Source organism: Peromyscus leucopus, chromosome 7 (assembly GCF_004664715.2).
Source record: "Peromyscus leucopus breed LL Stock chromosome 7, UCI_PerLeu_2.1, whole genome shotgun sequence".
In the NCBI taxonomy this organism is placed as follows: Eukaryota; Metazoa; Chordata; class Mammalia; order Rodentia; family Cricetidae; genus Peromyscus; species Peromyscus leucopus.
In genome coordinates, this window is record NC_051069.1 from 28,790,579 (window position 1) to 28,918,577 (window position 127,999).

The 127,999-nt window shown below is 51.0% G+C and overlaps 4 protein-coding genes and 1 long non-coding RNA gene across 11 annotated transcripts; 4 read left to right on the forward strand and 1 right to left on the reverse strand.

Moving 5' to 3' along the window:
- Window positions 1-8,178: 8,178 nt before the first annotated feature.
- On the forward strand, window positions 8,179-15,173 carry LOC119088417. The gene is made up of 3 exons (XR_005092087.1): window positions 8,179-8,420; window positions 10,629-10,835; window positions 13,308-15,173. It is a non-coding gene; the product is annotated as an uncharacterized LOC119088417 (long non-coding RNA).
- Window positions 15,174-16,655: 1,482 nt separating this feature from the next.
- Cxcr5 (C-X-C motif chemokine receptor 5) lies at window positions 16,656-33,770 on the forward strand. Its single transcript, XM_028866552.2, has 3 exons — window positions 16,656-17,390; window positions 18,323-18,440; window positions 31,764-33,770. The coding sequence occupies exons 2-3, from the start codon at window positions 18,384-18,386 to the stop codon at window positions 32,829-32,831; spliced, it is 1,125 nt and encodes a 374-aa protein (XP_028722385.1). The 5' UTR covers window positions 16,656-17,390; window positions 18,323-18,383; the 3' UTR covers window positions 32,832-33,770.
- Window positions 33,771-34,439: 669 nt separating this feature from the next.
- Bcl9l (BCL9 like) lies at window positions 34,440-66,401 on the reverse strand. 6 transcript variants are annotated; one of them, XM_028866373.2, is made up of 10 exons: window positions 64,498-66,401; window positions 58,598-58,654; window positions 48,263-48,364; window positions 46,661-47,046; window positions 45,897-46,016; window positions 41,158-41,368; window positions 40,934-41,018; window positions 38,560-40,846; window positions 37,848-38,129; window positions 34,440-37,690 (listed from the first exon to the last, which is right to left on the reverse strand). In XM_028866373.2, exons 3-10 carry the CDS (start codon window positions 48,286-48,288, stop codon window positions 36,597-36,599), a joined length of 4,491 nt encoding a protein of 1,496 aa, XP_028722206.1. In that variant the 5' UTR covers window positions 48,289-48,364; window positions 58,598-58,654; window positions 64,498-66,401; the 3' UTR covers window positions 34,440-36,596. The 6 variants fall into 6 exon arrangements, with proteins under 6 accessions (XP_028722206.1, XP_028722207.1, XP_028722208.1 ...); XM_028866374.2 differs by lacking the exon at window positions 64,498-66,401 and adding an exon at window positions 61,413-61,851; XM_028866375.2 differs by lacking the exon at window positions 58,598-58,654.
- Window positions 66,402-94,560: 28,159 nt separating this feature from the next.
- Upk2 (uroplakin 2) lies at window positions 94,561-96,411 on the forward strand. Of its 2 annotated transcripts, none has more exons than XM_037208252.1 (5): window positions 94,561-94,681; window positions 95,092-95,223; window positions 95,341-95,479; window positions 95,711-95,781; window positions 96,111-96,411. In XM_037208252.1, the coding sequence occupies exons 1-5, from the start codon at window positions 94,606-94,608 to the stop codon at window positions 96,245-96,247; spliced, it is 555 nt and encodes a 184-aa protein (XP_037064147.1). In that variant the 5' UTR covers window positions 94,561-94,605; the 3' UTR covers window positions 96,248-96,411. The 2 variants fall into 2 exon arrangements, with proteins under 2 accessions (XP_037064147.1, XP_037064146.1); XM_037208251.1 differs by having other exon boundaries at window positions 94,568-94,681; window positions 95,089-95,223.
- Window positions 96,412-105,125: 8,714 nt separating this feature from the next.
- Window positions 105,126-115,298, forward strand: Foxr1 (forkhead box R1). The gene is made up of 6 exons (XM_028866493.2): window positions 105,126-105,323; window positions 112,369-112,443; window positions 112,545-112,801; window positions 113,002-113,231; window positions 114,574-114,812; window positions 115,229-115,298. Exons 1-6 carry the CDS (start codon window positions 105,263-105,265, stop codon window positions 115,279-115,281), a joined length of 915 nt encoding a protein of 304 aa, XP_028722326.1. The 5' UTR covers window positions 105,126-105,262; the 3' UTR covers window positions 115,282-115,298.
- The last annotated feature ends 12,701 nt before the right edge of the window (window positions 115,299-127,999 follow it).

Here is a 127,999-nt window from a genome sequence, read left to right on the forward strand (position 1 = left end):
CACACCTTTAATCCCAGCACTCGGGAGGCAGAGGCAGTAAGATCTCTGCGAGTTTGAGGCCAGCCTGGTCTATAGAGCAAGTTCCAGGACAGCCAGGGCTACCCAGAGAAGCCAGGTTTTAAAAAACCAAAGCAAATAAATAAATAAATAAATGAAAGTTTCAAGCAGAGCTCCCTTGGGGCTGGGGGTGTAACTCAGTGGTAGAAAGGACACCTAAGGCCTGGGATCAAGTGCCTGCACAAAGAAAAAAAAAGAAAGAAAGAAAAAGCAGGAAGAGGGTTTCTACCACAGCCCTGCCACCAATATTAACAGATTACTTACCTTAAGACCCAGTTTTTCTACCTGAAAAAAGTGCCCACTGGACTGGGCACACCTCTGTAATGCAGGGGCTAAGCTCATGGTACCAGTTCAAATCCCAGCTCTGCAATGTGGCCATTGACAGGTTTTTTAAAAACCCCTTTTACACCTCAGATTCATCACTTGTAAAATAATGACAAAAATATTGATTTCCGGGGGCTGGAGAGATGGCTTAGCAGTTAAGAGCACTGACTGCTCTTCCAGATTCCCAGGGTTCAATTCTCAGCACCAACATGGCGGCTCACAGCTGTCTGTAATTCCAGGATCCAACACTCACACACAGTAATTTTTAAAAAGAATATTGATTTTCACAGAGAATAGTTACGGGGATCTGGTGAATTTACATTATTCTGTCACCTCTGACCCCTGACTTGCCCTAAGCCACAATCTTTAATCTCTTCTTGGCCTAAAATCACTTTGTTGGCTTAAAATCCTGCCTCTGTGCTGGCTTTCTAGATCCTCAGATCAATATTCTTGGAGTAACCCACCCTCCAAAGTGCGCGGCTCTGCCTTCCCAAATATCCTAGCTTTATTTCCAGGACTTCGACAAAATTCCCTGACCAAAAGCAACGTCACATTTCTGCTGTAAATACAAGGGCTTCCCTGACCCCCAGCTCTTCTCCCCTCCTCTCCTGGGTTACCTTTTTCTTCTTTTTGTTTCTGAGATGAAGCCCTGGCTGGCCTGTAACTCACTATGTAGACCAGGCTGACCTTGAACTCTCAGAGATCAGCGGGCTTCTGCTTTCCTAGCACTGGGATTAAAGGTGTGCCCCCAGCTTGTACTACCTTTCCCACTGACACTAATACCCTCCTGTTGTAGAGCTAACCCAGGGCACCGTCCAGATGATTTATTTACTGTCCGTCCCCTTAGAATCTGAGTGTCAGGAAGACTTTGGAGATGGAATCTGCCATGTTCACCGCAGCACCCTCAGAGCCTAGACCTAGAAAGCGAGAACAAAGGGTTCTTAATAGTAAGCACTGATTGAATATAACCAAATGCATAATAATTCTAATAACTAATTTAATATTAATTGTAATAATTAAACATTTTGGTAATTTTGAGAAAAATGCTGTTAAACATTTACGTTTCTTTCGGGAAAACCTCCCGTGTTTGAGACCATGCCAAATGGAAGCTTTACAAAATTACATATAACTTATGATTAGAAATTTGCAAGTTGTATATAGAAGAAAAAAGATGGGGCCTGGAGAGATGGCTCAGCAGTTAAGAGCACTTGCTGCTCTTCCTGAGGACCAGTTCAGTTCCCAGTACCCTTGAGTGGTACAATCATCAGATCCTCCAGCTCCGGAGGATCTGTTGCCTCTGGCTTATGTAGGTACCTGCATCACATGTACATAACACTGGCAGACATATATATCCACACAGAATTTAAAAAACAATAAATTGAATATTTTTTTAAAAGATTTTTGAGTAGGCATGGTGGCACATACCTGTTTGTTTCTTTCTTTGTTTGTTTTTTCCCCCATGGAGCTGAGGACCGAACCCAGGGCCTTGTGCTTGTTAGACAAGCGCTCTACCACTGTGCTAAATCCCCAATCCCTTCTTTGGTTTTTCTAGACAGTTTTTTTCTGTGTAGTCCTGATGGTCATGGAACTCACTCATACATGGTCCCAACAACTGATCTCAAACCTGGCGAACTTTGCCTGCTAGACATGGATAGCCGAGTTTTCCTCCCCGAAAACCAGGATGGCCTTGAACTCACAGAGATCTGCCTGCCTCTGCCTTCTGATTAAAGGCGTGTGTCACCACTACACATGTCTGTAAATTAACATTGAGGGGGCAGGGGCTCAAAGATTGGTAGTTCAAGGAAAGATTTGGATACAGAATGAGTCTAAAGCCAGCCTGGGCTGCTTGAGGCGCTGTCTCAAGAAACCAAAAAGGCCTTCAAAAACCGAAAACAAGAAAGATGGTTTCCAGAGTTATATTAGTGCTCACTGTAAGATTATCTCTGATCTCTCCTGTTTTCCAGTTATGTATCATATTGCCTTAAGAATAAAATATTGCGGTGCTGGAGAGACACCACAATTGTTAAAAGGGTTTACTACTCTTCCAGAGAACCCAAGTTTGGTTTCCAGCACTCAGGAAACTGAGGCAGGCAGATCTCCATGAATACTAGGTCAGCCAGGTCTATATTGTGAGTTCTAGGACAACCATGGCTATGTAGAGAGACCCTGTCTCAAGAAATTTTTTAGGGTGCTGGAGAGATGGCTCAGTAGTTAAGAGCACTGAATGTTCTTTGAGAGGACCCAGGTTCAATTCCCAGCACCCACATGGCAGCACACAACTGTCTGTAACTCCAGTTCTCTGGCAAAACACCAATGCACATAAATTTTTAAATTTTTTAACTAATTAATTTTAAAAATTAAAAAGCATTGGGACTGGAGAGATAGCTCAGCCACTAAAAACACTGGTTGCTCTTCCAGAGGACTTGGGTTCAATTCTCAGCACCCACAGGGAGCTCACAACCTTCTGTCACTCCAGTTCCAGGGGATCCAATACCCACTTCTGACCTCCAGGAACACCAGGCACACATGTAGTATGCATACATACAGGCAAAATTCTCATATACATACATATTAAAATAATTTTTAAAAATTAAAATAATAGTGTCCGATGATGGTGGTGCATGCCTTTAATCCCAGTACTCAGGAGGCAGAGGCAGGCAGATCTCTGAGTTTGAGGCTAGCCTGGTCTACAGACTGAGTTTCAGGACAACCAGGGCTACACAGAGAAACCCTGTCTTGAAAAGCAAAATTTTAAACATTAGAATAATATGTAAATACACTTTAAAAATCATATATTCTTGGGCTGGAAAGGCAACTCAGTGACTAAGAATGTTTGCTGCTCTTACAGAGGACACAGGTTCAATTCCCAGCACTCACACAGGGGCTCACAACTGCCTGTAACTCCAGTCCCAGGGGATCCAACACCCTCTTCTAACCTACACGGACTCCTGCACTCACACTGGTACACATACACATAAAAATAGACACTCATAGGCTGAAGAGATGGCTCAGCAGGTAAAGAATACCAGCTTCTCTTCCAGAGGACCTGGGTTCAATTCCCAGGACCCAAAGATTTAAAAAAAAAAAAAAGAGAGAGAGAGACACTCTGGTACACACACACATATATACATAAAACAAATCGGGGGCTGGGGAGTTGGCTTAGTGGTTAAGAGTACCGGCTGATCTTCCAGAGGACCTCCGTTTGATTCCCAGTGTCTAACAGAGGCTACACAACCATCTGTAACTCCAGACCTGGAGGATCCAAGACTCTCTTTTGACATCTGTGGATACTTACACACATGTGGTATGCACACAAGTACATGCAGGCAAAACACTCCCACATATAAAGTAATACGATAAATACAATTTTTAAAATTTTAATAACTGTAATAATGAAAAATCATGTATGCTTATATTGTATAATTAGATTTTCCAGAAGTAATTAGAAAAAGCCATTTGAAAGAAACAAAACAAATTAGTCTGCAACTAATAGCTCCCAAAGCAACAAAATTCTTTGCCTGCTTGGACCCTAGCTGCCTTCACTTAAACACAGATGTGACACTCTCAGAGAGGCCTGTATCCTGCCCTGTGCCCAGCAGGGTAGTAGACAGCTACCCTCAGAGACCTCCAGCTGATGGATCTTCAGGAAGCCCCCGCAGGGCCAATGTACCTGAGAGGAAAGCCTGGAGTGAGATCTGTGGTGATACATTGTGTATCCTAATAAACTTGCCTGAGCATCAGAGGACAGAGCCAGCCACTAGATTAGACACAGAGGTCAGGCGGTGGTGGCACACACTTTTAATGCTATCACTCGGGAGGCAGAGATCGTCTGGATCTCTGTGAGTTCAAGGCCACACCGGGCTACATGAGATTGATCCAGTATAGGAGAGAAACAGAGCCAGGCAGTGGCAGGGCAGAGAAAGGAACCAGATCTCTCTCTCTCTCTCTCTCTCTCTCTCTCTCTCTCTCTCTCTCTCTCTCTCTCTCTCTCTCTCTCTCTCTCTCCAGGGTCTCTCTGTATAGCTCTGGAGCCAGTCCTGAAACTCACTCTGTAGCCCAGGGAACTCACTCCCAAGTGCTGGGATTAAAGGCATGTGCCACCACTGCCCAGCCTAAAACTCACTCTTCAGGTTGAGGATTTTATAGAGGTAAGAACTAGGCTGGCTGTTCTGCTTCTCTGACCTTTCAGCTTTTACCCCAATATCTGGCTCTGGGTTTTTTTTTTGTTTGTTTGGTTTTTTGTTTTTTGTTTTATTAAAAGACCATCTAAGATTTGAACAACAGAGACTGGCCTCACCAGAGTCCTCCAACTATGACTAAAGTCAGTTTCTCTCTCACACACACTGGCACCCACCACTCACAGCTCACTAGTCATGGGTCTCAGAGGTGCCCTGCTTTAGCCTTTGGGGCCCACTGCGAATTTCTGAGACTTTCTCTCTGACGTCTTTCCAACTTAGCCTGCCTCAGACAAGAACTCAGGTAGGGAGCTGGTGAGGACCATCACAGGCTTCTTCTTCCCCACCCTCAGCCGCTCACTTCAGCCACTTCCCCACTGTCCAGAAGAGTCCCCTCTGCAACTGACCAGAGCTTGCCTCCGGGAGAGCAAGTTCACTTTCTAGGCACTGGGCTGGGTTGTGGGGGTTGGTCCACTGTCCCTTTCTCGTCTCCATCCCATGTCTGGGAAGTCTCAAGCGCTAGGTGTTTCGTGGTAAACTAAGGCAATCGCCCTCCTGTGAAGCTGAGCATCCCATGATACTCTGGCTGTGGTCTCAGAAATAACTGCTCTTGGCCAGCTGAGGACCCTGGAGGACTGTGGGATCGCATCACTGCCCGAGGAATTCCACCTGCCTTCTTCATTTCCTTACCTAGGCCCCTTGCTTAATGGGAACTAAGACTTCACGTGAGTGCTTAGTTTTTTTGGTTGTTTGTTTGTTTAGGTTTTTAGAGTTCGGACCCAGGGCCTCAAGCCTTCAAGGCAAGTCCTCTACCACTGAGGTACAGCCTCAGCCCCAGGAGGTAAACCCCAGAGGTTACTGATTCATTTTCCATGCATGTGTTCATCCATCCCTTCACCAAACTATGCTGAATACTGAGTCTGCCTGTGAGCTGGGCACTGTGATGGTTAAGTATCAAGGCAGAGAGACAGCCCAGCCTGTCAGGGCACTTCCCACCAAACCTGATGGCCTGAGTCTCATCCTCAGGACCCATGCGGTAGAAGGAGAGAACCGACTTCTCCAAGTTACCCTCTGACCTCCACACACACCACGGTGTTCACCCTCTCCCCACAATGAATACGTGAACGTAACTTTTCAAAATGTTTTTGATCAAGCAGGGAACATTCGGCAACTACACAGACATCTCTGCAGCAGAGGTGAGTGGGGTCAATGCCCACCTTACCCCATCTGAGGAAGCTGGGTAACTCGTGGACGCACTTGCCCAGCCTTTAGCAGATACTGTGCACATTCACAAGCCCCCTTCGGGGTAGGGACTGCATCTCACACACACATGAGGGCAAGCACAGACACTTGTCAAGCATCATCATGGGGCACTGACGACCAAAGCCTCCACCCAGACGCTAAGTCCTAACTCCAACTGTGCTGGAAGCCCCAACATGAGTTCTACAGGCCTGGGTCATGGTAAACTAGAAAACTCCAGCCCTTTCCTGGGCCTCCTGCCCTCCTCCATGGGTCCTGCCTGCACTCCCCCTTTCTCTCTCTCTCCATCCGCTCAGTTAATCAAAGATTAAACACCTATAGGGTGTCAAACTCTGGCTTAGGGTTAGGGTGGATCACAAAGGGTCTTGCCACCAGAGCCTCTCACATGCTAGTAAGAGTGTCTAATCTTCAGTAACTAGACTCTAAGGTGGGCAGTGAGAAGCACAGGTAAAGGGCTAGATCAACGTGAGGCAGGTGCTCCCTTGACTTTGGAGACTGTGGAAGAAAGGACACTGAGGTGGCCTTGAGGTTGTTTAGGTTTTGGTCATACAGAGGTGTGGAGATGTACTGCTCAGATTCCAGAACAGTCTATAAGCAAAGGTGCAGTGTAGCCAGAAGTTTCTCGGTCCCACCCAGCCCGAGGTCCCGCAGCTGCTTATAAAATAATCACTCAGAGGCTGATATTAATTTCAAACTCTATGGCCTATGGCTTCTTGCTTCTTCCTAGCTAGCTCTTTCATCTTAAATCAACCCATTCCTATTCATCTGTATGTTGCCATGTAGCCATGGTGTTACTGATCTGCTGGCATCTTATTGCTCCTCAGGCGGTGGCAGGTGCCTCTCCCGACTCTGCCCTTCTTCTCTCTGTATCTCGGCTCGGATTTCCTGCCTGGCTGTAAGCTTTCTTGCCATAGGCCAAAACAGCTTTATTTACTATCCAGTGGGAGTCACACGTATTCACAGTCTACAGAAAGACATCCCACAGCTGTGCAGAGGTGGAAAAGGATACAGACATCAGTAGAGGTTGGTACTGAGTCCTGGTTGGTAGACGAGATGTTGATAGGCAGGGTGTAAATTTGGAAACACACAGGAAACATTCTCAAGACGTCTATTACCCGAGAAACAAAAGTGATAAATCCGGACGGCATACAGAAGACCTACAGTGCCGTGTCACAGAGCTGGCCATGTCTGTCATGATTAACGGGTGCTGCGGACAGGATTTCTCACTGTGAGCCTCTGTGAGGGAAGGCCAGATGGTCCTTCCACCTCCGCTCTCCCCAAGCCAGGCTCACTCTGTCAGCAGCCCTGCCCCCACTGCTGGGTCATCACTAACTCACTTTCAAAGGCCTGACCCACACGGAGGCACAGGCCCCCACTCGCAGCCCAGAACACTTCCTTCCTGGGGCAGCAGGGCCGAGTCATTTGGAAACCTCTCTCTCAGGAGCCATGATTAAGGTGCTGATAGGGCAGGTGGGCCGCCTCACCAGGTCCCGAAATGCGGTGAGGAGTTTCGCTGGCCTGTCACCTCCACCTGGGGGCCTGGTTCACTTTCGCTGGCAGGACAACCACATCAGGAAGCTGCTTTCATTTCCTGCCTTTGCTTCCAGGTCACCTCGTCCCTCCTGCCCTACTCTGGGCCACCCAAGGCCCAAGCCTCTGACCACCCTGTCTCTGACCACAGCCTCCTGTCACAAACTTCATGTGAAGGTGCTGAGGACTTACAACAGGAAAGCCCAAGTCTGTACCCTTCACAGCGGTCGCTCTGAAAGCACCAGGGGTCAGGCATGGTGGCTCAAAACGTGATCTCGGACCTGAGGAGGCTGAGGCTGGAGAATGAGGAGATCAAGGCAAGTTTGGGCTGTGCATAGTAAGACGCTGTCTCAAATACGAGAAGTGTCAGTCAGTCATTTAGCGGCCGAGTTCAGCCAAGCACAGAGGACCACATCAGAACCCGCTGAGATTCCTTCTAGCTGGATAGATTTAGGTCTATGGAGGCTCCCTTCCCTCCTAAACAAAACATGCTAAGAACTCCCAATTGACTTTCTCCATAGGCTGAGATGAAATATTCTTGGGAGGCAATGAATTCGAGAGAGCGTCAAACCCTAAATGAATCTGGGAGGATTGTGGTCTAGTTATTAGTTTATGAAGATTGAGTTTTTTTGAGACAGGGTTTCTCCGTGTAGCTTTGTGCCTTTCCTGGAACTCACTCTGTAGCCCAGGCTAGCCTCGAACTCACAGAGATCCGCCTACCTCTGCCTCCCAAGTGCTGGGGTTAAAGGCGTGCGCCACCACTGCCCAGCTTACACTGCCCTTTTTCTACACAGAATGTATAGGTTTTTACAACCCCGTAATGAGCTTCTCTTGGCACCAAGTGTGTGGTTTATGTGTTTAATGCCCTTCTCCTCGGCATGGCACGAGCTCCACCAAGTGTGGCTGTGTTTCTCGTTACTTTCCCAGCACCTGGTCAGTACCTGGAATGGTCAGGCCCAAGGAATAATTAATTGCGGGTTATCAAAGGTCCCACCGCCTGTGCCCGCTGGAGACGGATGCTGGCGGTCTGTTGAACCTGGTTTGTCCCTGGTGAAGACTAAATGGCTCTTGGAGGTAAGACCGCATTAACCTCCCTGAGTTTCAGGGTCATCGTGGGATTCTTCAGTAAAGTCTCTGCTGTGTTCCCAGTTGCCTCCTCTGTGGTCCCAAAGCCCTCGGGGCCTCTCAATCCCTCCTTCCTCGCCTCCTGGCCTCTCCCATATATAACCCTAAGCCTGCTCCAGCCCATACCAGCTGCTCTCTGCCCCTCATCAGACGTGTGCCACTCCCTGGAGCCCTCTGCTGCGTCCAGGCCTTCCCTCAGAGCTCGTCTAACCTTCCTCCTTTCCACCCAACCTTTTCTTTCTTTAAAATGTTTTCCAATAAGAGTCTCGCCAGCCGGGCGGTGGTGGCTCACGCCTTTAATCCCAGCACTTGGGAGGCAGAGGCAGGTGGATCTCTGTGAGTTCCAGGCCAGCCTGGGTTACAGAGCAAGTTCCAGGACAGCCTCCAAAACTACACAGAGAAACCCTGTCTTGAAAAAAAAAAGAGAGTCTCGCCATAGCCCAGGGTAACCTAGTTCTCATGGTAATCCTTCTGCCTCAGTCCCTGTAGTTCTGAGATTACGGGTGTGAGCCACCACACATTGAACAATCCCCTTTTTAAAAATTTGTTTGTGTGTGCGTGTGCAAAGCAATTTGTACCTATGGAGGATTTCTATTTAGAAAAAAAAAAAAGACTCATACACATATTCCTATGTAGCCCTGACTGTCCTGGAACTCTCTATGTAGAACTCACAGAGCTCCATCTGCCTCTGTCTCCCAATACATAAAACATCTGTATTATATTTTACTTTTTCACAATTTCAGACATATATAATCTGCTTTGACCCTATTTCCCCCAGTAGCCTTCCTTACCCTCCTTCCCTCCTACCAAGCCCCTTCTTCTTCCTGGTAAGTCCTTTTTCTGTTTTCACATTGCGCGAGCGTGTGCGTACATGCACACATGTGTGAGCACTTTTAGTTGGAATCACTAGCATGAGCATGGGTGAGGGGTCATTTAGAAGTGGCATCCTTCCCCAGCTACCATCAGCTGCCTGTAGCTCCTCAGAGAGGGGGGGCTTCATGTCCCCTCCTTCATACATGACAGACTTTCCTCAGTGAGCTCATGAGCGCCACAGGCACGTCGTGCTCAGAAGACAGCATGTCACTCCTCTCCATCCCCGTCTTACATTCTTTCCATCCTTTCTTCTGAGATGTTCCTGAGCCTTGGAGGTGGCGATGCTGGTGCCCCGCAGAGGGCTAAGCTTGCATCCGGCACTGTGTTAGCAATCTCTGCATTAACCATCACCTACGCAAAAAGAGCCGGTGAAGTTCTATTTCTAATTTAAGGATAGTTAGTATCTTATGTGTGGATCCACAAAAGGAATCTGGTTGAATGGCCATCACTAAAAAAAAAAAAAAAAAAAAAAAGAAAGAAAAAGAAAAAGAAAAAAAAAAACAACATAGTTCATGGTAGCGTGTGCCTTTAATCCCAGCACTCAGGAAGCAGAGGTAGGTGGATTCTGTGAGCTGGAGTCCAGCTTGTCTACATGGTGAATTCCAGGCCAGCCAGTGCTACACATTAAAACTCTGACTCAAAAATAAATAAACAATCAAAAATGAAAAATCAAAGCAGAAGAGTGAGGTGGAAGGGGTATTGGAGGAAGAAGGATAAGTATCTTACATGAACTAAGTACTATTAATAACGTCTATTATGTGTCGTGCCGGATAGTCTATGTCTCTCTGACACAAGCTGGAGTCCTCTGAGAAGAGGGAGCAGCAGCTGAGGAAAAGTCTCCAAAAGACCGGGCAGTAGAGCCAGGCAGTGGTGGCACATGCCTTTAATCCCAGCACTCGGGAGGCAGAGGCAGGTGGATCTCTGAGTTCAAGGCCGGCCAGCCTGGTCTACATCTACAGAGTGAGTTCCAGGACAGCCAGGGATACACAGAGAAACCCTGTCTTGGGTTGGGGGGAGGGGAGCAGAGAAAAGGAAAAGAAAAAAGAAAGCAGGCCGAGCAAGCCATGAGGCTCAGTCCAGTAAGCACCCCTCCCTTCCTGGCCTCTGCATCAGTTCCTGCCTCCAGGTTCCTGCCTGGTTTGAGTTCCCGCCTGGGGTTCTCTCAGTGGACTATGTATGACTCAGGATAAGTAAGCCAAATACACTGTTCCTCCTCCAGTTGCTTTTGATCGTGGTGATTCCTCACAGCAGTGGGAACCCTCTCTATGACAACTATGCTCTCAGTCACAGGAACGGGACCCATGACCTAGCAGCAGAGATTAAGCTGCAGTCAGAGCAGACGTGAAGAATACCCAGTGTCACACTCTTGTAACCTCAGCGTGTGGGAAGCGGAAGCGGGAGGAATTCTGTGAGTCTGAGGTCAGCCGGCAACAGGCAAAAGTGTGAGATCTTGTCAAACAAATGAACAACAACAACAAAATGCAAAACAAGGTCAGTGAGATGACTCAGTGGGTAAGGGTGCTTGCTGCCAAGCCTGAGAACCCGAGTTCAATCCTCAGAACCCACAGCGGGAGGAAGAACCGACCCCTACAAGTTGTCCTCTGACCTCCACACGTGTCCATGGCATGCACGTGCCCATACACGTACATACAAATAAATACATACATAAACAAGACAACAGCCACAGAATAGAAGAGACTAAGGCCAGAGAGGTACCAGAGGTGTGAGGCAGCCTGAGTCTATAGCGTGATGAAAATCTCAGCTGCACCAGAGTGAACCCCGGGGGAAGCTTGTTCTGGGCAAAGAAACGGGTGGGTTATGCTAGTTGTGGGAGGTGCTGTCCTTGTTCTAGAAAGGTCCCAGCTGCAGTGATCTTTGTGTGGAGAGGCTGAGAGCTCTGTGGGGAGGGGCTGGGAGCTCCAGCCTGGCATACTAGCTGTGTCAGAAGAAGAGTACAGCTGGTATGTGTGAGTAAGGAGATCCTGCGTGACTAGGGTGCGGGCTTTCTGACTGCAGTTCTCAGGACAACAGTTCGGTTGGACACATGCTGGACACATCGATTCTGATGCCCACCCAGATTGCCAGACTCAGCCACTTGGCTAGGCTGTTTATCAAGTCCTCCAGGCCACTGAGTCAAAGTGTGAGAACCGCTGTCCGAGGAATGCTCTGTTTGGTGTTTAGTGTGTGTTAGAATATTGGGCAGAGCTGTCCCTTGCTGAAAAGAAGAAGTGCTGGGCCTTCCATCTGGGCCTCTGGATATCATGTCCACGTTTTTTCCATCAACCACGCAGCCTCACAGCTTACCCAGCACATTCACACACAGCTCTCCTGGGAGAGCAGGCTGCCTGTGTCTTCCCCAAGCACCTTCCACACTGCTCGACTGAGCCATGCTGCTCTGACGTGGTACCGTTGAAAATATTCTCACCACATGCATCGATACGTGTACAAATGTGTCCACACGTCTGTCCTGCCCTCCCTGTTAGTCACCCTGTCGCCAGTTTTATCTTGTCTCTGGCCAGGGCTCATTTTGGTACTTATCACACAAACACCTGATCCAGACATCTGACTCGCTCTCTAAGCCTGGTCTGCCCTGGGCGGAGGTGCCCGGACACACACATACATGGCCTCTGTAACCTTACGGTAACCTTGACGTGCCGACCGAGCACCTGGACCGGTTTCCTCCCTGCAGACTACCTGTTACCTAAAGACAGAGAGTGGTGCGTGGGCACTGGCTCCCAGCAATGACAATCTTTACCACCCACTTCCTGTGTTGATGGTGCTTTTGAGTCCTGGTGTCTGTCTGAATGAGCTGTTACCCTTCCTACTGCTGCTGTCTGAAGCTCAGTTTCCACGTCTGTAATGTGGTGATATAATTATTACACTTAAAGGCTGCTCAGAGGATGAAAGGAACTGAGAGCATAAAGAATTTAGCTCAGCTCATGGAACACAGCACTGAGAAACCGCCCCTGGGAGAGATTAGCCATAGTTTTCCCCTGAGATAGTCAAGAAAGTACATATCCTTCCCAAAGAGGAGTCTCTGATTGTGGGGCCTTGTGTGGCCTTGTGTGGCCTCCCGGTCTCAGGTTTGGTGCCTACGGAGCTGCCTTCGTGCTGCCCTTCTAAACCATTCTCATTAAAATCTTGAGAAGAAGAGGAGGAGGAGGAACGGGACTGTTTCTCCACAAACACCCTCCCCCCGGCCCCCACATATGGACAGGGACCAGGCCAATAACTTCTACAAGGGTTTGGACAGTTTTATATGAAAAGTGAAGATGGAGGACCGAGGATGCATCTCAGGGCACTTACCTAGTTTATGGGGGGGGTGTCCTTGGTTTGACCTCTAGAGGGGAAAAACAGTGAGTTGGGCTTGATGGTGCATGCCTATTATCCCAGCATTTGGAAGCCAGGGATAGGTGGATCTCCATGAGTTCAAAACCAGCCCAGTTTATGTGGGGGAGCCTATCTGAAAAATAAAAAAAGAAAGAAAGAAGGAAGGAAGGAAGGAAGGAAGGAAGGAAGGAAGGAAGGAAGGAAAGAAAGAAAGAGAGAGAGAGAAAGAAAGAAAGAAGGATTAAGTGAAATATAAAGATTAAGAAAAGCAATTTCTGGGCGGTGGTGGTCAATGCCTTTAATCCCAGCACTCAGGAGGCAGAGGCAAGTGGATCTCTGTGAGTTCGAGGCCAGCCTGGGCTACAGAGTTCCAGGAAAGGCACCAAAGCTACACAGAGAAACCCTGTGTAGTGGGGGGGGGGGGGTGCACACCTTTAATCCGGCACTGGAGGGCTGGGGAAAAGGGCAGAGGCAGGTGGATCTCTCTGAGTTCCAGTCTGCAGGGCTACACAGAGAAACTCTTATCTTGAAAAACCAAAACCAAAAAAAAAAAAAGACAGCTAAATTTGGAAATGGTAGGACTGTGTAATTTGGTGAATGCCGATGTGTAAGTGTTACTATGCTCTCTCTTAGGGACTTGAAGGGACACCGACTCCTTCTAAGGCAGGTGAGCTGTGAAACTCCATTGTTCACCATCGAAGGGGACCCACCGGAGAAACAATGAGATCTCTACCCAGGAGAACATTCCAGTTAATAAAAGGCTGAGGCCGTCGGGGACCTATTCCCTCCAGCAACACTCTAAGCCTCTGTGGAACGATTCAATTTTTCTGTGGATACAAGTGATTATATCTAGTAGGTGGAACAAATGGAAATTAATATACTCCATTAACAGCAAGGCATAATTACTGGGAAAAATCCACCTGAGCTGGGATTTAAGCAGCCACCCACACCTAACCCAGGCACAAATCCAGCCCTGGCAAAGCCAGTGCTGGTCATTTTAGTGAGAAACCTGGGATATAATAATTCAGCCTCAGAGGCTGTCTGCAGGGTAGAAACCACACACAAACAGCAAATTGAAATGTTATTTGGACTTCCTTACCTGGAAGGGCCCCATCCCAGCTGACTGTAACAAAACAGGTGAAACCCCTGCCTTCACATCTTTTAAGTCAAGGACCGACCGTGGTGTAGGCGGCATTGCCTTCTCTGTCCCAGGGAAGCTGGTCTGGCTCTATGGGTTTGAAGAGCCTATGGTGATGTATCAGAGCGCTTCCTGTTGCCGTAACAACTATCAGCAATCATCAGCTCACAAGGATTTGTTTTGGCTCACTGTTTTCCAGGTTTCAGTTCATCACCAATTAACTTCATTTTTGGGGAGGGGAGCCTGTGGCAGCAGTTGATGGCAGAACCAAGTGGCAAAGGAGACCCATCTGTGTAACGGTGTGAATACGTGGAGCGGGGATCACTGTGGCCCCACCTCTTTTTGGTTTTGTTTGGGGCTTCCAGGCTTAGGTTCAGCAGCCTTTTTTCCATACCCCTCAGGACCACATGCCCAAGGGTGGTACTGCCCACTGTGGGTTGGTACCCACATCAATCATCAATCAATAAAATGTTCCTTGAGGCTGGAGAGTTGGCTCAGTGGTTAAGAGCACTTGTTCTTGCAAAGGATGCAGGTTTGATTCCCAGCACCCACATGGTGGCTCACAATCCTCTGTAACTCCGGATCCAGGATATCTGACGCCCATTTCTGGCCTCCTCAGGCAGAGGCTCACACGGGTACACATAGCGCACATACATATATACAAACAGGCAAAATGCTCCTCACACACATAAAATAATAAAATTTAATTTAAGTAAATACATCTTTAATAAGATTTAGCGAGCCTTTTTTTCCAAACACAGACAGTGACCCTCGGAGGCTTCTGAAGCATTACCAAAGCCTGTGGCTTGAAGGTGTTTATCCACTTAGGGCTAAGGGTTAACCATCAAGAAGGCTAAGATTAAAGGGCCCAGATGAGAATGTATCCTTGCATCCGACAGGACCAGAAGGGAGGATGTCTGAATGAGTCCAGACCAGGGAGTGGAGGGAGCAGAGATGAGTCCGGCAGAGCCCCAGGTGCAGCAGCTCCACACGGCTCGGCCCCGTCCTTGGGGAGGTGGCACAGGAACTGCTTTGCTGCAGCCGACACCACACCGCAGGTAGACTTCCCGGCCAGGGCCTGCAGCCGCTGCTTCTGAGACACCGTCCTGAGCCCTCTGACGTTTCCTCTGAGCCTACAACACAGCCCGGAATGGCCAGTGATTGAGAATGAGGGAGGAGACAGCCCCAAGAGCATCTCCAGACTCCTCCTGCCTCCTCACATTGTCCTCACCAGCACCACAGCCTATTGCTGATGCCTACAGTGTGCCAGGGATGCCTACAGTGTGCCAGGGATGCCTACAGTGTGCCAGGGATGGCTCAATTTTTCCACACACTTTTTTTTTTTTTGAGACAGGGTTTCTCTGTGTAGACCTGACTATCCTGGAACTCACTCTGTAGCCCAGGCTGGCCTCGAACTCACAGAGATCCGCCTGGCTCTGCCTCCTGAGTGCTGGGATTAAAGGTGTGCGCCACCACTGCCCGGCTCCACACACCTTTTCATGCAGCCTTCCAACCCCATCACCACCCTCCCATCATGCACCTCCCTAAGGCCCAGCTTGGGTCCTACTTCTGTGAAGTCTTCCCAGACTTTTCTAGGTAAACCAAGCAAGATGCTGGTTCTGGCTTTGTCCTGCTAAGAGTTCCTATCAAAACTTGGCTAGACCCAAGGATGGCTTATTTATGTCGTCATCACATCTACAGGTGAGAAGTTTCCCTTTATAAAATCAAATGATGGGTTAGAGCTATCAGCATGAAACCCACTAACAGGGTTTTATGAGGTCATGCTAATTGGAACTAAATATGTTCGGAGTCTTGAACAAGGAAACTCAGTTTCCTTGAGTTTATCTTAGACACAGACTTCCTGGACCATTGACCGGAAATCACCCAGAGGTCACAGAACAGGCTGATAAGGGACCCAAAAATCAGTTCTTTGAAAAATAGTTGAAGACATTAGAATATGGCTCTTGGAAACATGAGACTCACAAGCACATGGTGTCTGTAGTCAGAGGTCACTTGGGAGACATGCTACATGGTCCTGTGTGAGGCCCCAGAACTGCTGGGATGACGCAAGAAGACACCTTTTGACTCAGCACCGGGAGTCAGTTTCTAACACCAAACCATCCTGCTCTCAAACAAGATGCCTCCCTCTTCTTTTTATTTTGTTTTATTTATTTATTTTTTGGACAGGTCTAACCACATAGTCCACATTCACCTCAAACTCACAATCCTCCTGCCTCACCCTCCCAAGTACTGTGGTGACGGACATTCACCCTTACATCTGAGGAAACTTGATTTCCTAAAGCGGCTTTCTCCCCCCGTGACGGGTTGTTTATTTGATGAAGATGCAGTGACCTCTGCTCTTGCATTCCCTGGAGGTGGGAGGCAGAGCAAGGGGTGACTGGCCCGTCTTTCAAAGTCCCTTTCCATGCCTAGGAGAGTCTCATGTGATGTCTCTTCTGAGCAGTGTTTTCCGGGGAGCAAAAGCTGACCCTGTGTACGGGCTGGAGGGGCAAGACAGTGGGGTAGGGTTGGAAGGATGAGCAGTGCTTGGTCCTTTCCAGACCCAGGAAGCTCTGAGACGGTGTCCCAGAAGGGTACAGGACTAGAGGGGCTAGAGAGACGCTCCAGCCCTCCCTTGTCCTGGCCTTCTTCCTCCTCAAGTGCAGGTTTCAGGGCCAGCAAGATGGCTCAGCAGGTAAAGACATTGTCGCCAAGCCTGACCTCCTGAGTTTGGTCCCCAGGTCCCACACTGTGGAAGAAGAGAACCAAATGTCACAAGTTGTCCTCTGACCTCCACAGGTGCTCTCTCTGTCTCTGTCTCTCCCACACATGCTACACACACACACACACACACACACACACACACACACACACACACACACACACTAAAATAAATTAAAATGTAGACATTTTTGAAAGAGCAGTTTCTGAAGGCAGGGAATAGAGGAGAGGGGGAAGAGCCTGAAATAGCCCGGACAGAGTTCAAAGTCTTCCCACTTTAAGCCTTGAGGAACATTGTTTTCTATGTTGAGGACAAGTAGGGACTGTAACCAAGGTATGCAGGCTGGGAAAGGGGAGACTGGAGTATGGAGGAGATGGTGAAGGAGAACTCCGGTCAGGATAGGATCCCCTTGAAAGGTCATTTGCCTGGGAGGGCAGGGTGACGACAGTGTGTGGGTAGTGGTTTGGCTTGGAAGGGAAGGATGATTACATAGTTGGGGCAAACCAAACCAAAACACACACCAAAAAAAACCCAAAAACAAAACACCCAGTACACCATAGGTAGGGGCCTTGGGTGCAATCTTACACTACTGTGGACCAAGTCAAGAAATGGACCCCCTCTCACCGTCCCCCCTCTGCTCCCCCCCTCCCGCCCCCACGCCATAGAAGAAAACCCACCAGGATGAAACCTGGAGGGGAAATGGATCAATGTCTACCACTCACGATGGGACAGAGCAGGAGGAAAAGCAGATGCTATGAGCCTGTAGAGAAGCTGCCTTGGAGAGCAGAGGATGATAAACATGGAGTCAGGACCCTTGATACAAGGTGGCTGCCATTGATGTGTTACAGGATCCTGGGTAAGTTTCTCTCTCTCTCTCTCTCTCTCTCTCTCTCTCTCTCTCTCTCTCTCTCTCTCTCTTCCCCCTCCCCCCCCCCCGCCTCAGGGCTATAGGGTCCTCTCTTGTGTAAAATTGGAAGGGAGGTGGTGCCTAGGTGGTTGCCCATGTCCTTTCTAGCCAGGCTGCCTACAAGTTTATTTGCGGGTGGAACACCGTTACTTCAGAGCACCGCTCTGTAGCTGGGTTTATGTTTTGCTTTCATTTGGTAATTTCATGTTTTGGTCTTCTAGTATTATTTTAGGGTTGCTCCCTTTGAAAAAATTCTAACTTACATCTCTTTCAAACTTGAGCTGAAAAGGGAAGGAGGGGTCCTCCTTCCTGACTGGACAATCGGATGGTGGCAGTAACAGGCTGATCAAGGCCCCCGGCTTGCCTAGGACTGAGGGGTTTCCCAGGGCAGGGACTTTCTTTTGGTTTTAGGCAAACTGGTGTGGCTGGTCACCCCAGTGATGAGAAAAGTGAAGACCTTGAGGTGGCTGGAAGCACTCTTCTCCTGTCCCTTATGATGAGGAGTTTCCCAAGTCTGTGAGCTTCCCTCACAGAGGTCCCGCAGGCAGGAGCGAAGGGCTGCCTTCACACCAGACCCCCGGCCCAGTCCAGACCACAGCTGCCAGGAAAGATGCTGAAAAGCCTGACTATTGCTGACACTGTGGGGGAGTTTCCCTTTTTCTTAAAAAAAAAAAGAAAAGAAAAAGAAAAAAGAAAGGAAAACACACCACACACACACACACACACACACACACACACACACACACACACCAGAAAAGACCCAGTGGAAAAAAAAAAAAATGATGAGTTGAGAGGCAAGTGGCAGGCCCTATGCGGCCCCAGGAGACAGCACCCAGCTCATTTGTTTAAATTTGCAGCTGACGCCTGCCACCTCTCCATAGGCACCAGCACAGAGCTTCTCAGCATCAGACAGGGACCAGTCTGGTGACACAGACCGCAGCTATGAACTACCCACTAACCCTGGACATGGATCTCATCACCTATAACCTGGACGACCTGGTGAGTAGAAACATGCGGCTCCCTGGTGTCTAGGTCCTGCTTGGAATTTTAGATATTCTGTGTCAAGGAGAGGGCACAGCTTGGGCGTCCCTCCGCAAGGATTATAGAACGTAGGCAAAGGCAGGGTGCCTACACTTTCAGGCTTTTGTTGTCCACCTATCTGTCACCATTAATAGATACCAGAGGGAGACTGCAGACATAGAGTGAGGTTCTGCATCCCTGGCTGTGGGACTAGGTGCATAACTCTGCCTCTTAGTTCTTCAATAGAAGGTCCCCTCTTTGTCTCTGAATTAGAATGGCAAAGCATTTGGAAGTTCTCTCTCTCTCTCTCTCTCTCTCTCTCTCTCTCTCCCCCTTCCCCTTTCCCTCTCTCTTTTTCTTTCAAGGCAGGGGTTTTCTGTATAGCCCTGGCTGTCCTGGAATTCATTCTGTCGACCAGCTTAGCCTTGAACTCACAGAGGTCCGCCTGCCCAAGCGCTGGGTTTAAAGGCGTGCGCCACCACGCCCAGCTGGACATTTTCTGAATGTCAGTATGCTGGCGCTGCTAGTCCATCAGCCAAGGTGTAGCTGTTCACTGGGAAAGTCCTCAGTTGGTAGAGTGTGCGCCAAGCATGCCTAAAACGGGGTTTCATCCCCAGGACACATACACTAGGTATGATGGTACGCGCCTGTAATCCTAGCATGAGAAAGACGGAGGCAGGAGGATCAGAAGTTCAAGATCATCCTCAGCTACGTAACAAGTTTGAAGCTAGCTTAGAACACATGAGACCTTGTCTCAAAAATATATGTACTTGTTCATCTTGCTGTATGATTTTGTTATCAAGGTACAACATTCTGAGTTGGATGGAGAAGTTGAGAACCTGATCTTTGCTGTCAAATAGCTTATGGTCTAGACAAGAGGGAGGAACGAATCCCTGACTGGAAGCTTTTTAGACAAAAGTATAGATAAAGGAAGTGTGAAAACAGATGGTAGCAAGGAAGAGGATCCCAGCAGCCAGAGTCATGCAGCAGGGAGTGCTAAGCTGTATTACTCCTGAAAGTGTCATGGAGCATGATGTTGTCATCTCTGGAGATAAGGTATTCTTGGAAGAGTTCCTTAGGTGGGCGTTTAAAAAGTGGTGCCCAGCGGCACTCTCTGGCACCACCCAAGAGTCTCCAGGGAAGCGCAGCGGTTCACCTGACTTGGTTGCCACTGTGCTACCAAAGGATGTTGTAGGGGCAGCTCAAGCAGAAACCCCCGGGGCTCTGGGGTCTGGGCAGTGGTGGACTTGGAAACTTCACCGTGGTCCTATTCTCTATGAGCTGCTTTCTGGACTCGGCCATGAAAGCTCCAGAGCCTGGGTCCCATCAGATCTCCTGCCCTGAGCACTCCTTGAGGTGGTCCCCAACTCCCTCAGCTCTCCAGCATCTGCGCTCTACCCACTCTGCCCCCAGGCTTGCTGGGAGATGCTCCTTTACTCGTCTCAAGCTGAGAAGTGCCTGTGGCCTGTGGACAGATGTGAGAGCTAGGATTCATCATAGCTGGTCTCGCCTCTGTAGTCCAACCCTAGTTCAAATCTATCCATGTGTTTATTTAGGACTTGCTGTAGTCTGCAGGTCCAATGAAAAAACCAAAATATAAGGCCTCTTGTTGAAAAGGAACGAAAGATTTCAAAGCCAGGCATGGTATCACACATCTGTAATCCCACAGCACTCAAAAGGCTCAGGCAAAAGGATTGTGAATTTGAGGACAGAAGACTATATAGAGAGACTGTTTCAAACAAACAAATTCAAGATGACAAAAGAAAGCATTAAACCTTCTAAGTGCAGAATCCCCATGACAGCCCATGTGGCACCCCCATGATGCCAGCTAAGTCTCATCTGGATCTAATTTTAAATTAGATCACCTGGATCAGATTTTCAAACCGAGTTGCTCTACAAGGCAGTGGCACTCTCTGGCACGCTCCCACCCTCGCCCTCAATCCCTTCCACTGGTTGGCCCCGTCCGGTCAGTTGGTATCTTCTGCCCACGGCATCACACTGACCATCAGCTCTGACCCAGTTGGATGCCTTTGTAACCACCTGGAGACCTGGCCGCTCCTGGCTTCTGAGAAACCTCAGGAGTTTCCCCTAACTGCACGCCTCGACTCACTGTGTGACCTACTAGAGACAGGTGGTAGTAGGGGGCAGAGGGACAGCAGAGGGGGTTTATGACATGAAGCAAACCTACCCAAGGAGAGAAGCCTGGCAACTTCTTCATGACACACATCAAACCAAAGGCCCTCAGCGGTGTGCCTGGACATGGGCTAGGGTCTAGCGAGGAGCCCAGGAATCCTAAGGAACCCTTCAATCAGGCACACCCTGCCCTCACCTACCTCCCATATGCTCTCTTTTTTCAGGGGTGGTTGGCACTCTGGAACACAGAGCCTCCTCTTTGGCCCTGCCCACCTCCCGAAAGGTCATGACTGGCCTTGGCACACTGCCCTACTCTGTCACAGCGTAGGTGTCCTGGATGGCAGAGCAGGCAGAAGAGTCTTGCATTAGTGGCTTCTCGATAAAATTGCGGGTTTCTCTTTTACGCTGCTTGTTTGTTGTGCTGGAATTGGAAACCGAGGCCTCATGTGTCCCCGGCTCTCCCAAGGAGCGTTTCCTGCCTTGTGGTAGGAAGTTAAGGTCTTAACTTGCCATTTTTTTTTCTGGGGAGTCTGCAGAGCGTCTCCCATTGATTTCATTTCCTGCTCCCTACCCCTTGCCCTTGACCCAGCTGATTGCTGGCCTCCTTTCTCCAACTTGGGGTTCCGAAACAGGAATCTAGATAAGTCAAGCAACAACCATCCCTTTGTCCTATTTAAAAATTTTTTTACATGTGTTTATTTATAACGTGTGTGTGTGTGTGTGTGTGTGTGTGTGTGTATGTGTGTGTGTGCATGTGTGTGTGTGCGTGCCCACATGTGCACATGCCCTTGTGGGATTTAGTTCTCTCTTTCTAGCGTGTCTGTCCCAAGGATTGAGCTCAGGCTCGGTGGCAGGTGCCTTTACCCACTGAGCCATCTCACAAGCCTCTCTTTTTATTATTTTTAATTAATTAATTAATTTTGAGACAAGATCTCTTTGTAGTCCTGCCTATCCAGGAACTTGCTATATGTAGACCAGGCTGGCCTTGAACTCGTAGAGATTTGCCTGTCTCTGCTTTCCAAGTGCTGAGATTAAAGGTGTGCTCCACCATGCCTTGCCCATCTTTTACAGTAATGAATTTATTATTATTATCATCAGTGTATGTGTAGGAGGACACATGTGTGCCCTGACCTCTGTGTGGATGGAGATCAGAGGAGAACATTTGAGAATCCCTTCTCTCCTTCCACCATGGATTCCAGGGATGGAACTCAGGTCATCAGGTTTATATAACAAGCTCCCTTACCCACCAAGCCATGGCACCAGCCTCCTTTGTCCCCTTGAACTCAAAGATCACCTTTGACCTCATTGAACACCTGCTTGGTTAAGGCGGGCAACCGATCCTTAGGAGCACAAGAGCTGAACAAAAATTCTAGACGGTTAGAAACCAGGAAGACTCTACTCTCTGGTGTCTAAAGTAGGTGTGCCACGAAGTCACCCTACTGGCCAGGGGTCTGGGTGGACCTGGAGAAGACCCTGCCTAGGAGAACCATCATTTCGTACCTCAGACCAGAGGTCCTCGGCTGGGCATGTCTGGAACCAGGGCCTCGGTCGGGCACCTGCAGAGGCTAGCCATGATGTACATGTCCAGCCCTCAGGAGGTGGGGATGCCATAGAACAGGGTGAAGCTGGTCCAAGCTCCAGAGTTTAACTGCCCTGACCCCCCCCCCCCCCCCGCCCCGCCAAGACGATCACTGCCAGCCATCAACTCAGTGTGACCAGAGCATCACAGGTCACGGTCTGTCCACACACACAACTGTCTCGTTTCACTGCGGGAATGAAAAAGAGGAACCAAAACTTGCTCAGGCTGCTTCTGGGCTTTACCTGGGGGAAGGGGAGAGAGGCTCCCCCATTCTAACCACGTGAAAAGTCCCATAGAAGCCCCAGCAGAGGAAGCCTCATTTGGGGGTGGTTAGAGGAATCAGAAATGAGGGGAAACCTGAGGCCAGACTGGGAGGGATTGCGTTAGGGGGAGTCTAGATTCTGTCACTCAGATCGCAGAGACTGCGTTAGGAACACGTGCCCTCCTGAGGGACAATCTACTTGGTCCCATTTCTTTGGCAGATACATAAAGAGCAACCACATATTTAGAACACAGAGTCAGAATGCAGGAATGAATTTTCTTTTGGGAATGAAAGACAAAATATTTCAAATTGACACTATCTCAGAAGGGCCAGCCAGACGGCTCAGTGGGTAAAGGTGTTTGCTTCCAAGCCTGACACCTGAGTTAATCCTGCGTCTCACATGATGAAAAGAGAGAATCAACTCCCCTTTGATCTCCTTAAATGTGCACGCACACAGATAAATATACCAAAGCTTAATTTTTAAAACATTTAGAGCAAGTGCTGGCTCAGGAGGTGGTTTTAAGAGGCTACTGAGAGATGCAGGTGTGCGTACCTTGACTATGTGCCTGTCTTCATGGTGGAGACAGAGTCTGGCTCACAGGGGGAACTCACCTTAAACCTGAAGATGTGACGAAGAGGTAGGGGCTGCTTAATGTCTCCCCCAGAGCCAAGCATGATGGCAATAATCCAAGCACCCAAGAGACTGAGGCAGGAGAGTCATATGTCCAAGGTTAGCTTGAGTTCAAGGATAACCTGGGCTACACAGTGATATCCTGTCTCAAAAAACTAAAAACTGGAGCTGGAGAGACATGGCTCAGCAGTTAAGAGCACTTGTTATTCTTCCAAGTTCAGTTTTCAACACTCACATCCAGTTCGATGCCTTCTTCTAGTTGCCTCCGAGAACACTCACACATACATGACAGATATAAACACACACACACACACACACACACACACACACACACACACACACATAAAATAAAAAGAAATCTTTTGAAAAAAATACTAAAAACCAAAAGCACTGCATATTCCTAATGACCAAACCCTTAGGCAGAGATAGAAGAGGACCTGGTAGGTTTGCTCCTTTGGGAAAAAAGGAGGACATAGGTCGCATGCCGAGCCAGGGTTTTGGGGAGTCAGAGCCTCTGAAGGAAGAGTGTTGAGAGGAGCAGATCTGCATACCCATAACCCAATCTCATTCCTCCAGATCATGCCCCTGTGAGCTGCTGAGGGCTGAAATGAGAGATGCCCTGCCCACCCTACTCCCAGATCCTAACTGGTGGCTGGAAATACCCACACAGGGACATAAAAGGACACAGCCTCAGCGGGGCCTGGTGACACAAGCCTGGAATCCTTAGTACTCAGGAGACCCAAGGCACAGGACCAAACATTCAAGACACTGGCTACAGAGTTAGTTCAAAACCAGCCTGGGCAACTTAGTGACATGATACTATCTTAAAATAACACGAGCTGGGCAGTGTTGGAGAGTTCCAGGCTAGCCAAAGACAACAACAAAAATAAACAAAAAAGTAAGGGGCTGTGAAAGTGTGAAGACCTAAGTTCAGATCCAAGCAGGTAAGAAAATTGGATGTTCTTCCAGAAGACCTGGGTTCAATACCCAGCACCTACATGGTGCTCACAAGCATCTGTAACTCCAGTACCACAGAATCCAACACCCTCTTCTGGCATCTGCAGGCTCTGTGCATGTGGGCACAGACATACATGCAGGCAAACACCCATACATATAAAACGAAAATAATTTTTTTTTTTTTCCGAGATAGGGTTTCTCTGTGTAGCCCTGATTATCCTGGAAGTCACTCTGTAGACCAGGCTGGTCTGGAACTCACAGAGATCCACCTGCCTCTGCCTCCCGAGTGCTGGTGTGGGTCACCACTGCCTGGCTTGAAAATAAATAAATTCTTAAAAAGGGAAGGGGTGCGGCGGGGGAGCGGGGGGAATCCCTGGCACTTATTGGTCCGCAAATCTAGCCAATCAATTAGCTCCAGGCTCAGTGACGTCATTGTCTCCAAAGATAAGATGTAGAATAATGGAGGAAGACATCTGACGTCTACCTCTGGCCTCACACACACACAATCACACAATCACAAACACACAGTCTCTCTCACACACAATCACAAACACACAGTCTCTCATACACACAATCACAAACACACAATCTCTCTCACACACAATCACAAACACACAGTCTCTCTCACACACAATCACAAACACACAGTCTCTCATACACACAATCACAAACACACAATCTCTCTCACACACAATCACAAACACACAGTCTCTCTCACACACAATCACAAACACACAGTCTCTCACACACAATCACAAACACACAGTCTCTCACACACAATCACAAACACACAGTCTCTCATACACACAATCACAAACACACAATCTCTCTCACACACAATCACAAACACACAGTCTCTCTCACACACAATCACAAACACACAGTCTCTCACACACAATCACAAACACACAGTCTCTCACACACAATCACAAACACACAGTCTCTCACACACAATCACAAACACACAGTCTCTCATACACACAATCACAAACACACAATCTCTCTCACACACACATCAAAACAGCAAGTGGAAAGGCAGCCAGGGACAATGACTGGAGATGTAGCTCAGAAGTAAAACACTTGTCTACCTTGTGAAAGTTCACTCCTAGAACTACAAAGGAAAAAGGCAAAACTCAGCTTCTGTGTGTAGATCCTGCTAAAGGACCGCACAGCACAGGCCTTGGAGCGCTAGGGCTGGGCCTGAGAGGAGTGTATCGGGCAGGAAGCTCTTCTGGCTCCTCAGGGCTGGGAACTCGGGTCAGCCTGGGACATCCACTGGCTGCAGGGTAGGCTGGAGAAGCAAAGGCTGCTGGGGGGAGGTGGACACCCCGTGCTAAGAAAGGCAGGGTGTGACAAGCAGAGCATCAGGGAGCGGGCAGAAGCGAGGTGTGGGGCCCAGACTCTTTCCTGAGGCAGGAATTTTCCCTTGCACTTGAGCTCAAAGACATCCCATGCTGGACGATGGTGCTTGTTATAAAGCTGTTCCTCCACCGGCTCTTTCCTCCTGGTCTACACCTGAGGCTCACATCAGAGTCCAGCCCTGTCCTCCCAACCCAAGGCCCTTCCCAGTGCTTGAAGACAGTTCTCGTGGACTTCAGGCTTCTCTTTCCTATTTCCTACATGCCTAGTACCTGGAAATTCTGGAGGCTGCACTCACTTCATCAAGAGGACATGACAGCCTTCCATCAGCTTTTCACTGGTGACTCATCTGTCAGTCAACAAACTCCCAAGTCTTTTTTCTCATGATCCACTGCCCAAGCAGGTGTGTGCGTGCGTGCGTGCGTGCGTGCGTGCGTGCGTATGTGTGTGTGTGTGCTTATGTGTTTGAGTCAGGGTCTAAGTATGCTGACTATGTTGGTTTCAAACTCACGGCTTCAAATGATCTTTCAGCCTCCTCACTAACAGAGGCTACAGGCTAAACTCCAGTCCACGTCTCTAATTTGCAATAATTCCACCTGGTGAATTTGAGCTCCGGTCTCTGCTTATGGAGGCTCTGCATTTTCAGTGTTCCCCAGCCATGCCCCCATCCAAAGCAGGCTTGGGTGCTAAGAAAATCCACTGTAGATCCTTGAGGAATGTCCCCCTACTTGGTGTCAGAGAAATCCTGTCAGTAAACCCTAGCACGGTGGTTCTCAACCTTCCCGATGCTGTGAGCCTTTAATACAGTCCCTCATGCAGTGGTGACCCCCCCCAACCATAAGATTATTTTCATCACTACTACCTCATACCTGTAATTTTGCTACCGCTAAGGATTGCAATGTAGATATCTGATGTGCAGGATATCTAATATGTGACCTCTGGGTAAGGGTTGTTCCACTCCCAAAGGGGTCTCGACCCACAGGTTGAGAACCGCTTGTCCTAGCAGACCGTCCTGCTGAACAGCTCCGGGAAACACAGCAGCTTCATTACTTGGAGAAAATACACGGAGCTTAGAGGCTTCACTTGTGCAGGGAAGGACCCGAATCTTGGGTAGAGGAAAGGGAAACATCTGTGGATCCCCTCATGGGAGAAGCACTTTGCATCTCTTTACCTCTTTTCTCCCTGCCCCACCCCTAATACCAGGAACAGCTACCCATCCTCCTGCCCCAAAGGCCCCGGTGCTTTCCTAACTACATTCCTGGCTCCTCGAGCCCGTCTTCATTCCAGGCTTTGTATTTTCTGATGCGGCGGCATGCGTCCCTATGGCTGGCATACATAAGTCCCCATAGTTTGCGAGCTGTTTGTGCTCTGTTGGGTGCCTGCTTATGAAGCATGGTGGCGTGGTCCCATCTGGGCACGTGTCTCTGTCTATAGAGGGTGTGTGTTGCCCTCACAATGGGGATACACCTTAGGGTTTCTGCCGCTTTTTATAGCAAAGAATGAGTGAGCCGTTCATCCCGGTCATCCCGTTGCTGACACTGTGCTCCTCCGGTGCTTAGTCAGGCCAGCTCCCTTTGATGGCAAGTGTCCCACTGTGCTCCGGGTGTCTGATTCCCCGTCTTGCCACTAGGCCAGAGCCAACCTTTCCTTACGCCTTCTCTCCATGGTTCGGAGGAGAGGAGTGCCCAAGGCCCTGCGTATAGGAAGTGACTTCAACCCTCGTGAGCTCCAAATCATCTGTTTGACACCTCCTTTTGATAGGAACCACGCTAGCTTCCTCCCACCTTCCCCTCCTCTGAGGACATTGCCAAAACAATACCTCTTGACATGGAGGAAGAGGCAGATCCTCACCCCCAAAACCTGTTCCAGTGGAGATGTCCCACTGATTGAACTTGGAACAGACAACGAGTTGATCAACCTAGATGCTTTGTAAGGTAAAAACTTGAGCAGTGATCACAAAGGACTGCTTGTCTGGCTAGACTCACACGCTCCCCTGGACAGGTGAACAGCCAGGTTGAGTTGCTACCAAGGTAAGTGGCATCCAGATGCCTCCCTGTCCCGGGCCTTCAGCATATCTCCACCATCTGTCCGATGTCTATGCTCTGCACAAGGACAGCTCATGCCACAGTTCCCCTCCACCTCCTATAGCAGAGTCAGAGTCAAAAGGCTCTTGTTTCTATTGGTAACAACTCCTTATAAGAGCCCAAGTTAGGCCCCAGAGGCAGGATTTACAGAAAGATGCAAAGGAGATGTGAATCCCTGCTGGGCCCCAGGCAGCCTGGAGTTCCAAGCAGAAGGGGCTTAGAAGGATGTAGGAAGATGGGGTCGACCTGGGCCTGGAAGGAAGGCCAGAAGTGTAGAGAGGCAGACCTGAACAAGAAGAACTTGGGCTAAGGTGGCAGGAAGCGGTCTGGGTTGCTGGGGACAGGCAGCTGATAGAATGCGTACCTTAGGCAGAGAGGACCTGAGGCAGTGAAGTCGTAGGTAAGCTTTGACACATCAAAGGAATAGACACTTTGGAAATTTTTATTTTTGCAGGGCTGAGGCTCAAAGTCAGGGCTCTGTATCTGCTGGGCAAGCATCCTACCTGCTGAGATATACCTCCAGCCCACTTTAGAGGAATGTCAAGGCCTTCTCTCTGCGACATTCAGACCCCATCCCATGGGGCCATTGTTTTCAAATGAGTGGAGAAGCATTTTCTCACTCACACACAGGCTCTGTGTTTGCACATGGCGAGTGCTCTGCTCCAGAAAGGGACAGACTTTGTTTGTTTGTTATAGGGACCCAAGCAGCACAGGTTAACCTGGAACTCACCGTGTATATGAAAGCATCCTTGATCTCCTAATCCTCTGTCCTGTCTCTCCATATGTCAGCATGCCTAGCCAAGTCTACAAGTTTTCTTTGTTTGTTTTAACCATGGAGTCAAAAGTGAAGAGCTCTAGTTTAAAGACAAGGAGAGGAGCTGGGAGCCCTAAGCCCAGGCACTCCTGTGATGGGCATGCCACCCGGGACCTTTGTGCTGGATGGATGCCCTGTTATTGGTTCTGAAATTGAGCCGTGGGTGTTAAATGTCTTTCCCTAAGAGGACAGACACACCATAAACTTACATTTCCTTCCAAGAATGTGCTGCATTCTGCTGTGTGAAGCTTGACTTGACCCATCTTTCAGCTGATGGACAGTCTCACCAAAATGGCTTTTTATTAATGGTTTCATTATTGAACATAAAATTAGGAAAAACAAGACAAAGACAAAAGGACAAGTGTTTCTTCCAGGTGATGGGGAACTCTAAGGACTCTAAGCAGGACACTAGTCCTATGGAGCTGTGTAATTTTTGTTTGTTTTGAGTCAATGGAACTCAAATCCTGGGCTTAAGCCATCCTGCTCCCACCTCAGACTTCTGCCTAGCACCTGGCTGGGATTTGTGGATGCGAAAACTTACCCTGTCCCCTGGGAAGAAAGTGGACAAGAACAGAAAAGTCAGTAAGAAACGGACCTCTAGGGCTGCAGAGACGGCTCCGTGGTTAAGAGAACTTGCTGCTCTTGCAGAAGACTGGGGTTCAGTTCTCAGAATCCACAGGGTGGCTCACACCATCTGTAACTTGTTTCAGGGGAGTCTGTGCTTTCTTCTGACCTCTGTGGGCACCGGGCACACACATGGTGCACATACATGCAGGCAGGCAAAACACTCATAGACATGAATGAGATTTAAAAATCTAAAATGATTTAAAACAAAGGATTCATGGAGAGATAGGCTGAAGGGCGGGGCTGAGGTGAGGGAAGAAGGAGACACTGGAGAGGGTGGTAGACAGCTTCATCATGACACCCTGTGGTCCCCATCTTTTCTTAAAGAGCCACCTGCTCCAGGGACCAAAAGACCAAGATGAGGAATAGGTTTACCCCCCAGTGAAGGTCAGTGTGTGACTTGCAATAGTGTGCCTGGGTGACAAGAAAGATTTGAGGTAACCAGTAAACTAACCACTGCTTGCAGGGGACCCTGACGCTCCTGAAGCAGGGTCAGCATGGGTTGCCCAGAGCCTGGGGGACAGAACAGCCGCTGTCTCTTGCCTCCCTGGGGCTCATCATTTATATCACTTCTGAACCCCTTGTTGGTTGGGTATAACTGGTTTTGCATTGCCCAGGGAGGGGGTTGACCAGGGGAGGGCAGGAAGAACAGACTCGGGAGGTGAGGAAGAGCAGGTGCAGGGCAGCTGTGAGTGAAAGGTATGAAAACAGGCGCGCTGTCTTCCTCTGTGGTTAGCAGGCAAACAACCTGAGAGCTGGGGTGATGGAGGGCGGCGACCGAGGGGGAGGAGGATGTGGAGGTAGGAACTTCCGGAGATGTAACAGGCACGCCCCCTTCGTTTCCACTCCGCACGGGCTCCCTCCCTTCCCTGCGCCTGGTCTCCCTGGGTGTGACTCATTCTTGCCTCTGCTGGGTTCCTGTGCCGAGAGAGTTTGCTCTTGGTTGGGAAGTAACTGGAAACTCAGTCTCTGCCCCTTTCCCAGCAGCCTCCGAGGGGAAGCTTAGGCAGTGTCACTCAGTGGTAGAGGTATGGACTCTGCAGATAGGCAAATGTGCCTTCAAGTAAACCTCCTCTTGAGTTAGACACATCTGTAAAATAAGAGTAAAATTACAAAAAGAGAAAGAAAGACTACACCTCAAGCTTGTGTGAATTAAACCAGATGGGAGGCCATTTCCTCGATTTCAGCCATAATCAAGAGAGGAAGAGGGAGGCAGCCACCGCACCAGCACCCAGCCATCCATCCCTCCCACAGGCAGGATCCCAGGTTCCCTCCCTGCCGTCCTTTCAGAACTGGATTATTGGCTTCTTGTTCCAATCAGGCCCAGTCCTCAAACGTCGGTACTGACTGCAATCCCTAAGCACGCCGCCTTCCGTAGCTCAGAACACAAAACACAAGCCGTCAACCTTAATCTCCACCACTTTGAGAGAGACTACTGGTCCCCTTTACAGACGAAAAATCCTCGAAGTTTCAGGCCAGGGACGTGGTCAGTGGTGGGATGGGAATGCTTGCTAAGCGTGCATGAGCCCCGGGTTCCATCTCCAGCACTGCCAAAAGTTATAATAATAAAAAATTAAATCTAAGAAACATAGCATGGGGGCTGGAGAGGTGGCTCAGCAGTTAAGAACACTGGCTGCCCTTCCAGAGGACCCGGGTTCAATTCCCAGCACCTACATGGCAGCTCACAACTGTCTGTAACTCCAGTTCTAGGAGACCCAACACCCTCACACAGATGTACATGCAGGAAAAACACCAATGCACACAAAATAAATCTGAGGCCAACCTGGTCTACACAGGGATTTCCAGACAAGCCAGAGATATACAGGGAAATCCTGTCTAAGATTAAAAACTGGAAAGCAGAGGTGGGAATGGAGGGTGGGCTGGGGGTAAGGGGAGGGCGTGGGAGGGGGGAGAATAGGGGAACCCATGGCTGATATGTAGAACTGAATGGTATTGTAAAATAAAAAATATATATCACAAAAAAAAAAAAAAACCAACTCTGTAGGACACAGAAAACAATCAAAAAAAAAAAAAAGGCACAATATCTTTAATTGAAACTACATAAAAACAAGATTAATATTATTTTATCCCTTAGAAATTGACCAAGTAAAATAATAATTATCATAAAAAACTTAAAAGTCTAGTTATAAAAGTATTTAAGAAACATAGAAAGTGAGATAAATGTTTAGTTATTTTGGGGACTTGTCAGAGGAGTTGAACTTCAGTATCATCCAGAATTTCTGAATTCCAGATGGATGTGCTCTTCGATAAATTTGGCATATGTTTGATATGAGAAAGTTCATTACCTCAAGTTTTGGTTCAAGAGTTAAAGTTACCTGGTATAATCCAAGGTGATCTTAAACTTACAGAGGTGCTTCTGCCTCCTGAGTGCTGGGATTTAAGGCATGTAACACTACATCTAGAATAAATATATATATTTTAAGGGGCTGAATTAATAACAATGAGATTTGAAATAAATTGTTTAAAATGAAAAAAAAAAAAAAAAAAAAAAAACTGGAAAGCAGGAAGGAAAAGGCAGCATGATTTGTTCAAGGACGCACCAAGGGGACATGGACTAGTGCAGACAAGAAGTGCTTAGCCCAGAAGAACAGGAAGCGTCACAGGTAGTTTCCTCTCAGAGAAAAAAGATAGGGTGCCAGGTGGCGGTGGTGGCACAGGCCTTTAATCCCAGCACTCAGGAGGCAGAGCCAGGTGGATCTCTGTGAGTTCGAGGCCAGCCTGGGCTACAGAGTGAGATCCAGGACAGGTTCCAAAACTACAGGGAGAAACCCTGTCTCAGAAAAAAAAAAAAAAAATAGGGCTATCGTTTCTTATTTTTCTTTCTCTTTGTCCTTGCAGTACAAGGAATTTGCCATCTACAATAACAGCACCGAGATCCCCCTACAGGAAAGCCGCTTCTGCTCCACAGTGGAGGGACCCCTGCTGACCTCCTTCAAGGCGATCTTCATGCCTGTGGCCTATAGCCTCATCTTCCTCCTGGGGATGATGGGGAACATCCTCGTGCTTGTCATCCTGGAGCGGCACCGGCAGACTCGAAGCTCGACAGAGACCTTCCTCTTCCACCTGGCGCTGGCCGACCTTCTCCTCGTCTTTATCCTGCCTTTCGCAGTGGCCGAGGGCTCCGTGGGCTGGGTGCTGGGGACCTTCCTCTGCAAAATTGTGATCGCCCTGCACAAGATCAATTTCTACTGCAGCAGCCTGCTGCTGGCCTGCATAGCTGTTGACCGTTACCTGGCCATCGTCCATGCTGTCCATGCCTACCGCCGCCGCCGCCTCCTCTCCATCCACATCACCTGCGCGACCATTTGGCTGGCTGGCTTCCTGTTTGCCTTGCCAGAAGTCCTCTTTGCCAAGGTTGGCCAACCTCATAACAATGACTCCCTGCCACAGTGCAGCTTCTCTCAAGAGAACGAAGCTGAAACCAGAGCCTGGTTCACCTCCCGTTTCCTCTACCATATTGGGGGCTTCCTGCTACCAATGCTGGTGATGAGCTGGTGTTATGTGGGAGTGGTCCACAGGCTATGCCAGGCCCAGAGGCGTCCTCAGCGACAGAAAGCAGTCAGGGTGGCCATCTTAGTGACAAGTATTTTCTTCCTTTGCTGGTCACCCTACCACGTTGTCATTTTCCTAGACACGCTGGAAAGGCTGAAGGCCGTGGACAGTAGCTGCGAACTGAACGGCTATCTCTCTGTGGCCATCACCGTGTGTGAGTTCCTGGGCCTGGCTCACTGCTGTCTCAATCCCATGCTCTACACCTTCGCTGGCGTGAAGTTCCGCAGTGACCTGTCTCGGCTTCTGACGAAGCTGGGCTGTGCTGGCCCAGCCTCCCTTTGCCAGCTTTTCCCCAGCTGGCGCAAGAGCAGTCTTTCTGAGTCAGAGAATGCCACCTCTCTTACCACCTTCTAGTTCCCAGAACCTCCACACACTGCTTTCTGTCTCTCTTTTCCTTGGGAGCCTGGAGTGAAAGGGCTAGAAGTCATTTCAACAACAACTGGGGTTCTGAGAGCTTATTTGGGCCAGTGTCCCTATATGGGCAGCCAGATGAACTCTTTCTAGAATATCCCTAAACTTTTCTGCCAGCCCTCAGGCTAAACTAGAGCCCAGGGAGGGGAAAGCAGCCCAAAGACAAAGCAAGAGATATCTAGAGAGCCCGCATCACCTGGGGCTAAGAGGACTGCACACACTTCCTATCCTAACCAGCCAAAGCTAAGAAGCAGCTTACTTCTCCCCTGGCCTTAGGGAGAACCACTCTCCCGGTGGTTTCGGCTTTGTCTTCCTCTGGTTATGGACCCCAGAGTCTCCTCCCAGAATTCACTCTGTCATCTTAAAGGCTGCTGACCACCACAGCTCCCCAGCACTCCCATACCACCGAGGAACAGCCAGCTGGCAGCAGAGTATGGCCTTAACATGCTCGTCCCCTAAATACAGACTTTGTGCCAGATCTTCAACGCTGCTGTTCTCTTCATCAAGCAGGAAGCTGAGGCTGATCTACTTTAGGTAGCTGTCTAGCTCCAACCAAACCAGCACTGGGACGGCCCCAGGTTACTGGATCTTGGACTACAGACCAAGGACAGGCTCCAGGAGGCCCTGGAGGCCGGCCAGTGTCCTCAGAAGAGTAGAAGGGAAGCCAGCAGGAAAGCAGCCCAGTGGAGAAATGGAAAGACACGTTCTCTCCAGGCCCCAAAGTGGGGCAAGTAAAATTCAAACCCCGCAGTCTTCTCTGCCCAAGGACCAAAGCTTCTGGACTGGCAGGGAGATAAGATCCAGGGCCCGGCTGGAGAGATGGCTCGGAAGTTAGGAGCACTGGCTGTTCTTCCAGAGGACCTGAGTTCAATTCCCAGCAACCACATGGTGGCTCACAACCATCTATAATGAGATCTGGTGCCCTCTTCTGGCCTGCAGGGATACATGCAGACAGAACATTGTATATGCTATAAATAAAATCTTAAAAAAAAAAAAAAAAAACAGAGATGGGGCCCTACCTAGTGGATTCTGGGCGCTGATGGGAAGGAGGCCATCTTGCCTCTCCTGCAGTCCTCAGGGCCCGTGGAAAGTAAAATAGTAAAGGGGTCCTAGCCTTAGAAGAGGGGGCACTTAGCGGAGAAAATGAAGACAGAGACCCCTGTCTTCATCAGGTGGGGGCAATGTGAGAAGCCGACCTGGGCAGGGAAGTCCCCGAGCCCCAGGGAGGTAGTGCTGTGCCCCTGGGAGGGTACTACTCAGGTGGAACCGGAGGAAGCTACTCCACACCTGCTTAGGGGAAACCTAGCTGCTAATTCTGAGCACCTCTTCCCAGCCACTGATGGAGGAGGGGGTGGGGGGTTGCCTGGTACCACTCAAGCCAAACAGACAAGCTCCCTGGGGGACCCCACTAGGGAAATCAGTTCTATAGCTTCAGAGACAACACCCCCATTGCAGAATGGAGACATCTTGGAATCCCCTTTTCTGTTCCCAGCATCCAACAGCCAGCTGGGCAGCAGAGAAACCAGACACAGAAACAAAAAAGGCATGAGATTACATTTTTGAATTTTCTCTTTTTAATAAAAAGGCACCTATAAAACAGGTCAATTCAGTACAGGCAGCACAGAGACCCCCCAGAGCAAGCCTACAAAGTGTTTCAAAATAAAAACCAAGAAGATGTCTTCACATATTGTATTTATATATTTATATTTATATATATATTTATATAATGGTACAAAATGGCTGGGGTATGGCCATGGATGGAGAGGAGAAGGCTGGCCTGTGGAGATCACCTTGGGAAGCTAGTGGAAGAGGTGGGAGACAGGACACCAGAAGGGGGCATCGGGACCTCTGTGGCCTGCGCCCTCTCCTCGGAGCAAGGCAGTAAGACAGTTTGGACAGGCTGGGAACACACGGGTGTAGGGCACAAGGCCCAGATGGAAGCAGGGAGGGCAGAGTGTCTGGCAGGAAGGAGGACAGGTTTCCACCCACCTCTCGACGCAGAGACCTTGGCTCTGGTCCCTGGGAGGGGCAGGGGAAGCCAGGGGCCTGCAGCCAGCTCTGGAGGGGAGGGTGCCTGACCCGGCTGACAATGGACAGCACCAGACTGGGAGTGGGCACAAATTCCCTTTGTATTACAGCTGCCAAGGCAGAACGAGGCCCTGCAGGTCAGAAAGGCTGGGGACAGGGCCCTGGTGAAAGACACCCTGTCTAGAATGGCCCTTGGCCCTGGAGGCAGGGCAGGGAGAGGCCTTGGCCAAGGAGCTGCCTGCCACCTTCGAAGGCAGGAAGGAGGAAGAAGGAAGTGAGCAAAGGAGAATTTTACTCCTGGGGCCGAGGGAGGCAAAACGCCCATGCCTGTATGGCTTCAGTCTGACCAGTGGTGGGTGGGTGGGGCTCTCCTGGGAAGTAACAGGGAGGCAGTGGCTGTGCCTGGGTGGGTGTAGACAGATCTGGTACATGGCCCTGAGCCCTGGACAGAAGGACCTTGCCAGAGTGGACAGGCAGCAGGATGTTTCCCCCACACTGCCTTTCCTCACTCCAGGCTAGGGGTGGAGGCTGGGGGGGTAGACTGACTGACTCAGCCACACTCTGTCCCTTCCTTCTTTGGTGAGAAGCAAGTGGTGGTTTCTGGAAGAGTCTGTGCCCCGAGGGGCTACCTGGCCCAAGGCTCCCGAAGCCGTAGGTTGTAGTCACATCCTGCGAACCCCTCCATCGCTCCATTCGGAGGGGCCGCAGGCTGCCCCTTCCTTCTCTCCCTTCTCATAGACTGGGAAGGACAAGGGCTTCAAGTTCGGGCTAAGGTGTAGCAGCAGAGGCGCCCAGGCCGGTGGGTGGGCGGGACTAGGTCACTGGTGTGGGTAAACACATGCTCGTGTGCACACCTGCTCCCCGGAAATCACTCAGCAGCAGACAGGCGGCCATCGTGGGGGGAGGGGGAGGTATCAGTCCTCCCGGGCTCACCAAATGGAAGCCTAGATAGATAGTCTGACCTCAGCTGACAGGTGGGGTGGGTGGAGGGTGCATAGGACTGCATGTCTCTGGGTCCGGGGGACATGGTGGGAGCGATCATTTGAAGGGGGGGACGGGTTTTTTTTTTTTTAATCTTTTTTGTGTGTGACTTCTATCAAAACACAGAAATACGGCACACGCACACACTGGCACAAAAGCGCAGCTCTATTTACAGCTCCGCGGGCACCTGCCCACCTGGCCAGCCGCCCGCAGGGGGCGTGGGAGAGGAGGTCGGCCATGTCAGCAGGGAGAGGAAGTGAGGAAGACCAGGAAAACGGGGCCGAGAGCCGAGGAACCAACCGGGAGGGGAAACATGGACCTGGAGCACCGCGATGGGGTGACAGTTCCACAAAGGGACAGAGGGTGGAAGACACAGCTGAAGGAGGAGGGAGCTGTAAAGACAGAGGGAAAGAGAAGCCTCACAGGAACGGGAAGGACGGGGGAGGGCCAGTCCTGGTGGCCGAAAGTGGCGCGGAACCCAATTCCAACTCCCACCCAACTCTTGCCGCTCCCCCCCTAAGCTGCCAGCACATCAGGTTTCCACAAATGCCACTCCCCGACACGAGCCCCGCCTCCCCCCCTTCACCCTACCCCTGGACCCAGGCCATCCATCCCAACACTGGATGGAAAAAAAAAAAAAAAAAACCCTTAAAGTTATTCTCAGCATCCCCAGCTCCAGACCCCTTTTGGAGGGGCCTGCTAGAAGGGTAGATTGGCCATGCTGCCCGGCGCTGGGAGGTAGCCCATCTGGCTGTCCAGAGACACACTGCGCTGCCGCAGAGGGTGGGACACCATGAGGTTCTGCTGGGGTGGGGGGCCCATGAGGGAGCCCTGTGGGGAGAGCATGTGGGGAGGCTGGGTATAGACCTCACCCCCCACACCACGTTGCTTCATCAGCATAAAATTCTGCTGGGTCATGAGGCCTTGTGGTGGGGACATGACCCCCTGGTGCAGGCCGTGGGGCACCATGCCCTGCTGTGGGGGCACACCTGTCCTGCCCAGCAAGGACATCTGTCCAGGGTGACACATGGACATGCTCAGCCCCCGCTGGACCCCCTGTTGGCCTGGGAGGTTGGGAGGCCGCGAGGGGGTCTGCTCCGCCATCATGTTCTGCAAGTTCATGAGGTGCAGGTTGGGGGGCTGAGCCTTGGGGGGCTGGTTCTCACTCTTGGGGAAGTACTGGAGGGTGCTGCTCGGCTTCTCAGAGGGGATGATCCTGGATAAGTCGAATTCAGGAATGCCGGTAGGGGTAGGCCGGATCACCTCACTCAGCTCTGGGTCGTTCAGTACTGATGCCACCCCAGGGAGCACCCCGGGGGGGTATGCTTCGCCCATGCGGCCAGCCATGCCTTTGCCCATCAGGTGCTGCTGGGGGGGTATGGGGCCAGGTGGCTGGTTGGGCAGGTCCTCGGGGGGCAGTGGCATGCCGGAAGGGTAGTGCTGCTGCAGGCCAGGCCCCCCACCCCCACCCCCAGTGGGGGCCATGGCACCGTGGGGCTGCTGTAGCCGAGGAGGAAAGGGCATCATCTGGGAGGAGCTGGGCACAGGGCCACAAGGGGTATTTAGGGAGTCTGGGCCTCCTGGGGCCATCATCATCGAGTTTTGAGAAGGGCCCCCTGTCCCCTGTGCATTGGGGTGCAGTGGAATGTTGGACCCCAGAGGGGTAGGAGAGGGCAACATGGTTGGTGGGGGCTCATGGGACAGGGGCTGCTGGCCTGGCAAGTTCATGCCCATGGGGCTCTGGGCAGCAGCAGAGTTCAGGTGCATCTGGTTGGGCTGGTTATTGCTGATGCCTGTGGGGAGAGAACAGGACATTAGAGGTTGTGCCCACCCAGGAGGTGCCTCCCCCATCCCTCCCCACCCCACAAAAGTACTCTGGTCTAGGTTCCACAGGGGCAATTCCTAGACAGACCCACTTTGCCGCTCCCAGAGAGCTTTGCCGCCTCATACCTGGCCCGGAGCCCTGCGGTGGTGGGGGTGGGGGTAACAGGGGCCGGTCAGGCAGCAGCTCGTCGTCTGAGGTGGCGATGGTCTTGATGGCATTGTGGTACAGCGGGGTAGAGCTGGGCATGGCATACTTGGACATCTGAGACATCATCAGTGACAGAGGGTTCTGGGACGGCGTGGGGTCCGGGGAAGATGTGAACGGTAGGCTGGGGTTCATGAGGCCACTGGGAGGATTGGCAGGAGGCGCTGAGGAGCTGTTCCGGGGGCCACTAGGTGGGAGGGTACCTATAGAAGTGGAGAGACAGAAGAGAGCAGGGGTCACTGGGGAGGGGAGGCTGAATTTGGCTACTTATACCCAGAGGGTCTAAGGAAATGTCAATTTCCTCCAAATTTCCATCTCATTTCAGGCACACTCACACCTCACTGAACAGGGGCTCCCCATGACCTCAATGGCCCACACACCATTTTTGTTTGTTTGTTTTTCGAGACAGGGTTTCTCTGTGTGGCTTTGGAGCCTTTCCTGGTAACTCACTCTGTAGCCCAGGCTGGCTTCAAACTCACCGAGAGAGAGATGCCCAAGTCCCAAGGGGGACCCTTCAGGATGCCTAGATGTACCTGGAGCTCTGTGTAAGAGACTCCACACAGTTGCCACCAATGCCCCCGCGGGAACCTTTCCACCACAAAGGCTCCAACCCAAGTCCACCAGACGACTCACCCTGTTCCATGTTGCCCAGGGTAGAGGAAGAGTTTATGCTGAGAGGCGGCTGCTTACTCTGGGAGACCCCAGGGCTAGGCATGGCTGTCTTGGGAGAGGCGACCCAGCCTGGAGAAGGCACCGCCATGGAGGGGGACTTGAGTCGGCTGGGTGAGCCAGTGGGTGACCGCACGAGAGAGGAGCTGAGGACCTGGGGAGACTTGAGAGGTCCTGGTGGGTTGGCAGAAGGCAAGGGCACCATCTGTGAGGGAGTCTGGGGTGACTTGAGGTTGGCAGAGGGTGAGGTGACCAGGGGTGAGTGCACCTGGCTAAGGGTGGGTGACTTCAGATGCCCCATACCTGGTGAGCCCATCTGATTAATACTGATGGTGAGGTCTGAAGGCCGTCTGCCTAGTCCCCTGTTGGGGGCTGAATGCACAGACCCAGGAGGAGGATTGGATGCAGTGGGCAGAGGCATATGGCTGAGCCGGGTGGTACCCACAGTGCCCATGGGCATTGAACTCTGATCAGGGCTGAACATGTCTTGAGTGTTGCCCATGTCCTGGGGCATGGCTTGGTAGGGTCCCTGACCCCCAGAGAATCCCTGCTGGCCCTGGCTGGGAAACTGTGAAGACATAAGCATCTTCTGTGGACCACCCATCATGCCACTGCTGTTCTGGGCCCGAACCCGGGCCATCTCTTCAGGACTAAGGCCCTGAGGCCCCATCATGTCTCCAGGGCCTCGCATCTTCTGTGACATCAGCATCTGCTGCTGTGGCGTCATCTGCACATTCAGGTTCATGTTCATGTTCATGTTCACATTCATGTTCATGTTGAGGTTGCCCGGCCCCATAGGCGGGTCTACCTCCCTCAGCCCAGACTGTCCCATTGGAGGGCTCAGGAGGCCCCGGCCTCCACCGAACTCTATGCCCATGGGAGTGCCGGCCAGGCCATCTCCACCAGTCATCTGCCCCGGAAACATGGTGGGATCCATCTGTCGATGTGCCTGTATCATCCGGTCCATTTCCATGCTCTGTCCCATGCCACTACCCGCCATGCCCAGGGGGCGCTGCATGCCCATTGACCGCTTTTCCAGCAACTGGTGCCTCAACAGCTCCTCCCGGACTCGAGGGGTCATGAATCGCTCTGCCTCACCCTGCCCGCCTGGATAGGGCACGGCATTCTGGGCGAAATTGCTGGGCCCCCCAATAGGAGGCAAGTCTTCGGTCCAGCCCATGCCTGGCCTTACAGGTCTCTGCATGGCATTCATGGGTACCTCCATGGGCATACTCTGTATACTCCCAAACCCAGGCACCCTTTGCATCTGGTTGCCCGGGAAACGGGGGCCAGGGAAGGGAGGTCCAGCTCGGAGCTGCATGGGATCTTGGACATCCATAGGTCCTCGGAGTTGAGCACCCATTCCAGGGGGCCACTGATCCCCAGGTTTGCTGTGGTAAGGAGGTGGGGGCCCCCTTCCCATCATACCCCCCATGCCCACCATGTCCTGCAGAGGGCGGCCGCCGTGCAATCCGATCTGCTCCTCTTTCCGCCGCTTCTCCTCGTAGTACTCTTCCTGCAGTTTGCGCCAGGCCACCTGCTCAGGTGTCAGGCTGTCCTGGCCCAGTCTCTGCATCATCATGTTCATCTGCTGTCCCATGTCCCCACCCTGGGGGTGTCCCGGCACTTCATGCTCCAGTGGGGGGCCTCCTAGGCTCTGTGTCTGTGAAATCATCGACTGCAAGGGCTCCTCGTACTTCTTCAGCCCACTGGGAGGGGCTGAGGGAGGCTGCTGAGCGGCGGAGGGAGCTTGCGCAGATGGGCCCCCCTCACCAGCTCCTCCAGGAGGCCCCTTGAGGAAGGGCTCAGTCTCCCCGCTCCGGAGCAGCAGCCTCTCAATGTCCCGCAGCGTCTGGAGGGAGCGTTCCCGGTGCTCCAGCTGCTCTTTGGACAGGCCCTCGGAGCCCACCAGGTTCCGCTGCCCATTTCCTGTGGGGGTCGCCTCCCCCAATAGGGCTGAGCCAGGGGCGCTGCCGGCGTCTCCTCCAGGAGGCAGGGGGTTGTTAGCAGTGGCGGCCGTTGGGGTGTTAGGGTGGGTGCCCCCGGTCCCACCACCTGTGCTGGCAGCTCCCACGGAGTTGGGGGCCAGGTCCTGGCTGGTGTCTTCAGGAGGCCCCTCTGGGGGCAGGGCAGGAGGGGCACTGCCAGGGGCTGCGGGTGGCGGCGGCAATGGAGGTGGCTGAGACTGTGGTGTACCTGCTGACGGCGTGTTCAGGGGTAGTGGCTCTGGGGTGGGTGGCACTTTAGGGGCCTGCAGGAAGACAAAGGTCAAGAATGAAGACAGATGAGGGGCCATCCCAGCCCCTCATCTTAGAACCAGGCAGGGAAGCACACTCACCTGGTCCAGCTTGGCCCGGGGCACATTCTGCTGGTGGTAGGCGAGGATGGATTCTGCCCGGCCCTGCAGCACGGCCTCTGCAGCCCTGTACAGCGGAACAGCCACAGGCGGCTCAGACACGGACACAAGAGAGCCCACCCCCGCCCGCCCACCTCGCCCCTGCATGTGCTGGGGGGGGGGGTAGACCAAATCCCCTCGAGCCCTCATCTCTCCCAAAGACTTACGTGTTGGCCAGGTGGGTGGTGAAGACATACACGAACTGCGACGGAGGCTTTCCTGAGACGCCCCCACCCCCACCCCCAGGAACATCTGGCCGAAGGCCTGGGGGGGGGCCGTGGGGGGGGCCTGGTGCACTGCTTTCACTGAGGGGCAGTTGGGCAGTTTGGCCAGGACCCAGCTGTGGGGCCGCCATGGCTGGGTCTGCTACATTACAATCTGCAAGAGAGAAAAAGGATACCAGGTGAGCGGCCCAGATGTGGGCCGAAGAATCAGCTGGTGTTTCTGCCCGGGGATGCTCACTGCCTCTCAGCCCATACCCAGAGGGTCATTTGTCCCCAAGATCTCCGTGTTCCCATGCTGACTTGCCCTACACCAATCTTTGCCCAAGATGGCCAGAACGATGACCACGTAGAGAGGAGAGGGAAAACGTGGAGACACACCAAAGTTCTTCTTAGCTCTGCTCCAGAGCACTCCCACTGTGGTGTCTGTGTGTGTGCGTGCATGCATGTGTAAGAGAGAGAGAATATACTGTCTAATGAGTGTGTGAGTGTATGTGTATGTGTGTGTGTGTGTGTGTGTGTGTGTGTGTGTGTGTGTGTGTGTGTGAAAATACTGTCTGATGGCCGGGCAGTGGTGGTGCACGCCTTTAATCCCAGCACTCGGGAGGCAGAGGCAGGCGGATCTCTGTGAGTTTGAGGCCAGCCTGGTCTACAGAGCGAGTTCCAGGAAAGGCGCAAAGCTCCGCAGAGAAATGCTGTCTCGAAAAACAAAAAAAAAACAAAACAAAACACTGTCTGATGACCCAGGCAGGAAAGCAGGGAGGCTGCAGTAGGTGATGATTCAAACAACAGACAGCTTTTCCTTCTACTCCATCACCCACTGACTGATTCTACAAGACACAGACAGCATTTGTCTCAGGTTCTTCAACTACAAAATGGAAACACCACTCAGGTCCCTTGTGCCCTGCTGGGGACAGGTCAAAGAAACACATCTTCTGTGCCACCAAGCAAACTTCCCATTTCAATAACAGAGTCAGAAAGGCGGTATAAAATAAAAGTTCCTCCTCTGCTTTCATAAACTGATCAACACAAGATTTCTGTCACCTCTGATCACGAGAATCATATGGAGATGTGTCCCCATGGGCAACCAGCCAGCGAGCCCTGCAGCAGGTCTAGCCTGACCTTTGTCTTTCCCACAGTTTGAGGGGCTCAGGAACACAATGCTGCCCACCTCCCAGCTGCCAAGGCCAAGCTCAGGGGTGGTCTGCCTGTAAATTGGGGCTTCTGGGATCCATTCCTCAGATTCAACTAGATGTCAGAGCAACTGGAAGAAATGCCTTACTGCTCTTTCTCAGTTTACCAGAAGAAGAATACAGGAAGAGCCTGAGACGGCTTAGTGGGTAAAGGTACCTGCTGCCAACCCTGCCAACCCCCGGGACCCGGGACCCACATGGTGGAAGGAGAGAACTGGCACCCACACATTTTTCTGACCACCCCACTCACGCACCATGGAGTGTACACACACACACACACACACACACACACACACACACACACACACAAATTAAGATGATGGTAAAAACAAAAACAGGCGAGATGAACAAAGTGTGCAAGGCATGTGAGAAAGAGCATTTGCTTCTGGGCCCTCTCTGAATAATGCCACTACTCAGGTGTGCACATACAGTTTAAGGGCACAGGGCACATACAGAGGTCAACAGAGAACTCTGAGTGTTGGTTCAGGAGCCTTGAACCTTTATTTCAAGACAGGACTTCTCACTAAGCCTGGAACTCGTGCACAGCAGAATAGCTTGCCAATGAATCCAGAGAATCTGCCTGCCTCCACTTCCTAGGTTGGCATCACTGGGATTACAGGCAAATGCCAATGCATCCAGCTTTCTTTCTTTCTTTCTTTTTTTTTGGGGGGGGGGTTGAGGCAAGGTTTCTCTGTGTAGCCCTGGCTGCCATGGATCTCACTCTATAGACCAGGCTGGCCTTGAACTCACAGAGATCCACCTGCATCTGCCTCCAGAGTGCTCAGATCACAGGTGTGTACCACCACTGCCCGGCTGTATCCAGCTTTCTTTTTTGTCATTGTTTTGTTTGTTTGTTTGTTTGTTTTTGAGACAGCATTTCTCTGTATAGTCCTGGCTGTCCTAGAACTGGCTCTGTAGACCAGGCTGGCCTTCAACTCAGAGATCCTCCTGCCTCTGCCTCCCAAGTGCTTGGATTAAAGGTGTGCACCATCACTGCCCGGCTTGCGTTCAGCTTTCTATGTAGGTTCTGGGGATCTGAACTCAGGTCCTCACTCTTGAAAGGCAAGTGTTTTACTAAAGGAGCCATCTCCCTAGCCTTCTTCTTGGATTCGTACAGACTCATCAGTAGCTATATTTACCCAGTTCCACCTCAGCCCCATTCCCTCGTCCACAGGCTGGCGTGTGAGACTGAGGCCCTACCCTCTAACCCTGCTCTGATCTTTCAGTCATCAGGTTCCATCTAGAAGCTACCTCAGGGCTAGCAGCCACACCAGTCGATACAACATAGGAAAAAGAACAGTTATCACTCTGGAGACTCCCGGGATTTTAGAGTAGTATGCCAAGAAACAAGGCAAGACCAAACATATATTTCAAAATATCGCAGGCTGACATACTGGGAACATTCCCAGAATAGCTAAGCCACCCTTAGTTTAGCACAAGACAACTTTTGTTCCATGGTCACAAACTCGACTCTCCATTCCCATACAGATGAGATCCATAACTGGCCATCAGTGGGTTTATTTTAGGGGTTTATCCACGCTCATACCAAAAAAAACAAGCCAAAGCCCCCCACCCCCGGACTGCTGTGACAGCCCTTCCGGATAACACGAGGGCTTGACCAAGGCAGTGGCCACCTTAGACTCAGAGTCAGCTCTCCTTGTATGAACTCACTGGTCCACCCCATAACAGTTTTGCCATGAGCCTCCTGCCAATTGTGAGCTGACCTGGATGTATGCAAGCACAGCCTCAGAATTAGAACATCCAACAGGCTCCTACAAGCTATGGAGGCAGAGTTTAGCACAAGAAGGGACTTTCTAGTACCATGGTAGCAACACAAGCCAATGCTGTTCAGATACTGTAAAGGTAATTTTTATAGATGAGCAATCAGAAGTCCTTTCCCAAGTTTATACAAATAGCAAGTGCATCCCTGGGATGTAAGTGAAGAAACGGGTCTCCGAGCCTGAGCTGTGAATAGCTACATCATTCTGCTTCTCCTTGAAGAATTCAGTTGCATGGTTGAGTGCTGTTGAATGGCATGGTGTCACAAGACTATAATCTCAGCACTTTGGAGGTATAAGCCAGCCTTATATATAGCAAACTTGAGGCTAGCCTGTACTACATGAAACCTGGTCTCAACTGAATGACAGTCTATCTAAAAGAGGCTGCTCATGGGATTGTCTTTCTTTTTTTTTCCCCAAGATAGAGTTTCTCCGTGTGACAGCCCTGGCTGTCCTGGATCTCCCTCTGTAGACCAGGCTGGCCTCAAACTCACAGAGATCTGCCTGTCTCTGCCTCCAAGTGCTGGGATTGAAGGTGTCCCCACCACAATGATACAGTCTAATGTTACAAAAACAAACCTGGGGTAACAGGAGGGTTCCTGTCCCAGGAAGCAGCAAAAGATTCTACCACTCAAGCGTCCGTACAGAGATCAGGGAGCACTAAATAGTCACATGGGAGCCTCTGCAGTCCCAGCCAGCTGTGGAGGCTTCTGACTGGCCACCCCTCAGGAGGGTCCACTCATTCCCGCTTGCTGACTGTGTCCTCTCTGCCACAGTCACCACAGGCTGCTGAGAGGACTAAACACAGTGGCCAGCATATTCTTCTGCCTCCTTTCCCTGATTCCTGCCTTCAAAAAGGCCACAATTTAACCAGATGTGGTGACAGATGCCTTTGATCATAGTACTGGGGAAGCAAAGGCAAATGGATTTTTGTGAGTTCTAGGCCAGCCAGGGCTACACACTGAGACCTTGTCTCCAACAACAGCCCACCTATCTCTTCTCTGAAAACACATGTAAGCTTTGAAGGAAAACACCAAGGACATGGATGTCTTAGGTCTCCAGTACATAAGGATGGGTTAAAGAATGAGAGCCAGGCAGTAGTGGCACACACCTTTGATTCCAGCACTCAGGAGGCAGAGACAGGTGGATCTCTGTGAGTTAGAGGCCAGCCTGGTCCACAGAGTGAGTTCCAGGACAGCTTGGGCACACAGAGAAACCCTGCCTCTAAACACAAAAAAAGAAGAGAGAGGAATGGGTGTCATTCCACCTACTTCTTGTCCTAGCAATTTGCACCTGACCACTTTCTGAGAGTCATTCAGAGGGAGGAACCAGAGTCAGTTCACACCTGCTGTTAGGTTAGCAAGGCTTTGCAAGGCCAAGTCGGTCCCAGACTGGACCGTCCCTGCCCATCCTCCACTCACCAGTAGGTGGCAGCATAGGCCATGAAATCTGTTAGAAAAGTAGGTGCGTTGTCCAGGAAAGGGACCACCTGAAAGACCCTATGGAGTGGCCAGAGGAGAGAGGGAGAGAGTAACTAAGGACCTGGAAGGCTGGGACTGGGCTGCCACAAGGTAGGTAAGCCAAAAAGTGTGACGTACGTAGTCCCGGTCCTGGCCACTTCACCCACAACCCCCTAAAGCCCTAGGTAAGGAGGCTCCCTTAGGACAGCCATCCCTGGAGGGCACCGGGAGGCACCGCCTCGAAGGATACTCACTGTGGGCGGCCCCAATGGGCTTATCGTCCTCCTCGCTGTCTGGGCCCGAGCACCATTCGTCCCCACTGTACGGCTGCTTCCGCTCCAGCACACACCTCCGTTTGCTCCGGGGCGCCACCTCTGCCCGGGCAGAACAGGGACAGGAGTGAGCGCTAAGATGTCCTGCCCTTCCACGTGCAGAGGTCCTCCCAGACCATTCTCCACAGTGCCCCTCCCTAAAGGGCACTGCCCAGACCACGGCGGGCACCTTGCCAGTCCTTGGCCCCCGCCACACCACCATTTGTTTCTGATTTCTCTCTCCACCCCTGGCTGCCTGTCTCCCCTCCCCTCCCCCCCATACCAAGTAGAGCCTAATCCCAACCACAACTGGTTCTAATTAGGGCTGGGGGGGGGGGCAGGGAGGAGCCACTGTGACTCTTTTAGGCCCCAGTGCCTGTTCCCAAAGGGCCTGGGGGGGGGTTGTTGCTATTCACCCAGGACACCTCCCTCTCCAATGTAGGGGCTATGATAGGAAGGTGGGGGACAACAAAACTACAAGTCTGTCACTCTGTGTCCGGCCCTTCCACGAGTGGTACCCTGGCCAGCCCTACTCTGGAATGAACCGGATGACTGACTGGCACAGAGATAAGAGAAATAAAGGTGACCAAAACAACACACATTGGATGGCAAGACAGGATGAGAACCAAGCAGGAGATGGTCTCTGAGCAGCTTGGGTCTTGGGCTGCGGATGACGCTAGTCCAGAGATGAGAGAATACGACAATACCTTTGGCCTCTGAATCGAGGGATGGAGTCCCAGCCTCCCGCTGCTCTCCAGAGTCTACGGATACACTCCGCTCACGCTTCACCTTGCCCTTGAGTGAGCTGAAAGGAGGCACCCCTGCCTGGGGGTTCTTCAGACTTGAGTTGCTAGGTGAGATCTGATTGGCCTTGGCCCCATGGCTTCCCGCCCCCACGCCCTTGGACCCCAGGTTGCAGGTGGGTCCTTGGTTCACATTCTGGTGCTGGGATTGGGCCCCTCCATTCCCTGTCTTGCCATGATTGGTCAGTTTATTTTCTGGGTGCATTGGCTTGGCTGGGGCAGGGGGGCAGTGGCCGCGAGGGGACAGCGGCGGGCTCCCTGGAGCCTCTCTCCTCCTGGGGTGGGGTAACCTGGGAGAAGGGAGGAGAGACAGGAAAGGTTAATCCTGCAAGGAGCTAGGCAGGCCTGGACTTTAGCTCCCTTACCTCACCTAATGGTGTAGGGGTGGTTAGACCCTATCTTGAGACCACCTGCTATTCCCTACCTCAGATAAGAGCAGAGCTCTGTCTCCCCGCCCCCCCAGGGGAGTGGAGATGGAGCAAGGTTCCTTATCTCCTAGGCCCGATTCAAATGGAAACTAGGGCTTTGAGTTGGCAGGATCTGCCTACCCTCAGCCTCAATATCCACCAGCTTCCCTGGCACCCTGTTCGTTCTCTCTAGCATTTGATGCATCCTTAGCACCTTCTAGGGTTTAAGACTCCTTCCAAGGCCCCAAACCTCAACTATGCTGTGCCCTAACAACTAACAGAGAAGGGCCACAGGACCTGTGAGTCACTGATCAAGCCCAGTCTTATTCCCTAGGGGGGGGGTAGGGAAGCACGATTGAAGTGGTACCCACTGGCCCAGAAGACTCCCCAGAGCCTAAGGGGAAGGCCCGGGAGGGTGGGCCAGTAGGCCCTGAAGGCAGGCAGGAACAGAAGGAGGGGGGGAGGGGAGTGGTATGTCAAGCGAGTACAGCTTGAAGCCAAGGATTCCTGCAGCCTAGGCTGCGGGCCCTTTAAGCTCCAGCCCGCTCCCCCCACCGCCTCCCCCTCCCCGGAGACCTATTAATAGCCGCTGGAAAGATCACATCACGGGAGAGGATATTTATCCCCCCTCATTCCACACCAGCTCAGATTTATTTCAGCCCTGCTGTCCTGCCGCCTGGCCCTGTCTGCCTGCTTCTCCCGGGGAGGAGGGAGGCAGGCACCACCCCCACTCCAGCTCCTACCCCCACCTAGACTGAGGCTGGAGGGCGCCATCACACCCCCCACCACTAGGGTGGGTGGGGGTCTGCTCTAACGGTTTTGGGAGGGACGAGGTAGAAGGGACCAGAAGCAGCCTGCATAGCTCTGCCAGTCTCCTCTGCCCCCTGGGCCCAGGCGCTAAGGCTGGCTGCCAGCTCCTGCCCGGGGCCAGACGTTCCCACTCCTACCTCCCTTTAGCCCACTGGTGGCCGGGAAGCCAGGTGCCCGAGGGGCTCCTCTCCAAAGCGGCAACGCTTCACAGCTTGGCCCCATCACCGCGGGCCCTTCCCTTCCCCGCTCTCCGTACACACACATCCCACCCTCCGTGACACCCACACACCTTGTCTTGTTAGCCAGGATCCTCATGGCTCCCACACACAGTGGGGCTACGGCCCCTGTGCGTGCCCAGGGCCCAGCCAGGTACTCGGTACTGGAGCAGGGACTGCAGCAACAAGCCCCAAAGAGAAAACTTGTGACTTAGGGAGGGGGTGTATGAAGGGGAAGGAAGGGAGAACCCCACAGCCCCGGGACTAAGGAACTGGATAGGGGAGGGTGGGATTGGGAAGAGAAGACTTCTCGATCCTAAAGACCAGTCCAGTCCCCATCCCTCCCGCACCTTGTCCTCAGGGAACTTGCAGTATCTAGCAAGCCCCCCCTCCGCCCCGGACAACCCTCCCCCCCAAGGGCTGCAGAGTCAGAATTCACTAATAGGCTAGGTCGCAAAAGTGACGCGTGGGGCGGCTGCGAGGTCTGCTCTGGCCCACTGGGGGACTCCCGCTCCCAGACACGCCCCTCACCTAGGATTCGGGAATCCCTCACGCCCCGCCCCAGCACTGCGCCCTGTCCCCAGGCGCTGCAGCCTTCCAGGGGCCGGGGTGGGGGCACTGCCCCGCCCCGCCCCCAGCTCCAGGCCTAGCCCGTGCCCATCCCGGCAGGCCCGGGCGGGCAGCAAGAGGCCTGGCGGGGCCCCGGGGCTGCAGCTGGGCTCTTCTGGAGACCAGTAACGCTGGCTCAGATTCCTCCCCGACCGCAAGAATGCAGGAGCCTCCCCTCCCCCCCCTCCCTTGCACCCCCACCCCGCCCCCTTCGGCAGAGCCCGAGTGTAGAGACAGAGCGAGCAAGGAGCGAGAGAGCCAGCGAGGCAGCGAGCGAGGGTGAGGGAGGCAGACAGGGCTGCAGCGTGGATCTCCCGGGCCCACTGGAGGGCGCGCGGACAGACACACGGACAAGTCCCCCAGGGACTGACTGGGCACCAGCCGGCCTGGCAGACTGGGCGCGCGGAGCTGGGGCATGAGAGACCCACAAGCACCCGAACTCTGACTCACACGCACACTTACAGCTCACACGTGGACAGGGAGACAAAGACACGCACGGAGCCCAGGAAACTAGAGACGCTCACAGCCAGCTGGCGGAGGTGTGCCCGAGGGACTGGGCAGCGAGAACCAGCAGGAGCCGCCGGGCAGCCTGGGGCGTACAGACACCCTGACCGCCCAGCGGAGTGAGAGCCGCCGGCGGACTCATTGAGCAGATGTGAAGACTGAGACCCACACACAAGGGAGCCATGGAAAGTTGAGCCCGACAGTCACAAAGAATACACAGAGGGCCATAGATACACCAACAAGCTGACTTACACAAACACATCCAACCGCCCCCTGCTCTGTCCCCTTTCCCCGCCCCCAGCAGCGATCCCGGTAAAAGGTGGGGGAGGGAAGGGGAGGAGTCTTGGGTCCTAGAGCTTCTTCCCGTGACAGGTCCGGCTAGACACACCCGTGCACACTCCCGCTCCCTGCTCAGCTGCGGGAAGCTGGGCTGGGACCTCCAAGGAAGGGGGCCCTACCAGGTACACTGTGGACGTCTAACCTTAACTTAACCCCTGTGGAACGTTGGCCTTCCCCACTCCAACTCTGTACCTGGACAAGAAGGTTCTAAAGTCCAGGGCCCAGCTTGCAGCAGCCGCCACCACACACACACACACACACACACACACACACACACACACACACACACACACACACACACGCCCAACACAACCAGGGAAGATCAGAGGCAGGAATCGCCGGGGAATCCTGGGAAAACCAGCCTGGTCAATGGTGGACATGCAGTTTAAGCTCTCACCTTCATCCCTGGTTGATTCTCAAAGCTACCTACCCAATTTCACAAAGAGGAACTGAGGTCTGAGGAAAGCAAGCTGTATTCTCTTGGGTCACATGACAGCATGAGCAACCAAGGACCCCCATTCCAGGCACTACAGTGCCCCCCTGGAGCCAAGGCTGTTCATCTCAGTCTAAATCACATCGGTGGGCCTCTCACATTTGAGTCCCGGAGCCTATCACCTGTGAAGGGGGTTGGGAATGGGCGGGGCAAAGGCCATCTACTACTTTCGGTTAAGGGTCTCAAAAACTGGAATGAGTCACCTTGGCATGGTGACTCACACCTGTAATCTTAGCACTTGGGAGGCTGAAGCAGGAGGATCACAAGTTCAAACCCAACCTGTGTTACAGAGTAAGTTCCAGAACATCATAAACTACCTAGCACGACTTTGTCTCAAAACCTTCCCTGGCCGGGCGTGGTGGCGCACGCCTTTAATCCCAGCACTCGGGAGGCAGAGCCAGGCGGATCTTTGTGAGTTCGAGGCCAGCCTGGGCTACCAAGTGAGCTCCAGGAAAGGCGCAAAGCTACACAGAGAAACCCTGTCTCGAAAAAACCAAAAAAAAAAAAAAAAAAAAAAAAAACCTTCCCTGAAAAGCTACCATACCGAGGAGAGAGAGAAAAAAAAAAACAACAACAACAAAAAACAGTATAATAATCCAGGGAGGAGCTGTTAGGAATTCTCTTCAGTGCCCGCCCCCAGTGAATCTTAACTGTGCCCCCCAGGACTCCACCTCCTGCTCCCACCCAGCTGCGAGGCAAGCTGAGTCAAGTACAGATGAGTCAGGACTTCCCCATCTCACATCTCCCTGTCTGCCCTTCAAGAGCTGGTCCCAGCTCCCAAAGACCCCCCTTTTCCTCGATCCTCTCCGTCCCAGATGACACTTGAGAGGACAGGAGGAATGACGGTTGGCAGGGCCATGCTTAAGCACTGAACGAACGAGGAGCTGTCCTGACCCCAGGCCAGAAGCCCCTGGAGATGTGGCGCGCCAGGAAAGGCTGGCGCTTTGGGAACACCACGCTCTCAGAGTGAGGAGAGGTGACATGTTCACAAACAGGGAGCAGGTGCAAGTCACCTGAGTGAGAGGCCCGGGAGCCAGCCCATGAGAATGTGCCTGGAGCAAAGGAGCTGGGGGGGGGGGGGGCACGGTGGGCACTGGCCTGCGGTCCCTGTGCTTGGGAGGCTGAGACAGGATCCAGGCCGGCTTTGAGAGACTTAACCAGCTTCTAGAACAAAAAGCCTGAAGTGGGGTCACTGGACTCCACTGTGTAAAATAAGGGCAGGCCACCGATTAGGGGTTAGTGAGAACAATCCCAGTTGGAGGAGGGAGTCAAGGAAGGCCCCATGGTCAGAGACTCCAGCCCTGTTTAACACAACTGTCCCCCAGTCCCAGTCGGGCAGGCAATTCATATGCCCAGTAGCAATCTGCCTGTTTTCATGCCGGGAGTCTGCTTGACCAGACCAGACAGCCCACAGGTCTTTCTGACCTGCTCATAACCATCTCAGGGAAGCCAGGCATTGTAGCTCAGGAAACTGAGGCAGGATGCTTTCTGAGGCTTCAAGATCAGCACAAGCTACACAAGGAGCCCCACAATAAGACTCTCGCTACAGTAAATCTTACTGTAAGGCTCTCTACAAAATAAATATCTATGCCTGGGTATGGCGGTTTACACCTTCAATCCTATCACTTGGGAGGTAGAAATGGGCTGTCTGTGATTTCAAGGCTAGCCCAGGCTGCATACCAAATTCCAGGCCACCTAGGGCTCAGTAGTGAGATGCTATCTCTCTTTCACTCACTCACTCACCACCAGCACCACCAGCACCAGCATCACCAGCACCACACAAAATATGTTTTACTTCAGGGCCAGTGACGCCATCAGTAGAACGAATATTTTATCAGAGGACCTATGTACAATCCCAGTAAGATCAGGAAAACAAAGAAGTGAGAAATGCTTTGGGGGACCCATGTCCCCACATGTGGTAAACAGAGACTTTCAGAAAAGAAAATGTGATACAAGGGGACAGGGTCCCTGGCCTCTGGCTGAGAGAAGATTCAACTCCCAAGATGATGTCCCAATTCCCCTTTTTCCTGGGTCTCAGGACCCCCTGGTCCTCAGGACCGCTCTTCCAGCACTCAGGTTACTCCCTGAGGTGGTGATTCAGCCGGGTGGGGAGGTCAGAGATTTAGAGTGCAGCTCAAGGACCCAAGGTGTTATTCTGACAGGGACCCTCTAGGTGGGGACTTCCAGGATTGGGGGGGTTGGGGTCCCCTGACCTAGGTTCCTAGCAAAACTCCCCTCCCAGGAGTCCATGCAAATAAACAGTTTTGCTTGGGAGGTTTTACCTGGGAGTTTCCAGCCAGCCTGCCCCACCTCTAGCCCCAGGGTGAGGTCAGACGATCCTAACCCTGCAGGACCAAGTAGTCTGCTGATCCTCTGCAGCGCAGGACCTTTGCACAGAGTGCCTGTGGGAGACTCTGCTCTACTCTTTCTGGACCACTGTCCCTCTGGAGCCTGTGGGGACACTCGGCGTTGCCGGAACAGGCCCAAGTCCACCTCACTTCTCTTGACTCTGTCAGCCATTACCCCTGAGTCCAGACCTCAGGAAGCAATCATGCCCTGGCAGTGAGTAGGATGCCCCCAAAAGACTGCTGCCCAATCCCTAGCTACTCCCTCCCACTAGGGAGAGGGGTGAGGAGAGGGGGGGGGCACTAGGAAACAAGACAGGGCAGGAAGCCCAGGCAGGCAGCGGGCACTCTGGGCCAGGCACAAACAGCCAACACAGGAAACCACAGCCCACCCCCGCCCACCCCACCCGCCCAAGGCTCTGGGAGAGAGGAGCGCCAGAAGCCCTGTACCCTGACTGAGGCCAGGGCCAGGGGTTAACCCGGGGCAAAGGAGGTGCTCAAAATCCTCTAGACTGCTCTGCCCCGGACCCTATCTGGGGAGGGGGAGAGGAAGCCAGGCTGGCAGAGGTGGCGCTGCCTCTTTAAATCCACCGAAATCCTGAGCTAGGCCCAGCCCAGCTCTGGTTTCACAGGAAGGAAAGGAGCTCAGGAGTCAGTACAGCAGACGGGCAGTGGCTGGAATTAGCCCCTCCGCCCAAATATATCTGGACTCCACTGCCACTCCACTGGCACTTCCTGCCCCCTGGCACCTGCACCAGGGTGGGGGTAGGCGAGGGTCTAGGTGCTACTTCTCCCTAATGGGAGATCCCAGTTTCCGGAGGTGGCCTGTTGCTGTGTGGCTAGGGAATGACTTCTTAAACCAGTACTCCCACAATGGGGGGGGGGGGGAAATGAGCCAAGCAGCTTCCCGGGGGCCTTCACCTGGCCCTGTCTCCCAAGGGGTTAATCTGGCCCCTATTTAGGGGGGCATGGGTGGCCGAGGAACCTCCTCCAAACTGCCTGGCTACTGGGAACAATGGGGCCATTGTGGGAGGAGGGAGTGCGGGCAGGCGGCTGGCACACACCACGGGCAGGACCTCGCCCAAAGCCTGCCTGCCTGCCTGCCACACTCGGCTCTCTCCCCCAGGTACAGCCAGAGGCAGACACATCTTCCACCCCGGCCTTGCCTGCCTGGCCTGAGCCCTTGGCACCAGCAGCACCTGGATGGCGATCTAGCCCTGTCTAGCCCTGTCTGCGTTGACATGCAGATGGCCATGACCCTCCAGGAAGCAGGGGCTTCTGGGCCTGGGCGAGTGGGGGTGGGGTGATGAGACCGGATGTATGCCTGTGATCCTCCTGCAGGGCAGACAGGAAGGCCAAGCTAGGTCTCTAGTGTCAGCCCTGGCGCCCTCAGGCCAGGAGGGCTTCCAGGACTGTGAGCAGCGGTGACAGGCAGGGTCCCCTGCCCCAAGGCCTCCTTTCCCACACCCGTCCCATAAACCTTCCCTCTGAGAAAGTCTGATGCTCTCTGCAGCCGTGGCCAGGGTTGGGGCCCTGGCGGGTATGGGGGCCAACAGAATGAGAATCTGCTCTGTGGTTGGGCAGATAGAATGCCCGTCACATCATGCCACCTCTAAACTGTAGAACACTGTCCATCTCTTCATCCCCTTGGGCCTCAGTTTACTCACAAGCAAAATTACAAAGCGAGATATTAGCAGAAACCACCTAAAAATGTCTATGGTACATTAGCCCTCAGCAAAGTTCCCTAGGCAATCAATCTCTCTTTGCTAACCCAGTACCCAAGAATGTGGCATGTCATAAAGGTACATCTGTAACGAGAAGCACATCTAGATATTTACCCTATGAGCATCCAGGCCAGCAGGGCCCATGGGTATTGCTTTAGTGTCACCCGGGGACATGGCTTTTCTTCGCTCTCTGTGAAGAAGACGTTTGTCCACCCTACTAACATGGCCCCTAAGCACCCCTGAGTCCCCCAACTTTCTCCAACCCAGAACAGGAATGTAGAGAGAGCTGCTGTCCCTAGCTCTCAGCCTCAGGTCTTACCCAGGAGGACAGTGAAGGGGGACTTCCCTGCTAGTGATCTGTACCCCTCCAGTCTGACGGACCCCAATACATGCAGGGTTGAGCCAGGAGGAAGTGTGCGCTTACTCTCTTGCCATGGCTGTCTTTAGACGGGGGAGAGGGTCTTAGAGAGAAGGCACGGTGGATAAGTAGTTCTAGAGGACAGGAGGGCCCAAGGAGGAAGCCTCACTCTCTTCTCAACCAGAAAGGGCTCTACCTCTCAGGGAGGGGGCCCACAAGCCCACAAAGGGTTAACAAGGTCCTAAAAATAATCCTGTTCCCAGCAGGACCCGCTGATCAGAACCCTTCAGCCATCTGTTCCCGTTTTCTCCTGTTCACATTGGAACATCTGAAACCAGCCCCAGAGCCCCAGCCCGTTCCCAAAAATAGCCCCAGCCTGCCCAAGGAGCAGCCCCAGAGGCTGGGCACAGGACACATCGCCAGCTCAACAGTTAAGCAGGATGGCACAGGCAGATAAGCCCTCCCCTCCCAAGCCCACAGGGAAAGGGAAGTCCTCTCTGTCCCAGGAGGTGGGTGGCGCGCAGCATGGGGGCTCTAGCCCATCCCTCCTAGTCCAAAGCCACAGTGGGCACCTGCTAGCCAAGCCCAGACCTCAGACCCAGGAGCCCTGCTATTCCAGGGCTCCCGTTTCTTAAGCCCCAGAAGATCCTAGCCACCTGTCTGCTTAGATCCTTTCTTCTGAGGGTGATCTAGCCCTGCCGTCTCCTCCATGCTCCTCACCCAAAGGTTCCCAAGCTCCATCCCAGCCCTACCCCAGGATCTTAGAGAGTCCTGGTCACCACCGGCACTCACAATCTCCCCTGCTGAGACACTAGGGAAGGATTCCAGGGGTATCCCCCCACGATATCAGGGACAATGACATGCCCCCACTCTCCTTCTGGGCTTGAGGCTAGCCTTCCCTGCCTCTCCTCCGTGAGGTGCTGACATGCTCACCCCATCTCCCAGGCAGGGCCCCTCCATATTCAGAAAGTGTTCAGGAAGGACCCCTAAGCCCTGAGCAGGCCTATCCAGTGTCTCCACATCACAGCTCCACACTGCCGTATTCCTCCCTACAGAAGGTCCCTGACTCCTAGACCGGGACAGAGAGAAGGAGGCCATGGAAGCCATTTAAGGACAGTGTCTCCTTCAGACCGATGGAAGAACAGAGCAGCAGGGGCTAGATGGTGGGAGGGGCCCCCAAACTAAAGCAAACAAACAGCTGGGGGGAGGGAGGAGGGCTGGGCCCAGAAATTCAAGGGCAAGGCCATAGTGAGAGGGGTCCCCAGAACCCAAGCAAGTCTTTTTTCCAGGTCCAAAGGTAACTACAAAACTTGCAATCACGGCCTCAGCCAGCACCAACAAACAGTGGGGGAAACTGAGGCAACAAGGTGAGTCTCGCCAGCTGTGGTAGCCCATGACTTTAATCCCAAAACAGAGGCGAGCAGAGCTCTGTGAGGTCAAGGCCAGCCTGGTCTACACAGCCAGATCCTGCCTCAAAACACTAAAACAAGCTGGGAGCTGGTGGCGCATGCCTTTAATCCCAGCACTCACTGAGGAGGCAGAGGCAGGCGGATCTCTGTGAGTTCCAGGCCAGCCTGGGCTACCAAGTGAGCTCCAGGAAAGGCGCAAAGCTACACAGAGAAACCCTGTCTCCAAAAACCAAAAAAACAAACAACAACAACAACAAAAATTTCCAGGCCAGGCTGGTCTATAGAGGAGGTCCAGGATAGCCAGAGCTGTTACAGAGAAACACAAAACAACAACAACAAAGAAACAATTTGCTATGCAGCTAAGAGTGGTCTTGGATTCATGACCTTCCTGCTTCTACCTTAAGATTGCTGGGGTTATGCCAGGTGGATCTCTGTGAGTTCGGGACCAGCCTGGGCTACCAAGTGAGTTCCAAGAAAGGTGCAAAGCTACACAGAGAAACCCTGTCTCGAAAAACCAAAAAAAAAGGGCTGGAGAGATGGCTCAGAGGTTAAGAGCACTGACTGCTGTTCTTCCAGAGGTCCTGAGTTCAATTCCCAGCAACCACATGGTGGCTCACAACCATCTGTAATGAGATCTGGTGCCCTGTTCTGTCCTGCAGGCTGAACATTCACTGTATAAATAAATAAATTAAATAAATAAATAAATAAATAAAATCTTAAAAAAAAAAGATTGCTGGGATTATAGGTTTGTACCTCCATACCTGGTTTACACCCAGTTTATATTGTACTAGGCTTGAACTCAGAGCTTCATGCATGATAAGTAAGCATTCTATTAACCTAACTACATCCCTAGTTTAGCCTTTTCTTATTATTTTTTGAGATAAGGTCTTACTATGTTACTTAGGCTGGCCTTGAACTCCCAAAGACAGGACGGGGAGGGGGAGGGGGGTGGGGAGAGATTCCTTCCTCAGCCACTAAATGGTTGGAACTACAGGCAGGCTCTTCCTATCACCACAACCTTGGAAAATACTTTATTTATTTTTATATTCTTGGGGTGTTTAGAGTTTGCTGGTCTGCTTGTCTGCTTGAGACTGGGTATCATCACACCGTAACCCAAAATGGCCTCCAACTTGAAGAATGACCTCAAATTTGAAGAGATCCTCCTGCCTCTACCTCTCAGTTACTGGAATTCCCATGCCTGGCTTAGAAAGCCCTTTTATTATTCCCTCTTTGCAAAAAAGAAAAGTTAAAGTAGCTTGCCCAAGATACACAGCCCACCATTACAAGACCAGGATTGGAAGGAAGCTCAACACTCCAGCAATTGGGTTCTTAGCCAAGGCCCTGCCTGTATAGACGCTGCATGGAGTTGGTCCCTCACAGCAGGCACATTCAGGTCTGGCCTTCATCCCATGCACCCTCTCACCCGCCCTCTAGGTCTGATGGGTACCAGGTCCTGCACTAAAGGCCACAGTCCATGCCTGGGGAAGAGATCAGAGTCCTGAACCCTGCAGCCTCTGCACAGGTGCCCTGCTGGGCCAGGCCTGAGCTCTCAGAGAGCAAAGTTCTTGGGCCTCCCCAACCCCACCCCCCCAATCCGTTACCTCCTCACCTATCCAGGTCCCTAACAAAGTCAGCAAAGTGGCAAGGCAGGTTCCCGTGCTCTAGCACAGACTCCTGCTGAGACGCCCAAGGCTATGAGAAGCCTTGCTCTCTCCCTCACTGCCCCCCCTCCCGCCCCCGCCAAGCCCCAGGTGGGAGTCAAAGGTCAAGTGGGACTTTCCAGAGAAGGCTGAAGTCCAAGACCCCCTCCCAACCCACCTACCCCATTGCTTTCCATTTTTTTCACTGTCTAAGGTGGAAGCAGGGCCACTTCCGCCCTAGGGATAGTGGCCTCCAGCAGGGAAAGTTGGGGGGGGGGGGTATTAGGAGAAGGAACTAGAAGTTCTCCCTCCAGAGGACAGTCCAGGAAAAAGAGGCACCTCCTCCCTGTCTCTCCTTCCCTTCCCCAGGCTTTCCCTAACCCTGAGGAGCTCACAGGAGTGTTTGTTGTGAATTCAGAGTTGTTGCTAAGTAAGAAGGGAGGGGAGGGAGGAGGGAGAGAGAGTGTGTGTGTGTGTGTGTGTGTGTGTGTGTGTGTGTGTGTGTGTGTGTGGTTAGTGTGTGCATGCCTATGCAGCCAGGGCAGCAGAAACCACACTACGGTGGTGGCTGGTGGCCAGTGGCCACCCTGGATTTGACTCAACCAGTAGAGGCCAAAGCCAGGGGGGGTGGGGACGACACAAGGAATTGGGACGACCAGAAAATCTACCTTGCCCTCCAGGTCGGCAGAGTTGAGTCTCCCACTTCCCACCAGGGAAAGAGGCTGAGAAAAGGCCTAGAACTTTCACTAGCTCCAGCTTTAACCCTGCCCTGTCCAGCACACCCTTCACCCCAACAGTATTCTAAGTTGAAGGCTATTTCCCCACCCAGAGACAGAGGGGGCTGCGAGAAGTCAGGGCGGAAAGCCAGGAGGAGGGAGCTCAAAAGAAAAGTCAAGCAGGAGGCTAAGCAAGAAAGATGGGGTCACTGCAGATAGGGATGGGAAGGCCAAACACACGCACGCACACACAAGGACATGGACCCGCTCACCTCTGAATAATGTGTGTCAGGTTCAGGCTCAGGGGTGTGGTCTGGAATGGGGGCTCCCTGTGGAGAGATGGTCACAGCTAAGAGTCCCTGGCCAGTAACCTATGCCCCTGATCCTCCCAGCACCCCAACCCTAGCACGACCCCCCCCCCCCCGCCCACCGCCGTAATTTACAGACGACCTACAGCTCTAGGAAGTCTCAGGGTTGCCCAACCCCCCCCCCCTTTTTTTTTTCTGTGGATTGGCTAGGAGCCAGGGCTGACCCAGCTGCCCCACCACACCACACCACCACCACCCCCTCCCTGTCCTGGAAGCAGGAAGGAGAAGGCACTGGACGATCTCAGAGTTAGTTCCCTGAGAGCTTGGCCCCACAGAGAGAGGGAGGGGTGGAGGACTCCCACGACCTGGCCTGAGGACCTGGGGGGAGGGGTGGAGGAGGCCCAAGGATGCCAGCTTCCAGAACCGGTCACCCCCAGGTGAACTTGTGGCAGCGGGAAGCGCTTAGGTTCCTATGTCCCTGTGTGGTCTCCTGGTCTACAACCCTGGTCCCCTGAGTCCTAGGGACCTGATCTAGGTACCAGGGCCTGGGGGGAGGAAGGTTTAGCAGGCACTGAGTGAGGCTCCCAGAGCTGGAGGGAGGGAGGCTGGTGGCTGGGCTCAGTTTGTACTGGGGGTCAAAGGGGAGTTCTTTTCCGAAGAATTCTGGGAGAGACGCCAACTAGAGCAAGCTGCTAACCACCCCCCCTCCCTCTCTCTTGCTGCACTGGGGTGGGGGGGGTGTCCCTGCCAACCAGACTTAACCCTCTGCAGCCCGCATTGCTCCTTGGCTCAAATGGGGGAGGAGGCACGGGCTGCACCCAGCTTCTAGGGACGGGGCCAGGTAGCACAATGTGCCCACCAGAAGGAGGCTGTCTCCATGTGGTTCCGTCTGCACCACCCTGCCCTACCACCATCTAGGTGACTTTTCTAGACTCAGCTCCCTAAGGTGTCTGCAGTGACGTGCCTGTGTGCATGTCTCAGAGACGGAGATTGAGAAACAAACTGAAAATTCCTTGCCAAGGCCCTCCTCCTGCTGGACCGTCACTGAGCCCTGTACCAACATGGGCCTCGACTCCTCCCTTCCTCCCACGGCACTGGGGACCAGAGGCCACTGGAGGGGACAGGGAAAGCCTATCCTATGCCCACCTCCAGACACTGCCTCCATAGGCCCTTCACTCATACAAATATCCCCTGCCCCATCTTCCTCCACACTGACCTTGGCATGTACTTCCAGAAAAGCATTCAGTTACTGTCTGAGATTCTAAGACAGGAGAGTGAGTCCTAGTGAGGAATTGGAGCTTCCCAGGGACTATATATCCCCCACCAACTTAAATATGCGTTTATGCTACCAACACTCAGGCTCTAGCCAGAGGAAACAACAAAACAAAACACCAAAACATTCTGAATCTCCCCTCCTGCAGAACCTTACCCATAGTAGGTAGGAGGCAATGAAGCTAGACAGCAGTAAGAACTTCCCAGGACCAAGGCTACAATGGTCCACCCCAAATCCATGCCTGGATTCCAGCCCCTCTGCCTTTTGCTTGGGGTTAAATTTTGAGCTTGTTTTGTTAAGCAACTGTGAGTGAATAAGTCATGTTTTCTGAACCTGCAACTCACCACCAAACTCCCAGGTAAATTGTGACTGATAGTTCCTGGTCTCTAATGAAGGAAGTGACCCTAGAGGTGGAAGGAGCATGTCCCTTTGGACCCTAGGCCCCCTTTACAAGTCATCACTACACCCTCAGGACACACGGTTGCCTGGTGCTGCTGAGTACACAAGGCCAGAGCAAGAGAGGGACCAGCCCCTGGCAAGTTTACCCCAGCGTCTCCCCATTCCACCACTCTCTCTCCAAGGCCTCAGAGCTGCCAGAAGCTTGGGCCTCACTCCAGGAAACCTCCCCTATCAAAGGGCAGAGGACTCCACGTCCCAGGGAGCTGCAGGAGACCTGTGACTACACCCCCCCCCCCCAGACATGTTCCCAGGGTGGAGGAGGCGGAGGCGGGAACAGATGAAGAACGTAAGCACACATCAGAGACACACCTCCGGCGCACTCCTCAGAAAGAACCCCCAGACACACACAAGGGAGAGAGAGAGACAGGCAGACACACTTTCAAGGCACCTCCTAAAAATAGCCCAGATTTTCCTTAAGGCCTGCGTGGGTAAGAGTGATATATTCAGAGACAACCCAGGAGAGCTCAGGAACAGCCAGGCACCGGCCACTCACAGAGAAGGACCGACACAGACACACCCACTCCAGGACACACGCAGAGCCACCGCATACAAAGCCGCACAGTTTGCTGTGTTCAAATGGCATCCCTCAAGCAAGGTACAGCGAAAAGTCAAATTCCGAGACAGTCGCGCACCCGCCGGGCGTGGGGAGGGGAGTCAGAGGGGCGGCAGGCAGGCAGGGAAGCACTCAGGATTACAAAACAATCCCGGTTTCGAAATGCTGGAAATGCTGGATTCAGGGCCATTCCTGAAGCTGGGGAGGGAGGGGAGGGGAGGGGGAGGGGAACAGGCCAACTTGGAGCTACCAGCCCCAGGAGGAGTCCAGGGCCCAACAGAGGTGGTTCAGCCCCCGGGGAAGGGGACCCATAAAGGGCTAAGTTGGGAGCAGCAGTTGGTCCAGAACTAACAGGGGAGGCCCTGCCTGCTGGACAGAGGGCAAAGGAGAGGCCGCCAGGGGCTTTTGCCACTGACAGGTAAAGGCAGGACCCAAATGGAGCCTCCAGTCTCCTTCAGGACTGAACATAAGAAGCCACCACACCTCTTACCTACCCACAGAACAAGGTGATCAGCCTTCTCCAGGATAGTGGCTTGGCTCTGCTTCCCTAGCTGGTAAGGGTCAAGAGGCCGTGGGAGACAACGGTCCCCACACTCCTAGGGGACATCTCCTCCCTAGGAGTCTTCATGAGAAACTGCCTCAGTTTCCCATGAGTACCCTCGCACCTAGGAAGTCACCTCTCCTTGGTAGCCAGAATGTCCTCACTGTCCCTCCCCCAACCTTCAGGGAAAGTAGACAGAGGGAGGGACGGAGGGAGGGAGAGAGGGAGAGAGGGGAGGTCAGGCCAGGCTGGGGGTGGGGTTTTAGAGGCCAGGCCCTGGCACCCGGCAGAGGAAATTCCAGGCTGTAACTGCAGGCTGCCTTCAGGGCCACCCATCCAAGTGACATGCTACATAAGCAGCTCTGAAGCTGCGATCCTCTTCACCTATCCTCTCAGTTCCTGGCCCTGGAACGCCCCCCCCCCCCCGCCCCCGCCCCGAGCCCTCCGGTCCCAGCTCTGGAACTCAGAGGTCCAGAGTTGGGAAAACTTAGGAATCCCTGGAAGAAATCCCCAGCCATGGAAGGAGCCCCCTACCAAGCTCCTTGGACGAATCTGAGCCTTTCTTCAGACCCCTGGGGGCACTGAGCACAGTGTGGCTATGGGTGGGCAGCTGTTGGGGCTGGCAAGCAGGGGTACAGATGCCAAGCTACAGCAGCCAGGCGTTCAACAGGTTGAGCCAGTCCCCGGGACGGCCAGCCCCACCCCAGGGAGAGCGGGCCTGGCAGAGGCTTCCTGCCTGGGGCACCCAGCTTGTACCGCTTTGCTCCCACGGCTGCCCACTTTCCCACGGTGCCATCCCCCCCTCTGTCCCCTCCCCCCCCACCCGGGCAGTGCCCAGGGCTTTGGTACAAGGAAGCAAGGGATGCCATCTCCCTGTCATCCTTGGGTGCCCAGGCTCTTCAGGTACCTCACGATCACCAATGGAGAAAGCTCAAGCAAAGTAAACATGGCACCGGGGCTACATCAGTCCCCCACCCCCACCCCCTACCGGGCTTCCTTTGATCCCAGGAAGACTGGACACAGACACTCTGGCTCCCTAGAGTCGCCCCAGGGCGCCGGGACAGGGACAGAACCTCAGCCTGAGGCAGCGCCTCAGGCAGGGTGAGGGTACCCTCAGCAACTGTCCTAAGGTTCCCTGGGTGAGAGGCTGCAGGATGACGGCTGACTCCCTCCACTTCGGCCAGACCCTCTGCTGCCAGCAAGGCTGCTGCCTCCACTGCCCACCACACTCCGGGACTTCCTGGAGTACCACCCCAGCCACTTCCCCCAAAGGCAGCCGGGCCCCCACCAAAGGCAGCCGGCTGCCCCTTTGTACCACATTTCCTTTAATCTAAAGCAGGTGCCAGGCATTCTGGCCCTTGCTGAGTCGACAGCACCACCCTGCCACCCACTAGGTCTCTGCCCATTCCAGCCACTGCCCTGCACGGTTATTGAAGTTGAACCCCCCTCATGATAAGGCTTCAGCATAATCCAGGTACCAGGAACTTGCTAACCAATCGTGGGTGCTGTGTGTACTTTGAACGAGCACGGATGCTCTGACTCCAGATTTCTGGGAACCACCACCCGTGAGCCCTCCCCCTCTCATCCCAAGCAAGAGCAACAGGGCTTACTTAGCAAAGAAACCCCTGCAGGGAGGTGGCCAGAACCCTGGTCCTTCAAAGCCAGGTAGGTGGATCACCTGAGGGAGACAGTGTTTTCCTTCCTCCTAGCAGAATCCTGCTTCCCACCGGCTTCTCCCGTTCTCACGCTGTCCCGAGGCTTCCAACGGTGGGGCCTGAGAGCTGACTCTGAGCAAGCTCTTCCCCTGGAGCCATGAAATCATGGTCTTGACCAGAGAAGGCAGTCAAGCTAAATCTGGGGAGCAGCAGAGGAACTCCCGCCTCGGGGAAGTGACTGACACCCCCCCCCCAGAGGCTGAGGCGGAGGGGAGCTGGAAGTGTAAGTACTGGCATTGGTGGTGCTGTAGCAGATACAATACAGGCAACATTCTCGGGGAGTACCAAGCAGTTCAGCGGGAGGGAGGCGGAGCAAAAGGGGGGCGTAGACCCCCCCCCTTTCCAGAGCTCAGACACACATCGAAGCCCCCCTAAAACCACACTCTTTCTCCTGAAGCAGAGGTCCTCCAGACAAGACATGAACACATACCCCAAGCAGCAGACAGACAGACAGGAGGAGGAGGAAGGGGGTGTCAGAAAAACCCGGAAGGAAGGAAGCTGGACAGACAGACAGAAGGTAATCCTTGCTTCACTGCTGCAGAAAGACACACTCTAGACTCCCGGGCTTAGAGGGATGTTCTATTTCTCTGCCTCCAAGAGGGAAAAAGGAAGGCCAGACCCCCGTCTCGTCTCCTGAAACCAAATTCCAGCAGCCCTCAGAAAGGACCATGCTTTAGCCATGCAGGAGGCCCAAGTCTTCTCTTCCTCACATCTTCCCCTCGAGCTCCTTCGGATCAAGGAAGGAGCCACCTTCCCTAGGCAGTACAGGGAAACCTCCAAGGGACTGTGTGACTGCCCCACCCCCCAGCCAAGCCCACACCACTCCGAATCCTTGGCAGGGGAGGCTCCTAAGGCTGAGAGGCAGTGCCTGGGGGCAAAGGATGACCCCAGCTCTCCCTCTTGTCCCAACCCTCTTCCCGCAGGAGGCTCTTACGAGTCAGGGGAGTAGTGCAGGGGTGCTGGGACCCACAGAGTTAGTGAGCCTGGGAGGGGGACTACATCTCCCAGAAGCCCCCAGGGCGAGTTCCCTGCTCCAGCTGGCCCAAGGCCGGCCTTGTTCTCTGAGCTAAGGTAGTAGGGTCCCCTGGCTGCCCCTAAGCCCTTCTCCTGGTGCACCCAGGCTGCCAGCCTGGTTGAGGAACTAAGAATATCCTCTAATGACCCAAGAGGAGTCCCCCGCTTCCTAAACAGCCCGGGGGTGCGTGCTAGAACGCAAGAGACAATCAGACTGAGCTTCCCCTCCCCAATTTAAACTGGATCTCGCTTGGCGCGCTCCGGCTGGCCTGGCATGACTTTAGCCCTCTGCCCCAACCCGACCCTCACCTCGCACCGGTCGGGGGTCCTCACGCCAGGCCGGAGCTGGACGCCATAACCAGGTCAGGGTCGGTGGGTGGACTGGGATCCTCCAGCAGGACAGTGGAGACACGGAGAAGGCGGGCAGGCGGTGATCTTTTGATCCTGGACGCCTTGATCTCAATACCAGCCCGGCCCGCGAGCAGGTATCCGGGAGGCTCTGCTTGCCTGGGTTCCTGCCTCCCAACCGCGGGGCATGGTCCTGGGCGCCGGCAGCGGCGGGAGAGCTAGCGCACCGCCCGGCCGGGGCTCCGGGCTGGGGTCTCGGCCCAAACCTCACGGCTCCGGCTGTTGCCGCTCCTGCTCCTCCTCCTCCTCCCTTCCTTCCTTCCTTCCTTCCTTCGCCTCCTCCTTTCACTTTCCCCGAGGCCCGCGGGGACGGCGGGCGCGGGGCGGGGAGGGGGCTGTCTAGGCGCTTATTGTTGGTCGAATGCCGAGGGTCCAGGTCGCAGCCCCGGGGCGGCGCGGCGCCAGGGGACCCAGGCGTGCGGGCGTCCGGCCGGCTGGCTCCCGGCGGCGGCGGTGCTGCAGCGGCCCCGGATCCGGGGCATGTCCGGCCACTGGCTCCGCCGCGCGCCGCCGCCTCCCCGGGCTCCCCTGCGCTGCCGGAGCCTCGCTCGCCCCTCCACTCGGCTCCTCTCCCCAGCCTGAATAAGCATCGGGGCTCTCTGGCTGCCTCCTTCTGCCTTCATACCAGAGCCGGGAGAGGCCCCTGTCAAAATAAGAGCTCCCCCATCTCGCTCGACTCCTCGCCCAACCCGGCTCCCCCAGCCTCCCAGTGGTCTGACTCGGTAAGGCGCCCGACCGGCTAGCAGGAGGCAGTTGGCCCTGGGCGGGGAACGGGCCTTCCAGCCACCTCTCCTCCCCCGATTCCTGAGGACTAGGGAGGAGAAGGATCCACAGCATCCGAGGCTACGGAGAGGTCTGAAAACCTACCCTCCTTTCTGCACGGCTTGGAAAGAGTGGGAGTTGCCTGGACACACACACACACACACACACACACACACACACGTTTCCCTCTTTATTGTACCCACCCACATCCATTATGCACTGAGAGCATTCCCCCTCCCCCTGAGGACATAGACTGATTTTTTTTTTTCAATTAAACCTTCAGCAGTGCAAATTGGATGCTAAGAAAATGTTTGAGGAAATGAAACCTTTGTCTTCTCAAACTCTCCCTAACCTCAGAAGGCTTCACACATACAGCACACACACAAATATAAACACCATCCTATGTCCTATGGGACAGTAGACACATGAGAGAGAGAGAAAAAAAATTCTAAGCAGTTTCTAAAAGCATGTCATATGTTAATCTCAATAGTCACCACAAACCTACAAGAAAGGTGTTATAGACCCAATACCCAGCTGCAGAAACTGAGGCTTGTATGACTTAAGCACTTACTCGGAGTTGCACAACTAGAAAGCAGTGAACCTAGGACTAGAATTCAAGTCCTCCTACCCCAGGACACTTCCCTTCTATCCCAATGCCCCTTCCCCTAGAAGGGCTATAAACCAGAGACAGGCACTGACCGCTTCAGAAAGGACACCAGCAAGCTGCTGCTTCTGTTCCCATCTCACCTGTCCAGAGTCCCGACTCCGTGTTCTGTCTTGTTCCTCCCGTCTGTACATCTGGCTGGTACAAGATTTCCGAAAACCCTGACCACAACTCCCCATCTCTGTGTCTCTTCTACAAAGGACTCAAGTGTTGGCCAGGGTCACAGAAGGGCTTCAGTGACTATTGCCTGGATGGGTGAATGGTGCCAGGAGCTGGGCACTGGGCAAGATGGGGGGGGGACCCAGAAGGAGCACAGGACATAAACCCTGAGTGAAGAAAGGTGAAGGCAAGCCGGGCGGTGGTGGCGCACGCCTTTAATCCCAGCACTCAGGAGGCAGAGGCAGGCGGATCTCTGTGAGTTCAAGGCCAGCCTGGGCTACCAAGTGAGTTCCAGGAAAGGTGCAAAGCTACACAGAGAAACCCTGTCTCGAAAAACAGAAAAAAAAAAAAAAGAAAAAGAAAGGTGAAGGCAGGAGGGTCGGGAGTTCAAGATCACCCTCAGCCCTAAGCTATACAGAGAACCTAAGCTCAAACTGAGCAAATATGGGAGCCTACCTAAAATATAAATAAAAATAAACAAAAATCCCGAAAGTGGAGAGACTATAACTATAAAATGTGTGTGTGATAGCATTATGATTTACAGAGTACTTTTATGTACATTATCAAATGACCATGTCTTGGGTTGGTTTTTGTTTGGTTGGTTGTTTTGAGACAGTGTCTGTAGCCCTGGCTGCCCTGAAACTCTCTCTGTAGATCAGGCTGGCCTTGAACTAAGAGATCTGCCTGCCTCTGCCTCCAGAGTGCTAGGATTAAAGGAATGGACCACTATGCCCAAGGATCATTTTTTAATAGAAACATTTTGTTTTTTATTTTATATGTAGATCTATCTTCATTTAAAGGGAAAACAAAAATCTTGAGCCCCGAGCTGCTGATCTCTGTGATCCCTCTACTTAGGAGAGTAGACCAATAACGTTGGGTTTCTTCTCTCCCTAAGGTTCCCGTATACTATTAACCACTGGCAGAGGACCAGCTCACAAACAGGAACCTTGCAGCTATTTATGCAGATCTGTCTCCCACCATACAAATGACAAGTCACTTGGCCTTCTTTGTGTGAGACAGAGTCTCACCATATAGCCATGGCTAGCCTGGAATTCTCTGTGTAGAGCAGGCTGGACTTGAACTCAGAGATTCACTCTGCTCCCCAAGTGCTGGGATTAAAAGCATACACAACCAGGCCCAGCCCTTCTTATGATCCCTTTTGGCACAAGTCCTGTTCATAGTAGGTCCATAAATCAATATAAGGGGAAATGATGGCTGGGTTGCAGGGGTCTCTAATGTCGTACATAATAAAACCCAAGAGTGTCTGGTATGTCCTGTGAAGCAGCCATGTGGAGCGCTCTCCTGGGTGTGGCTGTGACTCACTCCCCCAATGTAGGTTCCAGGTCTGCATACAGAGCCCAGCTTTGGGCAGCCACGAGTTCTGGGTGGAACCCTGGAGCCCAAGAGCCGGGGAGGGGAGCCAGCAGCCCTTTGCTGGAATCGAGCGGCTCCCTCTACTGGCCAACTAGGGGAGCCACCGTGCTTCCGCGTGTAGCTGCATGACGAGGGATGTCACAGGTGTGCCAGTGAGTGTCCACGTCGGCTTTGGCCGGTGAAAGTGCGGCATGGATATAATTGCATGAAGGTGCCTGCTTCTGATGCCATGTCTCTGTGCCAACGCTGCCCAAGGCTGTTTCTGGAAACTCTACCCACAACCGCATCTTGTAATAAAATTGACTTGTGGACGGTGGGAAGAGGGCGCCCAGGACTGCTTGTGATCTGAGATTAGCCTTCTTCCTGTTTCTGCAGCGATCAGAATGCACAGATAATGCTGGCACTCCTCTCCAGCGTACACTAGCCCGAGCAGGTAGGCGCCGTTCAGGGGAAATTCTGTGGAAGGGACTCTATACTCTGAAGCAACTAAGGACCCAAGAAAGGGTTAACCTCAAGCCCCACGGTGACTTCAATCATTGGCTCGGGGCACTGCCCGTCAGAGTTCTGAGGGTGGGGTTTTTGAGGCTGCAGCCAGTTTGCCCAGCGCCCCTCACTAGCCTCTGGACCCCCCTATCATTTGACCGCTAGGCTGTGCCTACACGGTGCCTATTTTGGTGGAGACACCTTTCTGGCCCCTGGAGGAGGCGCGGATCCGGGCATCCTGGCTTCCCCACTCTCTCCAGCCGCCTGGCTTCCTGATAGATGGTGATTATTATATAATAGACTTTCTGGACAGAGCCGTGCCAGCGCTGGGAACACTGCCCCTCCTCGAAGCCTGCCTTAGGGCCTGGCATCTGCCGCACCAACCTTACCGCCCAGCTGTGCCGACGTCCCCAGCACCGCCTCCTTCCGGGAGCGGGAGACCCCGAGAGCCACCTTCCCAGGTGGCCAAGAGACCGAGTCCCGGGCTGGGGCGGGCCGGGGCTGGGAGTCAGGCCGGCGCCCCGCAGGTCTCAGGGTCGGCCGGCAGAGCGAGGCTTGACCAGCGCCTCCCTAAGACCGTGGAGTCCACCTGGCCCCCTCCAACCTGAACTTGGAACTTGGGAACCAGGAGAGGTGGGGCTGGGGGCGCTGGGGCCAGGGTCGGAAAGGGAAAGGAGTTTGGAAAAGCTGCGGGGGTAGGAAACTCCGGGCTGGGCGAGGGGGCCGGCAGGGGCAGGGGGGAGGGACTTTTATCCTGACAGGACTCCCGCCTTCTCCGACTGGAGGGTTTGGAAAAACTGAGCAGGCAGCCAAGGCTTGGCTGGAAATCTTGCAGCCCACCCTCCTGGGGACACAAAGCTGGAGGGCGGGGGGGGGGGGTGCGGGGCAGGCAGGGCGGGGGAAGAGAGCGCGACCCCGGGGAGGGCAGGGCCCCTTTTGGGGCTGGGGGCCCAGGGGCCAGGTCCCTAGGGAGGGGGTTCCTGGCGCTGTCTCCCTGAAGTCTGCTTCCCCCACCTCCTTGCTCCCCCCTCCTTCCCCCCTCCTCCCCATCTCTGGCTCCAGTCTTGCAGATTGCGGGCAGACTTAACTCCTAGCGTGCCAGCCTGGTGGACTTGGAGGTGGTGACACTTGATTCGCGAAGGAGGGAGGGAGGGAGGGAGGGAGGGACTCCGAACCCCACTCCCACAGTTTAACACGTTAAGGCCCGGAACGCAATCCCGGAACTTCGGCCGATCTGAGCCCTGAAAGGCTGCCAGTAACTGGAGGAACAACGCGCAAAGCCGGCACCTGAGAGCTGCCAAATCCGGTCCGCTCTCGAACCTGGTCTTAACTGCCTACTTCCGGCTCCCACCGTCTGTTACCTTCCCTTCACTCGTGGGCTCCCTCCCTCCCTCCCTCTAGCTGAAGCCCCTTGACAGATTGATGGCTGCAGAGAGACGGAAGTCTGGATGTTGAAGCTGCTTGAGCAGTCTCCACTAAAGCTTGTCCCCGGAGTTCCAGCGCAGGTGACCACTTCCTTTGCCTCCCTTGCGACCCGCAGGACTTTCACTGTTCTGAGAGGTCACCTACCCATCTGAGGCAGAGAATTCTAGCCTCCCCAGGCCCTAGCTAGGAGAAGACAAGGATCTGAGCTGCTGGAAACCCTGACTTTACCTCCACCCTGGCCTCCCCACCCTGGGCTGGACAGTCTGTCTCCAGGTCAAAATTGGCCCCCAGTTCCGCTAAGAATGACTGCTGGGGGAGGTATTCAGACTAGGCAGGAAGGGGTTAACGGAACTCTAGGTGAGAGCCAGGTGAGGCACCGCCCATCTTGGCCTCAGGTGAGAGTAGGTGGGAGCTGGATGGATACTGACCTTAAGGGTTGCTTTTTCTGCCCCCTTGTGGCTAAATCTGGCTTAACACCCACTAGCAAAAACCGTATCCTCAATGGGGATGTCGTAGATTGGCTAGAGAGCTCCTCTGAGGTGTGGAGGGACCCACCGGCAATCTTTGCCCTGCCATCCCCACTCAGCCGGCGGTTTTAGCCGCTTCCAGATGTGCAGATGTGCATGGTAGGATCCGCCTAGTAGTACTCAAGTGCGGCGCTACGGAACTGAAGCCGGAGGCCTCTCCTCCCAAGTTCTCCATCTAATGGAAGGGGGTCAGTAGGAAGACTCCTCTTCGCTGCTTCCTCCCAGGATGCGGGCCTCCCAGGCTCAGCATCAAATGCAAACCCAGTGCCAGATTCAAAGTTCCCTCGCTTCCCTTCCCCTTCGCTCCCTTCTAGCCGAGCTGTCTCTCTCCTGGATCTCTCCACTTTGAAGGCTTCTGGCAGCTCCCCGGTCACTTCTACCTACCCTCGCAAGGCTGAGACTCCCTCTATGCAGAAGCCTCCAGGGTCAAGAAAGTCAGTGGCTGAGAAGGGCTAGCATCGCTGCCTTTCGGTTTCCTGCTTTCCCTCCCCTCTGTAGTTCCCGTTACATTCTAGCTAAAATCCCTTTGTTGGAAAGGAACTCTGAGGGTGGGTTGTTTGTATTGCCTGGTACTGAACCTGGGGTCTCTCGGTGCTCAGCCACACTTTACCACTGAACTAAGTCCCTAACCCTCTTACTCCTTTTAAAAACTTGAAAATAAGGTCTCACTAAGTTGCCCGAGCTAGCCTTGAACTCACTCTGTAGCCCAGGCAGGCCCTGAACTTGCAATTCCCTTGCTTTAGCCTACAAAGTAGGTGGGTTCGGGCCTCTAACCGGACCCAGCTCTCCTTGGGAGTTTGGATAACCGACTCAGCCTTCTCTTTCAGCACTCCTCTGACCAACTCTGTCTGCTTAGTCACTCAGTAAATACTTACTGAAGACCGACTATGTTCCGGGCACTGGACTGGACACTAGATTCATGTAGGTGACAAGACCGATATGTCCTTGCCTTCACACAGCCAACAGTCTTGCTAGGGACAGACAATACACTGAGAATTATGACTCAGTGTGAGGAGGAGCTTAGTCTGTTCTCAGGAAAGAGCCTATTCCTGAGTTAGGCGTCACAGGGAGGTAACATCTAGACTTCTGGAATCCTGGGGAGACAGTCCACATCTTGCTGGAAGCCTAAGGAGAGTGCAGCAGGAGATTTCTTCCAGCTAACTGAAGAGATTTCTGAGCTCTCCTCCATGTTCTCCGAGGAGGGAAGACTATGGGACTCGGCCCTGATCACTTTCGAGGCCTGTTTCTTCCAATGTTAAAAACCAAGAGGGCTGGTGAGACGCTCAGTGGGTACAGTAGGTGTCTGTTGCCACGCCTACCACTGATTCAGGCCCAGGGACCCACACTGTGGATGGAGAGAATCAAGTGTCACATCTTCTCTGACTTGCATGTGGAGACAGGCACTCCCCACGAAGAAATAATGTTGTAGTGCTCACTTTAGCACACATATACAAACAAATCAAAAGAAAAAAAGGAATGATATAGAGATTAGCAAGCCACACACACACACACACACACACACACACACACACAAGGATGACACACAAATTCTTAAAGCATTCCTTTTTTTCTATTCTTTTTTTTCCCCCCTTGGTTTTCCAAGACAGGGTTTCTCTGTGTAGCCCTGGCTGTCCCGGAACTCATGTTATAGACCAGGCTAGCCTCAAACTCACAAAGATCCGCCTGCCTCTGCCTCCCTCCTGAGTGTTGGGATTAAAGTTGTGTGCCACCACATCTGGCACATTACATTTAAAAAAATCTTGTAATAAAAGAAAAGGAACAGGGTGAAATCATTTGCAAGTGCATCTCTATTTTTTTTTACTTTGAAATTGTATTTGTTCTTATACATATTGGTGTTTTGCCTACATGCACCACTTTGTGTGTGGTGCCCATAGACACCCTGATCTCCTGGAACTGGAGTTCAGACAGCATGAGCTGCCATGTGGATGCTGGGAACTGAACCCAAAAGAGCAGCCACTCACTTTAACCACTGAGCCATCTCTACAGGCCCGTAAGTACTTCGTCACCCTGAAGAAAACAATTCGGTTGACATGGCTATTTGTTGGTTTCATCTGTTGTTTTGGGAAAAGAGGCCTTGCTAGGTAGGCCTGACTGACCTGGTATTCACTGTGTAGCCCAGGCTGGCCTCAAGATTTTTGCAGTCCTTCTTCATCAGCCTCCAAAGTGCTGCAGTCATGGGCATGGGTCATGGGCATGGGTCATCACACTTGGCTGTTTTTTGAGAGAGGGTCTATGTAGCCTAGGCCGGCCTCAAACCATCTGTACACACAACCTGCCCCCAACCAAGCCTGACTGAGTTTTAGTAATGGAGGTGTGCACCACCACCCCAACTACTAACAGGCATGGGAAGGGAAAACCACTTCATCCAACCAGTGCAAGATTCTTTTTTGAGATAAGGTCCCACTGTGTGTGTGGTTTCAGGCTAATATCAAACACCTAGAGTCAAACAATTCTCCCAATTCCCAAGAGCTCAGACTACAAGGCATCCCCCCCCCCCAAGACAGAGTTTCTCTGTGCATCCCTGGCTGTCCTTGGAACCAGGATGGCCTCAAATTTGGAGATCTGCCTGCCTCTGCTTCGTGAATGCTGGGATTAAAGGGTGTGCACCATCACCACCTGGCTTCACTAGGACATTGTTTGTTTATTTGTTTTTGGGTTTTGTTTTTTGTTTTTTTGTTTTTCAAGACAGGGTTTCTCTGTGTAGCTTTGCGCCTTTCCTGGAACTCACTTTGTAGACCAGTCTGGCCTCGAACTCACAGAGATCCGCCTGCCTCTGCCTCCTGAGTGCTGGGATTAAAGGCATTCACCACCGCCACCTGGCTACTAAGACATTCTTAAGCCAAGGAAAGGGGCTGATGGTGTGACTCAAGGGTAGAGTGCCAATCTAGCACATTCAGGGTTCTGAGTTCAATACACAGCACAGCTAAACAAATAACTAGAGACAAATCTAAGAGATGCTGTCAGAGGCAGGGACCCAGAAAAAGCTGTAGCCACTTTCCTCCTCTCTTGGCCTGCTTCCCAACTATTCTGCCAGCGCTGCATCTTGGAGACATAATTCCTGCCATGTAATCCTTGTGTTAAGGGCTGGAGCCTTGCTGAGGTTGTACTGAGAACAGGGAGCACTCACAGAATATGCTTACATGCTGCTTAATGTGCTGTTCTATGCAGCACTATGGAACTGTCCTTTTGAAGAGAGGGTTCAGAGGGTGCTGACAGACGTACGCAAAATCACATGGCTGGCAAGTGACAGCTGGGAGGTGACCAGGCCTTCTAGATCCCCATCCAGACTCTTTCCACGACACCAAGGCGATGCTTGCTTCCAACTTTCCATTGGATTCTTTCCTGTGCCTGGCTCCCTTCCCTGTAAGGCCTTCAGAGCTGGAATGGCAGTCTTGGCCTCCTTATCTGGATCTTTCCCAGAGTGTGGGGTGCTCAGGGCTCCCAGCCCCGCCCCCATCTCTCTTGTCATGCCTCTATTTATATGTGTGTAGCTCTAGTTCATTCCATAATCACTAGATTATAAAGAAAGCCTGGGCCAGGCAGAGTCCAAATCCCAGCCAGACCCAAAGAGCTCTGGGACTTCAAACACATCTCCCCAGGCCTCCTGAAGATCTGTCAAGACCAGTAACCGGTTCTAACTCCTAGAGCATTTGTAACTCACAGTCCCAGGTTAGGAAGTGGTTCTAAAAGGCCAGGCATGGTGACACATGCCAGTAACTCCAGCATTCAGGAATAGGAGTTCAGCCGGGCGGTGGTGGCTCACGCCTTTAATCCCAGCACTTGGGAGGCAGAGTCAGGTGGATCTCTGTGAGTTCGAGGCCAGCCTGGGCTACCAAGTGAGTTCCAGGAAAGGTGCAAAGCTACACAGAGAAACCCTGTCTCGAAAAATCAAAAAAAAAAAAAAAAAAAAAAAAGGAATAGGAGTTCAAGGCCAGCTTCAATCAAAGCCAGCCTGGGTATGTAACACCGTATCTTTGTTTTGTTTCTTCGTGTGTGTGTGTGTGTGTGTGTGTGTGTGTGTGTGTGTGTGTGTATGTTGAGACAGAGTTTCTCTGTGTAGCCCTGGCTGACCTGGAAATGACATCATTTCTTTAACAACAACATCAACAAAAATATGCAGCATGATGCAAAGGAATGGGCTGTCGTTCCTGTCTTTGCACAGGGTCCCAGAGCCTCAGAGTCATATGTGCAGTATCTGCAGAAACAAGGGTGCTATTTACTGGGGCACCCACACTCTGGCCCCATGCTTGGTCCTGGGAAAATTATGGGACATGTGAACTGAATTTATGGGGGGCCTCCATAATTCAAATATTAACAACAATCGCAAAAAAGGATTCCAGTTTCGGAGGCTGGAGGGTTGACTGGTTATGAGCCCTGACTGCTCCAGAGGACCCTTGATGGATTCTCAGCAACCAGATGGCGGCTCACATTCACCAGTAACTGCAGTCCCAGGGTTTCTGACGCCCTCTTCTGGTGTCTAAGGGTACTACATGCAAAGTGGTGCCCAATCGTATGTGCATATGCATAAAACACCCCCCACCAAAAAAAAAAAAAAAAAAAGAATTCCAGTTGCTCTGACTGACTGGATGGTCATCTCTTCACAGCCCACAGCCACACTTGTATTAGTTCCTCTAACACTCCATTCCACCGTGTGACCAACACCAGCGCATTCCAAAACCTAAGTCTCCCTACAACTCTTTACTAAGTAGATTGGAGAATGCCCCTCAGATTTTCTTTTTTCTTTCTTTTTTGTTTTTTGCTTTTTTCAGACAGGTTTGTCTATGTAGCCCTGACTGTCCTGGAACTTGCTTTGTAGACCAGGCTGGCCTTGAACTCAGAGATCCTCCTGCCTCTACCTCCTGAGTGATGGGATTAAAGGGGTGTGCCACCAGAACCAGGCTAGGTTTTCTTATTTTCCTTTTTTCTTTCCCCAAATTCCAGGACAAAGTTACTTTCCCCTGCCTGCCTTGTCCAAACTCTGACCTCCTGTCTTCCTGCTTCTGAATTACAAAAGCCCTGAAGAGCAAGCCAAGCCAAGAGTTCCTACAACAGATGAGGGAGAAAAGCACCTTGGTAGGGAGAAAAGCCTGCGGCCTGGGAGCATCAGAGACAGGTTTTGTTGTTCTGTAACAGACAGGGTCTCTCTGTGTAACCCTCATTGTCCTGGATCTCTCTACAAAGCCCAGACTGGCCTCAAATTCAGAGACCTACCCGCCTCTGCTTCTCGAGTCCTGGGATTCATGTGCCACCACACCTGGCCTTTGGTGGTTATTTTTTGAGGGTCTTGCTCTGTAGCCTTGGCCAGCCTCAGATTTGCTCCAAAGCCCAGGCTGGCCTTGAACCTGAGATCATCCTGCCTCCATTTCCAGAGTGCTAGAATTACAGGTATGCACCACTACACCTGGCCGATTTGTACCCAGTGACGGGTAACTCAGGTACCTGTCCTCAAAGTAAGATGGGACCATGACAGGACAACAGAGGACACTAGATAATGGGGAGACATGTATGCAGTAGGTGGTGCGGGATGGGGGGGGGCGGTGCTTGCGCTGTCCTCAGACCTGATGGAGAATGAGGAAACAGATCTGGGTCTGGAATGTAGCCAGGTAGGTTTAGGGAAGCACAGAGCACTGGGTGAGAGGCAGGAAGGACTAGGCAGCAAAGACAGGCGCTATCACAGGTCCCCATGGGGTTGGACCTCAAAGACCAGCTACCTAGTTCAAATATTTCCTGATGCCACGCTTCCTGGCAAGCAGTGTTCCAGGACCACCTTGAACAGCTCCAGCGACAGGGAGCTTATGGCCTCTAAGGCACCCTCTCCACTTGGTGTAGCTGCTTCTCCCTCCTCTGAGCTGAACTCCCAGCTCCCAGGGATCCCCCGGGACCGAGCTTCACACTTGGAGCTCTCTACCCCGTGAGTCATACAGTGCAAGTCTTTTGTAGCCTTCCACATATTTGAACTTTAGCAATAACCAACTCCTCCCCCCCAACCCCCTTTGAAACAAAACCTCATGTACCCCAGGCTAGCAGCAAACTTAGTATGCAGCTAAAGATAACAAGATGGGCTTCAAGTGTGTGAGTGAGTGTGAGTGAGTGTGAGTGAGTCTACCTTTTTTAAATGTTCATTTATTCTTGTGGTTTTTCAAGACAGGGTTTCTTTATGTAGCCCTGGCTGTCCTGGAACTCAGAGATCCAGCTGCTTCTGCCTCCTGAGTGCTGGGAGTAAAGGCATGCGCCACCATCGCCTGGCCTTGAAAATACACTTTTAAGTGTATATGAGTGTTTGCCTGTGTGCCCCATATGTGCCTGGTGCCCTCAGAGGCCAGAAGAGGGCATCAAACCCCTGAAACTGGAGTTACAGACAGATCTAAGTCACCACTCGGGTGCTGAAAACCAAACCCAGGTCCTCTGCAGAAGCAACAAGAAGTGCTCTTACCCACTGAACTCTCTCCCCAGCCCCTTGCCTTGTGTCTGGGGAGAGAACCTCTCACTGGCTGGGCTGGCTGGCCAGTGAGCCCAAGGACTGCCTGTCTCAGCCCTGACACCAAAAGCATGTACCAACTGGGTGGTGACAACACACGCCTTTAAATCAAAACATTCAGGAGGCAGAGGCAGGTGGAGCTCTGAGTTCGAGCCCAGCCTGGTCTACAGAGCAGGTTCCAGGATAGCCAGGGCTACACAGAGAAACCCTGTGTGTGTGTGTGGGGTGGGTGGAGTATGTAACACAACTGGGCTTTTTTTTTTTTTCCCCAAGACAGGGTCTCTTTATGTAGCCCTGTCCAGCCTGGAAGTCCCGATGTCGAGCCTCTTTTTAGATTTATTTATTTTTATTTGGTATATTATATGAGTGTTTGCCTGCATGTATGTATTCGCATCACCTATATGCAAAATTCCCACAGGGGTCAGAAGAGGACATTGGATCCTCTTGAACTTGAGTTACAGATGGTTTGGGGTCACTATGTGGGTGCTGGGAACCAAACCCAGGTCTTCTGGAAGAGCAACAAGTGCTCTTAACCACAGAATCATCTCTCTAGCCCCTAGAACTCACTCTGTAGACCAGGCTAGCTTTGAACTCACAGAGATCCACCTGCCTCTGCCTCTCAAGTGCCAAGATTAAAGGCATGAACCACCACAGCTAGCCAAAGGCTACTTTTTTGTTTTATTTTATTTATTTTATTTTATTGAGATAGTTTTTCTTTGTAGCCCTAGCTGTCCTGGAACTCACTCTGTAGAGCAGGCTGGCCTCGAACTCAGAATCTGCCTGCCTCTGCCTCCCGAGTGCTGGGATTAAAGGCGTGCGCCACCACCGCCGCCACCGCCGCCGCCGCCACCACCACCACCACCACCACCCGGCTTAAATGCTTTTTTTTTTTTTTTTTTTAAGTTCAAGGTCTTGGGTACATATTGAGTTTTAAGCCAGTCTGGGCTACATCAGACCCCGTCTAAATAAATAAATGGAATTTGACTTCAGCTTCCATATTATGCTGATGACGCATTCAGAACCCTGGTTCTGTTTCCCCGGACTGTGTCTGTGTTGTGCCTGCCCCACCGTGTGCCACTCTGGGCTCTGGGGGATCTTGGGAGACTTCATCTTGTCAGGTTTCTGCCCCAGTCCACACCTGGAGGTGATGGTGGGGTCCCCACCCTGTCTCTCAGTGCTCACTGCCCCTCTAACCTTGTGTCCGAGAAACGGGAGTGTATACCATTATATGACCTGTTAACACTCTTGGCCAGGCTTGGCGGTGCACACGTGTCGTCATGGTGCACACGTGTCATGGTGCACACGTGTCATGGTGCACACGTGTCACGGTGCACACGTGTCATGGTGTACACGTGTCACGGTGCACACGTGTCACGGTGTACATTTGTCATGGTACACACGTGTTGTCATGGTGCACACGTGTCACGGTGCACACGTGTCGTCATGGTGCACGCGTGTCGTCATGGTGCACATGTGTCGTCATGGTGCACACGTGTCACGGTGCACACGTGTCACGGTGCACACGTGTCATGGTGCACACGTGTCACGCCAGCGCTTTGGGAGGTGGACGTAGGAGGATCAGGAGTTCAAGGTCATTCTCCACATGTGAGAAGTTTGAGGCCAGCCTGGGCTACCCGAGGCCCTTGACTGGGGAGGGAACAAAAAGAATCTTAGTTGATAGAGATGAACACAGACAGGCAGCACACAAATGTTCACGTCCATAGCAGTTCATGTCACTTTGGGAAACAGCAGGACACATGGAGGGGGCGGGACACTGTAGGTGGGCGGGGCTAGGATCAGAGAGGAAGTGTAACGCAATCTTAACCAGTCTTATTAATAACAACAAACCCAGAACCAGATATTGGGGTGAACGCTGAAAGATCAGAGAAGCAGAACAAACCACAGCTTCCTCACCTCGACAACTCCTCAGCTGACCCTGTTTCCTCAGACTGGAAGCCTCTGAGTCCTCATCCGAATGGATCTCAGCTGAACTGCTGCTAAAAGCCTAAAAGCTTAACAGGGCTCTCTAGTTCCTGGTCCTCACGCCTTATGTACCTTTCTGCTTTCTGCCCTCACTTCCTGGGATTAAAGGCATGTGTCACCATGCCTGGCAGTTTCCAGGATGGCTTTGAACTCACAGAGATCCTGATGGATCTCTGCCTCCCAAGTGATAGGATTAAAGGTGTGTGTGCCACCATTTTCTGGCCTCTATGTCTGTCTAGTGGCTGTTCTGTTCTCTGACCCAAGATAAGTTTATTAGAGTGCACAATATCACCACAAAGAATCAGAGAGGCTCCTCTTGAGTTGGAAGAGCCATGTGAGGACAGTGCAGTGTAGCAAAAAATTAAAAAATAAAAAATAACACACTAATTTTGGAGAGCTCCAAATGTGGATTTGAGTCCCAGCTTTTGGCTGACTAGCTTGAGTGAATTAACCACTTTGAGCTCCAGCGTCTTCTTGGAAAATGGAATAATAACTATCTGATCAAATATTCTGATGGTAAAGAGAGGTGCCGTGTGTGTGGTGTCTAGAATACAGTGGCCGCTGGATCAATAGTGAAGAAAACAGAGAGCTAAGGAGGAAGGGATAGAAGGTGTGTCTGAGACAGGTCTGGCTTCTCAAGTGTGTCTATAGTGTAGGCGGCCCGGGGCTCCACTGAGACCTACAGTGAGCATGCAGAATGACTGTAGGATGCTTGATCTAGGGTTACGTAGGGGGAGTTGTCACAACAAGGGTAGACATGAGAGCCCTCCCAAGGAAAACGGATAGGGAGAATAACAGGGTCACAGGTAGCATCCCTCAGCCGGGCGGTGGTGGCACACACCTTTAATCTCAGCACTTGGGAGGCAGAGCCAGGCGGATCTCTGTGAGTTCGAGGCCAGCCTGGGCTACAAAGTGAGTTCCAGGAAAGGCACAAAGCTACACAGAGAAACCCTGTCTCGAAAAACCAAAACAAACAAACAAAAGAAACAGGTAGCATCCCTCTAACTTTACATCTGAGAAACAGGATGCTATACCCCTCCCCAGTCAGGGCTTCACATAGCCCAGGCTGGCCTCCAACTTCTCACATGTGGAGAATGACCTTGAACTCCTGATCCTCCTCCCTCCACATCCCAAGGCACTCACGTGACAAGTGTGCACCGCCATGCCTGTCCACAAACCTTTAATAACAGGTTATAGGATGATAGAGTATCCCATTTTTCATATACAAGGTTAGAGGGACAGTGGGGTTTTTACACTGGATAGTGACAGAAATCCAGAGGGATGGGCTCCGGAGGGCAGCTCATGTTTAGGGTCACCACATTAGGACATGATAATTGGACCCACCCCCTCTGGTGGACATGACCAGGGAAGGGATGAAGAAGCTTAACTCAACTTTGAAGAGAGAGAAGTCAGAACCAGTTAAGCTTGGAGACTGTATCCCAGGCTGGTGTTGGCTGAAAGGCATTGGCTGAGTGTCTCCAAGGGGGAACCAGGGAGGATATCCTGCTGGGTGCCCTCAAAAGAAGATTGATTTTGACCCAGTGCGGGAGCAGAAACTGTCCAGGGCTGTTGTGCTGACCCCCGTTCCCTTCCTTCTGGTCTGAGAATGCAGATCAGGGCTTAAAGTAACCCCTCTCCACCCACACGTCACTGCAGCAGACCTCCCAGAATCCACTGGGATCCTTTCTCTGCCCGGATCCCCAAAGGGACACCAGTTCTTGTCTAACCAACAGCCCCCAGCTGGTGGCTACAGTTTTAGACAAGGAGGGAGAGATGGGAATGAGGCCTGAGAAAGAGATCTGCACAGAGGGGCCTGTGGAAGTTGAGACGGGAAGGAGAGCAGACCCACAGAGGATGAGAAAAGAGAGACTGAATTGGGAGGAAGAGAAAAAGATTTGCTGAGAAGCTGATGAAGTGCAACTGAGAAAACTGTTGCCATGGTGACAGGTCCAGAGGAGGGAATAGGAATATAAATCGGATTATGAATTTTAGGGGATCTTGTATGTGCTGGGGTGGGGGTCTCAGAGGCAGGCCTCCCACTCTCAGGCCCTCACTACTAGACTTCATCAGCCCATGAGGAACGGGTTTCCCAGGAGACAGACCAGGAGCAGCAGTGAGACGACCCTGAGCTCCAGCATGGAGGGAGACAGAATACAGCTGCATTCTTACCTCCAGGGGTCCCTGGCCTCTTCCAGCACCCCTCTCCCCTCAGAGCCCCAAAGAGCAGAAAGGAGAAGAACTTGGTTTAAGCACCTACTTACTGTTTGCCGAGCGCTGTGTGGACTCCCTGAGTCTCCTGCTCGTTCACCATTCCTGCTTGGTCTGTCAAGCAGAGATGACAGCCACCTGTCAAAGGCTGTCCCCTGAGTTCAGGTTCAGAGCTGGAAAGTAGCATCCAGAGGGCTGGACGATCTGCTCCAGGCTCAGCCGTCCTCTTCCCAGCCCTCTGCTTACCTCAGGAGCCTGCTTCTCACTCTTCCGCTTGCCCTTAAGGCAGGCCGCACACTCTGGAAGGGGATCAGAGGGCACACTAGTTTGGAGGCTCTGCCTCTGTCCTTGTAATGCCAGCCAGAGGCAGTGAGGCTCAGGGGTGTCTGTGCTCAGCGGGAGGCCCAGGCGTGCTTTTGAGAGCAGCCTTGGAGAGAAGTGGAGAGGAAGGGCTTGGGTTGAGACACTCCCGGAGCAGGATGAGGATAGTAGGAAGCTCAGAGACCAGGCTATTTCTAGCAGTCCTGAGAACTCAGAGCCGGAACTGGGGCACGTGGGGAACTGGGAAGCAGCAGCCTCCAGTGTGTCCGTCCGTCCACATAGCAGCAGGAGTGCCTGGGGTGGGTGTGTGCCTGCAGGTCCCTGCCAGTACAAATGCTGGCAGGGACGGAGGATGACAAGGGAAGGTCCTCCCTCTCCCCCCATCCCTTGGGCTTCTGTACAAACAACAGCTTTGCAAAGGGCACCAGTATCTGACATGCATATCAAGCAAGGCCTGGGAGTGGGAGGCCAGCGTTGACGCTGTGACCTGGGCAGCGGTGCCAACACCACCCACCCCCTTCAGGAGGATAGGAAAGGATTCAAGGCATCACTGACCCTCCCCGTCATTCTTGGTTTTTCTTTCTGGTGTCAGCCTTTGACGATCAGAGCTGTGGTCTGGCGTGGGCCATGCTTTAAGTGGAAAGTCCCTCCCAGGGGCGTCAGCAGCTCAGAAATGGATAGACTTCAAGAGGGGTTAAAAGTAGCAGTTAGTTCTTGGGTCTCTTGGCCACTTGGCTGGAGATCCGGAGTCCTACACCTCCCTCCCTAGATGTGATCTCCAGGATCTGCTCCCTTCTGCTGTGTGGCATTTAAGCCTTCTCCACACTCCACCCACATCCCAGGAAGGCTCCTCAGTCTCTTTCCCTGCGCCCTTCAGAGGTGCCTATAGATAACCTGATGGACTTTCTTAGTTACTGTTCTATTGTTGTGAAGAGACACCATGACCACAGCAACTTATGAAAGAAAGCATATTTAATTGGGGGCTTGCTTACAGTTTCACAGAGTGAGTCCAGGCATGGTGCTGGAGCAGTAGCTAAGAGCTTACATCCAATCCACAGGCAGGAGGCAGAGAGAGAGAGACTGAGCCTGGCATGGGTTTTTGAAACCTCAAAGCTCACTCCCAAAGACACACCTCCTTCAATAAAGCCACGCCTTCTCCAACGAGGTCACACCTCCTAATCCTTCCCAAACAGTTCCACCAATTGAGGACCAAGCATTCAAATATATGAGCCTATGGGGATCATTATTCGGACCACCACAGAGGCCCAGAAGGAGCCCAGAAGGCCTTAGGGACTCTATGACAAGGCTTAGGAGAGAGCATCCTTCTCTGATCTTCCTCTGATCCCATCCTCCCCTAGGCTGTCTGGTCTCTTGGTCTTTCAGGGAGCCCTAGACCCATCTCCACACAGCCATGCTGTCTTCAGCATCCTCCTGCCCATCTTCCCATTCACGTGTCTCCCAGCGCCCGCTGTTGTTGTCTTGCGCTACCAGGGATCGAACACAGGGCAGTGTGCGTGCTAGGCAAACGCCCTATGGCTGCGCCACATCCTCAGCCCTAGCACCTACAGTCTGAAGAGTTCCCCAATGGTGGCTCCCTGCCAAAGCCAGGAGCAGATTTCCAGTCTCTCTGCTTCCCCTGCTATTGTTGCGGCTGCTCATCTGCTCGGCAGGCTTTCTTCTTTGAGCACTGGGGAGACCGATCCCTCCTCCTCTTTTTTCTCTTAAGGAAGCAGCTCAGCCTCCTTTGCAAACCTCGCTCTTCCTTTGTCCACAGATGTCAAGGTTCCTCCGGCTCTGGCTCCTCTCACCTGCACACACTCCCCCTCAAGGCTTCCACTGGCCACCCCTGTACTACTGCCCGCCTGCCCCGCCTGCACCATAGACCACACATCCCCCCACCTGCCACATGCCTCAGTGTCTTCAGGCACCTCAACTAGCAGGTCTAAAACAGAAAGAAACATTCGCCTCGGCTTCTCTGGACCAGTGAGAGCTCTGCCCTTGGTGCAGTTACCCGAGCCAGGACCGGAAGACATCCCTAACCCTGGTCCCCACTCTTCCACAGCTGCCCTAGCCTCACTGACTCCAGGCCCTCTTCTGCCATCCTCTGTCTAGAATGTGCTCTCGACAGCCTCGAAAATGTCTCCCAGATGCTCAACTGACTCACCTGCTACACTAGAGTTATCTGTGTAAAACACAAACCTGAAGCCAGGAGGTGGTGGTGCATCCTTTAATCCCAGCACTCTGGAGGCAGAGGCAGGTGGATCTCTGTGAGTTTGAGGCCAGCCTGGGCTACAGAGTGACTTCCAGGACAGCCAGGGCTGTTACATAGAGAAACCCTGTCTCAAAAAACACACAAACCTGATCATCACACTCTCTATTTTAAAATCCTCACTGAGGATTTTATCCTTAAGGTAGAAACTAAAACTCCTGAGCCTGGGGATGTTGCTCAGCAGCAGAGTGCTTGCCCAGCACCTGTGAAGCCCCCAGGTTCAATTCCCAGAGCTGAAGAAAAGTGGGGGGAGGAGGAGGAAAAGGAGGAGGAGTGGGGGAGGAGTGGGGGAGGAGCAGAAAGAGGAGGAGGAGAAAAGGAGCAGAAGGAGAAGTAGGAGGAAAAGGAGGAAGAGGAGGAGGAGAAGGAGGAGGAGAAGAAATGAGGAGGAGGGGAAGAGAAAGGAGGAGGAAGAGAAGGACAAGAAAGAGGAGAAAGACAGAAAGGAGGAGGAAAAGGAGGAGAAGGAGACAACTCTTAGAGTCTTTAAACTCAGGCCTCAGCTACTTCTTCAGTGATTTTTTCCAGATTCCAGTCTCTGACTTTGAATCTGCAAATTCTCAGCCTTCAGCGATCTGTCTCCTCCTTCCATTCCTCTCTCCAGCTTCACTCTGCCAATCCCTACACTTTGAGCTCTCTACTTCCTTCCTGTTTCCTCCAGGAAGTCCTTCAGATTCCCTAATTCCAGTCCATTTAAATTTCCTCTTTGGCAAATTCTATTTGGCAAAATTCCTACAGAAAAGTACATCCTTAGTCTCCTTGACAATAAAACAAGAACAAGGCTCCCTAGCTACGTGTGGTGCACATCCATGGGCCCAGCTCCCCTGGAAGCTGAGGCCACAGGAACCCCTTTTAAAAATATATTTATATTAATTGAGATTGTCTACCCTATTGGTTCAGTTTCAGAGCGCCTAGTATAATCAGTGCCCCTGAAGACAGCGGACTCTGGGAAAAGTGGAGTGGTCTCCACCAATCCAGCCTTCCTCGGGGCCCCAGCTCCCCCAATGTCTATTTCAAATTTCTTTGGCCCCAAGCTCCTCTCTCCACTGACTTTTTCATTTCACTCAAAAAACAGAGGCCTGGGGTTGGGGATTTAGCTCAGTGGTAGAGCTCTTGCCTAGCCAGCGCAAGGCCCTGGGTTCGATCCTTAGCTCAAAAAAAAAAAAAAAAAAAAAAGGAGCCCCTCAGCCTCTGCCTTTCCCACTCAACTCCCCCAGCAGCAGCATTTTCCAGCAGGCCTGCCTCATCTTCCCTCTGCGGGGAGATGTCACTCAAAGACTAGCACTTTCACATCTCTGATCAGAGTTACACACTCTCCAATTTCATCAATTTTAGTCACACTTTCACCAATTTTAGTCACATCTTCCCTTTATCTTTTTTTGGCTATATTTTAATATTTCCCCTTGTTATTTACTGCTACTTATTTCTTAGTAACTTTTGTTTTGTTTTGCTTTTTTGGTTTTCCAAGATAGGGTTTCTCTGTGTAGCCCTGGCTGTCCTGGAAGTCACTCTGTAGACCAGGCTGGCCTTGAACTCACAGAGATCCGCCTGCCTCTGCCTCCCGAGTGCTGGGATTAAAGGCGTGCGCCACCAGCCTGGACTCTTCCCTATGTTTATAGAGGGGTTGTAGGGGGTGGAGTAGAGTGAGACGGTTCAGGAGGAGACAGCATCTACCACCAAGTCTGATGACCAGAGTTCAGTCCCTGGAACTCACATAGTAGGAGGACAGAACTGACTCTCAAGTTGTCCTCCGATTGCCACACACACAACTGTGGCATGCCTATACCTACACACACACACATACACACACTCTACACACACACACATACACACACTCTACACACACACACACACACACACACACACACTCTATACACACACACATATACACACTCTACACACACACACACACACACACACACACACACTCTACACACACACACATACACACACTCTACACACACACACACACACACACACACTCTATACACACACACATATACACACTCTACACACACACACACACACACACACACACACACACACACACACACACACACACTACCCGTGTGTGGTATGTGCCTGGTGCCCTCAGAAGTCAGAAGAGAGCATCAGATTCCCTGGAACTGGAGTTACAGACATTTGTGAGCCACCACATGGATGCTGGGAACCAAACCTGGGTCCTCTGTAGATGTAACCGTCTTTTTAAATAAGAAACACATAGCCGATTGCAGAGTTAAAAAGCCCAAGAGGTCAGAGCAATAGCTAAGAGTTAAAAACCTTCAAGGCCAGCCTGGGCTACCAAGTGAGTTCCAGGAAAGGCGCAAAGCTACACAGAGAAACCCTGTCTCGAAAAACCAAAAAAAAAAAAAAAAGAGTTAAAAACCTTACCCTTCACTGCCACTGCTGTCCTCCTCAGCAAGGACCCTACTTCCTGTGTTTGCCCTTTTTATTAACTTTCTATTCTGCCTTCTCATTGGTTGTAAACCCAACCACATGACCTTCTCGGCACTGCACATCAATACAGACCTCCAGATCTTCTATGGTTGGTATTGAGATTAAAGGCGTGTGTCTCCATGCTGGTGGTATCCTTGAACACACAGAGATCTGCCTGTCATGTGATCAGGATTAAGGGTGTGTGCTACCACTGCCAGACTTCTGCTATGGCTTGCTATTAGCTCTGACCCCCAGGCAACTTTATTAACATACAAATAAAATCACATTTCAGTACAAATAAAATATCACCATCGTCCTCTACAGAAGCAGCATACACACTTCACAGAGCTGTCTGCCCTGTTCTGACAACAGAACCTCACCTCCCAGTCACTTCTGGGTCCTGGCTATTTGGTTTCTGGCTTCCCCCATCTGTAAAAAGCCATTTTCCCCAACGTGAGGGAGAACCTCCATAGTAGCAGGCCCAGGGGATGCTTTCACTCTTCTTCTCCAATCCTGATTTTCATACCAACTTGACCTCTGCCCCGCCCACCACCACCACCACCACCACCACCACCACCACCACCACCACCACCACCACAGGGTTTCTCAGTGTAGCCCTAGCTGTCCTGGAACTCACTCTGAAGACCAGGCTGGCCTTGAACTCAGAGATCCACCTGCCTCTGCCTCCCAAGTGCTGGGATTAAGGTGTGCACCACCACTGCCCGGCTCTGACGTCTCATTTTTAAAGAGTTTAGATCATTTTTTCATTGTATGTGTATGTGTGAGTGTGTGCCTTGAATGTGTGTGATTGTCCTCAAAGGACCAAAGGAACAGTCAGAGTCCCTGAGCTGGAGCGACACATAATTGTGAGCTTCCGGGGGCTGGGACCTGGGCTCCAGGCCTCCGGAAGAGCAGCAAACACTCCCGACTGCAGAGCCGTCTCTCCAGCCCTGACACACCAGTGTGAAAACTTCCTCTACTCTCTCCTTCTGTCCTAGTATTCATTTCTTCTTTGGAGTCCTCTGCTCTCTCCCCTGGCGCCCCAGAAACCTTCTTACGACTGCCTCCTTCCCTTTTACAATCTTTGCAAGGGCCTCCTTCCACAGTCAAGAGGCGAGTGCTGTCGCATGCCTGTCCTCTGCGCTGACGACTCATGTGCCCCATTATAATGCCCTCCTGGATGCTTCCCAAGGCGACTGTGTTCGTTAGCTATTACTGCAGGGGAAGCTACCACAAACGTAGTAACTTGTAAATGCAAACATTTGTTCTGAGAGTCAGGCATCTGGGCGAGCCCCAGGGGCGTGCTTTCGCTTCGAGAAGGCATGGCGAGGATGTCAGGTGAGGTGCAATCATCTGGTGACTTTCTAGACTTATCTTCAAGCCTTCCCAGTCACATACTGTTGCCTGAGGCTTTAGTCCTTGCCTGGAGACCTCACCTCACCACGAAAATGCTCTGTCTCCTCCAGAGTGAACAAGGAGGAAAGTCTGATGCCGTCTTCAAGTGAGTCATCGCTTCTGCCACCCTGGGGGAGGGGGTCTTTTAAGAGTGTCACATATCCTATAAGCTGGCCCTGGAACTGCTATAGTTCAGGCTGTCTTTGGCCTATAGATCTTCCTGCCACAGCCTCTTGAATGCTGGGATTATAGATGTGCAGTATCATGCCTGGCTATTCTGAGCTGATTCTTTCCCTGCCTCTCTCCTACCTGTGGTGGTATTGTGTTCCCCAAAATATTGTGTACCCTAATAAATTTATCTGAGGTCAGAGAACAGAAAAGCCATTAGATACTTAGGATAGGCAGTGGTAGCAGACGCCTTTAATCCTAGCATTCCAGAGGCAGAAATCCATGTGTTCAAGGATACAGCCAAGCATGGTGACTCACGCCTTTAATCCCAGAAAGCGAGCCTTTAATCCTAGGGAGTGATGGTAGAAAGCAGAAAGGTATATGAGGCGTGAGGACTAGAAACTAGAAGCATTTAGCTGGTTAAGCATTTGGCTGGTTAAGTTTTTAGGTTTTGAGCAGCACAGTTCAGCTGAGAGCCATTGGGATGAGGACACAGAGGCTTCCAGTCTGAGGAAAACAAGATCAGCTGAGAAGTTGGTCAGGTGAGGTAGCTGTAGCTTGTTCTGTCTCTGTGATCTTCCAGCATTCACCCCAATACCTGGCTCAGGTTTGATTTTATTAATAAGAAATTTTTAAGATTCCTGTTACACCTACCTGCACCCCCTCTCTCCTTTGTTTTTGAGACAAGGTCTCATGTAGACCAGGGTGACTTCAAACTTCCGCTCATCCTGCCTTTAACCTCCCAATATAGCTTTGGCTGGCCTCAAACTCCTGGGTCAAGCAATCCTCCTGCCTCAGCCACTCTAGTAGCTAGAACTACCAGTACACACCAGCATGCCTGGCTGCTTCCACGGTTATCCTATCGTCCACACAGACTAACTCTGACACAGTGGTGGGGGGGTTCACAGGGTCACAAATGTGAGGAAACAGGAAGCAAGGGTCATTATGGGTCATCATGGAGGAAGCCTGTAGCAGGAATCTTAAAAGTTCTTATTAATAAGATCAAACCTGAGAGCCAGGTATTGGGGTGAAGCTGGAAGATCAGAGATACAGAACAAGCCACAGCTAATCTCACCTGACCAACTTCTCAGCTGGTCTTGTTTCCTCAGACTGGAAGCTTCTGTATCCTCATCCCAATAGCTCTCAGCTGAACTGTGCTGCTAAAAAGCCTGAAAGCTTAACCACCCAAATGCTTCTAGTTTCTGGTCCTCACGCCTTATATACCTTTCTGCTTTCTACCACCACTCCCTGGGATTAAAGGCTCACTTTCTGGGATTAAAGGCGTGATGAGTCACCATGCTTGGCTGTATCCTTGAACACATGGATTTCTGCCTCTGGAATGCTAGGATTAAAGGCGTCTGCTACCACTGCCTATCCTAAGTATCTAGTGGCTTTTCTGTTCTCTGACCCCAGATAAGTTTATTAGGGTACACAATATTTTGGGGAACACAATACCACCACAGAAGCCTGCAGTCATGATACCTCAGACTTAAGGGCTCCTCCATAGGGAGCATTTTCTCCCACCCCGCCATTCAGATCTGTACTCAACCATAAACCTGGAAATTATTTGCTCTTCTCCCTTAGACATATTCTGCAGTCATCAGCCATCCAGCAATCTCCATGACAGGAATGCAGCCTGCTCCTTTCTATTCTGGTGCCCACGGCCTGGCCACACTATTTTTCTTTTTTCTCTTGGATAGTTTTGCTCCACAATCTCCTCACTTCATGTCTGACCTGCTGCCATTGTTGCCAGAGCAGTTTTCCCAGAACTGAGGTGAAGAATCTTCAAGGCAAAAATGAAAACTCTTGGCAAACACGAAGTCACTGGTGGTCCAGCTGGCAGCTGGAGCTCCCATCGGACCCTCCTTCTGAGTCCTCCTTTTGAGTCCTCCTTTTGAGTCCTCCTTCTGAGTCCTCCTTCTGAGTCCTCCTTTTGAGTCCTCCTTCTGAGTCCTCCTTCTGAGTCCTCCTTCTGAGTCCTCCTTTTGAGTCCTCCTTCTGAGTCCTCCTTCTGAGTCCTCCTTTTGAGTCCTCCTTTTGAGTCCTCCTTCTGAGTCCTCCTTCTGAGTCCTCCTTCTGAGTCCTCCTTTTGAGTCCTCCTTTTGAGTCCTCCTTCTGAGTCCTCTTTCTGAGTCCTCCTTTTGAGTCCTCCTTCTGAGTCCTCCTTCTGAGTCCTCCTTCTGAGTCCTCCTTTTGAGTCCCCCTTCTGAGTCCTCCTTTTGAGTCCTCCTTTTGAGTCCTCCTTTTGGCCCAGATGTTTAGTTTGCAGTTTCTAGGTGTGAGAATAATTCATGTCCCTCAGCCTTTCAGCATGGAGACTTTTTTTGAGACAGGCTTCTCTGTGTAGCCCTGGCTGTCCTAAAACTCACTCTGTAGCCCAGGCTGGCCTCAAACTCTGAGGTCTGCCTGCCTCTGCCTCCAGAGTGCTGAGATTAAAGGTGTGCACCACCACCGCCTAGTGATTCAGCTCTCTCTCTCTCTAAGTTATCTTCTTCTATTTATTCCGGGCGGACCAGCTTGGGTTCATGTTTCAAAATTTGGCAGTTGAGAGCAGGAGTTGTATCTCATTGCCTCAAACCTCAAGGCCTAGCGTGGTGCCCACCACAGAGGGATTTTTCTAGCAATGTAGAGAATGAATCAGACAAGCTGTTCTGGATGCCTGGCACCCTGTGGCCACTAACCCTTGGACAAGCTTTTCCAACCTTAACGTGTCTCTCTGTACCAATGACACCTCTGGAAGAGCAAATGCCGAGTTCTTTAGGCCACTTCACCCCTGTTTGCTCTGTGACCTTGGGGACGTCACCTATCACCTCAGCATCCTCATCTGAAATGAGGGCTAATAAAAAGGAGAGAATAAGATGGATTACTCCATCAGTATTTGTTGAACCAGACACTGTCCTAGACACTCTTAAATAAGTCAGTTGGAGTGATAGTCACCATATTCCCAGGAGACAGGTTTTACTGTTTCTATAGAAGTGGAAACTATGGAGGCTGGAGAGACCGCTTAGCAGTTTAGAGCACTTGTTGCTCATACAGAGGCCCTGGGTTCAGTTCCTAGCTCCTACACGGCAGCTCACAATCATCCATAATGCCAGTTCCCAGGGATCCAATGCCCTCTTCTGATCTCAAAACACTCATAATATAGGAAAGAAAGTAAATAAATCCACTTGAAATGGAAACCAGAACTTGAGGTAACAACTTAGCCACGGTCACAAAGCTGGAAGGTTTGGGGTAAATGGTTAGGTTGACCTTAAAACAACAAAAAAAGAGTATCCAGGCCTCTTCTGAACCTGGATGATAGAGTTTTCCTTATGGCTACAGCATTTTCCTGCCTTAGATCTGCAAAAACTGGTCCTCAAACTTTCCAACAAGCTAGCATTTGGTGAGCACCACTTCTGACCTGCAGGCTCAAGCCTCAGGGTCTCCACTGCTCGCCTAGATTATAACTGCTCTCAATGCTCTTTCTGAATCTTTGCCCTAAATCTTTTTGTCCCCTCTGAGACAGGGTTTCTCTATGTAGTCTTGGCTGTCCTGGAACTCACTGTGTAGACCAGGCTGGGCTTGAACTCAGAGATCTGGCTGCCTCTGCCTCCTGAGTGCCGGGATTAAAGGCATGCGCCACCATCACCTGGCACCTTAAATCATTTTTACACTTGTCATATCTTGCTAGACCTGAGTTCAGAAGAAATGAGCCTTCCCATTTTTGTTTGTTTTATTTTGTTGGTTTGTTTGGTTGGTTTTGGTTTTTCAAGACAGGGTTTCTCTGTATAACAGCTCTGGCTAGCCTAGAACTCGCTTTGTAGAGCAGGCCAGCCTTGCACTCATGAAATCTGCCTACTTCTGCCTCCGGAGTGCTGGAATTAGAGACATGCACCCGGCTGGAGCCTTCCCATTTTCAAGTTGAAAAAAAAAAAATGAAGTTCAAAGTGGCTCACCTAGTTATAAGGCATCTCTCGTAGCCAGGAGGATGGCAGTCACCGTCATCAGTGTCTAGCATGCCCCTGGGGACAGGCGGGCATGTCTTTCTAATTGACTGGGAGGTAGAGAAGTGGCCTAGCTGAAGCAGGACTGTGGACATGTCAGGCAGACCTGGTTTCTAATCGTGATTCTTCAGGCTACAGAGTCACTGTAGCTCAAGAAGGGGTAGAGGGACTGTAGTCCAGGAAGAGGAGACCTGTTTTAAGAGCCGATTGAGCAGAAGAGGGGGTTGAGGAGCTATTCAAGGGCAAGAATCTATCTCACTTTTATGTCTTTACTGTCTAGTTCACCCCAGGGGCATGCCTGGTACTCAACAACTGCCTGTTGGCTCTAGGAGGGCATTTGGGAGGAGGAAGGACTGGGAACTTGAGGGGGTTTAGATTCAAGAATCAAGGAATGGACCGCAGAGAAGAGGGCTCAGGAGAGAGACTCCAGATGTGTGACCCTGGTTCCCTTACTTGGCCATTAGGAACTCCTCCAGGGAGCGGGGTGCTGTGGCTTTAAATGATTTCCGCTCTGTCAGTGAGACTGCGCTGCAGAAAGAGTTACCCTCCTGCTCCTGCGCTGGGCCTCCCCCTCCTCTCAGCTCCCCAAACCCTTCTCAGCCACTGTGATGGGATAATTAGATGCGAGAGCTCAGCACAGATGATGCTCCAGTTGCTTAGCAACTAATGGTTTCCATGGAGACCGCAAAGCACAGCCTCCAGAGCAGCCAGTGAGCAGCCCGGCAGGGCAGGGAGAAGACGCAACTCTGCTCCTCCAGAAACCTGGGGCGGGTTAGGGTGGGAAATGTGGAGGGGGAGATGGGAGGGAGATGGGGGGGCTTAAAGGCACAGGACCCTCGTATCCCTTTAAAATGCAACCAGAGATATACCCTTTCCTATCTCACTTTGTCTCACTCCTAATTTCAAATGGGGATTAAGAATGGACCAATACAATGTGCTCTGTGGTAAACCCACCCTCTTCCTGATTCCTCCTTAGCCCGAATGGGAGGAGATAGCTCCCAAGCCCATGTGTAAACACCCTGCTATGTGGAGATTTTGAGGACGATCCCCCGACCCTGACATCCCACCATTTAGCCCTCTTCCCCACCTCAAGTTCTCCTTTGTGTGTGGGTCTTCTTTCAGTGTGTGGAGTGAGGGTAAGATCTCATCTAAAGGGGACAAAAGCCAGGGAGCAGGAAACACAGAAATCAGTTCTCCACCCAAAGGTAGCCTGTCCTGGCAGCGTGAGAAGAACCTCTGTCCTGCTTTCTATTAGAGTGTGTGTGTGTGTGTGTGTGTGTGTGTGTGTGTGAGAGAGAGAGAGAGAGAGAGAGAGAGAGAGAGAGAGAGAGAGAGAGAGAGAGCTGTAAGCACCTTGGAAATGCAGTTTCGGGAAACAGACGACTCAACAGGTGAAGGCCTGTTGCCACCAAGCCCGATGATCAGAATTTTGAGACCGTGAAACCACATTGTGAAAGGAGGGAACCAAGTCACACAGCGGTCCTCTGCTCTCCACATGATGTACTCTGTGGCTCACGTGGGCACTCACGTACACGAGATAATAAATGTCATTTTAAAATTTGAAAGAAATGTGGTTTCAAGCTTTACCCCAAACCCACTGAATCAGAAGCTGCCTTTGAACCGATTCCCCGATAGTCCATTGCACAGTAAATTTGGAGACACTCTGGTGCGAGCCCCTGGTCTCTGCCTGGGCCCCCAGATTCTGTCTTCTATCCCCCTCGCACCCCAGGCTTTAAGTCCACCCACCATGGGGGAAAGACAACCCTATCAGCCCTTAACTGGTCCCCACTCCTCGGCTGGGACCCTGACCCTTTCTCTGGGACTGGGGAAAATGGGTGGTTCCTGGACCAGACACTGAGGGTTCTGAGCTCAGGCTCTGTAGAGTTCTCCCGTCTGAAAAAGCCCACCCCCCTGTGACAGGTGACAACCTGTCTTAGTCTCAGGCTCCATATCTATGAAAGGCAGTGCCACTTACCATGGCTGTTGGTCAAGAGAGTGAGGGAATGCTGAGTCCTGCCCAGCGTTCAGAGCAGGGGCGTCTAAATCCACGTCACTCTCCTCTGCCTCTGATTGGAAAACTTCCTTTACTTCTCTTATTTAGGCTGAGGTGGGGGACACCAGGAAATAGTGTTGGTCTTGTGGTACCAGAGATTGAAACCCAGAGCCTCGTGCACATGACCTGACCATTGGGCTACATTCCCAGCTCTTTCTCATCTTTTTGTTGTCGCTGGCTTATCTTGTCCTGAGGGGTTTTGTTGTTATTCTGGTTGATTTTTGTTATGTTTTGGTTTGGGTTTTTTTGAGACAGGGTTTCTCTGAGTAGCCATGGCTGTCCTGGATCTCACTCTGTAGACCAGGCTGGCCTCAAACTCAGAGATCCACCTCCTCTGCTTCTCAAGGGCTGGGATTAAAGATGTGTGCCACCACCACCTGGCCTTGTTTGTTTGTTTTTTGAGACAGGGTCTCTCAACATAGCCCCGACTGTCCTGGATCTCACTATGTAGAGCAGGCTGGCCTCAAACTCACAGAGATCCTCCTGCCTCTGCCTTCCGAGTACTGGAAGGCCCCACTACACCCTGCTTGGTTTGTTTTGAGACAGGGTCTCACTGTGTAGCCCAGGCTGGCCTGGGACTCAGGATGCTCCTGTCTCTTGTTTCCTGAGGTTTTTCTTCTTTATTCTCCACCAGCTGCCCCAGTCTGTGTCTGCTCTACAGCCCGACATCCTTGCTGGGCCGAACCAGCATCTACCTCTCTGGAAGCCTTCCCTGTCCCCACCCTCTAGAGAAATCTGAAGGTTCACACTGACACTGGCAGTTTCTCACAGAGCTGCAGTGTCTTGGGCCTCACTCAGTCAACACAGGAATAGAAACTCCGACTCTAGTATCCCCACCCCAAGCAACCAATCTCCCTCTCCCCCATTCTTACTAACGGGAGCCCTTTCAACCCCTGGGATTTTCCCTCCAGAGCAGGCCAACTCCAGAACTCACGGCCCTCCGAGGAAGACTCCCACCTCCTTGGGGAGAAGCAGCCTCTATGCAAGGCTGCAGACACACGTAGAGGAACCCTGTGCTTCAGACATGGGAGTTCTCAAAGAAGGAGTCATCCTCCCCAGCAGCTAAGTAAGCTGCCAGGACCCAGCCAGGGCATCCCCCTTTGGGCCTGAGGGCCTGCTCCTGGTCCTGAAAAACCTGTTTGGGGGCCCTCCCTGAGGCTACAGTGTTCAAGGGGCAAGTTGGACTGGATTCCCAGCAGCCCCTCCCACCCACCCCAAGACAAAATCAGCCACCCTGGGGCAGGGCCTCATTGGCCTCAGGAAGCTGCAGCCTGTTCTAGGATCCAGTTCCAAGAGCAGTATGACATCCGCGCCACCTGTCCAGACCTTGCCCTTGTTCCTGATTCTGCTGGCCGTCCTGGCTCCGGGGGCTGCAGGTCTCTCTTTCTGGTGGGAGTGAGGAGGGTTTTAGAACTCTAGAGAGCGAACATTGCCTCTTCCAGGCCTCTCCGAAGAGGGTGTTGGTCTAGCTGGCTGGGGTTGAGGGCTAGCGATGGTAGTGGCCCCGGGTGACAAATTCCTAGGTTTCTTCCTGACCCAGGAGAAGTGTGGGAAGGATTCCAGGTTTGCAGGGGGGGGGGGTGAGGTCGGGACTGACTGGCTTGTTAGAGTCTAGTCTGTCTCCCAGTCAGGTCGGCTTATCCGCCATCTGCAGCTCAAGCCTGCCCTCTGGTGGTCAGATTCGCACGGGCCTGTCCTGACTCTGCGCCCCTTGCAATGACCCCGGCCAGATAGGAGTTGAGAGTGAGGCTAACTCCAGCTGCGTTCCCTCCTGACTTTATAGCAGACTTCAACATCTCGAGCCTCTCTGGTCTGCTTTCTCCGGCGCTAACAGAAAGCCTGCTGATTGCCTTGCCCCCATGTCACCTCACGGGAGGGAACGCCACACTGATGGTCCGGAGAGCCAACGACAGCAAAGGTCGGCTTCCCTGTACCTGTGTATGCTTCCATGTTAACCTCTCTTACCCAAGGGCTGTCCGTCCTCCATGGGACTGCTAGAAATCTGACTCTGCCTCTCATTCCTCTTTCCCATCAGTGGTTAGATCAGTCTTTGTGGTGCCTCCATGCCGCGGGCGCAGGGAGCTAGTGAGCGTGGTGGACAGTGGGGCTGGCTTCACCGTCACCCGGCTCAGCGCCTATCAGGTGACAGACCTAACACCAGGCACTAAATACTAGTAGGTACCGGATGGACACACGTGGGATGCGGAGGGATGCGGAGAGAAGCTGGGGGGTGCTGGTGAGCATGAGGAAGAGGGGACACAGCTGAAGGATATGGACTGTGGGCCCCCACCCCAGGAGGGCACAGCTGGGGGACAGAGCTATGAAGGTGGGGCCTGGGACCTCGCCTCCCAAGTGCCAGATACGCACCGGGCATCTCTGCTTTCTCCCAACTCCCACCTCTAAAGCATTTCCTACCGAGTGCAGAAGGGGACGTCCACCGAGTCCAGTCCAGAAACCCCGATGTCCACGCTTCCTCGTAAGTGAAACACCTACCTCTTCCCACATCTCAAGTGTCCATACACCTCCGTGAGCTCCGGACTTTATCCCTAGAGCAAGTTAACTAAATGGTTTTCAGAGCTCTCTCCTGCCGAATGTTTACTATAACCCCTCCTGTTCGCTATCTGCGGAACTCAAGGCTCCCGGTGTGGAGGAATGGTGTTCCGGTAAATCTCCTTGGCGACTCCCAAGTGTTGCTACGAGAAGTCCGTCGTTGTTGCTGAACTGCTGGCTGGCTAGATGGCCAGGCTAAGCTGTGAGCCCTGGCTAGGGGCCCTCCAACCCACAAAGGTTTTCTTCTTCTGCCAGGAAGGAACATGGAGTCTATCGGGTTAGGAATGGCCCGCACGGGAGGCATGGTGGTCATCACAGTGTTGCTGTCCGTTGCCATGTTCCTGTTGGTCGTGGGCCTCATCCTTGCCCTGGCACTGGGTGCCCGGAAATGAGAAGGGGCTCTCCTGCATCACAGGCTCCCCCAAGAAGCCCAGCCTGCTTTCTCCCAGGATCCAGTCACTGGTTTTTATCCGTGTCTTCCCTTCTCGCCGCGGTCCCGTGAGAACCGATTTTCCTCTTCCGTGTGCTCAGTCCTCACAATAAAGTCTGGCTCGTCCGCGTGAGCGCCTCTGTAGCGGTTCCCCTCATGCACATCTTACCGCATCCATGTCAATGACAGACGCGTGTCACTCTCTCCAGCCCCAAGCCCCGGGGTGACTTGCCCAGGAGAGAGGCCAGCAGGGACAAAGGCAGGGGCAGCCTAGGAGATGGCTCTAAGTCCCAGACCTGGGTTTCAGCAGGTCACCCAAGCAGGACTCTGGGTTGGGCTGGGAGGGGGTGGGGGAAGCTGGGTCACCACATGAAGTCGTGGTGGCGTGGCATAGAAGCTGACAGAGCTGGGGGAAGCAGTGGGGGGAACAGGAAGGCAGGGCAGGCGCTGAAGCATGGGTGAAGAGCATGCCGAAGGGAGGAGATAGGACTGAGCAGGGACGGAAGGAGGATCCGGGAGAGAGGGAGACAAGAGAGGTACAGCATGGTAAACAGGCAGGAGGATCACCCTTGCCTCCTCCTTTTTTTTGGGAGGGGGGCGGTCTTGAGACAGGGTTTTTGTTTGTTTGTTTGTTTGTTTGTTTGTTGGGTGTTTGTTTGTTTGTTTGTTTGAAACAGGGTTTCTCTGTGTAGTTTTGGTGCCTGTCCCGGATCTCACTCTGTAGACCAGGCTGGCCTCGAACTCACAGAGATCCGCCTGGCTCTGCCTCCTGAGTGCTGCGATTAAAGGCGTGCGCCACCGCCTGGCTCACTGTCCCTTTTCCAAGGAAGTTTCTGACCTTCATCGACCCCTTCCTCCACCCTCTAATCCCTATCCTGTCCCACGGTGGCTCCCAACTCTGTGTGGGATTCCAGCTTTGATGTTAGGGACCTACTATACTGTGTTCCACGGTGCCTGTGACACAGTATCTACTCAGTAATCACGTGTTGATTTCAACCCTTGGGAGGTTGCTGAGGATTGCCCTAGTTCAAGGCCGGTCTAGACTACATGGTGAATTCCAGAAGAGCCTGGACTACAGAGAAAGACCCTGTCTCAAAAAACAGAACCAAAACCAAAGGGGAGTAAGATAGTTCAGCAGGTAAAGCTCTTGTCAGGCAAAGCCAAGGACCTGAGTTCAATCCCCAGAATCCACATATAGGTGCAAAGAGAAAACCTGAACCCACAAAGATGTCCTCAAACCTCCAACACACACTGTGGCAAGAGCCTCACCCCATCATACATGGACACACACACACATATAATAAGAAACTTTTTTTTTGGTTTTTCGAGACAGGGTTTCTCTGTGTAGCTTTGCACCTTTCCTGGATCTCGCTTTGGAGACCAGGCTGGCCTGGAACTCACAGAGATCCGCCTACCTCTGCCTCCCAAGTGCTGGGCATAAGAAAAATTTTTTTTAAAAAAAAGTTTAAAAACAGGCTGGAGAGATGGCTCAGTGGTGAAGAGTACTGACTGCTCTTTTAGAGGACCTGGTTCAATTCCTAGCACCCACATGGCAGCTCATAACTTTCCATTGCTCCAGTTCCAGAGGCTATGACGCCCTCTGCTGGCCTCTGCAGGTACTGCATGCACACACGTGCACAGGTCACATGCACATTTAGTGCCAGCACTTGGGAGGCAGAGGCAGGTCAGCCGGGGTTACAAAGTTCCAGGCCAGCCAGGGCTTCATAGAGAGATCCTGATTTAAAAAAGAAAAAAAAAAGCAAAATAAATAAATAATAATAATAATGGAAGATGGAGAGATGACTCAGTGATTAAGAGCACTTGCTGCTCTTACAGAAGACCCAGGTTTGGTTGTCAGGACCAATACAACTGTAACTCCAGTTATAGATCCATTGACTTCTTCTGGCCACCAGAGACACCTGAGCTTATGTGGTATGTAAACAATCACACACTCACACGTATACATAAAATAAATAATACAACCAAACTTTAGCCACGCGGTGGCGGCGCACACCTTTGATCCCAGCACTCGGGAGGCAGAGCCAGGCAGAGCTCTGTGAGTTTGAGGCCAGCCTGGTCTACAAAGTGAGTTCCAGGACAGGCCCCAAAGTTACACAGAGAGACCCTGCCTCAAAAAAAAAATAATAATAATAATTAATTAAAAAAACTTTAAAAAACATTTTATTTTGTTATTATTTATTTTCTATTATTTCTGTTATCATTTTTTCTCTGTGTAGCCCTGGCTGTCCTGAATTCACTCAATAGACTAGGCTGGCCTTGAACTCAGAGATCTGTCTGCCTCCACCTCCCAAATGCTGGAATTAAGGGCATATGTCACCACCACCGGGCTTTTTTTTTTTTTTTTTTTTTTTTTTTTCTTTAGACAGGGTCTCACTCTATAGCCCCAGCTGGCCTGGAATCACTATATAGATCAGGTTGGCCTCCAACTCACAGAGATCTGCCTATCTTGACTTCCAGTGCTGAGACTAAATGTGTACACTGCCATGTCCAATTTAAATAATTTTGTTTAATCTTTAAAATTTAAAACAAAAACAAAATACTTGTGAATGAATGGATGAATCACTATGCCCCTGAAGAGAGTGAGGTATGGGAACGTGCCAAAAGCTCTTTGAAGTCCATCGAAAGGATTCACAGGACTAGAGACCCCCTGGAGCAGTCCTGTGGGGTTTATTATTTGTTTAATCATGGGCGGGTAGGATGCTCCTGCTTTTGCCCCCCCAGCTTTGGGATGACAGGTGTGAACCACCATGCCCGGCTGAACCAGGAGAAGGGGATGGCAGGAGGAAACAGCATGGCTGTCCTTCCACAGACACTGTGCATTTCCATGTGCCAGATGTAAGGCCTAAGCCGTGAAGACATTGTCCAGGAGGAGGTCCCCAAATGTGAGCAGTTACATACACAATACAGGCTGGGCACTGGAGCCAATGCCTGTAACCCCAGCACTCAGGAGGTAGAGGCAGAAGGGTAAGAAATTCAAGGCCAGCCCAGGTAGGGGAGATCCTGTCTCAAAAAAAAAGCCAGGCATGGTATACACACAGCTTTAATCCCAGCACTTGGGAGACAGAGGCAGGTATATCTCTGTGAGGGCAAGGCCAGCCAGGGCTACATTGTGAGATGCTGTCTCAAAAAAGAAAAGAAAAATAAAGCAGGTATGGTGGCACATGCCTGTGATCCCAGCACTGGGTGGTTGATTTAGATCTTAAGGTTACCCTGAAGGTTATTGTGCTGGCTAATTTTATGTCCAGCTAGAGCAGTGGTTCTCAACCTGTGGGCCGTGACCCCTTTGGGGGTCAAAGAGCCCCTTTATGGAATTGCTTAAGACCATCAGAAAACAGAGACATTTACTATTCATAACAGTACTAAAATTACAGTATGAAGTAGCAATGGAAGTAATTTTATGGGCCGGGCGGTGGTGGCGCACGCCTTTGATCCCAGTACACGGGAGACAGAGGCAGGCGGATCTCTGTGAGTTTGAGGCCAGCCTGGGCTACAAAGAGAGTTCCAGGAAAGGCTCCAAGGCTACACAAAGAAACCCTGTCTCAAAAAAAAAAAAAACAAAAAACAAAAAAACAAAAAAGAAAATAATTTCATGTTTGGTGGTCACCACAACATGCGGAACTGATTTAAAGGGTCGCAGTGTTAGGAGGGTTGGGACCCTCTGAGCTAGAGTGGTCGGAGAAAAACGAACGTCAATTGAGAAAATGCCTCCATAAAATCGGACTGTAGGCCAGCCTGTAGGGCATTTTCTTAATTAACGATTGATGGGGGAGGGCCCAGCCCATGGTGGGTGGTGCCGTCCCTAAACTAGTAACCCCAGGTTCTATAAGAAAGTAGGCTGAGAAAGCCCTGAGGAGCAAGCCAGTCAGCAGTATGGCCTCTTCCTCAGCTCCTGCCTGGGTTTATCTGGTTTGAGTTCCTGCTGTGGCTTCCTTCAGTGAACCATGACTCTGGATATGTAAGCCAAACAAACCAAGTTGGTTTTGGTCATTTTTTTTTTTTTTCAAGACAGGGTTTCTCTGTGTAGCTTTGCGCCTTTCCTGGATCTCACTCTGTAGACCAGGCTGGCCTTGAACTCACAGAGATCCGCCTGGCTCTGCCTCCCGAGTGCTGGGATTAAAGGCGTGCGCCACCACCGCCTGACCTGTCATGGTTTTTCATCACAGCAATAGTAACACTGTGACAGTTATCTCAGCTACACAGTCCAGTCCAGCCTGGGCTACATGAGACTTCAATGTAAAAAGAGAAAAAAGAAAACAGGGCTGGAGAGATGGCTCAGAGGTTAAGAGTACTGCTTGTTCTTCCAAAGGTCCTGAGTTCAATTCCCAGCAACTACATGGTGGCTCACAACCATCTGTTGGTGGCTCACAACCATCTGTAATGAGACTTGGTGCCCTCTTCTGGCCTGCAGGGATATATGCAGATAGAACACTATACATAATAAATAAATAAATCTTTAAAAAAAGAAAGAAAGAAAGAAAGAAAGAAAGAAAGAAAGAAAGAAAGAAAGAAAGAAAGAAAGGGTTGGTAGGGGAGAATATTTGTCCTGCAGACATAAAGATCTGAGTTTGAATTCCCAGCACTCAAATTAAAACAAAACAAAACATGATCTCAGCACTTATGAGGCAGAGCAGGCAGATCTCTATAGGTTTAAGGCCAGCCTGATCTACATAGTGAGTTCCAGGCCAGCCCGGGCTACACAGTGAGCCCCTATCTCAAAAAAAAAAAAAAAAAAAAAAAGAAGAAGAAAAATGTCTGTTATGACTACATATGCCTATGGCTTCAGTGTTGGGACAGAGACAGAGAGATCCTGGGAACTTGTCCTGAAGAGGTGACGTTTTTTGGAGCTAGGCTTCTTGTATGGTAGGAGCACTGTCCTGGCAAGCTAAACCACTGCCCATACAAGCACCATGTAGGGGCTCTGACTCATACCAGGCTCAGAATGCAGAGAGCCGGCCCCAAGAGATTCCCCTGTGCACCCAACTCTGGTGACGACCAAGATTGATTGCCGTGAGGGCTGCTGCCGTGGTTTGTTTTTCCCTCTGTGGGCTGTGTGGTGGCGGTGGTGGTGGTGGTGGTGGTACTGGGGGTGAACTCGGAGTGTCCGAGCCCCACCCTCAGTCCTGGCTGTGTGGACCTTTGCATTGTTCTGTGACCTGGGCTATAACCAGCCTGACAGAGATAAGGGTGTCCTCAGAGAAACTTGGGTCCCTTCTTTGTTTCTCAGACTGAGAGGCTGAGGCCCTGGGAGTAGCCAGAAGAGGAACTGGTCTTCCAGAGAAAAATCTACAACTTGTCAGACCCCCTGCAGGACACTGGAGTCCAGACAATGATGTGTCAGTGTGCACAGGACCACACCTGACCGGGGCTTCTCAGCCGGCCTTTGTGTTAGGACTCTATGAACAGACTTAAACCTCCCCTTCACAGTAGAATACTGAAGACGGACTTGGGGGCGCTCCACCAGACAGGTCTCCTTTCCCAATGTGCCTAGATTGAATAAACCTCTTTTTCTGCTTTTCACTTTTTTTTTGCGACAGGGTTTCTCTGTATAGCCCTGGCTGTCCTGGAACTCACTCTGTAGACCAGGCTGGCCTTGAACTCAGAGATCTACCAGCTTCCATCTCCGAGTGCTGGGATTAAAGGCTGCGCCGACACAGCTTGGCCTCCTTTTCATTATTAATTTAGTTTTTTTAATTGGCCCATTGAAGATGGCTGACCGAGCCTGGTTTGTCTGGGCCCCCAGAGATCTGACGCCCAACTCTGATCTCACCGCTATTCATTTACAGAATTTCCCTCACCTCGTATGGATAGTGAAACGCAGAAAAAGGAGGTATGGTTGAGTTACAGTGGAACCGAGGAAGTCAAGGCCAGCCTGGGCAACAAAGAGCCTTTCTCAGGGGGGAAAAGAAATTTTTTTTGTTTTTGTTTGTTTTGAGACAGGGTCTCGATTTTGTAGCTCTGGCTGTCCCGAAGCTCACTATGTAGTTCAGACTGAGTGTTAAAAGTGGCGAGGAGGAGTCAAACCATACAACAGGGCCCACGTGGGAAGTTATTGAGGGGAACGGGGAGAAGGGGTCTGAGACAGCCCGGCCCGGGCAAAGAGAAAGAGGTGGGAGGTGGGCAAGGCCTGTCTTTTATGTAGCCAATGCACACAGCGGGTGCTTTTAGTGGCTGCAGCTGAGGACAGATCCTGTCAGGATCCTAAGGGCAGGCCAGTACAGATGCCTAATGCTAACACCAAGCCTAGTGTAGTGATGGGTTAGAATTCATCTTAAAAAGTAAGACTCTGGCCAGGCGATGGTGGCCCACGCCTTTAATCCCAGCACTGGGGAGGCAGAGCCAGGTGGATCTCTGTGAGTTCAAGGCCAGCCTGGTCTACGGAGCGATCCAGGACAGCTAGGGCTGTTACACAGAGAAACTCTGTCTCGAAAAACCAAAGCAAAACAAACAAAAAACACCCAGGAGGTCATAATGACTCGTGTTGTTGTTATTGCTTGCTTTTCTTTCTTTCTTTCTTTCTTTCTTTCTTTCTTTCTTTCTTTCTTTCTTTCTTTCTTTCTTTCTTTCTTTCTTTCTCTCTCTCTCTCTCTCTCTCTCTCTCTCTCTCTCTCTCTCTCTCTCTCTCTCATTTTGAGATGGGGTTTCTCTGTCCAGGAACTCGACAGCTGAGGCTACACAATAAGACCCTGTCTCAAAAACAAAACAAAAACAAGAACATTGTTGGGGTAACTGGAGAAATTTGAGTATGATCTATAAATGAAATACCGTTATTGAGTCAATGTTAAATTTTCTGATTTTTAGGGCTCACACGTAAAGAGCCCATGCTGTTCAATCACGAGGACAAGAGTTCAGATTTCAGTACCTGCATCCCCACAATCAGCCTGTAACTCCAGCTCCTAGGAAGAGGATGCCCTCTTCTAGCCTTCAAGGGTACCCACACACATGCATATACACTCATACAGACACATGGAAATATACATTCATAAATAAAACAAATCTTTAAAAAATTCAAATCCAGCACTTGGGAGGTGAGTTTGAGGCCAGCCTGGTCTACATACTGAGTTACAGGACAGTCAGAGCTACATAGCAAGACCCTGTCTCAAAATAAGTAAATAAATATAAAAAACTCAACTCCTGAATTTTGTCTACATAAGCTAATATCTCCGTTTTTAGGAGATACTGACTGAAGTGTTGCAGGATGAAGAGAATGCTGTCAACAAGCTACTCCAACATGATTCATTAAAAACGATATACCTTTAAGGACTGGAGAGGTAACCAGTGGCAGAGCAGTGGCCTGGCATACCTGAGGCCCTGGGTTCTATATCCAGCATTAATCAGTTCATGAGTAATAAAAAAAAAAAATACATTATGAGGGGCTGGACCTAGTAATTGCACACCTTTAATCCCAGCACTTGGGAAGCAGAGGCAGGTGAATCTCTTCTTTGAATTTAAGGCCAGCCTGGTCTACACTGTGAATTCCTCAACAGCCAGAGCTACATAGTGAGATTCTGTCTCAAATAAACAAAAATAAAAAGGAAGAAGAATACATAATGAGGGCTAGTAAGACGGCCCAGTGTATAGGCCCTTGCCACCAAACTTGACAATCCGAGTTCCACCCCGAGACCCGGGAAGGAGAGAACCAACTCCCCCAGGTTGTCCCCTGACCTCTATACTAGCGCCATGGATGCTCGCCTGCATATACACACGTAAAATAAATAAAACGTAATAAAAATGTAAAAATATATATGATGAGCTGAACATGGTGATGATGCCTGTGATCCTGACACTTGAGAGGCAGGTGGAAGTGGGTCTGGATTTTCCAGCTAGTCAGTACAGAGTTCAAGGCCAGCCTGGTCTACAGAGTGAGTTCCAGGACAGGCTCCAAAACTACACGAGAGACCCTGTCTCAAACAAACAAACAAAACCAAGAGTGGGATCAGATTTTCCAAAAAAAGAAAAAAACTGTGTGTCTAGAGGTATATACACACATGGGCTGAGGGTACAGTTGCATGGTATTGCATGGTAGAGACTTGTCGAGCATGTGCAAGACCCGTCAATTCCCAGTACTGAGAGAAATAAACGATTAAATGAATACAAAGTTAATGAGGATGTAAAGAAATTTCTACAGCTTACGGAATTTTTTTTTTGTAAATTTGAAATTAAAAATAAAATTAAAAAAAAAATCAAATTGCTACTTAATTTCATCTCAGCTCTACCACCCGCTAAGGTTGTAATCTTAGATAAACGGTATAATGCTTTTATGAAACGTAAATATTGTTTTGTTTTGTTTTGGCTTTTTCGAGACAAGGTTTTCTCTGTGTAGTCCTGGCTGTCCTGGAACTCCCTCTGTAGATCAGGCTGGCCTCGAACTCAGAGAGATCTGCCTGCCTCTGCCTCCTGGGATTAAAAGCGCGCTTTAAAGCCACAACGCCCTGCTTCCTTTTTTTTTCTTTTTCCTTTGGTTACAGACCTGCCCATGTAGCACCTTTCGGCCGGCACCGCCACGCCCCCGCATTTTAACTCTTCCCACCCCCTCCACTCCCTAACCCACCCGCCCCGGCCCCGCCCCCTCGAGCCAGGGTCTCTGGAAACCCAGCCTAGCCCGGGTCGCCTAAAGTAACTGAATGTGTGCTTTCACCGGAGAGTGAGTGTGTAGCTGTGGAGGAGCACGAACTGGTTTTAGGCGGTGCTGGGGCTTCGAACTCGCTAAATAGCTGAGCCGGTGATCGCGAGCGGGGGGCGGTCTGGGGGGGGGGGGGCGCTGCACACCTGACCGCTCCCACCACCCGCTCAGTGGCCCCAGGGTGTGTGAGGAGGAGGAATCTTCCACCCAGGCGAGTCTCCGCCTCTCTCGCCCCTCGCCTGGACTCCTCTCTCCTCTACGGTGGCCCTCCAACTCCAGGACCCGGGCTTCTGGGCCAGCCTCCATGGCCAGGTCCCGGGCTTGCTGGACTGGGACATGGGCAACGAGTGCTTCCTGTCCTTCACCACGTCGCACCTGCCCCTGTACACGCAGAACCGTGAGTGGGGCCGTGGGGGAGGGGCTCGCGGGGGGGGGGCGGCGTCGAGTGGGCGAGCCGCCCGTGGCTTCCCAGGTTCGCCTCCTGGCTGGGCTCGCCCCACGCAGGAGAGGGCGTGGTGGCCCTTCCTGCGACTGGGTCCCCTAGAGCCCGCGGGTCCCGTCCAACACCTCCCCCCGGAACATTTCTAGGCCTGTGCGGAGCTTTGGTGCTTGCGCATCAGAACTGGGCTGTATTTTTCGGTGTCGGACAGTCACAGTTTGTCTTTAGGGAAGTCTCCTTGGCTCTTTTTGCTTGGTGTGGTTGCTGTTTGTGTTTTTGTTTTGATGCCCTGGCTTGTCAAGTCTTAACCGTTGGTGCACCTCCTGGAGCTCTAGGCGTGGGCCACCACCCCGGGCTATCAGCCCACCTGGACTTGTGTGCTCTGTAGTACCTAATGGATTTAATAGTGCCCAGGGGATGGTGGGCCAGTATGTGCTCTGTGAATTTTAACTCCTCCTCGGACCTTAAGTTCAATTGTTTGAGGTGGTTACTCTTGCATTCGAAGTGATTTTTATTTTGCCACGTCCAGCACGATCGTTGGGTTAACGCTACTTTTCCCCTGTAGTCGGATCCACTTTCGTATGTAATTTCATATACCTCAGAAAATTTCGTATGTAATTTCATATACCTCAGGAGTGATGGAACCCAGGGGTTCTAGGCCAGTCTAAAGGTGTCTTGTGCAAGGCCCTTGTCTTTGTTTCTGGGAAGATTCTGCTTTTTGTTTTGTTTTGAGACATGGCCTCCCCATGTAGCCCTGGCTGGGTCCACAACGCTAGATCAGGCAGGGGTCCCTGACTTGGAGTTATTTATCCAGGTAGGAACAGTAAGTAGACGGTTAGATGTCAGGTTCTGGGGTGAGGGGTGGATTGGCGACACAAATTTTGAGGGTTTTTGGAATATGGTTGGAATTTAAGGACTAAGAATAGGTGGACGAGGGCTGAACCCTTGAGACATTCCAGTGTAGAGGCTGAGGAAGAGGAGATAACCACCCTCAGACACAACCAAGAATAAAAAGTGATGCTGAGGTATTCGGGAACCCTGGTGATAAGATGTTTCAGGAGTTGAGATTGGGAGATAGACGTGGGAGGGTGCGGGGCTCAAGGTCATCCTTGGCTTCTCCAGGAGTTCTTCAGGAGTTACACAGAGAGAGAGAGAGAGAGAGAGAGAGAGAGAGAGAGAGAGAGCCAAAAAAAAAAGTAGAGAGAGGAATCAAGGTGGTCAACACAGAGAGATGGGGTACCTCTGTGTATGTGTGAAAATGTCATAAACTGTGGTTGGTTGGTTTTGAGACAGTGACCTGCTATATATAGCCTAGGCTGGCCTCCAACTTGAGACCCTCCCACTCAGCCTCCCTAGTGCTGGGATTACAGGTGCAAGCCACTATTCACAGCTTTCCACTGTCTTTTACAATTAGTACACACAAATCAGAAGTTTAAAGAGCTAGGCATGGTAGTGCATGCCTTTAATCTCAGCACTTGGGGGGCAGAGTAGGCACTCAGAGTTCAAGGCTAGCCTGGTCTCTATAGTAAGTTCCAGGCCAGCCAGGGCTTAAAAACAAAACAAAACAAAACAAAAGTTAGCTATGGTGGCACACACGTGTAGATGATAAGGCAAGAAAATCTCAAGTTCCAGACCAGCCTGGGCTACATAGCAGAATCCTGTCTCAAAAGAACAGGGTGGGAGTTTAACTGGAATTGAATTCCTGGAACTCAGGTGAGAAAGTGGTCTTGACCTACTCACACACGGTACATAAAAGAAATAAGTAAATAAAGAAATGTGGTTCTTTTTTTTTTTAATCACTCAATTATATTTTCCACTTAGAAAGCTTCTTGAAACGGTTCTTTCAATCTAGTCCAGGCTAACTTGAACTCAGTGTGTTGCTGAATCTGGCCTGGATCCTCTGGCCCTCACCACACATAGGCCTGTGCCACATCCTTGCTTTAATATGCTTTTTTATTTTATTTTTCTATTGTTTTTTGAGACAGGGTTTCTCTGTGTAGCTTTGCAACTTTCCTGAAACTCACTCTGTAGACCAGGCTGGCCTCGAACTCACCCGAGTGCTGGGATCAAAGGCATGCGCCACCACCACCACCACCACCACCACCCGGCGCTTTACATTTTTTTTTTTTTTTTTTTTTTTTTGGTTTTTCGAGACAGGGTTTCTCTGCGTAGCTTTGCGCCTTTTCCTGAAACTCACTTGGTAGCCCAGGCTGGCCTCGAACTCACAGAGATCCGCCTGCCTCTGCCTCCCGAGTGCTGGGATTAAAGGCGTGCACCACCACCGCCCAGCTACATTTTTTTAACATTACATTTTAAACCTGTATTTCTGTGTGTGCATGTATGTGAGTGAGTGCACATGTGAGTCAGTACATCTTGTAGCAGTCAGGTCTTTCACTCTGTTATGTGGGCCCCAGAGTTTAAACCCACAGTAGCAGGCCAGGCAGCCAGCTCTTTGACGCACTGAACCATCACATAGGTTCTAATAAGCTTTTATACCTCACAAAGTTGCTGTATAGTTTTGCATTCCCGATGTAATCCTTCACCTCAGACTCCCAAGTGCTGGGAGTATAGCCCTGTGCCAAGCCCCTTGGCTTTACCATGTTTTTATGTCTTTCAAAGTTGTCATATAGTTTTGGTGCCCCAAATTCACATTCTTCCTGCTTCAGACTCCCAAGTCCTGGAATTCCAAGTGTGCAGCATCAAGGACGTGACCCAAAGTTGTTATATTTTCCTTTTTCTAATGTGGTGTTGAACATGAGCAGTGAGAGGAAATGAGTTCCCTTCCTAACTCCTGAACTGTCCAATAAGCACACTATCTGTTTTCAAACAATAACCTAATGGTGTGGTGACACTCAGGAGACTGAGGCAGGAGGATCTCTGTGAGTTTGAGGCCAGCCTGGTTTACAGAGTTCCAAGACAGCCAGAGCTGTTATACAGAGAAATCCTGTATTAAAAAAAAAAAACAAAAACAAAAAACCCAGAAAAAAAATTTATTTTATGTGTATGAGAGCCTACATTTATATATGCGCACCACTCAAATGCCTGGTAGTGTCCAGGGAAGCCTGAAGAGGGCGCCCCAACATTTGGAGTTCTCTTAACTGCTGAGCCATCTTTCCAGCTCCTGAAACTTTTTAAACTTGTCGTTCCTTTTGACCCAAGACTTTCTGTTTGTTTGTTTTTGAGACAGGATTTCTCTGTGTAACTCTGGCTGTTCTGGAACTCTCTGTAGACCAGGCTGACCTCAAACTCATGTAGATCTGTCTGCCTCTGCCTCCCAAGTGCTGGGACTAAAGGCTGACCCAAGACATTTTTATAGGATCTTAAGTATATAGGTATGTAAGCACAGAGACAGACAGATCTCTGTGAGTTCAAGGCCAGCCTGGTCTAGAGAATGAGTTCTAGAACATGCTCCAAAACTACACAGAGAAACCCTGTCAAAGACTTTAAAAAAAGAAAAAAGATGCGCCAGGCGGTGGTGGCGCATGCCTTTAATCCCAGCACTTGGGAGGCAGAGCCAGGAGGATCTCTGTGAGTTCGAGGCCAGCCTGGGCTACCAAGTGAGTTCCAGGAAAGGCGCAAAGCTACACAAAGAAACCCTGTCTCGAAAAAAAAAAAAAAAAAAAAAAAAAATGCAAACAGATTTACATACAAATTAAATGAATATGCTTTTTTTTTTTTTTTTTTTTTTTTTTGGTTTTTTCGAGACAGGGTTTCTCTGTGTAGCCTTGCGCCTTTCCTGGAACTCGCTTTGGAGACCAGGCTGGCCTCAAACTCACAGAGATCCGCCTGCCTCTGCCTCCCGAGTGCTGGGATTAAAGGCGTGCGCCACCACCGCCCAGCTGAATATGCTTATTTATACATAGAGAATTAAATGTTGGCTGAATCTTTGATACTACAGAATTTATGTATAGTGTCTTTAACAATTTTCAGAGTTGATTGGTATTTTGTTCTTCTAGTCATTAATACTGAGAATGCTGCTTTTCATAAATGTAGAACAAAGTGGCAGAAATTTATATTTTTGTGCCACTTAAGTTGTTGGAAATTCTATGCTAATCTCAAGCCAAAACTCATTGAATGCTTTTTTTTTTAATGAAATGATTTTTTTTAAAAATCAAATACTCTTTGTTTTGTTTTGTTATGATTTCTTTTTTTCTAGTCAAGATTTCACTATGTATCTCTGTCCTGGAATTCACTCTGTAGACCAGGCTACCCTTGAACTCACAGAGATCCACCTGCGTCTGTCTCCCAAATGCTGGAATCAAAGGCATGCACCACTACACTGGCTAAATCATTTTTTTTTTATTATTATTATTTTTTTTTTGAGACAGCGTTTCTCTGTGTAACAATCCTGACTGTCCTGGAACTTGATTTGTAGACCAGGTTGGCATCGAACTCATTGAGATTTGCCTGGCTCTGCCTCCCAAGTGTTGGGATCAAAGATGTGCACCACCACTGCCCAGCTAAAGCAAATATTTTAACACAAAACAATCCAAACTTATATCAGTTGGATACTTACCGAGGAATAATAGTAGGAAAACCTTAAACCTTTAAAACTGAATGTGGTATTACACTTGGAAGTCACAGGCAGTCAGGTCTATGAGTTCAAGGCCAGCCTGATGTATATAACAAGTTATAGGCCAGCCAGGACTACTTAATGAGACCCCCATCTCAAAACAATCTTTAAAAAATATATTTTGTCTCATTTTGTCATGTTAGAGATTAAACTCAGGCTTGTGCATCTCAGGCAAGGACCTCACTGATGAACCACAATCTCAGCCCTAAGTCTTTTGTTTTCCATAACAGAAACATGGGGTCCAGGGAGATGGCCCAGTGGCTAAGAGTGCTTAACTCTGTATGTGAGGTTCTGAGTTCAAATCCCCAGACATGCCTCAAAAGCTAGGCATTCCGGGCAGAGGTGGCATACGCCTTTAATCCCAACACTTGGGTGGCAGGCACAGGCGAATCTCTGTGAGTTCGAGGCCAGCCTGGGCTACAGAGTGAGTTCTAGGACAGGCTCCAAAGCTACAGAAAAACCCTGTCTCGAAACCAAAACACCCCCCCCCCCAAAAAAAAAAAGCTAGAGCACAGCTGTTTCTTCCTGTGCCCTAGATTTAGGAGTGGAGACAGGTGGATCCCATAAGCTCACTAGCCAGCCTGCCTAACCCCAAAAAGTGAACTTCCGGTTCAGTGAGAGGCCTTAAAAGGAACAAGGAGCAGCTTGATGCTTAGCAGGTAAAGGTGCATGCCACCTGAGTCCCATATAGTGGAAAGAGAGACCAGCCCCTTCAAATTGACTTATAACCTACACATGCCATGACACGTGTGCCCCCCACACTAATTAACATATTTTTCTTTAATATAAGGTGGAACATGATAGAGGAAGGCATTGGAAATCCTGGCCTCCATATTCATGCATACAGGGGCATGCATACGCACCCCGTACAGATTCATGTACTCACACACACACAGATGCTCCACCACACACATTCACACATATACAGGTACAGGTACCCCCAATGCACATATACATGTTCCACATCTCCCACATACACACATATACAAGAGCCCAAACACACACATGCTCTCCACTACACATACGTGCTACCCACGATAAAAACAAAGGTAGGCAAGATGGCTTAGCAGGTGAAGGCTATCAAGGCAGATGACCTGAGTTTGGTCAGCAGAACCCACATCGGGGGAAGAAGAGAATTCTTGCAAGCTGTCTTCTGACCTCCACAGCTGCACTTTGGCATGTGCACCCCAACATACACACACACACACACACACACACACACACACACAAATATAATAAAACATATTTAAGAACAGAAAACTTGCCAGGCGTGGTAGCTCACGCCTTTAATTCCAGCACTTGGGAAGCAGAAGCAAATAGGTCTCAGAGTTTGAGGCCAGCCAGGTCGACAGAGAGTTCTAGGACAACGAGCATTGCATAGAAATCCTGTCTTGAAAAACCAAACAAAAAGAACAGAAAACTTGCTAGGTCTGCTAGCACACACCTTTAACACCCACCCCACCTCCGGAAGAAAAGACCCGAAGCGCGGGGCGCTGAAAACTCTGCAGTTCCTAACAGAAAAGTCTCCAGTTTGAACTGAGGGGCACCAGACTCCTTTGTAGTGTGTTTGTTTTGGTTTGTTGTTTTGTTTTTTAGGTACATTGGTGTTTGCCTGCAGGTATGTCAGATCCCTGGAACTGGAGTTACAGACAGGTGTGAGCTGCCATGCAGGTGCTGGGAATTGAACCCAGGTCCTCTGGAAGAGCAGTCAGTGCTGCTCAGAGAGACCACTGAGCCATCTCTCCAACCCCAGTTCGTTTTTGTTTTTGTTTTTATATATGCAGGGTTTCTCTGTGTTGCTCTGGCAGTCCCGGAACTCACTCTGTAGACCAGACTGGCTTGGAACACAGAGATCCTCCTGCCTCTGCCTCCCGAGTGCTGGGATTAAAGGTGTGCGCCACAGCTCTACTTTAGAGACCAGCAGAGAAGTGTGGTGTGGAGGTAGATTTGGGAGCCCTGGGTTTAAAGATGGTAACTCAAAGCTCAGTAGTAGAGCTCTGGCAAGCGCAAGGCCCTGGGTTCAGTCCTCAGCTGGGGGTGGGAGGTGGGGTTGGTAACATCAAGTTTAGCCGGAAGGTGGTGGCCACACCTTTAATCCCAACACTCTGGGAGGCAGAGCCAGGAGGATCGCAAGTGAGTTCCAGGAAAGGCGCAAAGCTACACAGAGAAACCCTGTCTCGAAAAACCAAAAAAAAAAAAAGATGGTAACACAGCCATGGGCATGTATGAGGCTGTCCAGGGATAGTATATGCAGAGTGAGAAAAGAATGCAGAGTGTTTGAAGGTCAGAGGTGAAGGGCACACCAGTCTCTATAGCTTCGTACTACCCAGGGCAGGCCCACACCACCCCCAGAAATCTTCAGGTCCCCAGACCACGGGGTAACAGTGGAAAATTCTAGAATGTCTTGACTGTGTCTCTCCTCTTTGCCAGTTGCCAAATACAGACTCCAGATAGCTGAACCACCACCACTGCCTTTGGAAAAAAAACCCAAGCTTGATAAAGATGGTGAGTTGTGAGCTGTGTGGACACAGTTGTTTCCTGAGCTGGGGGTCACCTTACTCCCCAAAGCCGGTGAGCTGTGGGAAGTCTCCTTTTCCTCTGCACAGGTCCAGACATTAAGCCCAATCTGTGGATGTGGGTGAACCCAAACATTGTGTATCCTCTCGGCAAGCTGGAGGTGGAGAGACTTAAAAAGAAGGACCTGTGGAGTGTGCTACCTTCCTGCCATCCAGCCCGGAAGGAGGGAGAAGCCAGCTGCTCACCGTCATGGCTGCCTTCTTCCAGACAGCTGTCATCTGCTTGCAAGCGGAAGCAGAAGCAGAAACAGAAGCATTCAGCCTCTTCCCCTAGCACCTGGAAGGAGGTATGGCTGAGTGGGAACAGGGTTGAGGCATCAGCAGCTGGGTTTCTGAGGGCCAGTAAAAGATAAGCTTAGAACTGATCTGTACCCTTGGGTTGGAGAGAAGCCCAGACGGTGGATTCCAGACTGCTCCCCCATCTACCAGTGTAGCCTGGAGCTGAGGCCAATGAGTCAGGACCAGATCCTACTCTGTGCCCCTCTAGCTTACAGACGAGGAGGAGGCCAAGGACCAGGATGACAGCTTCTCTGTGGCTCTCCCATCCCTTCCCACAAGGGCCCCCCTCCAGAGTCAGAGGAGGCTCCGACAAGCTGTCAGCCCAGAGGGGAGGCTCTGGTCCCGCCCCCCTCTCAATTACTTCCATCTAATTGCCCTGGCACTCAGAAACAGTCCCTCCTGTGGCCTCAACGTACAGCAGATCTACAGCTTCACTCGGTATGTGCCCAGGGGGCCTGTGAGGAGGGAAAGGGAGGGTCAGGGTCTAATAATTTCCAACCTGGCCCTGGGCTGCTGACTCAGTTTCCCCATCTGGGTCTGAGGATGTATGTGCCTCTCTGGTTTTCTTTCCCCAGGCAAATGTATGCCTACCCCACCCCATGTTCAGGAACAGAATTACTCCCACCCCCCTTTCACCTCTTAAAATTCAGCCTTCCCTCAGATATCCGTCCACCTGGGTCAAGGGGCCGCTTCTCCCACCGTGCCTCTAAAGATTAGCCAGAATAATATCCAATATTCCCAAAAACATCTCCCACCTGCTGCTCCTTAGACTGACCTGCCTGGCACAGAGCCCTGTACCCACTGGGCTCAAGGAAGCCTCACTGAGAATTTGCATTGAGTGTGTGAGATAGTTGAAATGAGGACCTCTTGTGTTTTGTTTTGTTTTTTGGGTTTTTTTTTTTTTTTTTTTTTTTTTTTTTTTTTTTGCTTTTTTGTTTTTTGAGACAGGGTTTCTCTCTGCAGCTTTGGAGCCTGGCCTGGAATTCACTCTATAGACCAGGCTGGCCTTGAACTCACAGAGATCTGCCTGGCTCTGCCTCTTGAGTGCTGAGTGGGCGCCCCCACTGCCCAGCTAGGGCCTCATTTTTTTGAGACAAGGGCTCACTTTGTAGCTCTGGCTGGCCTGGATCTCACGATATAGACTAGAGTAGGCTTGACCTCTGATCCACCTGCCTCTGCCTCCTAAATGCTGAGATTAAAGGTGGGATACCATGATTGGCTAACAGTTAGCTTTGATAGTCATGTACAGTGAGGGTGGGGGAGGCATTCCCTGGTATTAGACAAGAGCCCTCAGCATGTCTGTTCTCGAGTGGTTTGATACAGTTATTGGTTCTGTTTTGTTCTTGCTGTCAAAATCCCCAGCCCTGGAGGGAGGGGCAAAAATGAGCCTGGGGTTGGTTGGGGGACAGTAAACTGGGCTTTAGGAGAAGAACGTTCTCAGCCTAGCATGGTGGCACAGGCCTGTAATCCCAGTACTCTGGAGGTAGAGGTCGGAGGAGAACAGGGGTTTAAGGTCATCCTCAGCTACCCAGAGAGTTCAGTATCAATCTGGGCCACATTAAGACTCTCTCAAAAAGATCAAGAGGAAAAAAAAAAGTGGGTCGTAAGCAATGCCCAGGATTGTGGTTCTGCTAGCAAAAGGCCGTTCCAGACCAGCCTGCCCTGCTTCACCCTGCTGGGAAGTGCTGAGGCTCCTCCTGGCCTTGGGGGAGAACGAGGACCAGAGTCAGTCCTCTTCAAAGGAACCACACCCTTCCTTCCTTTTCCTCCCTGTCCACAGAGAACACTTCCCCTTTTTCCGGACAGCTCCCGAAGGCTGGAAGAATACGATCCGTCACAATCTCTGTTTCCGAGACAGCTTTGAGAAAGCGCCGGTCAGTATGCAGGGTGAGGCCGGCACGCCACCTCGATCCTGCCTCTGGAAGTTGACTGAGGAGGGACACCGCCGCTTTGCGGAGGAGGCCCGAACCTTGGCTTCCACACGGCTGGAAAGAATCCAGCAGTGCATGAGCCAGCCAGGTGTGAAGCCTTGTCGTGGGTGGGCCCCACGGTGGGGGACCTGAGGCCCAGCCCCGAGGCTGGGTGTGCCTGCCAGGGTCACACTCTAGGGACATCTGTAGCAAACAGGGAGAATAGTGGTCGAGACCCTCATTGATGTCTGCCTCAGAGACCTTTCCATGAGAGTGGGACTCTGTATACAAAGAATAGGTTGGGAAACTGCGGTTGCCGACGACTCTGCTCACAGCCCAGCATGCTGGGAAATCCCATATGAGCTGGGTGATGTACGAGGGCTCCTGTGCCAAGACGACTCTCTTCTATAGCAAGCAGAAAGGCTGCAGAAGCGGTAGCATGGGAGCCTCGAGCTCTGGGGGACAGCGTAGCAGACCCGGGAGAGAGCAGGTCAGGGTTGCAAGCTCTTCTGAACTCTCTTACAGATGTGATGCCCTTCCTCTTTGGTCTTCAAGAAGAACCAGACATGCCTTATTAAATAGTTTTGTTTGGCCGCACCTGTGTGTGTGTGTGTTTGTGTGTGTGTGTGTGTGATCTCTGAGGACAAGGCCAGGCGGGGAGTGGAATTCAGCTCCAAGAATGAGAATAGGGGTTCTGCTGGCTCGTGGAGGTGCACACCTTTAATCCCAGCACTTGGAAGGCAGGGGCAGGCAGATCCTTGGGTTTGAGGCCAGCCTGGTCTACAGAGTGAGTTCCAGGACAGCCAGGGCTACACAGAGAAATCCTGTCTCCAAACAAACAAACAGAAACAAAACGAAAATAGGAGTGCCGGAAGCTGGCAGGTGCTCCTGAGGCAGAGGCAGTTGCCTGTCAGGCACAGAGGGGAGATGCTTCCTTTTCCTCAAAGGAGAAAAATGTTCAACTCTCCTCAGGATCCTGGAGCAAGTTTTGTTTTTCTGGGGCATAAAGATCATCTGGAGATGCTGGCTTGTAGCAGTCAGCCCTGGAAGTACCGCCCACTCCTTCAGCTGACAGTTATCAATCAGCTGCTGGTACTAAGCTGCGGATGAGAGACAGGCCCTGCCTCAGCTGCAAGGGAAGGGTGAGCGCTCAGAGCAGATCAGCTTGCTTGTTGCACATGGGGTCTCGCTGTGGGCAGGCTGGCCTTAAACCAAGACCCGATTGCTTCAGCAGCTGGGACTTGAGGCATACTTCACCATGGCTGGTTCATGTTTGGAAACTGGTGGCCCATGCCCTTAATTCCAGCACTCAGGAGGCAGAGGCAGGTGGATCTCTGAGTTCAAGACTAGCCTGGTCTACAGAGCAAGTTCCAGGACAGCCAGAGCTGTTACACAAGGAAACCCTGTCTCAAAAAACAAAAGAGAAAAATCCCTCACAGGTGAACCCAGCCACTTGGATTTTAGTTAATTCCAGATGTAGTCAACTTGACATAATCATATCTCCTTAAATTGTATTTGAGGGCAGTGGTGGTGCACGCCTTTAATCCCAGCACTCGGGAGGCAGAGCCAGGCGGATCTCTGTGAGTTCGAGGCCAGCCTAGTCTCCAAAGCGAGTTCCAGGAAAGGTGCAAAGCTACACAGAGAAACCCTATCTCCAAAACAAAACAAAAAAAAATCGTATTTAATTTCCAAATGAGAACAGTAACCAGGTCATAATTATGCCTGACATAACTATTCCATGTACAGTAGCAAATGCATTATATATTTAACTAGGACCCATGGATCTTGGCTATGGGAGAAACTATACCATATATTGGTCGCTGATTCAAAATATATACCACCTTCTGGAGAACCCTCCCCTAGCCCTAATTGGTGCAGTAACTGTGTCTTCAAGAGGCCATTCCATCTTTCTATTAGGCCAGCTGCTTCAGGATGATGGGGAACATGGTAAGACCAGTGGATTCCATGATGGTGGGCCTGCTGTTGAACTTCTCTGACTGTGAAGTGAGTTCCTTTGTCAGAAGCAATATTATGTGGAATACTGTGATGGTAGATAAAACATTCTGTAAGTCCATGGAGGGTAGTTTTGATAGAAGTAGTATTTGCAGGAAAGGCAAATCCATAACCAGAATAAATATCTACTCCAGTAAGGACAAAGTGTTGTCCTTTCCACAGAGAAAGTGGTCCAGTGTACTCAACCTACCACCAGGTCACTGGCTAGTCACTCCCAGCAATGGTACTAAATCTGGGGCTTAGTGTTTGTCTCTGCTGTTGGCACATCTGGAACTCATCAGCAGCGGTAGCAAGGTCAGCCTTGGTGAGTGTCAGTCCATGTTGTCAAGTCCCTGCATGACTCCAATCTCTCACCATGGCCACTTTGTTCATGGGCCCATTAGGCAGTGACAGGAATGGCTGGGGGAAGTAGTGACTGGCCACAGAATGGATCATCCTATCTGCTTGATGACTGAATTCCTCCTCTGCTGCAGTTGCCTTTTGATGAGCATTTACATAGGACATTTCAAGTCCCTGACCAGCCAGCCAGTCTAGTGACTATAGATCATGAATAAGTGAACAGTTGCACAGCTGGCCATTTCTCCTTCCAGATAAAATATACTGCCCAAAGTTCTGCCCACTGGTGTCTTAAGGGTTGTCCCAGAAAGGGGTTGTAATGCTGTAGCTGTCCACTTCTGGGTGGTTCCTGCAGAACCATAAATAAACCAGGCAGAAAGAAGGCCATAGTCTTCTTTTTCTCAGTCTTCTGATCACAGGGCACCACCCCATGAGGTTATGGCTGCATGCCTGGCAGCAGATGGCATTATAACAGGTATAGAAACCAGCCATTGGGGCAGTTTCTTCATATAACTTGCTTGTGTCTTCAGGACCTACTTGGGCCTGATCTCTTTTTTGTTGTTTTATTTTTATTTTTATTTTATTTGGTTTTTCGAGACAGGGTTTCTCTGTGTAGCTTTGCGTCTTTCCTAGAGCTTGCTCTTTAGACCAGGCTGGCCTTGAACTCACAAAGATCCGCCTGCCTCTGCCTCCCAAGTGCTGGGATTAAAGGTGTGCACCACCACCACCACCACCACCACCACCACCACCACCACCACCACCACCACTGCCTGGCTGTTTTTTTTATTTTTATTTTTATTTTTATTTATTTATTTATTTATTTATTTATTTATTTATTTTTAATTTTTTCTGAGACAGGGTTTCTTTGTGTAGTTTTGGTGCCTGTCCGGGATCTCACTCTGTTGACCAGGCTGGCCTTGAACTCACAGAGATCTACCTGCCTATGCCTCTTGAGTGCTGGGATTGAAGGTGTGCACCACCACCACCACCACCACCACCACCACCACCACCACCACCACCTGATCGCTTATATACCGTCTCCATTTGATAATCCATCTCCATTTGATAATAGGTTGCTGCTGTGCATGTCCAACCTTATGACTTGGAGGGGTAGAGAACGCCCAGCTCATGATGGGCAGCACAGATTGCATGGTAACTTCTTGTCCCATTGTCAAACTAAGGCCTAATAACAGGTCAAGAGCTGTCTCTCAAAAGGAGAATAGTTGTCTGCAGATGATGGTAGAGCCTTGCTCCAAAATCCCAAAGGCCTCTTCTGTGATTCACCCATATGGGCCTGCCAAAGGCTCCACACAACATCTGTCTGCCACTGATACCTCAAGTACCATCAGGTCTGCTGGATCACACAATCCAAGCGATAGAGCAGCCTGGACCTGGTGAAGAGCCTCTCTTGTTCCAGGCCCCACTCAAAGCTAGCAGCTTTCTGAGTCACTTGGTGTATGGATTGAAACAACACTCCCAAGTAAGGAATGCACTGTCTCTAGAATCTAAGTAGACCCACTAAACATTGTGTGTCTTTCTTGGTGGTGGGAGGGGCCATGTACAACATTTATCCTTTATCGTAGAATATCTCTGCATGCCCCACACCACTGGGCTCCTAAGAATTTCACTGAGGTAGAAGGTCCTTCAGTTTTGATTGGTTTTGTTTTCCATCTTCTAATGCAAATATGTGTTACCAACAAGTCCAAATGGTTGCTACCCCCTGCTCATTTGGTCCAATCAGCATAATGTCATAGAGAGAACCAATGTGATATTCTGTGGAGGACACAAATGATCAAGATCCCGTCAAACTAAGTTACGACACAGGGCTGGAGAGTCCATATAGTCAGCTGTCATTCTCCCATGATCCATCTGTCTTCACTGAACAGATAGAGTTAAAGAGAGATGTAGTGTGGGAACTACCACCCCTTCATCTTTCATGTCCTTCATAGTGACACTAATTTCTGCAATTCCTCTGCCTCCTGAATGCTGAGATTCAAGGCATGCACCACCACCACCACCACCACCACCCCCAGCAAAATATTGTTTTTGATTCACTGTTTCCTTTGGCAGAGAATATTCTAAAGGCTTCCATTTAGCTTTTCCAACTTAATAGCCCTTACTTCACAGGTCAGGGAACCAATATTAGAATTCTGCCAACTTTTTTTTTTTTTTTTTTTTTTTTTTTTTTGGTTTTTCGAGACAGGGTTTCTCTGTGTAGCTTTGCACCTTCCCTGGAACTCACTTGGTAGCCCAGGCTGGCCTGGAACTCACAGAGATCCACCTGGCTATGCCTCCCGAGTGCTGGGATAAAAGGCGTGCGCCACCACCGCCCGGCTGAATTCTGCCAACTTCTAAGTATACCTATCCTAACTATACATTTTAGGACTGAGCAGATAACCCCAGGAGGAGTTTGGGGGGCCACTGGACCGACTGTGAGTAGGACTTCAGCCCAAACTCCATTAATCCTCTGACCTCCATAAGCCCCTACATTAACTGAAGGGCCACAAGGCTTCTTGGGATCTCTGGGAATCAGCATCAATTCAGAACCAGTACCCAGTAGATCCTGGAAAGTCTGATTGTTTCCTTTCCTCTAGTGTACAGTTACCCTCGTAAAAGGCTGTAGGTCCCTCTGGGGAAGAACTGGAGAAAGGCTAACAGTAAAACTTCAGGTATTAATATTTATTAAGATCCTTCCTCAGGGGAACCTGGTCATCCCTTCTTCAAGGGGTTCTGGGTCTACAAAGTGGCTCAAGTCCGGAAATTGGTTCAGGGGTCAAAATTCCCTTTTGCCACAACCCAATGTAGCCTTTCATTTGTTTGAGAAATTTCCTGCTTGTACAGATGGAACAAAAATGCAATGGACTTCCTATCTACTTCATGCTTGGAAACACCATGATTGATGAGCCAGTACCAAAGGTCCGTATGGGTCATGCCACCGTAAAAATCCCTTTGCATGTGTTGCCAATTATGGACATGGCTTTGTCTGCGGTGCCCATTACGATAACTATGATCACCTCACCTTTGGCCGGTCAGTACAGCCACCCGGCCCCTGCTACTTCAGGACCCAGTTAAACCCCTTGCATTTAGTTTATCCAGCTGAGCAACATCGTCGTCGAAGGTCTGGCACAAAGGGGGTGGCAGCAGCAAAGCCCCCAGATGTGCTGGTGTCCCCTCACCGTTCGCATCTCCTAGGATCAGTGAAGAGCGTGTCTCCTGGTCCTTCTCATGGTGGGCGATTAGTTTTGACACAGCTTTAGTTTTACACTCCAGCACTGCAGTTTCCCTGAACCTTCCCATCCCCTCATCAACACTAAGCCTGGGGATATCAGCATCTCCAACTACTTCTCAGTAGGCCATATTTTGACAAATTCTCTAGCTAACCATTCTGACAAAATGTTGACACTTTTTAAAAAACTGCAGGCTTCCATACTAAACCTAGATTCTTCACACAATGGGCTCATATCAATAAATTCAGCCTGATCCAGTTTTATGTTCCATCTTCTCCCACATCCTTAAAATTCATTCCCACATATATTCCCTAGATTTCTGATTGAATTAGTAAACTTACTAAGTTCTTCACCGGTGTAGCAACCTTCTCAAGGACTATACTTTTTCTTTTCCCTCTAGAAGCCTGCTTAGCCTTCAGTCTGATTATAGATCTAGAGGCAACTATCAGTGATGTGGCCCTGGAGGACCTCACTGTTGTCTTTTGTAGAGACCCTCAGAGGTTTCCTAGTGAGACCTTACTCAGGGTCCGAGAATCTGAGCTTGCTTTACCCAGCAGGGCTGCATAAGGGGATGATTTGACCATGGGCGTGGTTACCAGGTCTTTAGAAGGGTCTACACTTGGCTGTTCAGTGTGCTTTAGTCTAGCAAGGGGGAGGTCTTTTGCATTGTTACATTCTTTTGAAGAGGCAAAAAGGGCCATTGGGTTTTGATCCAGGTCCTCTGGAAGCTATCCTGTGTTTCTGCCTTTCTCCTCTTCACTGTCTTTCTATCTAAAAGTTTCTTATCCCTCTCTCCTCATAGGAAACCCTTTAACAGGTGGGAGCTGGCCTTCCGTGGTCTTGTCATGCATCTCCTTCAGGGAAAGTCACTGCTGCTTTAGCAGATAATGAAGGGTTAATTTCCTCTGTCAAGGGTAGAAAGGTGGTATTTTAGGAGGTGAGCATAGAGAGACTATTTCCTCAGGTGAGGTAAACCCTTGAGAATCTAAGGATTTGAAGTTCTCAGCCTGAATAGAGTCCTCTGACACATCTCCATTCCCATTTACAGGTCTCATTCTTGACCAGACAATCCTTTAATTTCACCACCACCACCACCCTCCAAGGCTGGGACTTGACTTTTTGCTGTAATTCAGCCAACCTTATAATGAGGGCTTCATTTGATTTTCCACAACCTGAGCTCTGTGGCTGCCAGAGAAAAGATTCTCTTCCAGGACACACTTAGAAAACTTTACACTGTCTATGCACATCTGGAGCCGGTCCGTTTTATCACTTAGTTCATTGTTCTCCTTCACTGTATTCTGAGATTGGTTAATTTTATCACAGAGCATATTCTTTTCCTGTGTCAATTTATCCAGAGATGTTAAGAGCAAGCAACTAGCATCATCATTTTCCTTATTTCTTTTACAAATTTTCAAAAGTTTCTATATACAGGGTCACCAAATTCATTGCCTCTCACAACTGGTAATCAGAATAATTGAATGGGGAAAAAAAGAAATAAAAAGGGAGACATGACTAGGTATGGTGGAGGAGAATGTTTATTGTAGATATGAGGGAGAGCATAGACAAGGGCAGAGAGACATCTGGGAGAGGCCAGAGTGAACATGACCCAGAGCCAGGCTGTGTGAGGAGAGGGGAGAGGGGCGAGTCAGGAGACCAAGAAACCAAAAGGAAAGGGAGGGAAAAAGGGCCAGGCATAGCCAAAATGACTGGATAATATGATGGTAAGAGCCACTGGGGGAAGGGCAGCCCAGCCTCTGGGCTGGGTAGGGCGTGGGGTATGCCAATCATACTCTCTAGCTGGCAGGGACTGAGGGATGCTGGGAGAACCTGGCTGTCAGGTCCACTTTGATATGTTAAATAAGTACCTCAGTTTGAGCTTTGAGACCTGATGATAATCAAATACATTTGTCTCTCTAAGTTTGTGAAATAGTCCTGCATGGTGATGCAGGCCTTTCCTGTAGGGAGAGGCAGGCCAATCTCTGTGAGTTCGAGGCCAGCCTGGTCTACAGAGTGAGTTCCAAGACAGCCAGGGCTACACAGAAAAACCCTGTCTCAAAAAAAGAAAAGAAAAGAAAAAAAAATCCCTCATACATGAACCCACTTGGGTTTTAGTTAATTCCAGATGTAGTCAGGTTGACAACCAAGAACAGCCATCATGGTAGTGTGAGGTGCAGACAGAACACACACAGCAGTGTTATTTGGTGCTTACTGGATTTGAAATCTCCAACACCATCTTGCCACAGTAAGCAGTTAAAAGAGTCCAGAGCACAGGTCCTGGAGTGGGGCAGATGTAGGACAAATGGAACTTGCAGCTGGGACTAAGGAGGGACCTCGTATTCATGGGCCAGTTGAAGGATTCTTCTCCGAGCCCAGGAAGGGACTGTGAGAGATGGAGGACAGAATGTCTTGAGAAACCCACAGGTTCGAACCTTACGTGGTGCTGACGTTTGATCTCTTCTCCGAATGCCAAATCAAAATGTGCTCATTCTGATTAACAAGACAGGAGGCGTGAGAATTCGGAGCCCGAGGCCGCTTGGCTCCTGCTGTAGCACCTCAGTGAACGTGAAGGGAAGGCAGAGCACCTCAGTGTAACAGTCCTGGAAGCTGCACGTCTCAGATGGCCTGTGCCCTTCCTAGCTGCCTAAGGCAGTCTTTAGGGTAGAGCAAATTGCCCCTACCCTCAAGTCTGAGGGGAATAGGTAGAAGCCAGGGGATGAGGAAAAAGAATAGGGCCCGAGAGTAGCTCAGTGGGCAAGCTTGATCCCCCAATCGAAGATGAGGCAACTCTCTCCAAAGTTGGCCCCAGCTCCACCCACATGCTGTGGCCTGTGTGCACAGAACACAAACAGTAAATGAAGTGTTTTTAGTTTTAACTTACGTGTATGTGTGTGCACATCAGTGCAAGTGCCCACAGAGGCCAAAGGTGTTGACTCCCCCTGGAGCTAAAGTTACAGGAAGTAGTGAGTCACTCAAGGTGGCTGCTGGGACTCAGTTCTGGTCTTCTGGAAGAGCAGTAAGTGCTCTTAACAACTGAGCTGTTTCTCCAACCCAATAAAAATGTTTTTAAAAGGTTCCAGGCCAGGTGTTGTGGTTCGTGCCTGCAGTCATGGTACCTGAGAGGCTAAGTCAGACAGACTGCTAAAAGTTCTGGTTGTAGCCAGGGTGGGCTACAGAGTGAGACTTTTGTCTCAAAAGAAAAAAAAAGGGAGTTGGGAGGTACAGGATGTGGCTCGGTTGGTGAGCCAGGAGCAGAGTCTGAGCTTGATCTGCAGTACCATGTAAATGGTTGTCCACACCTGTAACCTCAGCCTTCTGGAGGTGGAGGCAGGAGCATCAGAAGTTCAAAGTCATCTGAGGAGTGAGTCTGAGGCCAGCCAAGGTATAAGACTCTGTCTGTAAAATACATAAATAATAATAAAAGGAATGTGTGGAGTTTAAGGCTTCCCAGGCTCCCAGATACTCGGTGTGGCATTCAAAAGTTCTATCTACCCTGAACTGATTTGACTGTCTTGTCCTGAAGTTCCCCACCCTCGAGATGACATGCCTACCCAAGGCAATGTCCTCAGAAGGACACAGTGTCCTCTCCAGAGACTCTCATGGGTGTGACTGTCTCCAGAGAATGGGTCCGCGACAGGGCTCCCAGGTCCTGCAGCTGGCTACATAAGGTGGTCTCACTTCATCTTTCCATTGCCCTCCTTTGCTGGGTATCCACTCTGCAGAAGATCTACCCCCTCATCCTAGAGCCTGCCTTGGAAATGAGGCCTCTTTCTCAGACTGGGAAAGGAATTGGATGAGGTGCTGTGCCTAGTACAAAGCCTGGTTCTTAGTGGGAGCTAATAAATGGGAGCTGTTTACTGTTCACTGTGACATCACTATTCCAGAAGGCTGATGGACTCGTCATGGTCTGGATCTACTTTTAGTCCTGATGACTCCTACTGATAGCCTGGACCTACATGTTGTTAGCAACATTTTTATTTTGTCTTTGACACCCCTCTTGGCTGTCTCAGAAGATAACCTTTCCTGAATTGAGCTATGCTTTGGGCATAAGTTTTCTGAACATTTCTAAGCCTGTTTCCTCAATATGTAAAATGAGGGTAATGAAATAAAGTGGAGATTTGATTTGAGAACTAAATAAGATCATGGAAAGGTCATAGTCTGGTGCACTAATGAGTGGGATGCTGAATCAGATGAGATGTCATTGTATGTGTACTTTTGGATTTAATACACACCAATACCTTACAGAATACTGTCTCTTTTTGCTGGGTTTGTTTGTGTGTGTTTAGTTGACTGGTTTTTGTTTTGTTTTGTATTTTTTTTTTTTTGAGACAGGGTTTCACTGTGTGGCTCTGGCTGTCCTGGAACTCACTCTGTAGACCAGGCTGGCCTCAAACTCACAGAGATCCGCCTGGCTCTACCTCCCGAGTGCTGGGATTAAAGGCATGTGCCTCCACTGCCTGGCTTAGTTGATTGGGTTTTTTACATTTGTTTTTTTAGTGTGTGTGAGAGAGAAAGAGTGTGAGCAAGTGCATATGCATGTGAGTGTGCACAATACTATAGCACAGTGTGCATGTGAGTGTGCACATGTACCATAGCATAGTGTGCATGTGAGTGTGCACACATGCCATAGCACAGTATGTATGTGAGTGTGCACACATACCATAGCACAGTGTGCATGTGGGTGTGCACACATACTATAGCACAGTGTGCATGTGAGTGTGCACACATACTATAGCACAGTGTGCATGTGAGTGTGCACACATACCATAGCACAGTGTGCATGTGGAAGCTAGAGGACAACTTTTAGGGGTGGACACTCTCCTTCCACCTTGTTTCAGAGATGGATCGCAGGTCTTCAGGCTTGTCGGCAAGTGCTTTTATCCACTGAGCCATCTCAGCCATCCAGATGGTTAAATTTTTTGGGAACAGGATATCATGTATCCCAGACTGGCCTCAAACTCAGTAAGTAGCTGAGGAGGACTTTGACCTTCCAATCATCTTGCCTATGCCTCTGAGTCTAGGGTTATAGGTGTATGCCACTATGACATTTTTTTTATTGTTGCTTTGTTTTTTTAAGACAGGCTCTTCCTATGAAGTCCAGATTGTCCTCTGACCTGTACACGTGCACACATATGCATACACCACACACACACACACACACACACACACACACACACACATACACACACACAAATAATAATGATAAAGTTTTAAGAAGTGAAAGCGTGTCTGGTGAGATAGCTCAGCAACTAAGAATACTGACTGATTTTCTAGAGAACTTGGGTTCAATTCCCTGTACCCACAAAAACCTGTACTCACAGCCCATTGTAACTCCAGTCCAGGGAATTTAGCATCCTCTTCTGGCCTCTAAGGACACTACACAGGCATGGTGCACAGACATTTGTTCAGACAAAAATATATAAAAATAAAGAAGTAAATTTCAAAAATGCAAATGAAAGTCTGGTTTAAATGTTATTGTTGTGGAATATTAGTTGAAGATGTATTACATTCGATTATGCTGTGGATATTTATTTGTTTAATGATGCAAAGATGTGTTGCATTCTTTATTTATGTGCATTGGTGTGAAGGTGTCAGATCCCCTGGAACTGGAGTTACAGACAGTTGTGAGCTGCCATGTGGCTGCTGGGAATTGAACCCGGGTCCTCTGGAAGAACAGCCAGTGCTCTTAACCACTGAGCCATCTCTCCAGCCCCATGCTGCATTCTTTTATGTTGCATTTGTTTAACTCTGTGAAGCTGTGTTACTTTGCCTGTCTAAAACACTTGATGGTCTGATAAAGAGCTGAATGGCCAATAGCGAGGCAGGAGAGAAATAGGTGGGGCTGGCTGGCAGAGAGAATAAATAGGAGAAATCTGGGCTTAAGAGGAGCTAAGAGTGAGGAGAGGAGAAGAGAATGCCAGGGGCCTGCCACACAGCCAGCCACAGAGTAAGAAGAAAAGAAAGATATATAAAATAAGAAAGGTTAAAAATCCCAGAGGCAAAATGTAGTTAAAGAGAAACAGGATAATTTAAGTTAGAAAAGCTGGCTAGAAACAAGCCAAGCTAAGGTCGGACATTCATAAGTAAGAATAAATCTCCATGTATTTATTTGGGAGCTGGGTGGCAGGCCCCCAAAAAGTAAAAAAAAAAAACAAAAAACACAAAACTACATTTTATAATCAAATTTCTTTATTTTATTATTTTATTTTTAATTATGTAGGTGGGAGTGTGCACATTCATACAGATGCCAGTTAGAGCTAGAGTTACAGGCAGTTGTGAGGCATGTATGTGATGTAGGTGTTGGGAACAAAACTTGGGTTCTCTCAGAGAGCAACAAATACTCTTAACCACTGAGCCATCTCTCCAGCCTTGAAGTAAAAATTTAAAAGTCAGTATTGGGAACATAGATGAGAAAAATAAGTTAGTTAATACAACAAACAGCATTTCTGTTCATTTGAATACCATCTTTTAGTCTATTTACATGCAAATGTCTAACCATCACATATTTTCAAGCTCGGTTGTTCATGTCAATATCTTTTATTAATTTTCTCCCTTTGTTTTTCTGAGTTAACCCAACTAGTAAATTACAGTGAAAGTTGTTTTTATTTCCTCTTATTGAGACATGGTCTCGTGTAGCCCAGGCTGACTTTGGACTCCTTATATTGTTGATAATCACCTTCAACTGCTGGTCCTCTAGCCTACACCTCCCCAGTGCTAGTGTTACAGGTATGAAGCACCGTTCCTGGCTCTATCATAGACTTTTAAAAGTTCCACGTGTGGGGCTGGGCCATGGTGGCACACGCCTTTAATCCTAGCCCTCGGGAGGCAGAGACAGGTGAACCTCTGAGTTCGAGGCCAGCCTGGTCTACAGAGCGAGTTCCAGGACAGCCTGGGCTGTTATGCAAAGAAACTCTGTCTCAAAAATCCAAAAGAAAAAGAAAAGAAAAGTCCCCTGTGTGGTAGGTTGTTGCCAGTATGATTCATTTCAGAGAAGGAAAGTGTTTGCTCTAGCCCCCCGGGGTAAGGCTGATGAGGTCAAGCCACTAAGCTGAGCAGGCTGGAGTACACAGCCCCCACCCCACAGGGGCTCCTTTTCAGTGCTCCTGGCAGCCAGGGGGAATAACACAAAGGCACAAGTGATGCTCCTGTCCAAATCCCCAGAGCGTAGCATGAGGTCTGTTAGGTTGTAAGGCCTCACTGTTGGCTAGGAACAGTCACTTCTGCAGCAAGCGGATTCCGTCTATGCCCAGGAAGCACAGAGAAAGGAGTAATTAGCTCTGGCTGCAGGGGCTGGAGAAGGCTTCTCACAGGAGGAGATACTTGGCACTGAGTGTTTTCCAGATCTGGAAAATAGTTAATTCATTTACACAAGTGCCCCAAGCTAACCCTGCTCAGTGGGATCAGCTCATGTTCCAAGGAAGCATAGGTAAAGGCTGAGGAAGGGAAGAGCAGAGATGGGAAACATGGGTTATAGATGTGCATGGGCTATGTCAAGATAAAAGGATCCCCCACTGTAAATTGGAAATGTACTAAATGTATCTAATGTAGGGACCTTCCTCATTCACCAACATAGTGTACCTGAGGTGATGATGGGTTGTTTATCTTTTTTTTTTTTTTTTTTTTTGGTTTTTCAAGACAGGCTTTCTCTGTGTAGCTTTTACAGCCTTTCCTGGAACTCCTTTGTAGACCAGGCTGGCCTCGAACTCACAGAGATCCACCTGCC

Excerpts from the sequence above, each read along its gene's own strand:
- Cxcr5 (XM_028866552.2), top strand. The coding sequence starts at position 18,384 with ATGAACTACCCACTAACCCTGGACATGGATCTCATCACCTATAACCTG. Across the intron at positions 18,441-31,763 it reads CCTATAACCTGGACGACCTG|TACAAGGAATTTGCCATCTA; the intron begins GTGAGTAGAAAC and ends TTGTCCTTGCAG.
- Bcl9l (XM_028866375.2), bottom strand. The coding sequence starts at position 48,288 with ATGAGGATCCTGGCTAACAAGACAAG. Across the intron at positions 41,019-41,157 it reads ACCACCCACCTGGCCAACAC|GGCTGCAGAGGCCGTGCTGC; the intron begins GTAAGTCTTTGG and ends TCCGCTGTACAG. Across the intron at positions 37,691-37,847 it reads ACCGCAGGGCTCCGGGCCAG|GCATCAGCAATAACCAGCCC; the intron begins GTATGAGGCGGC and ends CTCTCCCCACAG.
- Upk2 (XM_037208251.1), top strand. The coding sequence starts at position 94,606 with ATGACATCCGCGCCACCTGTCCAGACCTTGCCCTTGTTCCTGATTCTG. Across the intron at positions 94,682-95,088 it reads CCTGGCTCCGGGGGCTGCAG|CAGACTTCAACATCTCGAGC; the intron begins GTCTCTCTTTCT and ends CTGACTTTATAG. Across the intron at positions 95,224-95,340 it reads GAGAGCCAACGACAGCAAAG|TGGTTAGATCAGTCTTTGTG; the intron begins GTCGGCTTCCCT and ends CTTTCCCATCAG.
- Foxr1 (XM_028866493.2), top strand. The coding sequence starts at position 105,263 with ATGGGCAACGAGTGCTTCCTGTCCTTCACCACGTCGCACCTGCCCCTG. Across the intron at positions 105,324-112,368 it reads GCCCCTGTACACGCAGAACC|TTGCCAAATACAGACTCCAG; the intron begins GTGAGTGGGGCC and ends CCTCTTTGCCAG. Across the intron at positions 112,802-113,001 it reads CCCCTAGCACCTGGAAGGAG|CTTACAGACGAGGAGGAGGC; the intron begins GTATGGCTGAGT and ends GTGCCCCTCTAG.